The 123,923-nt window shown below is 40.3% G+C and overlaps 1 protein-coding gene across 1 annotated transcript; it reads right to left on the reverse strand.

The window, feature by feature from the left end:
* Nucleotides 1–6,352: 6,352 nt before the first annotated feature.
* On the reverse strand, nt 6,353–110,540 carry PLA2R1 (phospholipase A2 receptor 1). Its single transcript, XM_024579825.4, is given in 31 exon segments — nt 6,353–9,602; nt 9,604–9,809; nt 9,937–9,969; nt 12,228–12,404; nt 13,537–13,653; nt 14,169–14,309; nt 16,088–16,256; nt 17,791–18,029; nt 20,651–20,798; nt 21,145–21,275; nt 21,921–22,038; nt 26,835–26,974; nt 28,927–29,030; nt 29,297–29,361; nt 34,298–34,455; nt 35,156–35,191; nt 35,780–35,912; nt 38,434–38,518; nt 42,081–42,226; nt 44,204–44,406; nt 54,839–55,008; nt 65,913–66,025; nt 69,700–69,798; nt 72,069–72,226; nt 73,542–73,736; nt 77,083–77,226; nt 77,709–77,822; nt 81,512–81,685; nt 89,195–89,368; nt 91,765–92,145; nt 110,269–110,540. Coding segments are annotated over 31 exon segments (4,482 nt in total). The 5' UTR covers nt 110,372–110,540; the 3' UTR covers nt 6,353–9,494.
* Nucleotides 110,541–123,923: the final 13,383 nt, after the last annotated feature.

Below are 123,923 nucleotides of genomic sequence, written 5' to 3' on the forward strand. Positions count from 1 at the left end.
TCCAGGAACATATAATTTAATGTGTTGACTTTAATGTAAATGAGGGACCTAATGGGAGAAATGAAAAAGGGCATTGTATATTTGTTTCAAAAATCAATTTCCATTATTAAATAGAAGCACAGGAAACAAATTGAAAATAGCATACATAGATTAAGCTGTCTTTCTTATTGCAAAAAAAAAATGGTATTGCTACTCATAATTACAAGAAATGGATGACAATATTTTAAATGAGGTAACTTTGGCCCATCATGCTTACTTCGTGGTGTGAAGAAAACAGCACTTGAATGATTTTGCCTTTAATTTGTTCTAAATTACAGCAAAGTGCTCTGCAAGGAACAAGTGCTTGTGTTAATTAACTCTGAGTGAAGAAGGTCACTGGTATACATAAGACTCATTTTGTGATTTTAGTTATAGATTTTTCCCTTCAATTACAGTTCTTCTTTAGGCATTACAAGCACATGCAGATTTTCACTTTTTTATCCAGCATTTCACATTTAGGCACATTTTTTAGAGGAAAAAATTTAAAATGTAATAACAACAATGGAATTGATTTAAGAAATGAAACATATGTTTCACATTTTATAAGTATACTTAAAATATTGACTTTTTGTCCCAGCTGGTGTGGCTCAGTGGATTGAGCAAGGGCCTGTGAATCAAAAGGTCACTGGTTTGATTCCCAGTCAGGGCACATGCCTGGGATAGGAGGCACATGAGAGGCAACCACACATGGGTGTCTCTCTCCCTCTCTTTCTCCCTCCCTTCCTCTCTCTCTAAACATAAATAAGTAAAATCTTAAAAAAGTAAAATATCAACCTTTTATCTCAGCCTGAATATTATAGCTGAATATTTTTCTTTTTTCAGTTTATTTTTATTGTATTTTTTTCATTACCATTTACCCCCCTTATACCTCCCCCACACACACAATCACTACACTGTGGTCCATGTGTGTGAGTCCTCTTTCCTTTTTGCATAGACTATTGTACTTCAGTGTTATAAAGAATTAACAAATCTAAGTTTTCAGTCATTTTATATCAAATTGTAAACATCAGAGATGAAATTTTAAATGCTGTAAATTCTCGTAAACAGTCCAAGACACCAAAAGTTTTATCAGGCTCTAGAGAAAACATAAACAGCTAAGTCAATATTTCTAAAATGGATATAACTTAAAAGTTTTTATTTGTAATGTTCAGTTATAAAATCTTTAGTTTCTTTGAGGATAAGTCTAAGAATTATAAGAGAGTCAAAGTATATATTAATTATTTTGCTCATATAACATATGCTATAATGCAGATTTTAAACTAAAATAGTTTACAGAAGTTAACACTCGAATGCCACGGTATGATCAGCGATACATATTTACTCACGTCTTCCAATCCGCTCACAGTAACAACTAGGAATCACTATGAACAAGCTGACTTTAAATGGATTTGGCCACAGTGTTAAGGTAATAATGTATGCCATTCTTGTGATCACCTCTTTTTCTGAGGACACAAAAGTTAGCTGTACCTAAATTGTTCCATCTTTTTCTGTGTTGTTGGCTGCAAACTAAAAACTTTCTTTCTAACTCAAAAAAATATCAAAGAAAACTGTTTATCTAAAATTCCCTACTATTTAATAGGCATTGCTTTCCCTGCTAAGCCTCTTTTTCTTCCTGACAGAATTAATCAGTACCCTGTTTTGCTGATTCTGTTTCTTGTTATTTGTACCACACTGTATTGCCCTTATTATGTATATATTTCTGCCCCACTGAGACCCAGGCAGCACAGAGATGGGCTTTTTCATATTTCCAGCCCCTCTCGGGGCCATAGTACGCTCTCAGTAATGTTGTCTGATCGGAATTGCTTATCGACACACTGTAAGTGCTGCCCATATAATATAAACAGTGCTTGTTATGACACGCTAAAGTTTGTTAGACTTCCCATTCAGGTCTTTATTCTCTAAACCAGGACTTTGCAAATGTCTCCTATGAGGGGCCACATGGAAACATCACAGGCTTTGTGGGCCCTTCAGTGGGTGTCCCAGCCACTCGGCTCCGCCATTGAGGAGAGGAATGCAGACGGCCGTGTTCCAGTAACTTCACGTACAAAAAACAAGCAGCGGGCTGGATTTGGCCCTGCCGATTCCTGCCCAAATCATTGTTTTGAGGTGCAGAGGAGGAGGGAAGAGAAATTCCAACCACGAATCATAATAATCACTACAAAGTTTCTTACAAATACTGGGAATGGGAATTACGATGGCTGCAACATTTTTGAAATACCCTCCAATTTTTCTTCCCTAAAAACAAAGAAGAAAGTGAGGGGTTTTTTTTTTCTTCTCCTTTCTACCCTGTCTACCACGAAGACTAAGCCAGAAGACTGTAGTGGCTAAGCAGGAGTAAAAGAATTAGAAATGCTGACACGACAGAGGGGGGAAATGACAGAGTGCAGAGGAAGGAGAGCAGAGAGGAGTAAACGTGGCCGACAGCAAGACATAAAATATGTTTGTCCAACTCCTTCAGTGGTTGGGCCATCAGGCAGACTGAAGAAAAGCCGGATTGTTCTTATTTCTCATTCAGGCCAAGAGAGAAAGAACGTCATGGAGCAGCGGTCCTCACACGTTTGCTTGCACACTTCCTAAAAGAATTGTGAAAAGATGTATATCGCTTCACGTATTTCTAAATTGACGTCTGAAATTTGTTAGAATTAAGATGCAATTTTCATATTTAAATAATGACTTTTATTTTTATTTTTATTGTTGATGCTACTATAGATGTCCACATTTCCTGCTCCCCACCTTCCCTTTGCCCCCCTCTACTTGGCCCCTGCCCCCACCCCCCTGGCCTTCATCACATTGTTGTCTGTGTCCATGGCCTATGCACATATGTGTATATGTTCTTTGGCTAGTCCCTTTCCGTCCCCCCACCCCTGCCCCTCTGACCTGTCAGTCTGCGCCATGTATCCATGCTGCAGGTTCTATTTTGTTCATCAGTTTATTTTGTCCATTAGATTCCACATAAAAATGAAATCATATGGTATTTGTCTTTCTCTGACTGGCTTATTTCACTTATCATGATGTTCTCCAGGTTCATTCATGCTGTTGTGAAGAGTTAAGAGTTCCTTCTTTTCTACAGCCACGTAGTATTCCACTGGGGAAATGTTCCACATCTTTTTAATCTTCTCATCTACTAATGGGCACTTGGGCTGTTTCCAGACCTTGGCTATTGTAAATAGTGCTGCTATGAACATAGGGGTGCTTATGTTCTTCCTGACTGGTGTTTCAGGATTCTTAGGATGTATTCCCAGAAGTGGGATTGCTGAGTCAAAAGGCAGTTCTATTTTTAGTTTCCTGAGGGAATTCCATACTGTTTTCCACAGTGGCTGCAGCAGTCTGCATTCCCACCAGCAGTGCACTAGGGTTCTCTTTTTGCTACATCTTAGCCGGCACTTGTTGTTTGTTGATTTATTGATGGTAGCCATTCTGGCAGGTGTGAGGAAATAATGACATTGGAAAATAAAAGTGTTACGTCTCTCTTTTAATATATCCAATGGAATCTAATTTCATATAGTAGATTTTAAACTTTATTATTTTGAAATGATTTTAGGTTTATAAAAAAGTTACCAATATGATACAAAGAATTCTTATACACCATTCACCCAGCTTCCTCTAATAGTACATTTCACATAACCAAAGAACAATCATCCAAACTAAGAGATTAATACTGGTATAACACTACTAACTGAACGATAAACTTTATTCTAATTCCAAGTTTCCCATGCTGTCCATTTTCTACCTCAGCATTCAATCCAGGAGTCCACATCACATTTACTTGTTGTGTCTCCTTATTTTCCTCCAATCTATGACATTTCCTCAGCCTTTCCTTATCTTTCATGATCTGACCACTTGAAATGGTCAATTATTTTGTAGAATGTTCCTCAATTTGGATTTGTCTGGCATTTTTTATTATTAAAACGAGACTATGTGTTATTGTGGAAGATACTAAAGAAGTTGTGCTCATCTTAGGGCAGCCTACCAGGGGTGCATGATGCTGATACGGCTGAGCACTGCTCACGTTAACCTTGATCACTGGATTCGAGAGGCTTCCAGCTGTAAAGTTTGTACTTTCCCATTGTAATTAGTGACTATCTTGAGGGGGATGCTTTAAGCCTATTCGAATTTCCTGTTTCTCCTCAAACATTCACATGCTAATTTCAGCAGCTACTGGTGGATCTTGCCTGCAACAATTATTACTGTTGTGTTTATGTAATGATTTTCTTTCGTTTCTTCTACATTAATTACTTGAAATTCTTCTGTGGAGGAAAACTTGCTTTTCCCCAATTTATTTATTTATTTTTATCAATATGGACTTAATAGATGCTTATTCTATGGGTTATAATCCAATACAATCATTATTTTGTTGCTCAGATTGCTCCAATGTTGGCCACCAGGAGCTCCCTCAGCTTGATTCCTGTGTGTTTTGGACAAGGCCTCATCCTTTCGTGAGCACGTCCTCATTTCCTGGCACCGCAAAATAGTCCATTTTCATCACGTATTTTTCCTGCCCCAGACCTGTAATAGGCCACTTCTCCAAGGAGCTCTAGCTCCTTTCACTGGAGACACCAACACAATTTGAATTTCATCTTAACTTATTTAAAAATAGAAAAACACACAAACTCTTTAGCATTCAGAAATTTTATTTCTTTTTCTCCCTAGTCTTTTATTTCTATTCCAATCTCCCCACAGAATTTTATCCTAATGTAATATATTTTTACTCTTGAAACTATTTTATTCATCCCCTTGTCATATTTTTCTGCAGTAAAAAATATGTATATAAATTAAAATTATTAAAAAAGATGTCCTGTGAACATAAGCTGTTATACATTTTTTATGTTGAGTTGTCATTTCAATTATTATTAGTATACAATTGATCAGAACAACATAAATATACTATAACAGTTAATAAATAGTATATAGAAAACTAAAATGTTATAGGTAATGCATGCCTTAATGAAACGATGTATCACAGATAAATTCACATCAATTTAAAATTGTTAGAATGAGTCAGCATTCAGTGTGGATTCTATCCCCCCCACCCCTTTTCGTGCTGAGAAACTCAGGGTAAAATTGCTGGTGCTCACTGTAAGTCAATTCTCTTCTTCCTGAGTACAATGGGAGGCCCTTCAGACTTCCTTAGTTAGGTTGGACCATGTGACTAGTTCTGACCAATGGTATGTGAGTGGAAGTGCCATGTATTGCTTCAGGACCCAGGGACTTAAGAGTTCTGTACTACTTTTTCCTGCACTAGCATCACTGAATACTCCATGTTCCAGGGGTGGGAACATACGGCCTAGATCTCTGAGTTACTGCTTGTTAGTCAGCTGCCCATGGAGAGCCAATGGAACCACAGCAGACTTTGCACGACCAAGAAATTAATTTCTGCATTTTGTTTTGAACCATCAATATTAGAGTTTCTGGTCACTTCCACAATATACCCTAGCCTTTTCTAATAGAGAAACTTTGTTCATATAAATAAGGAGATTATTTGTTCATATAAATGAAAGGAGGTTTGTTATAGCAATATAACTCCATTATTTGAATTTTCTCATATGTGCTCATATGTGCTAGGGCACTAAGATATTTCAAATGACCATTCACTATGCCTTTTCACTTATGGACACTTTATTTTACCTGATATACAAGGTAAGGTTGAGAAAAATGAAATATTGTTAATTTCATTAGTTCTGTCAATACTACTTTTCTATTAAAATGTCTTTATCTTAATAAGCACTTTAATCAGAACACTAGAGTTGCAAATGTATTCAATTAATGAAAAATGTTCATTATAAAACTTAATTGGTAAGGCCAATCCTCATTGTCAAACCCATGAGCCAAATAAGACAATGTTCGGAAAAAGTCTGACTTTATTTTTCAATTCAGTAAGTACGCTAATACTCACCCTCGCTTTGAAATCTAAGAGAGAGAAGTTAGAGCTTTGCCATGAGCTTTTTACCAGGATAAAGTTAAGACATCAGGTTCTTATCAATATCTACATTGTCCTCGCTCTCACCAGCTTTTCTCTCCAGGGGCTGGATGACAGAGTCTTAAGCAAAGCGGCTCTCGCCCCTGCTGTTCCACTACACAGTGCATATTAACTTAGAATACCCCACATGGAATTGCTAACTCATCACTTCACCCTGAGCAGAAAAATGTAGGAGCGCATTTTGAACACAGGAAAAGACATGAAGCTGTAAACTGGGTTGATAATTCCTTTATTAAAAAGCTTCACTGACATCATTACTTTGACTTTTTTTCTCTGTTTGGTGTCATGGAGGCTTTTCTCAAGGTAAGAGGTCACAGTAAGATTTGGAGTGAAAGCCATGTCTTTTTTTTTTTTTTTAAAGTAGAGACAAGCATTTGTACAAAGAGGTAGGAAATAAGAACCGGTATCACACCATGACCTCAGGGGTATGTTCACACAAATCAGTCCTTAAACCTATGCAGGTTAAAGATTCTGGAAACTAAACTCCTTCAATATACTCATGTCCCTGTGTCCCTCAGAAATCTTTATGCACCTTCAGGGTGTGTGTCCTCAGTTTGAAGACTTTATTTAGAGAGTGCATTTCCATAGCCCACGGAAGCTACATAATTAACCAAACATGGATGTCAAGTTAACTTCTTTTGTAGGCAGAAGTAGGAGACCCAGTAGAGGACTCCAAGGCTCTTGTAGATGGAGGCCTGACTATAGGGAAGAACTTGGACCTGAATGACTGAGTAGAGCCAACACTCCTACAAGCCCATGTCGGTGTGGATGAGAAGTAAATCTTTGCTGTGTTAAACCATCAAGATTTTGGCATTGTTTGCTACAGAATTTAGCCTCCCGTACTAACAGAGTTGCCGATGGTGCTGGATAGGGTCTCGTTACTGCAGGGGTGAAGGGGCTTGTAGCCAAGAACTGCAGTGTTCATGTAGGGAATGGAATGGGAGTCACAGCCAATTGTCTGGGGTTAGCTGGTGCCAAGGAGAGTAAGGATGGGGCCAGATCAAAGAGAATAGACTACAGGTTGCACCAACTACAGGCTTCATAGCAGGTGGCAGCAGAATTCTTGGGAGTGGGGCCAGACAACTACCTTCAGTGGACACCAGGTAATACACACCCACAGTCAGTCGTCCCCTTTTCTCAGTGCCGCCAGGGCACAAGCCACAGCGCTCTCATATAGCCAACCATCATTTTGAGGAAGGAAAGGAAACTCCAAAAGACTGAATGTTTATCTAAATAGACCATCTAATCCATGCTTGATAGGGAGTGGACCTTCAATAAAAGAAACATTGAAACTGCAAGACTGTTGGAATTGGAAGAGCCATTGGATTTAATGAGAAAACCCTAGATTTTCCGTTACCCAGAGTCATAGAAACTAATTGATTCTTTCAGAGGGGGGTGCATTAACTATGCGTGAGTGAGTTTGTGACCCTGTTGCTTTTTTCTTTTCATGCTGTAGCTATGAAATCAAGTTCAGATTAAAAATAGATATGAAAAAAAGTTTAAAAGTGCACATGTATGCACAAACGAGAATAGTTCAGTACTTTCTATTTCTGAAGTTCCGGTAATGTGAAGGACTGCATGATCTGTCCATGGGGACGGTGTCTGAAGGCGTGGTTCAACACGTAACATCAAAGGACAGAGCACTGACAAGCGGTACCGTTTCTGTCTGCAAGACCACTTCACGAATGACATACTTTGTCAAACTGTTATGTGTGACAATTCCACTTCAATATACCTTGACTGGAAGGATAATTGATGAGCAGTATTTTTTTTTTTTTACCAAGTCCACTGAAAAGAACAGAACTTTAATTTCAATTTCACATGACAGATTATTAAATTGGGCTTTTATACCATCTGGTTAGTTCAAGCCAATCATTTGTTTGAGTCATAAATATACAACTGTCATATGACATAATATCTTTTAAAAAATAAAGTTCCAAAACTCAACAAAAATGATGGACGTTGATCGTTCCAGTGTGTAAACTACACACACAGCGGGAGCAAAAAGCTGCTTTTGGAAGCTGTAGTAACCGTTGCAGGCTGCGGGTACTTCCTTCTGAGGGCGTGCCCTTCAAATGGTATTTCCAGATGATGCTTTTCCACTTGGAAATTCATTCATACCTTCTCTCGGAGCTCCACCTTGTGACTAGTGGCCACTAGTTTTGAGGCAGCTGGTTGCAATAATTAAAGTGCACACTCTGGGGAGGCCCTGGCATTCCTCCAGTTTTTCCTCTATCACAGGACCTTACTTAATTTTCATAACCATCTCATATTTTTTACTCATGCATTTCTCTACTGGTTTGCTGTCAGTTTTTCTTCATTAGAAAAGAAGTGCCATGAAAACAGGAAGCTCATGGACTTGCTTACCCCTGTACCTCCAGGCTCTAGAACGGCATTTGGCTCGTGATAGGAACTCAATAAACATTTATTTAATGAGTAAACCCTAAATACTGATGATGAAGTCAGTTTCCTTTATCAGAAATTAATGAAGGCAGATAAAATCTGTGATTTTAAATTTATGGACAGTATCCTGCTTTTACTCATTATTTACCCATTACACTTACTAGTCTAACACAAATGGAGACAGTTCCCCAGAGCCATGGTTTACTAACTAGAACACTCCAAATAAACTCATTTAGATGGCAAAGGCATCTAGATTACTACTGGAGAGTAATTTACTGAGCACTTTTCAACACGTTTTTGAGTCTGTTTCTAATGGGACTGTAATTCAGATCTTCAATTTTTCCTTTAAATTCGAATTACATTTTATGGTTTTTTTGGTTATTAGGAGTGTTATATATTACTTTACACCTTTAGTTTTTAATAAAACCTATGAGTTTTATTAAAAGATCTCAATAAATTTTTTAAGCTTATATAAGATATTTTTAACTATCAAACTTATTCGTTAATTAGTGATTGAAGGTTTTGGGCCACATTGTGTGGTTGCTTATAAAAGCATGCTGCTAACCAAGAACTTACTATTTGAAGAAAAGTAAATTTTCTTCCCCTTTAGTCTGAGAAGTTAGGACTAATGAAAATGAATGTCACTCTGAATATTAGTTTAGAGCCCAGAACTGGTGACTTTTAAGCAGAGAAATCAGTATCTTTCAAAAACGGATCGAATTAAAAAGAGACTGCTTCAAAAACAAGAAACCTCTCAGAAGCTTCTTCCTTTTCCTTTCTTGTATAAGTGTAGGGTTTTAAATTTTGTTTTACTTCTTCTCTTTTAATGGAATGAGTGTGAGTAAATGTCTAAATAGCTTAGTTTTAACAAAACATTTTGCAAAAGCTATTATTCACGTTTGAGAGTTTTCAATAGGGAATTTCTCTTAATAGTTCTTGTTTTCTGATTAATTGTGTAATTTCCCCTTTTTAAGAATAGATCACAGGTGGGGAAACGAATAAATCAACACCCATCTATTTGGTTACAATTCAAAACCAGTGATCATTTTAAGAATAATTAAAACAATGACACAACTTACACTAAAGTGGCATTTGCTCTGTAAGGGAAAAAACAGAGGCAGCTTCCCTTCAATTCTTTCCTTGTCCTTGGGCTCTGGCATTCTCTAACTTCATTACTGTGGCTCATTCTTCTCAAGATCAGAAATGAGAATGTTTTCTTCCAAACGCACTGCGCTGAAGTCGGTTGTCCGGTAGTAGGGGCTCCCAAAGTCTGCGAGCCTCCTGCAGACGCCACTGTGGCGCTTGTACACGCAGAGGGAAAGCGTGGAGACCGCGGCCAGGATTATCAGCGTCAGCGCTACCGCGAGCGGTACAAGGCTGTGACTTGGTCCTAACAGAAGATGAAAAAAAGGAAAACTTCAATGACAACGAAGTACTATAGACACTGTGACATAGTTACTTTCTATTTTATTATTTCTAAAAAAAAATCAAAATGTTCTCTACAGTTCCAAACATACCTTTTCCTACATGTTCTTTTACCACGTGAATACCTAAAATCAAGTACAAAAAAAAGCGAGATGAAGTTTTTCTTTTCATTCAGCAGAACTATGTCATTACTTATACCATTACTTATGTCATTACTTAATCTCACTATTTAGGTTTATAGCAAGGCTCAGCAAACCATGGCCCATGGGTTAAATGTGCGCTTCTGTTTTTATAAGTAATGTTTTACTGGAATCGGCCAGATTCTTCCGTTTCTGCACTGTGTGTGGCTGCCTTCATGCTACAATGGCAGCAGGACAGAGACCACATGGCCCCCGGAGCCTCAGGTATTTATATCTGGCCCCTTACAGTGAAGTTCGCTGACCCCTGATTTACTGTAATCATTACTACTGCTTACAAACGCATACATTGCCGGTTTTTCTTTTTTTAAGCCAAAGAATTCCCATCTCGTCTCAGCACTGTGCTGCAGTGGAAATGTGAGTAAAGCATAGTCCCCGCCTGCAGGAAACTCAGTTGTGTTGGGACTTGCTACGGGGTTTGTCCAGCAGTGACAACCTCCCGCCTTCATGCCAGGACTTAAGCATCGACCTCTAGTCATACTTGGGCTTTCAAGAATCTTGAGAAATGAATAATACCTCCTCCATCCAAAAAGTGAAAGGATTTTCTACTGTAAAAATGTATCTCAAGTACACTCTATCTCAAAATTTGAACTCTGCTATTTTTGAGATCTAGATAAAGACGTAGAGAGTGACCAGAAAAAGACTAGTGAAGGATTTGTGAGCGGGAGGTGCCTTGGTGCACTGCTTATGCCCATTCACTCCTATAGACTTACAAGAAACATCATCCTTGTTACCAGTAGCAAAATGCTATCTTTAAAAAGGCCCTGTCTGTGCAATTTAAAAATAATATTGTATAATTTTGCATAATACAATGGAAAAGTATTGTTTTGTGTGTGTATGTGTGTGAGTGTGAAGATACTTTAAGGAGTGTTAGAAGAAAGAGTATTTCAGAATGGAGGCAGTGAGAAGGTGTAGAAGGATCCGGTAGACGGAAAATTGGGACTGTAATCCTCGATGTAGCCTCAGTTTGGACAGCACTTTTCTCATCTGTAAAATGGGAATGTTCTATCTGCTCCTCTGCCCCTGTAAGTTGTTGTGAAGGATGAAAGAGACACTGTGTATCACAGGAAGCTTAAAGTCCTGTACAAACATGAGGTGTCTCTGATTTGTCCTTGATACATAAATGCTGCAGGTCACTTGGGCGTGTTATTTATCACACAGAGTTGATAATCTCACTATTTAGGTTTCAAACATTAGTGCCCACACCTACCAATTTTTTTCTTCTTCATTACCAGTATGCAATCCGTCTCCAAAGTCTGATGATTCTCTTTTCCCTTTTCCACTCTCCCTCTTTGTTCTTAGTTCCATTGCTCAAATTACAAGTACCTCTCTTTACATCTGGGTGAATGTGACTCCCCTGAAGGTGTCCACGGAGCACCTAGTGGGTCCCTGTCTCCTTCACGCAAAGTTCAGCTCTTCCTGGATCCTACATTACTGTTCAATTTAATTCCCATCACCACCTAACATGAGCTCTTTGCTCCAATCTCAGCTCATTCTCAATTGCTGCCTTTAGTCATGTGTCCAATATATGCTTTCTTCCCTCTATTCTCTTCTTTTGGGATTCTAAGGCCTCATCTCCGTGAAGCCGTCTCCAGCTGTCTTTATAACACCGGCACCTAGAAACTGTTGTGATTATTATAACTACCTTTCCACTGTTAATGTTCCTTATTAATGCCCTGTCTAAGCAATCTTTGCTATTGTTTGCAACAGACTAGAATTTTCTGGCTTAGATTTCTAAAATTATTCTTTTATCACTAAAAACTAAGTATGTAGCTTAAGATAAAGTTAAAATATGTCTTTTACGATATATTAGAGCATGTGACAGAGAATCACATGTACTTTTCTGCAAGGACGACTAAAGCTAGGTTGTATTTCTTTAAGACGAGCCTTGTAATTCTCAGTAGCAGTTGTCAGAAAGAGGACTGTTGGTTTAGACTTCTAGCTCTCCCTGCTTGATGTAAACTGCTTTTGTCCTTATGAGGTTAACAGCTAGGGTGGCACCAGAAAGTCACAGCCTTTGAGTTAAATGTTCTATGACTTATCAGATATAGAACAAGAGGATAATATTAGAATCTATCCGAATACACCCTGAATTCTTGGAGTTTAAAAACTTAAGTGCTAATGAGGTGGGTCAACAATAGTCAGGGTGGAATCAAAATAAAGAATCACCCCCTCACTTTACCCACCTGCCTCCATTTTACATATAAATCCTTTTTTTTCTTGACACGGAGATAACTGCCATGCTCCTGTGGGGACGCTCAGGGCGACGCACAGATGGAGTGTGGTGGGGTCCATCTCAGGCTTCCGAATGCCCCAGTTTGACCAGGCTGTGGGAGTCCCATCAGACCACTTTATGGTTTTATCTGTGGGGAAATTGCCGACTGATAGATGATGTACATGGTTGTCAAGCCTGCTAAGACTGGAGTGAACCATAGAAAGCAGCTCCTACATTTACTGGGATTCACTCCTTATCTGATGCTTTTAACTCAGTAAGTGCAGTTATGAACTCAACACCCAATGGTAGGTATGAGTAATGTTGCCTTGTGAAGAACTCTCCATTTTAATTTAGTTCACTTAGGAAACATCCTAATGTTTCTTAATATAAGTTTGGATTTTGAAATAGTTCTTATCATTATAAGTGATTTAAAGAAATTATTTAATGAACTAAACTAATCAACCTAGAGAAGAAAATCCTTTGAAGTCCTAACATCCATATCATTACAAAATGGCTCACTTTCTGAAAGAATTTCACAGCGAGTTTCTTTAAACAGCAGGCCAGGGGTGTACCAGTGGGTGGGGCCGTGGGAGAGTCCATCCACGTGTAGGCAATAATGAGGTCTAGTGTCTGAAAAGGATTTAAAACCAACACTAAACCCAACTAAAATTCAGTCAGCTTTTTGTTATCACCATGTGCTAGAAATTCGAAACAGCATCCATGATTGAAATAGCCTCCTTGGCAGGGAGACGCACCCTCTACCTTGGTACCCCACTGGAACAAGCTGTCCATACCAGTTTACATATTTTTCCTTACAAGTACTTTCAATAGCCATCATTTAAATAAAGGAAAGAATACCACACAATCATTTGAATACAAAGTCTGGTTTTTATGAGTAACAAATAACTCTAATTGCATAATTTCACACTGAGACGTTTCCTTAACTCTACTGTGCTTTTTAAACATTTAGGAACCTGGGGTATTTTCAAGTGAATACGGTTTTAGTGTGTACGACCAAGCCTGTGAACATAAAGTTCCAGTCAAGCTTCTTAATGTAGATAAACTCGTTTGTATTCATTTGGGGTATTCTGGGGTGATTCACAGGGAAAGAGGGTATAGAGAAAAGGGTTAGCAATGTTGTCTTTGGAAGAAATGGCTTTCAGATTCATGCTATTTGTTCACAGCATCTGAGAGTTTTCTGGTTCGTAGAGGCCACATTCATCAGCCGGACCACGTGTGTTTATTTCTGCCCTGTCCTCTTCTCCACACAAGGCACTTACCGCCCGCATCCAACTGAGCGTTCAACCAGACGGTCTGCACAGAAGCAGCAAAAACAACAAGCTCTTCTAGGAGAAATGAATTTTCAGCCTCATCCTTAATTGTTAAAAGATTAGATCCTATAAAAGAGACAAACAGCAAATGAAGAAGTATTTGTGTTCACATATCCACAAAACTTTTAAAATGTCTCCTATACTGTCCATAATTTGTAAAGCTCAGGCTTTGAAAAATTCCATTGTATGTAAGTGATTTTTGATTAAAGTGTTAAAGCAAAACCACATTTATTAGATATAATACAGATATAAGAGATATAAGTACTTCGGAAGTGAAAATAAGTGAAAACATAGAATACTAATTTTAGGGAACATTAAAAATTTGTAATTCAAATACATTCAAAAGGAACATTCTGTGGGGGGAAGTGCAGAATTCTGAGACATCATCTTAGGTTTTAAAATTTTATACTGACATTGAGTTTCATATATTAGCCATCCCCCAAATAAACAAATTCAATTGTATTTTTTTTCAATTTTTTTGTTGCTGCTAAAATCACCAAATAATCAGACAAAAAAATTACATTGTTTACTAAATGATCAAGGAGCACATTGAAAGCATTTTACCATCACAAAAGAATTACCTTCCTTTTTGCAAAATTCCTGAGCAGCCTCAAAACTCATACTGTCTAGGACTGTAGAAAAACTGTAACAATTACTTTTGAATTTTATCCAGGGAATAGATGTCTCTGAGCACAACTCTGGGTGTCCAAATGGTCTTGTTTCTATAAATAAAAATCAGTTATGATTTCATGTGGTGTTTATCTCCTATGAGATAAATATTGCATTATGTTATATGAAAGACCAAGACAAACACACATATGTAATGAGACTTTCATGATAATACCCTGAACAGTGGGTACTACATTTAATATAAATATTACAAAACTAGGACTGGTTTATAGCATTTCTGGAAGAAATACTCTTTACCCACACGTAACAGGGCATACATACTACTGCATATCTTCATAGGCTTAGTTTGGGTGCTGCCCGGGTGAGGCTGGCTGACTTCCAAGTTTACATTTCGTATCACATTGAAGGATGTGATTCATACAAATACTGGCGGCTGAGTGAAGCTGGCCAAAGGCAATTCTAAATGTACACAATGTGTTGCATGCAGTGCTGAATATTACAGTTCTAGCAAACCCTTACTTCAAATCAACCCACTAGAGAAAATAATGCCTTCAATAACGCATCGCACAGCATAGCATAACATAACAAACACAACATAACTAACATAACGTACCATCACAACACAGGGAAACTGGGGTGGACTTTGCCTCAGAGGGCACGCAGGAGAACCAGACACACCCATGCTGAGATCCTGGGGGTGTGGCTGTGGGCGTGATACCTATCTCCCTCCAATTTGGTTCTTTATCTACAAAAGAGAGCTACCAGCAACGTCTTTTTTACAACTTGAGAAGTTTAAATAAGCTAGTGCCTCATGCTTCTTAAGCATTCAATATACATGCAATGCTGTTGAAAGGGAAGGCTAACTTTTATGGTGTCTCAGAAGCAGAATTGGCTTTTCTAATATATATAATTATTATTTACATTTTCATCCTGAATTATTTTTACCTGAAGTTACCTAATGTGCATGGCATTTGACTTAGAATATCCAGAATGTAAGAAATAAATGAACTTTTACTAAAAGGGAGATGCGAAAAGGAACCAACCAGTGTTAAGGAGCTCTACACATACCGCAGCAGTCACGGGAACGGGACCTGGTGTGACGTGAGAACTGCCACATCAGAGAGCGAGGAGACTAGGCTTCTACTCCTGGGGCTGTTGATGGGCATCTGTGAGATCTTCTAGGAGCTATTTAATGCTCTGAATTTATTTCATCTTTAAAATAAAGTTTACCTGGCCTAACAAGGTGAACTTTCACTGTAATGAAATGTTACTATCATTTTAACATTTAAATATATACGTGATGTAGATATAAACATCATTGCCATTATTATTATGACTCTAGAATGCTATTCACCCTTGACTTAAACATCAAGCCCCCGTCTAGCATTCAAGGTCACCCATGCTCCTAACCCACATTGCTAGCCTGATTTCCTACCTGTCCTTTAACCATAACGTGTGATGCAGGAGAATCTCAACACCAGCTTTGCCTTATCCATTTCCCATTCTTCCTTCCTTCCATGTCTTTGCCCAATCTTCTCTGCTCAGAATGCTTCTCCATGTCCCTTCATTACGCTGTTCATATACTTCAAGAGCGATCTCCACAGTCAAGTCCTTCAAAAATTCTTTCTACATATTTCTCCACGTTGATACGATGTGCTTTTTTTTCCTGCTAACCCCCACAACACTTGCCACCTCTCATATTGTTTGGCAGCCCTGCCCAGTATAACAGTTATTCGTCTGGATATTGCCTACCAGACCAGAGGCTTCTTGAGGGCAGATACTCTTTACCACTCTCCCCATCGCTCCTGCTTAGCCTTGCTTACAGCACGTGCATGGTACATACTCTGGAGCTGAATGGGATTGAACCTACCAGTAGGTACACGACAAATGGCTCCTTGCAGAAATGACTCGCAGGCTGTGCTGCTCCAGCGCCCACTGGTGTCAGCAAAAACACAGTCACCCTGCACAGATGACTCATCATCTTTCCAAAAGGTGAAGGAGGATTTGGTGCCATCTGACCAGTCAAAATTGAGACCATTCTGTGGAGGGAAATCGAGCCATCATTTCCTCACCAAGACTGCTGGTGGCATCACCCAACACTGTGTGAGCATCTCTGACTTCACATATAGATTTCTATTTCCCCTCCTAACACTCTTATTTCAGGGGTCTGGGACAGCTGGTGAACATGGCCTGACAAAAAGGAATATCTGCCACAGGAGGTTTCTTTTTTAGTTTTGGGGAATCCTCGACTCCTTGCCACCGTAATTTGCCAGCAAGCAATCAGAGTAAAGTTGGATCAACACCTTGTTCTTTATACCGAAATAAATTTTGGACTGATCAAAGATTCAAACATAAAATTGAACATATAAGAGTACTAAAGAAAACTTGGCTAAACATTTTATACTCTCGGTGTGGGGAAAATCTTTCCAAGTCTGATAGAAAATCCAGTGGCCATAAAGCAAAAATAGACTACATAAGTTAAAATGTCCTGTAATATCAAAACACAATAAAGCACCACAAAATACCATCCTCTCACCTTCCCCACTGGCAAGGATTAAAACTTTGACTTACTCAGTGTTGGCAAGGACGTGAAAAAACTAGGTGTTACCACACACTGTTGCTGGCATGGAAATTAGTGCAAACTTTTGGAGGGCAATGGCACTCCTCACGAAAATTTAAAGTGTACTTAGAAACTTCACTGCTGGGAACTCATCCTACTTGCACGAGGATATTTGTCGTGCGTTGTGTGTAATTGTGAAAACTGGGAAGAACCAAATGACCATTCATAGAACTGTTGAACAAACTGTGGTATAGCCTTATATGTGCTCAATCTTTAGGTGCTGACATTGAAAGCTGTACAAAGTACATGAAAGACAAAAAGCAAGTTTAAAGGTAGCATGCACAGTGAGTTCTCATCTGCATTTAGAAAACAACACTCACCTGTCCCACCTACACACAGTGCCTATGGAGGGAATTTCTACGTGGCACACAGGAGACCGTTTACAGCGCTGACACTGGGCGCCAGCACCGGAGTCGGGAGAGAACAGATGGATCTTTCACCAATTTGAGTGTGTAATGTGTTTATGAAAGAGAAAAGAGAGCTAAATCAAAATATCTTGCTCTCCAAACCACATCCTTGGGGGAGAAAGATAACCTATCTGTTAAATGTCAGGGGTACGGAGTTAATGACCAAATTTCTAGGCAGGAAGAATGATTCACTTTTTGGGGGGATGTCTTCAATGCAACGATCACCCACATGCGAGTGCTGGGGTTCAGCATGTGTCCCAGGGCACGAGGAAGTATCTGAAATTCCTCAGAAGTGTTCATAGAACCTCGAAGGGCATTCATTTCCAGAAATTAAGCAAGTGGATATTTACTCTTAAAAGGTACACACCTTTATTTTGTGGTCATAGGCTTCTCATAAGTTTGGTCAGTATTTATTGTATAACCCAATGACTTAACTCTACATTTACTAGGAGATTTTTTCTGTGGTAATTTCAGCGGCTATATTACTGAGGAAGTAGATGGAACTTAGGCAGGCAAGGATTGTCCACGGGATTTTAGGGCACCTACATCTGCAGAGAACAGTCCGATCCAGTGGGCGCGTCCCAGCCGGTTGAGGATGACAGTGAGGAAGGACTGGTGATACAGATCTGCAATGCTGACCAGTTCAGCTCCGTGCATCAGACAGGTTTCCAGTGCTGTGTACCAAGTCATATTTGCACTAATCAGTTTGTAAGTTCTGTTTCCATATTCTAAGGTATTAGGGATTGCATACATATCAGATGTATTGACGCCATGTCCAGAAGTGTCTAGAACAAGAACACAACAAACATCATTGGCAGCATCTGGATGTGAAAGGGAGAGGCAAGGCTTAGCATGGAAACCTGTCACAGTGACCCATGCTGTTGTTAACATTAGCGTTTTTCTTCCCCTAAATGGACTACTCGAAGTGAGGACACTTCCTGAAAGCATAGGGGATGCTGAAGGATGAAAACACATAGGAAATTTTGTGAATGAGTTTCTTTTAAAAATATAAACATAAGTGTACATTAAACATTCCTAGAAGGTTTCCCATTTTGACCATCCTTTGTCAAACCGACCACTCTTCGGCGGAATTCATGGGATCTCCTTAGGTAGGTTTCATCCTGCTGTCTCTGCTCTGCCTAACACACGCCGCTCTGGCGGAACGCAGTGCTTACTAAGAGCACGTCGACACATATGTCATATAGTCATTTACTGCACTGCAAACATAATTTACAAGTGTGTATTCCCAAATATAATACTTTATTAAGCTTTTGAGACTGTCCGATAGTTACTATCATATTTGATGTTTACATAGATATACTCTATAAAGAAGTTTAAAAAACAATGAACAGAAATACACTGTTCTTATAAATAGTTACTGTTAAAGTCATAGGTCGGATTTGAGATTTATAAATTAAAACACAAAGTTTTCCCACGTGTGATCATGGGTGCTTTCTTGTTCACAAGCAGTTGTGATCACGTAAAAAGCAAGTCTGTGTTTTACATACAGATGTTTCCTCTTTAATATGTGCCCTTGTCTGTTTGCTCTGTATTATATTGTGTATTTGGATAGGATAGATTTTGAAAACTTAAAATACAAAAACAAGGTAAGTGTTTCTTAAGTGTCTGATCTAAGTGGCTGGGATTTATTTCTACACACTTATTTTATTACGTGTGGGCTTGAAAAGGAACATAGTGAGATGTGGATACTCAGAAGACTTGTGGCTCGATTCTAGTCCTGACCCTGCATGGCTAAGAAAACTTGGGAGTTAGTTAATCCCTCAAAACCTCACATTTGTGGTCTCTAAGATTAGGAGGGCCTGCCCTGGCCACAGAGCTCGGTCGGTAGGAGCGCTGTGTTGATGCCAAGGTTGCGGTTCTATCCGGGGTCAGGGCGTGATCAAGAATCAACCAATGAAGGCACAGATAGGTGAAACAACGAAAAGATATTTCTCTCTCTGTCTCAAATAAATAGATAAGTGTAGTTAAATAATATGGCTTGAAACTAACAATAAAAGGAATCATCCTTTGTTAAAGACATGCTGGGAACTTGCTAAGCACTTTATATACAGAAAGTCTATGAGATATTTCATTTTATAGATGCGGAAATCAATGTTCAGAGAAGAAACCTGACCGACAGTTTATTTACAGAGGTGGGGCGGGAACCCAGGAGTGGTAAGAACTCCAGTGCCCACTATTTATACTGCTTCCAAAAGAACGTACACTTTGTTAGTCCCAAAACCACCAAAGAAAGAAAGGGGTCAGGAGTACATTTCAAGAAGAGATCAACATCAAGGTTGTGGAATAGAATAATTGTATTTAACTGAGAGACCTTGAGTGTGTTATTACTTTTTCTAATCTTCAAGTTCCTCATTTATAAAATGGGAAGACTTTTACCTACTTTTTAGATTTGTCATGAGGATTTTATGGCATAATGCTTATAAAGCCAAGACACAGACAGCGCCAGGTACATCATAAGGTTGCAAGGACATGGTATATTGATATATTTCTTTCCCTACAGAACTCTGCTCTTCTCGTAATATTCTTGATGTAACTGACCTGGTATTTTCCTTTGGTTCCCAATCACTATTGTGATTAAGTGATACCTGTGAACTAGGAAACAAGGCTCTCCTGAACTGCTTTTCTGAAGGTGGGTTGGTACTTAGTATCATTAAAGGGCTCACAGCAAGCAAGAGGAAGAGCTATAATTCACATTACAGGTAAGTACATACACTAGGTTGCCCAGAGTTGTACACAGCTCCAGACATAAACTACAGCCTTCTAGGGCGGCATGGTGCAGGGAAGCTGAGCACTCAGTAAAAGCATGAGATAGGAGCGATTGTTGTTCTTATTACTCAAGATCACTTAAGGTGCACTCACACTGTTCATCGACCCCACTGGCTAGTTGTAATAGTATGGCTTTGGGACTTCACACCAGAAGTCATTGGGGGTTCTCATCACCAGATCTGGAAATACCCTGCATGCCATATTTAGTCTCAGAGACCATTTTTAAGATTCCAAGAAAGGAGTGAGTATTGAGTTGGTTCACTTCCTTGACTCTTTCCTAGCATTTTGCAATGCTTTTTTATTGCCTGAACAGATGCATAATCCAAGAGCAAAGCAATAAAACCTTTGAATATGACCAAATGGGTGCATAAACTTGGCCATCACTGAAGTGGTCTCTGCAGTCCTTAGGACCCCACGAGAGAGCATAACCCTGGGGCAGTGGAAATTAAATGATATATGTATATAGTTCAAAGAATAAAGCTACATGTATAAAGCTCAAAGAACTGGTGCCTGGCACTGTCAGCAATGGAACTGCCAGTTACACAGCATGTAAAACAAGCATGGAAGAGAAGGACGGGCCATGGAACCGGAAGGAATAAGAAAAGCCAGTATTTCTTACCCTGCATTTTCTCACAAACATATCCATAACCTTCTTTTCCACAGTCTTCAAAATACCATTTTCCAGTAAAATGAAAATTAGGATTATTTGACAGCAAAGCACAGAGAGGAATGTGTTTTTGAACTTTGGTGGTGTTACGACTTGAGATCTTTAAAAGAATACATTGTCAAAAAATATATATAACATTACAACATTGACATTTTTATTAAGGACATAATTTTTAAAACTTTAAATACCATTATTCTTCTGTTTGCATTTAATAAACTTGTTTACAAATCACTTCATAACCTAAAACATAAATAATTCTTGTGAATAAAGTAATTACATTTATGGAACATATGAAAATAATATAAAACAGTATTATTAAAAATTAATATTAATAACCAACTAATAAAAATGCATGCCAATAAAATATAGGAGGTATAAAAACATTAGTAAATAAGTCTTGAATAGAATCTCTTGCCAATTTCTAAAAAATAAATCTTAAAACTTACATTTATTGTCTCAAATGGAGACCAGTTAGAATAAACCACAGGCTTTCCATTTAGCCATCTCTCATAATCATCATTTTGTAACCCTATCCACACATTAGTGGTCTGGCCAAAAAGATTCATTGTAATGAAAGCTGAAAAATAAGAATACATCATAAAAGCCAATACTATGTAAACCATTTGGTTAATCAGGCAATTCTGTTTATAGCTACTATTTTATTTAAATGACAGCGAGACTTAATTATAAATCAATTGTCAGAATTACTTCGTCCTTGTTAAGGTGATGCAGTCTCTCTCACTTTTGTTTCAGTTTAAATTGACAGAAATTGGCTGACGAAGTCTGGGATTTCATCGTGTCATTAAGAAAACAATTTCTAGTATTCATTCAATGCCTTTCTTAACAAAAGAGGATTTATTGGCTGTGTTTAAACTAAAGTATATAATTGCTTAAACATCTAATAAAAGTGTGCAGGTGAATCTAAAAGGTCTGAACAAGTATGCCATGCAATTATAGTGGACTTTGCCTCATATTATTTCAGCCATTTTGAAATGCAGATCATAAATAGTCCTTTTTCTTTCTACTCCTGCTGGTGGAACAGACGCAAGTCTCCGAAAGTTAACAGTGTGTAAGCAACGCAGTGCGCTAACTTTTACGGATGTCGCGTTGTAAGCCTTACAGAAAACTCAGGAAAATACTGATTTGGAAATGTTAGAATCGGGGGAGAATACTTAATACTTGAATAAAAATGGTTATTTTTGCCTTACTGAACATGGAATACCTTGTTCCACCTCATTTTCAATGGTGGCCAGTGTCCCCCCTTCTTCAACACAGAAATCTCGAGCAGACGTCCAGTTCTTCCAGCCACTTGGGTCTTTGTGGATTTTCACCAAAAGGCACTATAAACAATAAAAAAAATGTTTACTTCCATATTTTTATAGTGAAGTAAAAACTTCCCAAAGACCCTGAAGATGAGCCTTGAAAACTCAGTAATTTTCTTGCTCAGAAATGACTCATAGTTTTCTCTGAGCGGCTCCACAGGAGAAAGTAAAACGAAGTGAGCCAGCTTTCAGGGTGAGTGCGTGCCTAGCCTGCACCGCGAGAGGCAGGAACAGAAGCAAGGCTGCGTTTTGTCACGCGAGGTGTCAGAACAAGGTCTTCTGCTCAAAGAAAAATAATATTCCTTCCAAAAAGGGACCAGACCGATTGCAGTTTATAGTGGCAGATTGAATCTAAACTGGGCTAATACCAGCTTAGTTCAATTTCAATTACAAATACACTTCTTCAGTTGCAGTGAGAGAGAAATACTAAGGAGTCAAAACCACACCAGCTGTTTAAATTCACTAAGAACTTGGAATCAGCCATGGGGTCAGCAAGCCCGTGAGGAAGAGCCAGAAAAGAAAACATGAGCCCAGTGAGAGGGGAAGCTCGGGCAGAACCAAGGAGACCCAGGAAGAAGACACAAAGGGAGGGTGGCCAGCACTGCCAAACGGAACACAAAAAATGGCCGTGGGATTTGGCAGTGAGACTGATTGTGGCACAGCAGGGGTTACTCATTATGGGAAGAGAAATGGAACAGTAGCTACTAGGCAGGACAGGCACCCAAAGCTCTGTTAGATTTAAACATGTTAGTGAGGCTGGATGGAGTCAGGGGAAGGGGAGGGGGGCGCGGAAAGGCTATAACAGATCAGGCAAAATTCCAGAGAAGTCAGGAGAGACTTAATGCAAAGGATACTCTGTAAGAATATTCTCTCATCAATAAGCATAAGTAACGCTGGTCATTAATAGGTCAGATCTCAAGATCATGCCATTGAGAAAGTCCCATCCTCCTCTAAGGTGACACCCTTCCTTAGTTTCTGAATTTGTCCCCTGTCTCTTCCCCCATCATAAATTCCTTAAAAAGCATAGAGACTAAGTGTTCCTCTTTGACCACAGCAAAGACAGTCACCAGTAAACATGTATGGAATGAAACAAACCCAATGGACTCTGAAATGGCTGTCAAAGGGCGTCGGATATTCTAGGTTTAGTCCAGTGGTTCTCGAATGGGGTTATTTTGCCCCTCCGGGGATATTCTGATAATATCTGGGGACATTGTTGGTATTCCATCTTGAGGTGGGGCGGTTGCTGTTGGCATCTAGTGAGTAGAGACCAGGGAGGTGCTAAACATTCTATACTGCCCAGGTCAGTCCCCCAGAACAAAGAATTTTCCGGCACCGAATGTCAATAGTGCCTGGATAATACTTTTCAGGACTCAGTTCTGAGGCCGTCACTCTTTAGTTTATACCCTTCAGTGATTTTCCGTTTTCTTAGTACAAAAACCAGAAACCCTGATCTAGCCTGAAGTTGAGTCACCAACTAAGAGAGGAAGTACATTTTCAATTCTGGGTCCCTTTACCTCGCTTGCTTCACAAAGAAACAGAATTGGCTGTAAAAGGTTTCAATTTTACAACAACTGTCCTTTTATCTATTTCTTTTATTTTTCCTCTTTACTCTCATTACAAATTCCAAAGAGTGGCACATAGTAATTATTAGGAAGTCTTATCATTTAATGTGAATTCACCTTGTGTTCAGATAGTCACACTAATGAACCATTCATAAATACCGATGAACCGCATTGGTTCAGTTAGCTCAATAAATCTCTCCAGAAAACGCACGCACACACACATGCTCCCCTCTTCGTCCACCCCTCTCCCCAACATTTGCCTCGGCCAAGATTTACCAGCTTCGCTTTGACGGTGTAACCTCCTGTTACAGGACTTCCCTGTTTCTAAAAATATAACATATTTACTAACACACTTCAAAACGGTGTCATTAATAAATAAAGCAAGCAGCAAAATGAAGTACAACATCCTTAATTTTAAACTGTTTATTTACTTACTAAGTTGCAAACTGTGATCAAGTATAATGCATCTCTGAATATGATTGTGAATTGAGGATATCCTCCTGTATTCCAAACAAGTTTTGAATATAAAATTCTTCTTTCATTTCAAAGTCATTTCCAGCTTAAAATCTGTCCCCCAGCATGTCCCCAAACATGGCCCTTCCCCAGGGTTCTTACCGACATGGAGAGACACAGTCCACGCTGCAGTTACACAAGCCTGAAACCTGGGCGTCACCCTCGTTCTCCCACTCCATCACCCCTCCAGCCCCACCGTTTGGAAACCCCATTTCTCAGGGTCCCCCACTATTCCCGCTGCCCCACGTTCGCTGTCCCCATCGCCTCAGCTCAAACTACTAATAACCTCTCACCTGGACAACTGCAGTAGCGTCCTAACTGCTCTTGCCTTTCTCACCTGGCCCTCTTCCACCTTTTATTGGCATGGGCAGCTTGAGTGACTCTTCTCAAAAGTCAGTCCTGATCATGCCCCTCTTTAGTTAAAACCCTTCGAGGGTTTCTTATTGCCCTTGGCGCAAACCCCAGAAAATCTAAGATGCTTTAACCCCCACCTACTTCTTTCACCTCAACCCTCATATTCTAGATCTGTAAGCTTCCTTTAGTTTCTTAACTATGTCTTGTTCCCTCTCACTGTCGGACCTCAGCACATGCTGTTCCCCCTGCTTTTACTGCTCCCTGTCCTTCTGACCACCTCAGTCAGGCATTTTATAGAACTTTATAACACTTCTTCATCATATGGGTCACAATTTTAAATTATACCCTATTTTCCTGATGGATTCACTAATGTTTGTTCCCCCTTAAATCTATAAGCTCCAAAAGAGAAGGGATTGTGTATATTTTTCCTCACCATTGACTTAACAATATCCAACATAGTTGAATGAATGAATAAAATCCTGCTAATTTGAATAAAAATTTTTAAAGAGTGTTTTTTAAGATGTTGTGCATGAAATAAGATACTTGCTAATGCTAAACTAGATGGTGCAAAAAAGCCATTAGCACTTAATTCAGGTCCTTGTATAAAAATGTGTAAGTAGAAGCATAAAAGTTAATCTAATACACACACATGCACACACACACACACACTTAGAATTTCTTTCCCCTACAGCCCTGCTGTGACAAGTATGCTCCCAGGGTAATCCCTAGTCAAGCCTCTTTTACATCCTCAAACACGGAGGAAATCATCTATAAACATTAGAAAAGATGCTTAACTTCTGGTATCTCAGGTTTAAAACTCTAGGAGGTTGACAGTCAACCACCTGAATTTTTTCTTAGAAATAACCAATAAAAATTGGTACTAGGAGGATGACAAACAAGAAACAAAGTTTAATAAGATGTAATATTGGAACTCATTCCGAACTGTGAAGTGAGTAATGTCTATCATTGCTATCTCCTAATTTTCCTTTGGTAGCTTTTTTTATTATTATTAAGCGGGGGAACCATCCACATTGGGCTCTCCATTTCTCTCAGCTATCTATCAACTTCTCTAATAATCTGATAAACTCACTTATTCCAAATGTAGGTGACAGACGAGTCAATCTCAGAACTATTTCTCTTAAACAAAATAAAGGGAAGTGTTAAGGTAAATGAGCAGGACTCCTGTGGCAGGATTTTAGCCATCTATATGTATGCTCTGTCTTCAAAAGAAAGGAAACTGAACGCATGCTGCCACACGGAGGGGTCTGGAGGATGCAGTGCTAAGTGAACTATGCCCGTCAACACAGGAAAAACACTGGGTCGATCCCACTTACAGGCGGAATCTGAAGTAGTCAGACTAGTAGACCAGGAAGTAGAACGGTAGATGCCAGGCGCTTGGGGGAGGGCGAACGAAGGGCTGCCGTTTAATGTGTTCAGAGTTTTAGGTTTTTTACAAGATGAAAATGGCAGATTCATTGCACAACATCATGAATATACTTTACACAACTGTACTATGCACTTAAAAATGAAGACGGTAAATTCTATATACATGAATTTTACCCCAATTAAAAAACTCAGTGCCAAATACATAGTGGTGCTCAATGAACATGTCTAAAATCCAAATGGTTCCATTTCACAAATGAACAATGAGAGGAAGATCACAAAGGAGAGAATCCCCTGCCAATACAACTGAACATACAGATTAAAAATTGGCTCTTGATGATCAAACAGTAAATATTTATAATTTGGGATGCATTTTAATTACTTTCCCCCAAGGCCTTATTTTATTATGCAACGTAAGGAGTGGAGGGGAAGGCTAGGCCTTAATTGGAGGCTATATCTGAAATAATAAATCTGGTTTACAATATCCACACTACCAATTAAAAAAAAATCAGTTCTGCATGGAAGCACCCATTTTAGGAGGATCAGGATGACATTGACTGAGCCGTGTTATTGGTCGGCCAATCCACAAGGCAGGCCGAGCTCTGTGCAGGGAAGTGTGCAGGCGGCGAAGACACAAGAAGGACCTGATGGAGTCTGGGTGCACTGCAGTGGACAACTCATTTGGGAGCAGGGCCGAGACACACAGGCACACCTGCACACATGTGCACACGCACGCAGGCATCACACAGGCACGCGGCACAATGAGTAACTGAATATACAGATGAAAGGTGGTGTCAGGGCTGTTTCTCACAAACGCTCCTTATTCCAATAGGGTTGTCCCTAAATCGAAAACTTCTCAAATCGGTTGAAAGTTGTGACAAAAAAGTTCCAGGTCCAATGGACAAATCATGGTTTTTCAAAGCCACAACCACTTTTGGATTATTTTCTACAATTAACATCTACAAAAGAGAAACAAAGGCAACTTTTTGTGAAGAAGTTTACCTTGTGGTTAAAATATAGCCATCCTTTAGGACATGTTCCATGCTGTTTTGGTGTATCTTTCTCTTTCTCTATGATCCAAAACTTTTTTCGCTTACAGATGCTAGGCATAGAAACTGAACACTCTTCACTAGACCAGAGTCCTGGAGGGGAAAATGGGTTAGAAATGAATAAAAACAATGGTGATTCTTTGTAGACATTGTCTATTGATTGCTATTTTTATGACTCCATGGTTTGTCATAAATTGTTTTTTAAATATAAAAATTGAACCAAATTTAGTTATGAATCATACAGTTCTCCAGTGACAAAAGCTAACTGGGCAAGGTGCCAAGTCAGTCATTCTAATTCAATAATATAAATGCAAAAAAATCTAAACAATCACTGCAGTTGAAATCATAGAAGTGATTAAAGTTCTAAGAGTATTTAACTTGTTTAAGAAAAGAATATTTTATAGAGTAATTGTTTTAAAGTATTCAACTTCAATTTAGAGAGAGAAAAGAGAGAGAATCTTTCTTTCTTAAAGAGAGATTTCTTAAGCCAGGTGGTGAAAGACAAATACCATACATCTCACCTTTAATGGAACCTAATCAACAAAATGAACAAGCAAGCAAAATATAACCAGACATTGAAATTGGGAACAAGCTGACAGTAACCAGAGGGGAAAGGGGAGGGGATAGTGGGGGAAAAGGGTGAAGGGTTTACAGGAACAACTATATAGGACACATGGACAATAACAAGGGGGGGTGCAAACAGGGGAGGGAGGTGGGGAGGACTGGGGTGGTGGGGAGGGGTGGGGGAAAAGGCAGAAAACTGTACTTGAACAACAATAAAAATCAAAATATTTAATTAAAAAATAGATTAAAAAAATTCTTAAATCTATCTCTCTTAGAGAAAAGATTCTAAGGCAGTAGATGATCATTTATGTTTTATAATTCCTTCAAATATATAATAATTTAGAAAAATAAACCCATGAACTTTTAAGAAAGGAACTCTTCTTAACACTGACACTTAAACAAAACAGTCATATCATATATAGACATGCCCTCAGGAAAATATATCCCAAAGTCCTCAGCCTCCTGGAAAATGTGTTTGAATTTAGAGGAGCTATCTTTTCAGAGAAGATTATAGACTGTATTTCATTAGCATTCAAGTTATAATTCCAGAACAGGGCCCGGATGCATGCAAATTCCAAGGGCAGATTCAGTTTTCTAGTATGAGAGATACACTCCAAAAGGATGTTAGTTGCAAGGAGGGGCTGGAATGCTATTTTTAATGCAGATTAGCTGCTCTTCCTCCAGAATCGCAAAACAGCCTTTTTGTAGGCTGTTGTGACACCTGCTGGCAAAAGTGAGCTGATTAACCACATGGTTTTTCTTTTCCTAACTTTGTAAGAAACCCGTGCATCAAGGAGTGCTTTCCATGTTTATTCTGCTCCTGACTTGGGACGCAGGTTTGCTGTGAATCTGTTAGAGTTGAGAATATCATTACCTTCTATTGGATAGAAAGATTGGGGTGGATATGAGTAGGCAATCAACCCAAATAACAATGTACTGATGAGTAGAATTTAAAAAAATAGCCTTCAACATATATGTACTTCTAAATCCCACTGCAAACAGCTGGTGTTCTAAGGTAAGCAGCAATTAATAACAGGTATTTTTTAAAAAAGATTACTGAATTCAATATAATTTTTTCTTAAATGGGAAATTGGAAGTAAATTTCTCAGAGGTTAAAGATCTGGCTGATTATAAACTGGATACTAGGAAGAGATAAAAATGGGCTCATAAATTTCATAGAGAATAGTATTTGGCAGACATATTTCTGACCAATTTCAATGGACCTATTTTTGATGCTGTTTTAGTTTATGAGGAAGGACTTATCTGAATGTAAATTAATCTCGAAAACATGAATTCATGGAATAAACTGTACGAATGGCCATTTGTAAGCCTCAAGATGGATGAGGTCGAACACATTCATTTCAAAAGGAAAATAACCAAACAAAACTTTCTCACTCGTCAATGTCATGAAGAGGAGATTTCAAGGCTCCTGAGTGTCATTAATTTGTGCTGTAAACCCCAAAATGGATGAATAAAATAACCTGTTATGGATGAAATGAAGCCACATTTCTGGCTCTGATTTTTCATAGATCCTTCTTTTCCTTTGTCCCAGTTCTGGTATATTACCGGAGCTCCATCTCTCCAGCTATAAGAAAATTAAAAATTGTAAGGTCTTCTCTCATTCTTCATGCTCAGTCTTCAACACTGTTCTTGGAATACAGTATGGATTGAAGGCATAATATTTTATTAAATAAAATAATACTCATGCCTTGAGTTAGGAAAATGAAAAATTATAAGCTAAAGATAATGTTTGGAGGCTACTCAACAAACTGATCACTAAGAGGTAGTACAATCATTTTGCAAATAAAACCTGTCAAACAAAATTAAATGCTACTTAATGTAGGTTCATACCGAAATTCACCATTGGCTTTTTCTTCTTGAAGTCCAATCCACCAATTGACACCGTACTTTGATAGCTATTTAAAAAGAAAGAAAAGTGTCAGCATTCATTCTACCTGTTTTCCCTTTTCATTATTAAGATTAATGGGGTTGCTGTTAATAGCTTTCTATTTTTCAGTATATTACCCAATTATCTCAAGAAGAGTACACTAAGGCCTAGCATCTTGAGAAAACTTAAAACTTCATTATTCTAAAATATTCCCTCCTCATTATGAAGGAAAATTGGAATTAAATACTGAAAATAATTTTAATTTCACACACCATGCAATACCTTTCTTACAAATTTTCCTATGTATTTAAAAGTACATTTCTCTTATACTAGGGATTGAGCAAGGAATATTGTAAAGCAAAATACGATGTAGATTTCTTTTTTTGACTGAGAATTTAGTCACTTAACTTCTCAGTGATTTATAGAAGCTCATTGTATATGTCACTGTATTTGGAAAACAATTCAGGGCACAAGGGCATCAATAGTAGAAAGCTTTTGAATTTTAGAGATTAGTCTGGTAAGCTTTTACACTGAGTGTTAGCGCCCTCCCCGCTCTAACGAAACAGTGAAATGCAAAACCGGACAAAAGAATAGCACAGAATTTCCAGGGTTTGACAACTGAAAAAATCATCCTGTGTATTTTTATTAGTTTTACGCTATTATTCATCACACAGATCTCAGTGTAATAAGGCATAAAATCCAAATGTGTGCGTGCATGTGGGCTTGCGCACACACACATCAGAACACATGTGATACGGACTTAGGACCCAGGAGATTGAAATTCCTTCTTCACCTACAAAAGAGGAAGGGGCAGTAAGGATTCTCTAAGACCTTTAAATTAATATACTTCGTTGTTTGTGTGCTGCGTGTGTAGAATGTAACTCAATTTTTTAATGCTAAAACATTCTCAAGGCATTATATATTTAAATTTGCACTTCCGTTTCTTCTGTAAAGACTTGAGAATACATTTTAAGATATATAGATATGTTTTTTTTCCATATGAATTTCAGGTCATTATAAAACAAAACCTCATAGCTTTCTAACATTCTAATTTATAAACAGGTATTTTTACTCCTTAAACAGTGTGGCTGTCTGCCATATCAGCAATTTGGGAACAATGCAAGATGGAGCAACTATAATTTTGCATCCCTGAGGTGTTGTTTCACGGACGTGTTCTTACACGCTGAGTTTTGATTCCCATCATCAGGCGTTGGGATGGGTCCGCTGAGACTGGTCGTGAACTCGGTGGGAGAACCACAACGATCTCATTCAATCTAAAGAGGTCTCATGTGCAACAATAGTGGAAATCACGGCCCGATTGCTCACTGCCCAATTAAGGACCTTTAAAGAGAAATTATAACTACTGCATCTTAAGTGGCCTATTTATAACCACCTCATTATAGCACGGTGATCGTGCACAAGGCACATCATAACCTAGTGTGATGTGGAACACAGTTTCATGGGACAAGCTAGAAGATACCCGGAGTGTAAAATCCAATGCGAAAAACGGGCGTCTTAAATTTTAGCAGAGGTATGAAAACCACAACAATAGAAGACATTAATATTCTTTATAAAAAAGAATATTAAAAATATGATATGACCATGGATTTCATAATATCAATTATGATTTTTCAAACAGCCATTCTAGATAGCATCATATGGGAAGAACACTGACTAAAAAGAAATAAAACACGGCAACGGCCAATGTATTAAACCTCTAAATGATGTAAGGAACAATGACCTGTCATCTCTTACAGCGTTTCCATCAAAATAGCAAAACTGAGTCATTTAAGGGTTTAGAATACCAGCATTTAGCAAATGACTAATATCTTTGATATATTTTTGTTAGAAATATTTAAAATTAAATTTTAAAAGTAAATCAAAATTTCATAATGCAAATATTGCATAGCACAGCATAAGAATTTTAGCAGACAAATTGGCTAGTAGTTCATGCCAAACAACTCCTAAAGAGCTTGTAGCTTTACACTTTTTTAGGCATTGATCTGATAAACAAGATGGCTCAAAAAGCAGGTGGTCAAAAATTCTCTCTCCTCCTGCCTTGTGGTCTTTCGTTATTCAAAGAGAAAATATTGACTCATCGTGTTTTTCCAACTAAGTGTTATTTTTGTTTCTCGTATTTCTAAGTTACTACTCTTCAAAGAGGAGCTATAGAACACATATGTAATTAAAAAACATTTAATTCTCTATTCTGATTCTTCCTATACTTAGAGGATGGGTGTGTGACAAAGTGAGTAGTATGGCCTCTACATGTTTAGTTCCTCATTCTGGAATAAAATAACTTCTGGACTGATTCATTCCAGCAGTACGTTTTTACACATGGAATTTCTTACTTATGAAATGTAAAGGGTCACCATACATACCACCATTACCACCAACAAAAGTGCCTAACACAGCCACAGGTTATGCAGAAATAAAAATTGCTTTAGAAATCTACAGCTTTCTTTTTTCTAAATTGCTACCCTTTCTTAGTCTCCACATCCCATACCATCACACTAACTGTATTCTGTAGCACAGGGCTGGGTTAGATCGGTCAGCTGCTCGCCCGCAATACCGACAGGGCATTCTGTGTCAACATGGCCACAGGTCAGGCAACAACGGTTGCCACATAAGACACCTCACAAGGTTTGTCTGGTCTGAGACCACAACTATGTCTAGTCTTCAACTAATCATGGCACTGACTGTGACTTCTCAAACTGCTAACCCGTGAGTTTCACTAGTCCATGTGTGGGAGGTATTAACTCCGCCACCCCTCCTGGCTTCCCAACCACCAAAGGCTGCAGTGAGGGAAAGCTGGAGAGAGAATACCTGCAGATGTTCCCAGGAGAGCTAAACTCTGTTGAAATGATCAAAGAAGCCCTGTATTGTTCATGTCTGTGACAGAGTTGGTGCCATCTTCTGGGGAGGGTTTTTAAAAAGGTTTTTTAAATGTATTTGTTAGAGAGAGGGGAAGGGAAGGAGAATGCGAGGGAGAGAAACATCTATCTTGCCTCTCGTGTGCACCTCGACTGGGGATGAAACCTGAAACCCAGGCATGTGCTGGACCGTAATTGAACTGTTGACCTTTTGCTTTGCAGGATGACACCCAAGCAACTGAGCCACACTGCCCAGAGTCAGAGAGGGTTTGGTACTAGCATTTTAATGTAATGGAGGCATTGTGCTCCTATATACCCCAATACTGCTGTTTTGCTGCCAGCAGAGGGTTTTTTTGTTTTTTGTGTTTTTTTTATGATTAGTTAAGTCAGATGGCCTGGGTTCACTTCCAAATTCCACCGCTTGGCAGCTGTGTAACCAATCCAGTCACTTCACCTCTTTGGAGTCTTAGCTTCCTCATCTGTAAAATGTATCAATAACACTTCCCACAGAGAGTTCCTGGAAAGATTAAATGCCATGAAACATTAGCACTTATCACAGCGCTTGACATCATTATGATAAGTATTGGCCAGATATCAGCTCCTTCTATGGGATATACACTCAGCCAAGTTGATGGGTCGGTTTTGTCCCTTGTTATTGCCACCTTGGGTGAGGAGTCTGCTGTCTAGTTAAAGAAATAAACGTATTTTCTGACATCATTATATGTAATTTGTTGATACTTAACATTACAGTTTGCCTTGAGTGTTACATTTGAGGGAGCAGAAGGGTGGTAAAGTAGCACGTGAACCAACCAAGAGTGGGGCACACCTGGCTCTGTGGCTGTCTGCCACTGAGTCCCTGGGGGACTGTGGGGCTGACATCTAGCCCTGTTTCTTGGCTTTCCCCTCAAAACTCAGTAGCAGTCCTGACCTGCCTATACCTCACAGGCTAAGTGGGCATCGGACAGAATTACCAAAGTGGAAAAGCCGCAGGAGCTGTGAAGAAGGCATTTCTCTTACAAGCGAAGAATGCTTTAATACCAAGCTTCATTTTAAGTCAATTTACAAACACGAAAAGATGATAGAATGAGAAAGAATTCCTGGACATTATGAAATAATGTTAAATTATAAAAAAGAAGAAAGGCTTTGTCTTACTTTCAAGAATTTCATAGGGAAAATTGGGGGTGAGGTTGTCCGCCCTGAGTGCCCCTGGTAATTTGTACTGCTCCCTTTTTACTTAGTACATTGCAATTTCCCAGTTTTTTTAAAAAAGAGATTACATCTCATTTTCGTGTCGTTCATGTGTTTATATCTTTGGCAAATACCCCAGTGCGCGACACATACCTAATGCTCAATAAACACTTCATAAAGAAGTAAACTGAAAATGTACTCTAATCCCTGGCCATCTTTCATTGTTTAACAGGTTCTACCTGCTTATTTCTAATTACCATAGCTCCTCAAAAGAATAAGTCTAGTCTTTTTCTATCTAACTTGAAATGGAAAATCTCCTAACCATCTTCTGTATATTGAGTTTTTACAAAACAAAAATTTGTACTCTTGTAAGTAAAAACTAAAACTTTAAAGCAGCCTCGCACCTCCAGATGCTCCTTGTCCCTCATGTACGCTCTCATTTCCTCAGGGCCCTTTATCTACTCGCCTTTTTCTAACACACTGTGTGATTCTGTTTACTTGTATTGATTATGGTATTTCTTCCCACCCTAGATCGTAATGTTCAAGAGGGCAGGAGTTTTGGTCTCTTTTAATCACTCACTGATAGAGCCCCAGACTCTAGAAGGATAGACTCTGAATAAATATGTAGGATGTTCAAATGGACCTCATGAAAGCAATAAAACTCTACTTGCTCACCACTGTTGCTAGTAAAGCATAAGAGTGAAATCTCTGACCAACATAGTAAACCTGCATTTTTCCCATTATTTTCTCTTAATCTCTATATCAGAAAAAGAAATGATTATTAAATGTGTGTGGCTTTTAATGAAACTTAAATAAATGTCTGAAGTCAAATAAAAAAAATCCCCCAAGGACAGAAGAAGGAGCTAAGCTCCACATTACTCATAGTTACTTGTGTTCAAGTACCGTTCTTATTTTGCTGTGGATGAATTCTTGCTCATGGGCAGAATGAATTGTGAGGAGATCACTGTGCAGCCAGCCACAGACAAACTCAAAGGCGGACCATTCTGAGGCATATGTATGAAAAAGGTACTCTGCATCCTGATGAAAGAGCCAGGGTGCATCTGAAAGAAAAATAAACAATGCAAGTGATGCAAAAACCATTGACCGATACAATGCAGACTTACATAGGATATGCTGCGATGCACCCCAAATTTGTCATTTGGTCACTCAGCATTAAACCTGTGTGTGTGCTTGTGTAAATAAGTATATTTAAACACTTGATCATTTTCCTTCGTCTGTCTCGTGTAAGAAACCTTCATTTGTCCCCTGGCTGGTGTAGCTCAGGAGATTGAGTGCAGGCCTGTAAACCAAAGGATCTCTGGTTCGAGTCCCAGTCCGGGCACATACCTGGGTTGTGGGCCAGGTCCCCAGTAGGGGGCATGTGAGAGGCAACCACACATTGATATTTCTCTCCCTCTCTTTCTCCTTCCCTTCCCCTCTCTCTGTAAATAAATAAATTTAAAAAATCATTTTTTTAAAAAAGAAACCTTCATTTGTATTCAAAGTTCTAGGGTAGATGCATATTTTAAAATCATGTGTTGTAAAAACAGAGTTAAGCTATGATATTGGTCTTTAATCACATTTAATGACATGTATTAGATTATTTATTAATTATTAATTATAATTTATTAATTATTAATTTGAACAAATTAGCTCTATATTAACATAAGAAAAGGACTCGATTGGAGGACTGTAATAATACAGTAATGGTGTATAGTTACACATAATTAGAAGTTCAAGAACTGGAAGGACAGTTCTTACCGTACTGGTACCAGGGTGGAATCTTGGGTCTCACGTCTGCAAAGTGAAAACAAACCACCCTGAGTAACCTTTCTTCACAGATGTGCTATCTCTGAATTGCTTCAGATCTAAACACAATATTTTGTGTTTCACCTTTTAAAAAACCATTTAAAAACCAGGTTCATTGTGAGGTTTGGAGTATGGTTAGTTCTCATACTTGAGGAGGAGGCTCAGGAGAGGACTCTGATGAAAGAAGGAAGGATGTGGGGCTCCACTTGTTGAGGGCCTACTGTGTATCACGCACTCTGTGAGGTGCTTTCATAGACTCATTTGACAAGTAATTTTGTTTGCTTGTGAGGTTGCTATGACATTCCTTCCAGATTGGACTCGCTGAAGTACAACACAACATAGTCAGTTATCCTCATTTCCTATAACTAACTTAGCATAATGCACTAATGTCCCCTTTGTTCATCCCCCTACCATATATTTTCTTTGCCACATGGTGCAGTTGGTTCATCATGAAGGTTACTGGTACTGTCATCCAAGCTGCTTGCATTTTAGATCCCTGTACCTCTTCACTTGGGAAAGTGCTGTATAGATTAGTAGAAAGCAAACATATAGTAAAGATCTTATTAATATTTTTACCTCTCGGAATTTTGCATATCCATTCACGTTCAGCACCGCAGTGCAAGGGCAGCAATGTTTTATTTGCTTTATAAATGGCACAATTTCTTGTATCATCTCCAAAATACGTATTGTCTAAAAATGAAGAGACAACCTGCAGCACATGAAGTTCATTATTCCTTAATGATGATTCCCTCACAAAAATATCAAAAGATCAAAAAAGGCATCCTTCTAAATAAACCAAGACCAATTTTGGAGGAAGCTTCGGAAATGTCTGGATATGATTCCAGTTAAAGGTTGTTCCCCATTTGTGAAGAACAAGCTAATCAAATTTTAGCATTTTTTCTGAAAGATGCTTTTTTCCTTAAAAGAGGCATGCTACTCCCTTCTCCAGAAAAACAAAGCAGACGCACGCTTCCTTCTGAACTTGCACTGTTTCCTCACTGGAGGGATCAGGCTGGTCCAGGCGTCCTGGGCAAGCTTCTTCGAGGCTCAGGGACCTGTCAGACTTGGGTCTCATATTTGAGGCATCGTATTTTGCCATGTATAATGTGTACATTTTTGCTCAAATTTTTGAGGGAAAAATAAGGATACACATTATACATGGGTAGTACTTATTTCATATCTATATAAATGTTTTAAATTATTTTATTTATGCTTATGCATTAAAAGTGTAACTCCAAAAAGCAATAATGATATTCGGATGCAAAATAATACCCTGGAATACAATAATCGGTTTTATTTTTAAATAAAAATAAATAAATAATTGAATGAAAGAACTAAAAGGAAAGGTTTTTTTCCTGAAAGTTTCAGCCCAAAATATGGGTGCGCATTATACATGACAAAGTACCGTAGGTTCTTTTGTGCAGACGCAAAGCTTTTAGTTTCTAATGCTAAATTCTAAGCTACCACTAGCTTTAATCAGGAAACTATTTTCCATGAATGTTTCCAATACACAACAGGGGTATTAAATAAAGCTTCAACTTTTTCAATGATTTAATGACTACCTGATAGAAGAGTAGATGGACACAGGCGAAATTAGTTTAAGAATTTGGAAAAAAGAGGGTGTTCTGAAACCATCTACACTCCTCTTCAGACACGTACACCGTCATGCAACAATTCCTCTGACTTAAATAAATGTATGTAAACTATGACTCAGAGAACAGCATGGGTTTGAATATTCACTTTATCTAGTGGGTAAGGAGCTCGCACACTGCTTCACGGCTTTATCTCCTTTATTGTGATCCGAATTGTCTATTCCTCTCCTATTACCAGTGAGTTGGTTTTACTGAAATGAAACGCAGTATTCTCAACCTCTATGTACATGTGCCACTTTGAAGTGCCATACTGATGTTAACCACCCAACCATGCCATGTGGGGGCAGGTCAACCCTGTCATAACCCGTCTGCTTTCTGGGCCTCTGTTTCTTCATCAGCAAAGTAGAGGGGTGGGGCTGGCTGATCTTCAAGATCTCTTCCCACTCTCTCGTCCTGACGCCCTTTTCACAGAAGCAGTACATGGGTGGAAGACTTTTTTTTTTTTTTAATAGCATGCCCTTGTTATTTTCTTCTCACTGTAAGCACATAGCTTTTCCACAAATCTCTCCCTTGACACAAATTTGAACGCTATGTTGCAGGCCTCAAGCTCCCTTCTCTCTATTGATGTTTACTACTTCGCAGTTTAGCTACTGATATTTGACAACTAGGAGACATTATAATGTTGTGGCTGTGGCGGCAGACCACCTGTGTACCAATCCTGGCTCTCCTAGATATTATTTTAGGCAAATTAATTAATCACTTCAATCCTCACTGCACTAAATTATGGTAAGGAAGGAAAGAGACCACGCAGGAGTGCCCTCAGCGCAGAACTGAGGACAGAATTCGAGCTCAGCGAACGGGCCGCACTGAATGCTCACTGAAGGCTATTTCTAGCCTCCCCATTTCACAGTGTAGCTGAGTGTTTCACAGTGTAGCTGAGTAGCTTGATTCTGCCTGTGCCCTCAGATGGACCCCATTTCAATCTGGGATACCGCTTCTGTTGTTTTTCCCCTATCCTCCTTAGGAAAATGTGAGAATTCCTCATTGTACCTGAAAAAATAAGTGGTAATGAGTTCCCTCTTTCCTTCACAGAGGTTTTTTACAAGTATGAGGCTTGATGAAAAGCAAGTCTTTCTCTTTTTCCTTCCAAACAACTTGCTTTGGCTGAGAAAGAGGTGATATTTTTAAGACTGGGATTTCTGTCCTTTTAGAGTGAGATAACTAGAAAATGGTTCTTTTCGTTATGACATAAAGAATGAGGGTCCTACACTCACCTAATAAGGTGCTAGACTGACAGGGAGGGTGGATTAAAGGAAGCCTGGTATTATTTTAAAGAACAGCTGCCTCTCTCATGGAGACTCTTTAGATGGTAAGTGGCTTGAGGACCTTTCTGGAGATTTTGATTCATTTTCAGGATAAGAGCTTACAGCTGACCACAGAACTCTCTGGCTAGCAAAGATTTCCCAGGATGTTGCTGAAATAACTCTTCTGGTACCAAGGTGTGGTGTTGTTTCTGATTTGGATCTGAGTCATGGGAAATATGGGTATTACTTCCAGGTTCATTTGGCTGGTTTACCAAGTAGTCCAGGGCCACCTGTTTTGAATTCATTTCCTTTTCTCTGGTGTGGAAAGACTTACAGGAGTCCCGTCAGACCACTCCCAGGAGCCAGCGGTCAGTGGGTTTCTCTTATTAAATCCAATCCAGAACTGCCTTTCTTCTGTCCTGTGAAGAGAAGAGACAAAGACTTGGCCTTTCCCATGGACTTCAAAACGTTATGAAAAAGGTTCAAATAAGTATTTATGTGTGCAGGAAGCAGCTGATGCTCCTGGCAGGACTGATTAAGTTCAATAAACAGGTACTGAACAGTTCATTTGTGCAAAACCTGAGGTCTGAAATGAACCGAGAGGAGATTAGCCTCGCTTCCTCTTTCTCGAGGTTTGTGTGGCGCGCTCAGTGAGGATGCGCAGTTGGGGGCAAAGTTGGCCCCTGGTGAGAACGTGGCTTTCTCCTGTTCATTAGGAATGGTGACACTTTTCAGTCAGGACAAGGACAAGTGAAAGCAAGTTGGTAAGAGCCCTGGCACTTCTGTTCCCTAGAGGACTTTTTACTACTTTACTATTTATACTACTGGAAAAAGCTTTGAATTTTTTGGTCACATGTGCATGTATTCTCTGAAAGTTAATCACCACCACCCCTGTTTAGTAAAAGGTACATGGCAGGTTTGGGTTTGTTTTTTTTTTTTCAGGTCCCAACATAAACGCTTCCACAGCAAATCAGTCTGAGGCGCAGTAGGGTAGCTTCAGCAGTCACCACTGGGTTGACTTGGTGAGGAGCACCTTCCCTATTGCAAGGCAGAGGGCTAGTATGTCACACCACAGACTACTCAATAAGTCAAGCAATAAAGCCCAATTGTACAGAGCCATCTCACTAAGATCATTTATTGAATCTGTTGCTATTCTTTTAAAAAGTGTTTTATTAAAATATATTTTTATGCTATTACGGTTGTCCCAAATTTTCACCCTTTGCCCCTCATTAAGATCATTTTTCAGAGTAATTTTGAAGAATTAAAGATTTATAAGCCCTGGCCGGGTAGCTCAGTTGGTTAGAGCATTGTACCCAGTACACCACGGTTGTGGGTTTGATCCCTAGTCAGGGCACATCCAAGAGTCAACTAATAAATGCATAAATAAGTGGAACAACAAAATCGATGTTTCTCTCCCTGTCTCTCTCTCCCTTCCTCTCGCTCTCTCTAAAATCAATAAATAAAATTTTAAAAAAAGATCTATAAGATTCGGAAGTCATGACAGATGCTTTATTCTCCTTAGGCAGAGAAGCAAGCCTAATCTCAGGCAGATACCTGAGCTCCTTTGCCTGAACAATACAAATGAAAGTAAAATGTGACTTAGAAAATCTGGGAGATCCCTGGGGTTCCACGGACCACTGCCGTGATTACACCTTACCTTTAAGGTTGTGGAAAGGTGGGACTGCTGCCTCACGGTGAAGCTGGTCCTGCTAATCTCAACGTCCTAGCCTGGAAATCCACACTACTCGCCCTACATTGAGAACCTTTTATTGCTTTCCTCACTGAATTCACTCTACAGTTTTCCTGCTATGTACTGGCTCCTAGAAGAACTGGTATTTATTTTGCTCCCATCAATTTCCTAAAATTGTGTAACTTCTAATAATGTAGCATAATACTATAATAAAATAGAAATAGAAAAGCAGTGCCCTAGGAAAGAGAAGTTTATATGTAACTATGAGAACGGGTTTATTTGCTATAACTAAGCATCAGGTTTGGCTAAACTCTCTGGCAGTCAGGGCAAAGGTAAAACATGCATTATATAGCTTTTGTGATTGGGTACTGAAAATTGATAACTGATAGATACTTGGCACTAAATTCAACTAGAAATTCTAAGGTGAGAACTTCTGTAAGTAGAAATGATATTTGATCTTACAGCAAAGTTGGAAGCAGTTTGCATGTGGTCGTTTCATACAGCAAAGCTCACTAGGTACGTGTATGCAAGTGTATTTTGCAAGTGATTAAGTCCTGAAAAGAAGTTACAACTGAGGACAATGGACACTGTCACGTACCCGTTGGATCTGTGGCCCCGCCCTTGGCTAACAATTCAATTAACCAGGAAGCCTCTCGACCTTTTCATCAGCCTCAGAGAATCTGATTCTGCAGCTCGTGGATGAGACCAGAGGGTTCTGTGTTAAAAGGTGTCCCAAGAGAGTGTGGTAATCAGCAAGTCTGGGAATCCTGGTCTCCGGTCAACATTTCCTGCAGAAACTAGAATTCTATGAAATGTTGCTAAGTGTTCTCAAAAAAAGAGTTTTGTGGTCAGAGGAAGTGCTTCCATCTAAAAGCCTTTATAATGGTAATACGTGTGGCAAATTTCCAAGACTGTATTGGGGCACATTGCTTTGCAAACATATTTGACCAAGAGACCCACCTTTTTCCCTCACAGAGTATGACATAAAGCACTGATTGGGAGACAGTGTCAGACTCCCACCTTTAAGGTCATTTTTGCGGTTTTTTGAGATGAATAATTTGATACATGTTACATATTAACCTTCTTATGGGAAGGTTAAGATTTTCCTCAAAAAATAGTTCTGGATTTTCTCTGAGTTCAGGTAATTGTTTCATTGAAAATCCAGATTTCCAGAGCTTGGAGAAGAGTAGCTGGTGTTACATGTGGTTTTGTTAAATAAATGTGTGGAGCCCTGGAGGCACGACCTCCCTTGGACCACAACATCCTAGAGGGCACCACTTTTGTCTGTCATGCCTATCGAATTCTCTAGTCTGCTGCACATATAACAGTGCCCCTCTCATAGAAGATACGCCCAAAATGTATGCTGACTGACAAGAACATTCTATAGAAAGAGGCCAAGGACCAGGGAGACTTACTATAAGAGGACATGGTGGCTGTCTTCAAATAAGAGAATAAATTAGACTTTATCTGTATTACTCTGGCTTACTAGAAATTGATCTTTGCAACCAGCTTTTAACAATGGAATGGACTTTCTCCCAAGTAAGGAACACTCTGAACCTGAAAGGAATCCTGCCGACAGTGGATGGCCACAGCAATGTAGCGGAAGGAATTCCCCGAGTGTGGGTGGAGGGTAGCTCAAAGTCATTTATGTTTTTTTTCCAATTTAAATTTAATTGTTTTTCTAACTTTATAGAATTGCAGATTCTGTAAATTTGCAAGATGAATGCAGGTAAGTGAACATATTTCCTCAAATGTAAAGTAAGGGGGTTGGGTTGGATTTTTTTAATAAGTGGGACTTTCATTTTTTTAGAGAAAATCTTACATGGACTTTGATTATATACAAAATACAGAAGTGCAGCTGGTTGGAGCTGCTCAGTGAACAAGGAACCGGGAGCTCTGTGTATGTGGCCCTTCCCGCTCTTGGGATTCCAGGGCCCTCGGATTCTCAGTCAGCACTTTGCAAACCACTGGGCTCAATAATTTCTGTGTTTGGCAGAAAAGCTCTAAAATTCTGATCTTAAGCACACAGAAAAGATTTCAAACATGGAAACAAAGATTTCAAACATCAAAAATGCCACTTTGTTCTTTGTTTTATGGAATGAGAACTTGGTGCAATATGAATATAAACTTCTATGTATATATTTTTTCTTTCACAACTAGTGGCTAGTGGGTTTTAGGGTTAAAACAATAATTGGGATTTTGAACAAATATTAGGGATACTCATTCCTAAGTAGCCATTACTGGAAGACAGATTATTTGACTGTAATTTTTCAAAGTTAACAAGTATTTACCAATTAAATTTTGAATATAAAAGCTTATTCACGAAATTCTCTTCCTCGATATGGGCAAAGCTTGCAAGATGAGCTCCAAATTCTTCACAAAATGCTTCAGCTTCTCTCCATGTTCTTTTCATCAATACTTTTTCACTATGAAATACCTGTACAATAAAAGAAAAAAAAATGAGACTGTTACAGATAAGGTGAGGCTATTTGATTTGGGACAAGAAAATAATAGTAATATAATTGTTGTCATTATTCCTTATTAAAACCTCGATCCATTAGGGAGAAATAACATTTATTGAATTGGGATATGTCTATCATAAAAGTATTATCTCATTTTATCCTCACAACTTTGAGGATATGATAAACTGTTTTATCAATGAGCTCCTGGAGGATTCTTTTTTTTTCTCTCCTAAATTTCCTGTGACTTGTCCCTTAATAAATACTCTTCAAGAGATGAAGAGTCAGATTAAGACAGGTTACAGAATCCAGGCCACCCAGCGCCAAATGGGCAGAACTAGAAATAGACCCAATACTCCTGGCTTCCAGAGTCCATGAATTTCCTTCCCACCAGATTGCCTCCTGACAGACTAGAATCGGCCAAATGGTCATGAGTCTGGCTGATCCATGCCAAGAAATGAAAGACGAGATCCGGCACCTGCGGGCGGTATATTGCCAGGGTCTTAGGGTCTTAGAGTCTTAGCTGTGCCTAAATTCGCTGCCGTTTCTCAGCTGTCCTGCTTTTTAGCTGTCCTCACAGTAGCAGGAAGGAGTCAGAAGAATGGAGGGTCTGCTTTCGGTTTTCTTCAAGATCAAGGAAGAGGAACTGAAGGCCCAGAGCTCTAGGTCCTGTGCCTCTGCTACCTCCTCATTTACTTTCCAGCACTGAGCCGAAGCCTCCGGTGCCAGCCTTCACCAAGCTCTGATTTGCTGCGACCAGAATGAATAGGTTTCCCAGTCCTGTGGACAATAGCACAGCCTTTCCATCTTTTAAATTATATGTCAAAACTTGCCTCCTTTGGGCACCTTTTCTCACATCACTTTAAATTAAGAAATCCTACCGCCATGCCCAGCAAACACACCGTACATTTGTTGACATATTAGGGTGACGTATAATAGAAAAAGCTCTGGAATAGGAGTTCCAAGATCAGAGATTTATTCCAACTCTGTCAGTAAAGAGTCGTGATCTCCGGTAAATCACTTCATCTCGATAGCCTCAGCTTACTCATTTCTAAGGGTTAACTTATTGCTCTGTGCGGTCACTCCGGGCCTATTATTCTATGAACTGAATGTAAGATTGTACATATGTACATTTAAATTCAGTGTATTCATAGATGTTTCATGCCATCTATGGGTAAACAATATCTCTAGAGACAGAGGCTGTCTCCATTCCGCTTTGCACGTGCTCATATACCAGAGAAGAGCTTTCTCCCATAATTTTGGAAATCTCTATTTATAAAATGAACCAAAGAAAAAAACCATCCAACAAAAACGTCATATTTCAAAAGTAAATACTCTATTCTGCTGTGTCTAATACACACTCTTTTGCTCAAATTTTTTGAGGGAAAAATAAGGATGTGCATTATACATGGGTAGTACTAAAGCAAGGGTGCACATTATACATGGGAACACATTCTCTTTCTGACAAGAAGATTGTAGGTACTGATTTAAATCTAAGATCTAAAGCTGTTTTGCAAAACAAATTCTTCACACATTTATTTACACATATACACACACATATCAATTGTATGTGTTAATTTGTTTGATGTTCATGTGTCTGGCAAGCTGCAAATACTATCCTTAGCAGCAGAATCATAGTTTAGTGTAGTATTCCATAGTGAGGACTTCATTCACTTGCTTACACATGATATTGCACCGTTTTCACCCCCAGAACAATATTGACTGGGACCCTGATATTAATCCTCATGAGGAGGACTTCTGTGTCCCTGGGGATATCATTCTTGGGATTTAAAAAATATTTTGGAGTACAACTGAAATGATAGAGATAATTAACACACGTTCATCAAGCACCTCTGTGTGCCAGGCACTGTTCAGTAATAAAACATTTGGGATATACGAACAAAACGGAAATAATGTTAGTCCAACTGAGAATGCCCATATAACCTTGACATCACCTTGAAGCAACTGGCCAGGCCCGGCTCTGACTCCCAGTCCAAATAGCAGGGCTGAAAGGGCCATCTCTCTTCATGCTCAGTTTTCTCCCTATTTCCCACCAGTTGCTTGCACAGGGACATTGCTTTAAAATGCGTGCAGTCCTTCACTTCCCAGCGGCCAGCTGGGCTCCTTCCTCGCATGACAACGCAGCCACCACTGTAGCCTAAAAGCAGAAAACAACACTTTTAATATCAGTCAACTAGAACATTTTGTGCTCAGAAGTCTTCTTTAGAGTGCTGAATAATTGACATCTCACAATGAAACACCCAACAAGAACAGTGAAGGTGAAAAAGGATGCTTTTATTGGCATGGTTATTTCATTCCTCATCCTCTCTAGAGAAAAGACCAGAAGATGGAAAACTGAGAGAAGAGAGACTGTGAAGCTTGAAATTTGGGCATTTTGCGCTCAGATGGCAAATAATGGAAAACTAGGAGCTGTTCCAACTTGAAACTGAATTACCCCCATATCTCATCAAACACCAATGTCCCTCTACTTTGAATTACTGAGCTTTTTAACTGGGCAGAAAAAAGTTTAACTCCTCATTTCTTGAGTATGAATGTATACAGTGTTTTGAGACTCCAGTGTGAAAAATCAACAATGAAAAATGCATATTGCATATCCTCTGGGAATTAGATTCAGCAGGAAAAGAAACATGGAAGTGATGGATTTAAGTTATTTGCGAGGTACACAACAGAAAATTAGACTGTAGACCGTGGCAGAGTAGAGAGAATGAGATAAATTCTAAAATGGGGTGAAAGTCTGGGGCAGGAGTAGGGACAGACTTCAGGAGAAGGGGAAGACCTTCTAGTTATGGACAAAACTCCATTTTATTCTTTTCTGTATGTTTGGACATATTGGTAAATGAAACATCCTCTTCCCATGCAAACAATTTCTAAGTTAAGATCCTCGAGTTTGTCATCGAATTGACACAGCTTATAAGACAGCTAAAAATAGACTTCAAACGTCAGTGCATAGCAGAAAACAATCCCATTCCAAAAATAGAATAAAAACTGAGAAAGAATGAGTTTTTTTTCTTGAATCTAGAGTGATCACCTAATTAATTAAAACAACACTAACAATAACAACAACAAAAATGGTGCATCTACATCTACATACCAGGCCAGGCTGTATATTAGCTGCCAGAGACAGAGGACAACACTAAACCAAACCAAACAAACAAAACCCAGCTCTTAACTTAGTGTGAGGCACAGACACATAAACACTTAATTGCAGTCAACAAAACGTGTGAAGTGTGTAGGAGCCGTGTGTTCTGATTTCTGTGGGAGACTTCAGAAAGATCATGGAGTCTGCCTCGGGATGTCAGTAAAGATTTGTAGGAAGTAACGTCTGAGCTGAGCTTTGAAGGATGAGAAAGCATAATTTTCAATGGATGCTTATAAAAAAACAAACGATTAAAGATGAAGCATCTGAAGACTTGTGATGATTCTGGACCTAAGGCACTTTTAAAAATGTAGTCACTCCGCACTAGATGGTTGTCTTGCTTAATTTCCCTTCAGAAGTAATGGTTTCAATTTTTTTACATACAGAGCAACTGGCATTATCCTTGTCAGCTGTGGTTTGGTTGTTTTATGCTGACAGAAAAGCTAAAGAGAGGGAGAACGAAGAGTGAGATATGAAAAAAGACAGATAAGATGTACAAAGAACCTCTCCTAAAGGAATGGAAGAGTGTAAAATAGAGAACAAATAAGGGATCTGTGCGTTCAACAATCCTGGGTCCACCCTGGGTATCACAGTGACAAGATGGTCCCCATTTGCAAGAAGCTCCCAGTTCTGTTTGCGTGTGCATTCTGATGCATCAGAGACCCACAAAGGTGAAAATAACTCATCATAAACAAGGAAACATATTTAGTATGACTCTCATAGAAGAAAAGCAAGTCAAGAGAGAGTTGGTCCTTACAAAGTCAGTTCCACTGAACAGAACAGCTAGTTAGTGTTAAAGATGGAGGGTTGGGGCCAGCCAAGGGAGAGAGATTATAGCATGCAAGCACAGCCTCTCAAGAATGGAGCTTTGCAGTCCTGTTGAATGTAATTTTTGAAATGTAGCTCACAATCTAGTAGGGTCACGAACAGTAGAGGAGGTTCTGCGTGCTCTGTGTAATGAAATTCTAATGAAATTGAACTGTAGAAATCCACACGGAAGCTCAAAGTAACATATTAATAGGGTTGCTCTGGTGAAAGAGGAAGGAAACCATGCACTCCCACCTGACTTCTCCATCCTTCCTTTCCCAGCACCCTTTGAGTTGGAGCTGGAAGTCTGGGGTTCTACTTCCAGCACAAATATTCAGTAACTTGAAACTTGAACAGGTTATATGAATCACAAAAAGTTATCTAAAATACGGAGATAACAATCTCTTTTCTTCTCATGGGTTTTGATGAAAATCAAGTAAAATAATGTATTAAAAGGCACCCTGAAAGATATAAAGGGCTATAAGCACCCTTAAAATGTTGCTTCTATTTCTATTTTGGCTGTTTTTATTACAAAAGCTGGGATTTTGTGGCATGAGTTCTGCCTGCAGGTTCAAAGAATTTTTATAAAGCTTGAATCAGCAAGTTTAAAATGTAATATACTTTTTTGTTGGTCTTGCATTTTGTCTTACCTTCCCACATCAGACAGTGATTAAATAGCATTGGCTTTGGACACTACAGACATGCAACTCGCCTTCATTAGTGCAGAGGATGTTTGTGGACTGCTCCGAGGATGAGAAGCGATGCAGGAGTGTTACTGCTATCCTAGAGTGGTTAACTTAATGGAACATTTGACCCAAATTTTAGAATCTCAGCCCCAGAGAAGCAGTAGAGTGGTATAATAAAGGGAGACTGGGCTAAGGGAGATATAAACGAAATTTATAATCATATATTATGGGTATGCTTGCAAAGCCAAATAATACAGGTAGGGTGTGGGAAAGAGCAGAGGTGGTTTTTCTCCCAGAGAAATTGTTCTCAAATTCAATAACTCATTTCCCACTGGAGAAGAAAAACTATCATCCTACTCCACAGTGATGAATCTCACATTTCTACTAATTCTCCTTACCTGTCCTACCCTCCCTCCACCTTCTCCCATTCCTGCCAACTCTCTTCATCAAATATGAATGAGAAAACTTTCAGTCAATTAAGAAATTCCAATTCACTCTTCTAGTCTCTTCCATTTGGCAAAGCTATCTAATCATACGAGATGAACTGAGCTGGAAAAGCCTCCATCTTCTACCTCGCTGGACAAATACCTGAAAACAAGCAAGACCTACTTGTGGCCTCACGGCTAGGAGGGAACTGTAGCGGGGCCTTCTCCATGGAGGGAAGTGAAGCTGTTGGGGTAGGGAAGGTGAGCTTTCCTGGAGTTCTGTCTAGCCGCCTGATACTGTGCTAGGCATTTAATATGGTCTGTTCCCTGATGAACTTCAAAAACTATTTGAGGCAGATATTAGTATTTACAGTTTGCAAATGGCAAAACGGAGGCATAGAGGCTTAATAACTTGCCTAGGTCCACATAGTTAGTGAGGACTTGATCTAGAATATGGAAGCAGATTTATTGACTGTCCTATGAAACAATGTTAAGATACAGAGTAGGCAGGCATTCAATCAGTAGCTGTTGAATGAATGACTGAATCTTCCCCTCAAATAATTGGCATCCATTTCCATGGAGCTCCCACTCATGTCCCTGGTCATGTTCTCTCCTTCGGGTGGCTACAGCATTTCCTTGAACATCTCTGATCACATCCTCACCTTGTACGACAACTGCCCATATGATTATATAAAGCACCAAAGGATGCTCCGATTGAGTTTGCCCTCCTTTATGCAGTGGTCATTTCAGAGCTCTGACGAGCCTGAAAGTGGATTTGCCAGTCTATCCCCTGGCTGGGCTGGCTTCTTAATACTCTTCGCGTGGAGCGGGGCATTTCAAGAAAACAGATCCGACTTGCTTTACTCGACCCCATTTTCCTTGTCGCTGGCAGATCTCCACTGACTTGGGGCAGTTGGGGTAAATGTGCACTGGATTTACCCCATGTGAGTGAAATACGCCTTTTCTGCAGCGTTATCTGGGTCTAGAAACACAAAACTTTTGTCACAAAGCCTGAGCTGTGGATGGATGCAAAGCAGTGATGTCGAAGTGTTTCTTTTTCACTACAGACATCTATGAAACTCCAGTATAACTTGGAAAATCTTTTTCGAATGTCCTAACTAGTATGGACTCACCTGTTTTCTTTCACCATTAAGCAGCCTCCATTTATATTAAATCTTTGAACTAAGTACAAAGTATGTTTTCGTTTCTAGGCATTAGCTTCCCTCTATTTATCATTTTCCCTTTAATCAGTGGCACTCGTTAGTAAGGACCAAAACTGTTTTTCCTGTGTTACCTGACTAGTTAATTCTCTCAAAATACCAGGTACCATGGAGTCTCTTTGTTGTTGTTGTTTGTTGTTGTTGTTCTAGGAAAAAACCAGAATTTCCTAGTGTTTTGAGAACAGGAAATTTGGGCATGAAAGAAAAGAAATACAGACATAAAACAAGGTAAGCAAAAGCCTTATAGTCCTGAATTCAAATTGAAATTATCAGTTGGAACCCCAGAAGTATTTCATCTTACACACACACACACACACACACACATGCACGCACTTTCTAGCTCTGTTCACTGAACTGGCCTAGAAACAACAGAAACCAACAAGCAATGAACACTCCTACGCGTGGATTGTGATGCTGAAGTAATACCATGTCCCATTAAGATGAACCAGGGTTCCTTGGTGAACTGGATGTTTCTCAGTTCAGAGCAGAAATGTACATCTTGTCACACTAAATAGCAGGGAAGCTACCAAAGGCTACTAGTGTTACAGTAAAAGGACTCAGGAGATAGTGCTTGAGATTTTCATTTTCATTAAAAAAGATGACAATTGCAGTGGATTAAAACATACCAAATATGTTTTAAATCTTTACTTTATAATAGTACTAAAAAACTGGTCACTGTTGCAAGATGCTTATAAACAAATAATCATTAAAAAAAACTAGTAAAGGGAAAGAATTGAGCGTTTATTCTGTCTTTCCAATGAAAACTGTATCACAAAGTAACGCGCTTATAAATATATACCCCTCCCCACCTATGAAGGAAAAAAGTCCTTCATGGATCAATGGATCCAGACCCTGATCATTAATGGCTTCCAGCATTGCAAAAAATGAGATAACTGGACATTATGAGCCCCAACATAGAACACACAGCCATCTATGAAGTGGTATTTCCAAAAAAGATAAGAAAATCTGAATTGGATCAGGCCTCTGATTTTAACTTTTTATAAATAAAAATGCCAATTTCATGGAAAATAAACAGGTAGAGTAACACAGCAAACAACATATGGAAATACAATCAAAAAGTCCAGACTGCAGGAAACTCTATAGGGACAAGCAACCCTTTTGCATCAACAACAACAACAACAAAAGGAGAGGCAGGGCCAAGCAACAGAGAAACCTAGAGATTAAAACCTATTTTAGGAGACTTATCAATCTATCGCAACGCGTGAACCTTTTTGGAATCCTAATGCAAACAAACTGTAAAATATATATTTATGAGTCACTTAGGGATTTGAGCAGTAATTTAAGATTTGTTATAAATTATGGTTAATTATTTTTAGGTATGATAATTGCATTATGTTTATGTTTTTAAAAGAGGAGTCTTTATCTTTTAGAGATACTATTAAAAATGTATGGATGAAACAATATAATGTCTGGGATTTGCTATGGAACAATGTGGGAAGTGGGGGAGTGGCTGGGGATATAGATGAAACAAAATGGATCATGAGTTGATAATTGATAACTCCAGGTGATGGGTATATGGTGGTTCATGATACCATTTGGAGAACATAACAAAATTGAAAAAATGGCAGAGCCATGATTCCACTACAGACCGACTATTTTGATAATCTGACATAGGAGAGAGTCTTGGCTGAGTTTATTTAAAAAAACCCCTGCAGGCTTCCTGTTCAGGGGTCAATTTATATGATCAGTCTGGGCTGGATTAACGTTCTGACATGGGGACTAAGCTAATGGATACTTTTTGTGTAGATGTGACAGGCAGGAAAAAAGGTGATTTAGAATGGTGTATCTGCAAGCTGCAATTTAAAAGAAAAAAGGAAACACAGGGGCTTTTATATTGCGATTTTCTTCCCCCAAAGATTTACATTTTTGTCTCATTCAAAGACAATTTACTCAATGTCAATCAGCATGAGCAGCCAAACTGAGCATCACGGTATTATTTTTGCTTCAGGGAAAAGAGAGAAAGAGTAATGTCACTCAAATTACAGCAGAAATTTATGAATGACAAGGAGCTCTGCTTCAACTCTGGATTTTAGTCATCCAAATATGCCCCAAGGAAGGTAACATTAAAAACCAAGAATTTTGTCTACTCAAAATGTATTAATTTATTTTGACAGGTATAGACATTCTTAACTAAATTCCAAAGTATATTAGAAATGATACCTGAGCTTTTTTATTTTTTCAGTAAGAGTGTGACGAGGAACTTTACTACTCTCTGCATTTTAATAATATTCCTAGATCTAATATTCATGGATCTTTATTGAGTGAACTGGGATGTTTCTTGGTTAGAGCTATAGAAAGTCACCAGTCACTATACAAATTTTCTAAGCTGATGCTTGTACGCACAAAAAATCTTGTCTTAAGTTCATCTGACATACATCTTTAAAAAGTAGTTTTAAAAAAAAATCCTCACCTGAGGACATTTTTCCATTGCTTTTAGAGAGAGAGGAAAGGAGAGAGGAAGGGAGAGAAGGAAACATCAATGCAAAAGAGAGGCACGGATCAGCTGCCTCCCATACACAGCCAGACCAGGGGTTGTATGGGCCTGGACCGGAGATTGAACCCGCAACCTAGGTATGTGCCCTGAGCAGGAATCGGACCTGCAACTTTTCTGTCATGGGAAAATGCTCCAACCAACCGAGCCACCCCAGCCAGGACAAAACATACGGTTTTTTAAAAACAAAAATAAACTACATATTTTAGAGCATTTTAGGTTCACAGGAAAACTGAGGGGAAAGTACAGACTTTCCCCTACCCCCATACAGATTTATGTCCCCTACCCCCACTTACACAAAACCTCTCCCACTATTGACATTTCCCACTGCAATGGAGGATTTGTTAAAATCTATGAACCTGTACTGACATATCATCATCGGCCAAAGCCCCTGGTTTAAATTAGGATTCACTTTTGGTGTTGTACAGGTTTAGACAGATGTATAAAGACACTAATCCACCATTGTAGTACCATATATTGATAGGATAATTTCACTGCCAGAAAAATCCTCTGTGCTCTGCCTTTTCACCTGTCCCTGCTCACTAACCTCTGTCAACCACTCATCTTTTTACTGTCCCCGCAGTTGTGCTTTTTGCAGAATGTCATCTGGTTGAAATCATAACAGTGTGTAGTCTTTTCAGATTAGCTTTTTCACTTAGTAATACGCATTCAGTTTCCTTCACGTCCTTTCATGGCTTGATAGCTCATTTTGTTTTTAGCACTGAATAACGTTCCGTTGTCTGGATATACGACAGCTTATTTATCCACTCACCTACTAAAGGATATCTTGATTGCTTACCAGTTTGGGCGATTATGAGTAAAACTTTTATAAAAATCCATTTATGGGGTTTTGTGTGAACGTGTTTCCAATGCATTTGGATAAATAACAAGGAATGTGCCTGCTTAGTTCTGTAAGAAGCTGACAAACTGTCTTTGCAAGTGGCTGCACCATTTTGCATTCCTACCAGCAATGTATGAGGTGTTCCTGTTGCTCCACATCCTCATCAGCACTTGGCATTGTCAGTGTTTGGGGTTTGGTCATTCTCATAGGTGTGTAGTGATAGCCCGTTGTTTTGATTTGCAAGTTCTTAATGACATATGACGTTAACATATTTTCATATGCTTACTTGCTATTTACATATCTTCTTTGTTTTAGGTCTTTTGTCCATTTTTAAAGTGGGTTCTTAATTTTCGTGCTGACTTTTAAGAGTTTTTTGCATATTTTGGATAATAGTCTCTTATCAGATGTGCTTCTAGCAAATATTTTCTCCCAGTCTGTAGCTCCCAGTCTTCTCATTCTCTTGCTACTGTTTTTCTCAGAGTGGAAGTCTTTAGTTTTAATGCAGTCCAGCTCATCAACTATTTATTTCATGGATTGTGACTTTAGTGTTGTGTCTAAAAGGTCCTTGCCATACCCAAGGTCATCTAGGTTTTTTATTGTGTTTTCCTCTAGGAGCGTTATGGCTCTGCATTTTATATTTAAGTCTATGATCCATTTTGAGTTAATTTTTGTAAGGGGTATAAGGTCTGACTGTATGTAATATTCCTTTATCTTTTTAATGTCCACAGGATATGTAGTGATCCTCTTTCATGTATTGTATTTGCATCTTCTTTCTTTTTACTTAGTGAATCTGACTAGAGGCTTGTCAATATCATTAATATTTTCAAAGAATCAGCATTTGGTTTTAATGGTTTGCTGGTTTCAATTTCATTGATTTAAGCTCTAATTCTTATTATTTCTCTTTTCTGCTTGCTTTGCATTAAATTTTTCTCTTCTTTTTAATCCTCACTCAAAAACATGTATTTTTATTGATTTTTAGAGAGAGGAAAAGAGAGGAGAGTGGGGAAAAAGAGAAAGAGAGAGAGACTGCCTCCTGACTGGGCATCAAACTCACAACCTAGGTATGTGCTCTGACTGGGGATCAGGCCTGCAATCCCCCTGGAACATGGTAGGATGCTCCAACCAACCGAGCCACCAAGCCAGGGCTTATTTGCTCTTCTTTTTCTGATTTCCCAAGGTGAAAGTTTAGATTATTGCTTTTAGATATTTCTTTTCTAATATATGCATCCAATGCTAAAAATTTCCCTTTAAACACTGCTTTCTCCACATCTTACAAATTTTGATAAATTGTATTTTTATTTTTATTTAGTTTAATATATTTTAAAATTTCTCCTGAGATTTCTTTTTTGACCCACGTGTTATTTAGAAGTATAGTGTTTAATATCCAAGTATTTGGGGAAGTTCCAGCTGTCTTTCTGTTATTGCCTTCTAGTTTAATCCCAGTATGGTCTGAGAGAAGAAAGTGTATGATTTCTACTCTTTCAGTTTGGTACGGTGCGTTTTATGCCCCAGAATGTGGTCTACCATGCTGAGTGTTCCATGTGAGCTGGAGAGGAAGGTGTGATCTACTGTTGCTGGATGAAATAATCTACAGATGTCAGCAATATCTAGTTGACTGATGGTGCTGTTGAGTTCGATTTTGTCCTTACTGATTTTCTTATCTGTTGGATCTGTCCATTTCTGGTAAAGGAGGGTTAAAGTATTCAACTATAATAATAGATTTATCTATTTCTCTTTGCAGTTCTACCAGTTTTCCCTCATGTATTTTGTTACTCTGTTGTGAGGTGCATACATGTTCCGGATTGTTATGTCTTAGAATACTGACTCTTTTATCACTATGTAATGTCCTTTTCTGTTGCTGAAAACCTTCCTTCTTTTGAAGTCTGTTCTGTCTGAAATCAATACAGCAGTTTTTGCTTTCTTCTGATTAATATTAGTATTTCTTCATCCCTTTACTTTTAATCTATATGTGTCTTTATATTTACAGTGGGTTTCTTTTAGACAACATATAGCTGAGTCTTGTTTTTTGACTCAGTCTGAAAATACCTGTCTTTTAATTAGTATATTTAGCCCTTTGACTAATATTTGATAGAAATAGTTGTTATTGTTATAATGATATTTATCTTTCCTCAGGGAAGAGCCTGATGGGGCTGCTTACCCATTCCCTCTAGTTACAAATTCATAGGGAACCTACTGCCTATCGTCTATTGGAATAGCCCTAATTGAGAACCATAGGCAAGAAAGGGACTCAAACAGGAATTCGTGCTGAAGTAACAGGGTGTTGAGCCTAGGCTGGTAACTTAAGTTTAATACAGGGCTTAAGGCTGTTTCCACAGGGCCTGGTTCTACTGCAGGTTGTGGCTAAAACCCCTAGCTTCTCTGAAACTGGTTAAACTGGCACAATTTCATGCTTTGGGATCCAGAGCTGAGTACACAAGAGTGAATGAATAGAGCTATAACTCTGGAATCCTGCTAAGATGCCACAGAAGTCCTTGGAGCACACGGACTAACAGGAATGCTACCTAAGTGGTGGGTCAGCATTCCTCAGGAAGTCACATAGTGGTGACTGCAAACTGATTAAATGTGCCCACATGTGCCCACTTGCTGTGCCCATTCACTGCAAAGAATCAGGAACTATTCTTGAAACAGTAAACCCCTGGGATTCTGGGAAAGAATTTGAGGGGGAGAAATTGTACTTCTGCTATTAAAGGCATGTGTGGTCTTGAGCAATAAATTTAAACCTTGAACATGTCAAATGACTCACATGGATTATAAAATGACCAGCCATGTGTTACCCCCTGAGAACCTGTGGTAATCGTTTAGTTGATTTACACATTAAGAAAACATTAAGGAAGAATCAAAGGAGGTGGACTAAGGGGTAGAAGGAACTTGGAGCAAAGAAAGCAGGAGAGAATGGTGATGTCCCAGTCCCCTCTACTCACGGGGCTGAAGTGCATTCCAGTGTGTGTACCGCACGGGCTCCGCCTTCTGCCCTGCTGTCTTCCAAGTGTATTCTCCTGTGTTGTTTTGGTCTTGGAGAGCTATCCAAAAATAACTGTCCTTTGTTTTTACCACACTACTGACCAAACTGGTAATAAAAGCCTGTTCAAACCTTAAAAGGGGAAAAAGGAAATGTTTATAGTAAACCTCTGGGCAATAAAAATGTCATTAAAACATAATAAGGTGCACAGAATGGCACCAGAATAAACATTTCTCATGAATTCTTTAGAACACAGAGCAGAAAAATGCCCAGCAACCCAGAGCATTACTAATAAAAGTGAAATGTCAGTGTGATTCCCAGAAATACACGAGTGAGGTGAGTTTGACTCTTACAGACAGGGCTTAATTCTTTCAAAGAACAGAGTTCAGCTCTCATTTTGAAGTGTAGGTGGTAAAATCCACAAAGCCAGCAATAATACATTTTTTGGCACAACACATGCCCTATTTTGCAATCAGGCCACACCATCCCGTTATGTGCACGAGATGGGGGCTTGACAGAGGGGAGAAGAAAGGATGCTATGCTTTTCTGAATGAGCATCCGCCAGAAGAGTTCACAGGCACCCACCTTCCACACCTGCCTGGTGAGAACGAAACAGAGATTGAAATAGCAATTTTATGTTTCCCAAAGGAGTTTGTTCACACGCACATGGAGTCATTGACTTATTCAAATGTATTCAGATGTGCAAATTCACTAAAGATAAATTTAAAACCCCAGGAATAAACCCAAGAAAGTACACCCAGGAATATTTTCTCCAAACAACTGAATGAGTTACTGTTCATTGATTGGTGGAAATGCTCCCTTTCCAACATAAATGCATCAGAAGCAAAATCTAGAAAATGTATATATGTGCTTTCACATGGCTACATAAGCAAAAAATTTATTAAAATGTAACTAACACTGGAATTTTAAGCTAGGTTGGAAACTATCTTGAAAAATTTATTTTCAGCACATGTAAAGTTTGGAAGAAAACACTTCAAACAGTGGTGATTTGGGCCAGACCTTGCAGAGTCGGTGGGAAAGGAAAGGCCTGATGAAATTACCCAGGAAACCTAATAAGAAAGCAAGTTAGACTTTCTCAACCATTTTGGGTTTTTTCATTGTCATGCATCCTTAACATGCAAAGGGAAGCAAAAAGCAATGTGGTCATTCAAGAATAGAGGAGGCCCAATGGAAATAGGGGAGGGAAAAAGAAACGAACCCAAAGGAGTAAAATTTTCCATAGCCTTATGAACATCACTAGCAACAGGCAGTGGCCTTCGGTGTCTGTGATGCTCATCTCAGCAGAGCATACGTATTCTCATCATGCTTTAGTAAATATCTTCTGCAGGTATCTCTATTAATAGTCTGACTAGCACATCATGTGAAATTAGAAAAGTTTTTATTTAACCAGATCGCAGTGGCAGAGACTTATGTAAGTGAACCTTAGAAGGAAGGTAGATAAAGCTCAATATTGTCTAGATACCATTGTAATTTTCCTCACACTTCCATTGGCTCATGCTCTCCTGACCTTCTCCCCTCTGACGCCTAGTTGCATCATTAAGACGCCCAGCGCCTGAAATGGCTGTGCTAGGAGGTCAGCAAGGCACTGCACCACGAGGGCCATGACCAGGACCTCCATTCGCTGTGTGGTTCTAAAAACTCAAGGGGTATCGCTGGTTCTTCCATGACAGTGTACTAAAGCATTTATCAGAAAATGGAGAGGAATAATATTGTCCGTGAACTTGGACTCCAGTAGCATTATTCATGCAATATTTTGCTTCTGTCCCTTGTTGGTTTTAGATTTATTTAGTCCACTCTGATTTGCTATCATCTCTCCATTTATCATAGCTTAAAACAATAGACACTTTCTGCTTTTTAATTGGCAAGTATGTCTTTTAAGTAGTTGTATGTAACACTCATATATTAAATCCTAAAATTGTTCAATCAAAACAGGACTCTAGTTTCTTGGGTCCAGTTTAGAAGATGGCATTTTGTTTTTGTTTTTGTTTTGTTTTTTTTAGAGATTTTATTTATTGGTTTGGCCATTTTCATTTTCCCCCAAAACTTTATTGATTTGGATATTTTGAGTATGTTGGCTATCTCCCACATGTTATAATGCTGAATTTTCTCAGTTAATGTCTCGATTTGATCACTATCAACTTCAACTGGTCTGCCCGACCATGGAACATTATCCAGCAAGAAATATCCAACATGAAACTTTGCAAACCGCTTTTGCCATGTTTGGTCAGTCCTATCACCTTCTCTACACACTGCATAAATATTTCTTTGCACTTTAGTTGTGTTTTTACCTTTCTTGAAATAAGAAAGCATAATATCCTGAAAATGTTGCGTATTGTCTTCCATCTTCAAAATTAAAATGGCTACACAAAAGTTTTGATAAGGTTTTTTAATGCATTCTGATGTGACAGCTGTCACAATACAGTCTAACAAAATTGTGTTAAATGAGGCTAATGAGAACTAAGCACTACTAGAGCCATCTTATGGGGGAAAAAACAAATGAACTTTCTGGCCAACCCAACATTTATTTTTAGAGACGGCAAGGGAGGGAGAAAGAGAGGGAGAGAAACATTGATGTGAGAGAGAAACATCAATTGGTTGCCTCCTGTACATGCTCTAGCCAGGGACCAAACCTGCCACCCAAGCATGTGCCCTGACCAGGAATTGAACTGGCGACCTTTCGCTTTACAGAGCAACACTCAACCCAGTGAGCTGCACCAGTCAGGGCAAGAAGATGGCATTGTTAATAAAGAAGTTCAGCAAATCTATCTTTCTTATAAACCATATATTCTAGGAAATTAACTCTGGATAATAGCATACTATCTCTTGAGTGTCTATTTCCAACTGATAAAGAAACAAGAGAACAGTTTATCTCTTTAGTACTTTATTTGGTTTTAAACCCTAGAAATGTTGATAGAGCAGATGACTTTTTAAAGTCTTCTGGGTCTGTGTTTTAAAATTCTTCATTTGAGAATATTCTGGAGCTTTATAATTTCTGGCTTTTTTGTTTGTTTTATCTGAGGTTAATTCAAATGTTATGATTTAAGGAACAAAGAAAGTCATATGTACATGGCTTTATATTATTATTATTTGAATCAGGATAAAATATTATCTTTAAGGAATTCAGTAGCATTTTTTGTTTTTCTTTAAAAAATGATAAAATATTTCGATTGTGTATACCTACTTAGGAAATAAAATTTTGTAGGGGAAGAATTCTTAGAATCAGAAAGAAATTAATTTTGCCAATCTGCTCCTTTAAAAAGTTAAGACATCAAATGTGCATTTTTAGTGTAAGCAAGAAAAATACACCTTGAACTTCCATCAGCTTTACAGGAAATTGTTGCTCACGGTACTAAACATTAAATTTTAATTTAAAAATGCAATCTGAAGATAGCAATGCATACTTTTGGCATACATTAACAAATACTTTTATATCAAAATGCACATTTTGCATTTTGAAAGGGTACACTTCAGAAAAACATATTTTATACTTAAATCTCTAATTGAACACTGTATTTTTTTCATCAGCTTGGCCAGTGTCATATGTAGCCGAAAAAAAGGTGTTTCTTGTCTGTGAACAACACAGTACTTAGCGGCAGCAATACTACAATGACTGTGTTTGTATTACCCGCAAAAAGAGATTGAGGAAGTAATACATTTGGAAGTACCTTCACCTGAGAGCTACTTCAATTAAAACACCCCAGTGGTAGTCCTTATGTATAATGACCTGGTTAGGAGGGACTCAGTTTTGAATTGAGTCATTGCAATTGCAATTCTCCCAATAACACAACTGTTAACATTTTTAATGCCAGTTTCAAATAAATGACTCTATTGCTGAACTAATACAAGATGATAAATTTTTCTCTTTTCTTAAAATAAAGAGTAGAAATAGGATATCAGTAGTTTAAAATGGGAGGCATTCATCGTGATCATTATTGTAAGAAGTTTCTGGTGGCGCTCCTCAAGAACTAGAAATGTTAAGTGTTTTGAACATTGTTGCTCACAAAACACTGGAAGAGAAATGTAGAACTAGAAAATACACACAAGGACTAAACCTGTAAGAGTAAATACCAAACTATTAATGGAAGTTATCTTTCAGGAGTGAAGTGGGGTTGGTTGGGAGGGGGACTAGTGTAGGTGAGGGTGCACTTTCACTTTTTAGTCTCCATCCTCTGGTTTGCTTGAATTTGTATCAATAAGAATGTTTTTATTGTATAATTTAAAAAGGGGTAATTAAAATGTGTTTTTAGAAAAGAAAGTTAACTGCATTGTACATAAAAACTGTTAGAACTAATAAACGAATTCTCTAAAGTTGAAGCATAAAAGTCAACACAGAGAAATCAGTTGAATTTCTGTATACTAACAACGAACAATAAAAAGGAAACTACAAAGACAATTCCATTTATAAGAGCATCAAAAAAGAATAAGATACTTGGGAATACACTTATCCAAGGACGTGGGACACTTGCATATTGAAAACTACAAAATACTGCTGAAGGAAATTAAAGAAGACACACATAAATGGAAAATCAACCCACTGTTGATTCATTGGAAGACTTGTTCTTAAAATGCCCATACCACCCAAAGCCATATACAGATTAAATGTAATCTTTATCCAGATCCAAATGTTTCTTTTTGCAGAAGTAGAAAAATTCATTTTAAACTTCGTGTGGAATTCTAAGGGACCCTGACTAGCAAAACAAAGATGAAAAACAAGAACAAAGTTGTAGTGCCATGTGTTTCCTTTTGGTTTGGTTCCCTTGCCTGGGGAGATAATATCTCATAAAATATTGCTACGAGCATCGTCCGTGATTTTGCTGCCTATGTATTCTTCTACAGTTTTTATGGTTTGGGGTCCAACGTTTAAGTCTTGGATCCATTTTGAATTTATTTTTGTGTGTGGTGTAAGAAGGTGGCCTAGTTTCATTTTTCTGCATGTGTCTGTCCAATTTTCCCAACACCATTTATAGAATAAATTATCTTTAACCCATTGTATGTGCTTGTTTCCACTGTCAAATATTAAGTGACTATAAATGTGTGGGTTTATTTCTGGGCTCTCTATTCTGTTCCATTAACCTATGTGTCTATTTTTATGCCAGTACCATGCTGTTTTGATTACTGTGGCCTTGTAGTATAGTTTCAGGTTAGATAGCATGATTCCTCCAATTTTGTTCTTTCTCAGGACTGCTGTTGCTATGTGGGGCCTTCTGTAGTTCCACATAAATTTTTGAAATATTTGTTCTGGTTCTGTGAAATATGTCATTGGAATTTTGATAGGAATTGCATTGACTCTGTAGGTTGCTTTGGGTAATATGGACATATTAATGATGTTAATTCTTCCTACCCATGAACATGGTAAGTGCTTCCACTGATTTGTATCTTCTTCAATTTCTTTCTTCAGTGTCTTATAATTTCCTGAGTACAGGTCTTTTACATCCTTGACTAGATTTATTCATATCTACACCAAATTCAAAAGGTTTTGCATAGCAAAGGAAATCATCAACAAAATAAAAAGACAACCCACAGAATGGGAGAACATAGTTGCTGATATATCTGATAAAGGGTTTATATCCAAAATTTATAAAGAATTTACAAAACTCAACACCAAGTGAACAAACAACACAGTTAAAAAATGGGCAAGGGACCTGAATAGACACTTCTCCAAAGAGGACATAAAGATGGCCAATAGACATATGGAAAGATGCTCAACATCACTAATCATCCAAGAAATGAAAATTAAAACCACAGTGAGACACCATCTCACACCTGTCAGAATGGCTATCATCAATAAATCAACAAACAACAAGTGCTGGCGAATATGTGAAGAAAGGGGAACCCTTTGGCACTGTTGGTGGGAATGCAGATCAGTGCTGCCACTATGGAAAGCAGTATAGAGATACCTCAAAAAATTTAAAACGGAAGTGCCTTTTGATCCAATAATCCCACTTGTGGGAATATATCTGAAGGAACCCAAAACATGAATTCAAAAGAACATAAGCACCCCTATGTTCATTGCAGCATTATTTACAATTGCCAAGATATGGAAGCAGCCCACGTGTCCATCAGTAGCTAAGTGGATAAAATAACTATGGGACATTTACACAATGGAATATTACTCAGCCCTAAAAAAGAAGAAAATTTTACCCTTTGTGACAATATGGATGGTCCTGGAGAACATTATGCTACGTAAAATAAGCCAGTCAGAGAAAGACAAATACCTAATGAGCAAACTGAACTAACAAGGAAAACAGAGACAAACTCAGATGGAGAGCAGGAAGACATCTAGTTTGGGGAGGACATTAGGTGGTAGAGGCATTGTGCAAAAAGGAAAAAGGACTCATGGACATGGACAACAGTGTGGTGATTCCTGGGGGAAGCAAGGTATGAGGGGACTAAATGGTAATGGAAAAATACAATAAAGATTAAGTTTAAAAAGTCAAAGAAAAATCAGACCAAAGTGGATGTCTCACACTTCCTGATTGCAAAACTTAATAAAAAGTCTGGTAATCAAAGTAGTGTGGTATTGGCATAAAGAAGACATATAGATCAATGAAGTAGAATACAGAACCCAGAGATAAACCCTCACATATATATGGTCAGGTGATTTTTGACAAGGGTGCCAAGAGAGTAGGGGAAAGGACAGTATTTTCAGCAAGGATGCTGGGGAAAGTGGACTTCTGCCTGCAGAAGAATGAAGTTGGGTTCTTACTTTACACCATTTACAAAAATTAATTCAAAGTGAATCAAAGTTACATTTAGGAATGTAAGAACTAAAAATATAAAAGTCTTAGAAGAAAATATAGGAAAAAATTTCATGACAATGCATTTGGCAATGACTTTTTGAATATGACACCAAATGCCAAGGCAACAAATAGGAAATGGATAAATTGGACTTAATCAAAATTAAAAACTTTTGCACTTCAATAGGGTGAAAAGACAACCCGTGGAATAGGAAAAAATATTTGCAAATTATGTATCTGGTGAGGAATTACTATCCAGAATATTTAAGGACATCCTACAACTCAGTAGCACAGAACAAACAATCCAATTAAAAAATGGGCCAAGGACTTGATGATACTCCCCTGGTGTTGGTGTGTTATCCCGTAACCGAAAGGTTGAGGGTTCAATTCCTGGTCAGGGCATATACATGGGTTACAGGTTTAATCCCTAGTAGGGGCGCGTATGGGAGGCAACCAATTGATGTTTCTCTCTCACAACAATGTTTCTCTCTCCTTTTTTCTCTCTTTAAAAGCAATGAAAAAAATGTCTTCAAGTGAGGATTTAAAAAAAAAATGGGCCAAAGACTTGAATAAACATTTCTCTAAAGAAAGTATACAGATGCCAATAAAAGATTCCACATGAAAGATGCTCAATATTACTAATTATTACAAAAATGTAAATCAAAATCACAATGGGATACCATTCACTCCCATTAAGATGTCTATTATCAAAAAGCACAGAAGAACAAGTGCTGGCCAGGAAGTGAAGGAATGGGGACGCGTGTGCACAGCTGGTTGGAATGTAAAATGGTGCAGCCACTGTGAAAAGGGTGTGGTTGTTCCTCAAAAATTAAAACTAGTTATATCATATGATCCAAAATTCAATTTCTGGGTATATTACCCAAATGAGTGCAAACTGGGGATTCAATAGGTATTTGTACATTCGTATTCATAGCAGCATTACTCACAATAGCCAAAAGGTGCAAGCATCTTATGTCTGTTGAGGGATGAATGGATACACAGAATGTGGTGTGTACATACTATAGACTATTACTCAGCCTTAAAAAGGAAATTCTGACACATTACAAGATGGAGTGACCTGTAGGATATTAGGCTAAGTGTAATAAGCCAGGGACAAAAGGACAACTATTGTGTGATTCCACTTGTGAGGGAACTAGAGTCGTTAGCCTCGTAGAAACAGAAAGTAGAATCGTGGTAGCCAGAGCCTGGGGGCAAGTGGGAATGGAGAGTTACTGTTCAATGGGCACAGAATTTCAGTGTGGGAGAATAAGAACCGTTCTGGAGATGGGTGGTGGTTAGGGTTGCACGATATGGTGAATATTGACGTCACTGAACCAAACACTTAAAAATTGTTAAAATTATAAATTTTATGTTATGTATATTTTACCACAATAAGAAAGTTAACTGCAAATATGTTTGGGAGATATGGTGGTTGCAGGAAAATAGCAGAACTATAAGTATGTTTGAAAATAATGCATATTTAAACCTAGGAGAAAGTGAGATATTGCAGTATTTCTCACTTTTGGCAAAATTCACAAAATTGAATGGCACTTGGATTATTTTGTACCCCCTATTCCATGACTGATTGATTCAAGATTTAGACATACATGCATTTAGCCAATTATCCATGGTAACTTTGGAACTCAAGCTCGGCATTCATCCTCTGTCTGGAAGCAAAGTGGCCAGGCATGAAAAAACTTGGTAATAGTATGCAAGCAAATAAAATTCTGTTATTCAGCAATAAGGGTCTCTGTTTCTTGCCTTCCTATTCCACAAAGTGTTAAAAGTTCTAGATCAGGAGCAGTTACAGAATAACAAAAGAAATAAGTAATTTGTAGCAGGTGGTTCTAATTGTGCCTATCAAACCTGTCGCTCAGTTGTGCAGAAGAGTGGAAAATCAATTAGCAGCTACAAGGTTGGGTGCTAGTGAGTGACAGGAGTGTCTTAACTCAAAGGGAAATCAGCAATGGAAGAAAATGGTTACCAAGGCTGCTAGTGGACACTGCTGGATCTGAGGAGACTTTCCATCTACTGCCCAACTTTCTCAGGCCAAACATGCTGTTGAAAAATATTTGAACGTGTATTGTCACTCAAGAGCAGTACAGTGTAGGTCTTTATTTCTTAGCTGTTGGGGTCTGAATGAATAAAAATCAGGAGTACGGGGCCCTTCCTTCCCTCAATTTGCATGTCCCACATTGGAATCACTGCGTTGGATGTAGGCATGTTTGCAGGGCAGTGCACATATATGTTACCTGCCTGGGGCAGAGGCATCCCTGGGGGTAACTTGGGGGCTTGGCTGGTGACTGGAAGCATGACAGCACAAGGTTGCCTGGTGGGGGTGAGGCTGGGACAAAAACGAACTTACCTCTGCCATAATTCTGCTTTAGAGTTGGATCACACATGAGTACTGACTACTGAATATAATTAATCAAAGAAAAATTTTAAATATTCATGGCATACTCTTGTATCCAGTATTGGGGGAAATAAAACAATAGTTTATTTTTCTAAACACTTTCTATGCCTTGCATGAAGTCCCCAAAGGTGTTTAGAAAATGAAGCATTTGAACTCTAACAGATTTCTGCCTTACCTGGGGTCATCTTGGCACTGTGGGTTATCTGTAATGTCACTTTGGGTTTATCCACTTATTGTGTTACTCTACCTTCTTTTCTTGTTTTATATATCTATTTTCTATGTCTTTAGCTGCTGGTCTGCAAGTAGCATCTGGACAATTACACCATGCCTTCTATTTCTTTTATACAACATGCCAATATGGTGCCTTTCACAAAATAGGTGTTCAATAAATCATTTTCTAATAAACTCTTGACCATTGAATTCTTACAAAGTCAGATAACATATGAAAAGTAATTAATAGAGTAACAGGTATATGACAGGCACTCAATGAACATAAACACGCACACACACAAACAAAAAAGAAAGGAAAGAATAGACATTAAAAAAACATGAAACAGGCTTATTTTCACCAGGGAAAACATAATTAATTAAAAAATAATTAACAAAAGAGCATGGTTCCACCGTTCAGGCCCCTAAATAAAGTCCTATGTTGGCTCACTGACTGAAGACTTCCAACCCAAGGTTCTTGAACTGTTTTGGATGGATTAACAAATTGAGGATGAAGGTTTTCTCCCCACCTGGTAGCTATTCTGGGAAGGAGAATGACAGAACTAATGACAACACTAGCTACATCAAAGGTAGAGCTATACTCCCAAGCAAGGGTCTCCTAAGCATAAAATATTCCCCAGGCAATTTATTTTGCCAAATGCTGTCCTTTTATTCCTGGATGTGTATGTGCTTGCTTACACATATGAATTTCTGAGCATTGTTTTGAGGACAAACTGGGAAAGAGGGTAAGACATCGAGAAGGTAAGGGGGAAGGAAATACTGGTGGCTTTGAATATTGACTCCCTGTGTGGGGTGAGCAGAGAAAGCACGCAGGAGTCCCTCCTGCAGGTTAGACCTACATTAAAGGGTCTCTAGATGAAACCATAGTACCATTGTCCCATTTCCTGGCATCGAAAGGTACTTTTAAAGGCAATGGCCTCAGTAAAAAAGTAAGTGATTTGCCTTGCAGATACAGTTTTCCATGGAACTGCTGAAGAGTGCTGTCTCGCTTTTGTCTTCAGCAGGGAGGAGTCAATTTCACAGCCCTCACTGTCCTCCTGATATGATAGTGACACTGAGGTCACTTCAGCTGTTGGTGCATTTATCCTCTGTTGCACATCGGCAGCGTGCCAGGACTCGTATGGCGTGTCAAGAGGGCGCAGCTCCTCTGCCAGCATTGGGAAGACACCTGTGCACTGAGAAGCCTAACTCTACACACAGACCTAAGAAGCAATGGGGAGGCTTCTGACCATTTGAAACCTCCACAGTTCAGTTATACTTACTTTTGTTCTAAAAAATCCACAACGTGACTCACACACATTAAATTAAAATATGTAATATTAAATAACATATTTCTTTTCTATTACATGAAGAAGATAAAATCTAAATATAACTTAATATATTAGTGAAGCTAGATAATACATCTTTATAGAAAGTAAAAATCACCTTAAAATTTACTATCTGTTACTCAAAAATCAATTTAGGAATAACACTGCATAATTTAAATTCATCTCAATCAATAATTTGCATAATTTAACTCTCCAATGTATAGCACACTTACATTTTGATGAGTCACTGATTACGGCTAGATTTTTATCATTCCAAGAGCCCGCATGTCAAAGCACCGTCAAGTTTCTGAGAGAAAACTTCCATTTTACCTGTTTGTAATGGTTACGAGTGCAGGAGGGCAGTAATAGCCACTGGAGGCGTGGTCAAAGTTCCGAAGGACCATGTCGATTTTGTAACAGAACCCACCATGTCTCTCCCATCCCTTAAAAAAAAAAAAAGAAAGTTAAGGACATAATCCGATTTAGTAAGATTTTTCTTTTTTGTATATTCTCATTTACCACTTACCTTTCTTTCTTCTCTGACCCACTCAAAACTCAAAACTTGAATTTTGTCTTGATATCTTTGTATTGACTTTAACTGGTAATGCTATTAGCTACAGCCACTTCTAGATTTATTTACAGTATTTCTTAAAACCTAAAACCCTAAAAGCAAATGAAAAGGAAGGGGCACTTTCTCAAGATCTCTCTCTCTCTCTTATACAGACACACACACAAAGGGAAGGAGGGAGGGAGGGAGGAAAGGAGGGAGGAGGGATAGGGTTCAAACGTACAGAATTTCATAGAAATGGTTCCTACAGGCTGATAGAAACTAAGAGTGTTTCCTCTGAAGGCAGACTGCATGGGTTTGCATCCTGGCTCTGCCCTTATGAGACCTTATTTACTCTCTCCATGTCTCTGACACCGGGTGGTGACATGTCCATGGGCCTCTGTGAGACTTGGAGGAGACAGTGCCGGCAGAGGCCACTGAACAGAGACAGGGACTCCCTCTGAGCAAAGAGGACACACGCACCTAGATCCCAACATTTATCTCGCAACTTTCTTCCATTCTGCTTATTTCCTGTTATCCCAGCGAGATGCACTCAGGTTCAGGACTTGGGTAAAGTCACAGACTCATGGATTAGCTGCCCTAGAACCCAGTTCTGGGGCAACCTAGGGTAGTCTTGGCTGGATCAGAGTGCATCCAAATAGAGACTGGCCAGAATATATACATTTCTGGCAAAGATTTTTCCTAAATCAATTGGCTAGCCTTTTAGAGAGGAAGAGAGCAAGCTCTGGCACTCAGACAAAAATGGCAAACGTGTGGTGTGTGGCTCCTCCCTGGCAGCAATGAAGGGTGCCCTGTTCTTTAAAATCATATGGTATAGGAGCCATACATTCATTAGTCTTCTATATTTCGACTGAGTTATTTTCGTTCTTTTTCTTTCAACATGATAAAATCACATCAGTTATACCTGTTTTTGCATAGTCACCAGTTTTAAAATACACTTTATGTTGTGCCATGCCAATGCTTGCTGGAATTTGATCAGCTATAAAATGATTTCCGCTATAATCTTGGTCTTGTAGTAAATTAAATAAAACTTATTTTAGAAATCAGCTATTTTAGTTCAAAACATATTGTTAAAGGAGTTGTGGATTACAGGAGCCCTCAGCCAGCCAGCCAGGCTGTGCTCTGAAGTCACTCCATTAACACTGACCCCCAGCCTTGTCTGCGCAAGTAACCGAGAGCTCCGGCTGGAGCGCCTCCAGGGATCTCTCCAGACGGGCGGCCAGGGGGCTGAACTGCTTTTGTATTTGCAAGGACAGGTGGAGGAAGCTTGATGATTTGACCTTTCTGACCAAGTATTCTTTCTTCATTAGTAATTTTTAGATCACAGGCTTCTAAGGAAAAAAAAAATCCAAGAACTGCATAGGCTCAAAAAATTGTGGCATGGTAATAACCAGAAACACAAAGACTCTTTACTATAAGCCTTTGTACACATAATGAAAGTGGAAAGAATAATTGATTGTATCCATGAATATCCTTTGTGCATGAAGTACCATTTCATTTTAAATGAAATTATGATGACAATACTGAAATAATTGCTCATATTGTGCAATCCCCAAAAAAGTGACTCAGATGGAAAAATAAATCTTTTTCTTTGCTTTGAAATGATCAAGACTTATTTTACAAATTAATTTGTATGTGAAGACTGTTTACAGATTTACATTGAAGCAGTTGGCTAAAAGAAAGGAATCTTTTGAAACCATACTCATAGACTGATGATGCAGAAAGAGATGGGAATTTTGCAATAAAGTTAGAGAACTGGGTCTGAACTCACAATCTTTAAATGCTGGTAGTGCTGGCCAGCAAAGGGGAGCAGTGGACAAAGTCCGATAGAACATCAGTTCTGTTTCTGCTTGTAAAAAGTTGATTGCCCTTTCAATTGCCTTGAAAGACATATTGAGATAATTTTTGTCAATGTTTCTGCTTAGATAGAGATATTATTGATCAGTTATAACTAATTCAGGAATTATAATTATTAGATAAAGTGTTCAGTAAAATGTGAGCTGCAGCACATGTATTGTTCAGTGAGAGTATGAAGATTTGTTTGTTTAAATATTGATTAATAAGTAAAATGCAGCTTCTGGAGAGGTGCAGTATTGTTTAATTGAACATAAATAATAGGATTAGAAAAGACAGCAATTCAAGCAGGACTGCATAGAAACCCAGTTTGGGAAAATACTGATACTCATACAATCTAAAAATCTCCAATATTTAAATTCAATTCTTGTGTGTGTATGTGTGTGTGTGTGTGTGTAAGAGAGAGAGAGCGAGAGAGAGAGAGAAGGCATGTGTTGAAGACACTGATAGGTAGATGTTTTTGGTAACTTTACTATAGAATATTAAATGTATTTTAAGAAATTTAAAACATAATTTTTACATTGTAAGTTTAAATCTAAAGTATTTTTTATTAAAGTACTGAAAATGCTTTATTATTCAAAATACTAAAGTATTTTTATTATCCCTTTCCCAAATAATAAATATGAGGTATCCCAAAAAACAAACAAAACAAAAATGGAATTATCTTCTGGAGGACGGGCCCCATGTAGTACAGGCTTCCCCTGCTAGGTGAGTGGTCTAGGAACCCATCTGTACCAACAAACTAGCTGGCATTGTTGTGAGAGGCTGTTTGGCTTTAGTGGATTTTTTTGAAGACTCTTTCAATGTGTTTGTCCATTTCATGATGGGTGATTTATGGGCGCACCTGCCCACGCGGCACTGAGTGTTCAGCATTTTTTGACCAAAAAAGGTATGACCCCCAGGCCCCACCCTCCCTATTCACCGATCTCATTCTGAGCAACTGTTTTTTTGTTTCCCTGGATGAAAATGTCCTCAAAAGGAAACATTATGCATTGTGGAAGAGCTGAAACAAAAAACAGCAGAAGCACTAAAAGGCTCCAAAATTGACAAGTTCAAAAACTGCTTTGAGCAGTGGAAAAAATGTCTCCATGGGTGTATTGCATCAAATGGAGAGTACTTTGAAGGTGACTGAAGTTTAAACATGTAAGAATAAATACACTATTTTTTATAAATAAATTCTGGTATTTTGGGATCCCCCCTCATATATTGTGAACACACACTTCTTTCCCTTATCGTATCTAGGCAAATATTTCGGTTTAAGGAAAGTGACCAGGGAAGCAAGTGTTTGGAGGCAGAAGTTCATTTTCTGACTCAAAGGAGGGCGTTCACTGTCACCCTGACCTCCCACCGGACGACCATGGAAACCCCAGTAAGGGGGGGCATTGCATGACACTCGCTGATGGACAGATGGTATGATAGTATCATTTACATTTTTTTTAATCAAAAGAAAAGTAGTCTTAGTTTGAAGAGGATGGCGAGGAAATCCTCGCAGAGCTGTAAATCCTTCATGTGACTCTCGCTGATAATTGTTTTGTTGCAAGTAGTCCACATTCAGAAAAAATGGAGGAGGGAAGGAAGAAAGGAATAGTGGGAAGGGGAGCAAAGGCAGGAGAGAGAGGTTCACTTTAAGTGGATGAATAAATTATTGTAGTTACGAAGTCCCTGCACCTCAATCACAAACTTAATGGCACTCACCTCTTGACAGCCTGATCCAGCATCAGAAAGGACATGTCCCGCTCTCTTACAAATGTAAGAAAGTGTTTCTTCGCAATTTTTAACTTTCCAGTGTCCTTCCTGAGGGGAAAAGTATTACAAGTTCAATACATCCCATTACTGATGCTGAAAGGCAACACCAATTATTTTGTGTAAAAATATGACTAATAATAAGTGTTACAGGATGGAGTGATGTGGTAGGACCTTGCGTTGTCATTGGAAAGCGTTGATTCTCTCTCTCCTTGTGAGTGGGAGGCCCTGCTCTCTCTCTAGCATGCACACAATTGCGGGGCATGCCATTCCGGACTGGTGGGCAGGAGGGGAGCAGCAACAAGTATTTCTGATGTGTGCCAGGCTTAATGTTGAGTGACTTTCATGTATTATCTCATCGTTCCTCTGAGATACGCATCATTACTCCCACTTCAAAGACTATGTTCAATACTTTGCATTAAGTAATAAAGAGCATCCCTGCAGACCTTCCCCATGGGGTCCTCAGTTACAGGACAGTGTGAGGCTCACTGTCGTTCCTTAATAATTATTGGATGGATGGATGACTGGATAGGTAACTTCCTAGGTTCTCATATTTAAATTTAGGCTTCAACCACGCTTAGGTAACTTTTTAATTATAATAATTATATTCATATTAAGTTCTACTTCAAGGGAATGTTACTTTCATACATCTACTGTTTCAGGAGCTCCTGAGCTGACAGTCAGGGGGCCACCACGTGTCACACTTACAGCAGCATTGTCCCGACACGCCCGGTGATGTCGGTGCCTATCCTTACCCTGCTGAACATCGTGTCTCTGTCCAAATGGTGGCTCCTTCTCCGGGAGCATGTGAAGTGAAGTGTCCATGTTTGTCAAGTGAAACGTGAGAATGTCAGTGGGAAGTGAAGGTCATCGCTGTTATATCAACACTAATGAACCAACAAAGCATCAAATGTTATAGAATAAAATGTGGTGTCTTTCAGCAGAGTTAGACCCATGACGGACATTGGGAGAGGTCATTATTTGTTCTTCCTCAAATGTGACTCTGAGACACTGCTTTTTCACTAAAATTGTAACTACACATGTCTGTGACAGCCTGAAAAGATAGAACAATAAAAGACGTCACAAAAGTAAGTGCTTAGAAATGTTCCAGGTTTGGCTGGCACAATTACTTTGTCAGGCTATTTAAGGAACATGGATAAACTGCTTTTCGGAGGAACCTGATACAGTATCCTGGTGGTTTGAAAGACTGAGCACGCCCTCCAAATCCCAGTAAGTTCGGCAGATATCTGATGGGAGAGAGTAAGTCTATTCTTAACATATAACAAACCCTTCAAATGGCTTGGGATTAAGCTAATTCTATATAATCAGATGCTTTAGATAAATGAGAGGCTAAAGAATAGGGCTAAGTGTGATATTAAGGCCAGTGGGACCAATACATTCATGTGAGGAAAAGAGCAAGATTTTCCACTGATTCACAGTTTTCAGACGCTGCACACACTGTTGAAAGCCTTTTATGTTAAGAAGATAATGGAGTTTAAAAACCATCACTCTCCCGAGTAATCTCTCAACACCTCAGTTCCTCCCCTCATCTTCATCTTCGTAGACAATGGCACCACTGTCCTCCAAAATGGTGGTGGCTCAAGCTAAAAACCGACTTCTCTCCCCCTCCACTTCTCATTTAGCAACAATTCCTGTCTTCCAGAGGATCCTGGAATCGGTCTGCTTGTCTCCACATTCACTACATTAATTCAACCACCGGAGTAGCCTCCAGACTGGTTTCTCCGCCACCATTTTATCCCTCTCCAATCTGTTCTCTATGTAGCAGCCACAGTTACTTCATTTCCTTGAAGCTCCTATACTGGACCCACAAGCCTCACATTTTTGCATTCCTCCTGTCCCACCTCCTGCCACCCCCTCACCATTCACCCCTTCTCACCACACTGGTCCTCTTTTTTGTCATCAAACACAGTGAGCCTTGGCCTGCCTTTGGGCTTTTGCACTAGCTGCCTCTGGGTGGAATGTTCTTCCTACTCTTCAAGGTTTTTGTTGCTGTTGTTGTTCCTTTAAGTCCCAGCTTCAATGTCACCTCTTCAGAGAGCCTCCCCTGACTGTCTTATCTAAAGTAGCTGCCCCAACCCAAGTTTCTCACCCTCATGTCAACTATTTCCTCAGAAGTATCACCACAACTGTAATTACCCTGATTTTTCTATCGCCACATGTTTCCTGTCTAGCACGGGAGCTGGGTGAGGAGCAGGGCCTGTGCCTGGCTCGGTCCCTGCCATAGCCCGAGTCCTGGTGTCGGCGGCCCTCAGTACAAATCCAGCAAAGTGAGCACCAAACAAACAAACAAACAAACTTACAGACTGCTCTGCCGAGACACATAACTGGCTTCTATTTGGAAAAATTTGGGGTTCAAGTGTGTGCCAATTAGTAAAGGTGACCAAGGAGCCATTAGACCATTCAAAGGAAACTGGAATTTTATTGCTGCTCAAACCAATCCATGTTTCTGATGCATTTTCTGTAAGAGATAAATATAAATTACTTACAGGAATTCTATTATATGCAAAGGAGATATTATACTGGGGCTATCACCAAAATATACCACTCTGCAAGTGATTTCTTCATGTGATGAAACCTGTTTAGTCTTGGTGAAAATACCTGCTTATACCTTTCCCTCTATACAGTACTGTTCGATTGGCTTGATACAGGCTTTATTAAGAGAGGCAGAGTGGGACCAAAAGCCCATGCTAGGACGATGCTTAAAAGCAAGTCAGGTTGCTGGGACTCAGTTCCTGCTACTAGGGGGAAAGTAGATCTGAAAGGTCTGTTTTTATTTCTGCCTAGAGAGAGAATAAATAGGAAGGTCTATTGGATTGGGGAAAAGGCACACAGACAAAATAACTTTTAATGGTAGTCTAGCTTTATGATGTATTTCTTCTTCGTCTTCTTTTTTTCCCCGTTGGGAAGAAGGAGCAGAAAGTGTTCAAAGTGTGCAAATGGAAGCAATGGGCCTGCCTGAACCATAAATGCAGTCGGACTGCGCAGGCAGGGTGAAAAGACACTGCGCGGCCCAGACGGATGTCCAGGCGCCCTACTGAGACAGAGGCAGCACAGGCTTCTGTGAAGCCCGAGTGGGAAGGGTGAGGACAAATGACAGAGGCAGGTTTTGTTTTCATTCCAAACTAAAACCTAACTTGAAAACGTCATCAGAATAGAGACTAGAGAGGTTTTTTTTTTTTTTTAAATTTACTCTAAGTTAGTGATTTTAATATTCTCTGGCACAATTCTGTATTGCATATATGGCACAGGAAGAGGCATACCTGCTCTGATGAATGGAAGCTGGGTGGAGGCCCGGAAACCTGGAGCTCCCCAACATGTCTCAAGGCTGGGAAACCATCGTGCCAAGCAAACTAGCTATTTTCGCTGGCTAAAGTTATTTCAATCCAAGTATTTGTCTAAGCAATTCCCTTTATTGCTTAAATTACATGACCATAGCACATTATTGCTGTCTACTGGCCATATAACTAAATTGTAGGTTTAGGTGTTTTTTATTTTCTTTAAATTAGAAGTTTCAGAAAATGACATTTGCCCCTTTAAAAAATACATATAAAAACATGTCATATATCTGGCATATGTGAGCTTTTACAAAGCTTCTGAGTGTGTATTTTGTAAAAACCCAAAGAATTTGAAGTCCTGATATTATTTAGAAACTTCAGATACATGCGCCATAAGTAATCACTTTTTAATAGCTTAATTTCTTTTCTACTCCACTAATAAAGACGGTTACTACATTATATTTCATACCTCTTAAATCAAAGACATTTGGCACTCACCATCTCCAAGGAGGGCCACAAGGAACTCCACGTCTGCTAACGAAGCTATGTCTACCAGTGCGCTATGATTGGACTGGCAGGAACGCAAAGCTTCGCTCCAGGTCTTTCCTTCTTTGTGAAGTTTATAGCAATGACGACTGTGGGGACTCCAGCCCGGCTCACAGTGCGTAGCATAATATTTCCAAGCATCTTTTTCTTTTTAAACCAAAAACAATAACAAAAACAGTATCATTTCCCATGTTTAATAAACATAACAATTACTCTTTTATAAAACAAGATTTTATTTATTTATTTTTAAAGAGCGGAGGAGGGAGGAAGAAAGCGAGGCAGAGAAACATCAATGTGAGACAGAAACACTGATCCGTTGCCTCTCGTGTATGCCCTGACTGGGGACTAAACCTGCAACCCAGGCATGTGTCCTGACTGGGAATCGAACCAGCAACCTTTTGCTTTGTGGGATGACGCCAACCACTGAGTCACACTGGTCAGGGCCATTACTCATTACTCTTAATATAAAAATAAATATAATCACAGAATATGATTACTTTAAATTTTGAAAAATAGAAAACCTATGAAACAGTAACATATAAATGATAAGATTCCAGAGCTGAGAGGGATGCACTCTATGATCCAGATCTAGATCTAACATATAATAGATCTCAGCGCTTCATTTCCCAAATGGACTATCTAAGGCACAAAGAGGTAAGGAGACTTGGTAAAGGTCAAATAGCCACAGCTGAGAGTCAGGGCGAGATATAAAATTTACAAGTTAGAGTTCTCCATTTTGAAAATCTTTTTACACTGAAAAAGGAGTATTATGGACCACAAATTAAACGGTATTTTATGTACAGTACGTGGGGGTAGATATTTATCCTGAGGTGAAAAGAGGCTGGAACTCCGGCCACTCCCTCTACAGCAGAGGTGACAGAGCTCTCATCTTGAGGGTCAGGCAGAGTGCCTGTAGTGTCTCTGGATTCACATGAACTCTGGGTTAGATTGAAAGGGTAAGAGTGTCACGATGCTTTGTCATTGGAGGGGAAGGCAATGGTATGCATGCAAAGTTTTGGCTTTCCTCTTCCAGGAGCTTCTCCCAACCTGGTGAGAGCATTTTTACTTTATTTGATGAACCACAACTGAATGCCTCCCTTAAGCACTAATTTAGTTACAATTCCACTGCTATTTGGGAAATAAGACATTTCTTTTAAAATTGCTTCTATGAACTCTGACAGCAATTAGCATCACAGCTGAAGAATGTAGAACATTTAGATATCATTTACCCAAGTGGTTTTTAATCTTAAAATATGAGTCACAGAGCTCCTTTAAAATGGGACATTAAACTTCCTAAAGGAAAGATAAAAAGACAAAGCAGGAGCCTCTCTGACTGAAGTAAAGGCAGAGTCAAGCAAAGAACCAGGGGATCCTGGAAACACAGTTTGAAAACACTGGACTAGGTCATCAAAACAATTTGTTGAACTCGAAGCAACAGTAATTAATCCAAACAAACTTAGCTTAACTATGCTCATTTCTGGTCTCTGACCTCAGTTAGTGAGTCAGAGGAGTAAATAAAACAGAAGAAAAGAAGGGCTGTAGGAGGGAGTGTAAGAGGGCATAATAAAAAAACCAGACACTTCTCCAAGGAGGACATACAGAGGGCCCAGAGACATATGAAAGGATGCTCAGCATCACTAGCCATCAGAGAGATGCAAATTGAAACCACAATGAGATACCACTTCACACCAGTCCGAATGGCCATCATAACCAAATCAACAAACCAGTGTTGGAGAGGATGTGGAGAAAAGGGAACCCTAGTACACTGTTGGTGGGAATGCAGACTGGTGCAGCCACTGTGGAAACAATATGGAATTTCTTCAAGAAACTAAAAATGGAATTGCCTTCTGACCCAGCGATTCCACTGCTGGGATTATACCCTAAGAATCCTGAAACACTAATTCAAAAGAATCTATGCACCCCAGTGTTCATAGCAGCACAATTTACAATAGCCAAGTGGTAGAAGCAACCTAAGTGCCCATCAGTGAATGAGTGGATCAATAAACTGTGGCACATTTACACAATGTGGCACATTTACACATTTACATCCACAATGGAATACTATGCAGCTGAGAGAAAGAACTACCCTTTGAGACAGCATGGATGGAACTGCAGAGCATTATGCTAAATGAAGTAAGCCAGGCGGTGAGGGACAAATACCATATGAATTCACTTACAAGTGGAACCTAATCATCAAAACAAACAAGCAAGCAAAATATAACCAGAGACATTGAAATAAAGAACAATCTGACGGTAACCAGAAGGGAGCGGGAAGGGAAATAATGTGGGAAAGAAGAGAAAGGGTTGTAAATGAACATGTATAAAGGACCCATGGACAAAGCCAAAGGGGGGTAGGATTGAGGGTGGGAGGTGGGGGTGAGTAGGGTGGGGGAAAGCGGTGGTGGGAAAACGGAGACAACTGTATTCAAACATCAATAAAAAAAAGAAAAAGAATGAAGAAGGAAGAAATGGAGAAAGGGAAATGACAGGAAGAGAGGGAGGGTAAGAGCAAGTACAGCAGCAGCAATTTCAGCATGTTATTGAAATAACAAAAAAATCTGTATATAGAAAAATAGCATGATGCTTCCTCTAACCCTGTTCCCATATTCTATAATATAGTACCTTTTAGCTACTTAAAGGAAAATAAAAAGTTAAAGCTCAGTTATAAGAAATAATATTTTTAAATAATAATTCAGCTTTATTATTTTAAATCTAGAGTTGTGTCTGATTATGCTGATAATTATTCTTTTAATATTATGTTTTAGCTCTACTTTTAAGTGCATTAATTCATTAAATTAAGTACATTAATTTAAGTTAAGACATTAATTCTCACAGAAACTAAAAATAAGTAATAGATCTTAAGAACCGAAATAATTGGGCTTCCAGGTACTGATTCTACTTAGGTAGTATTTACGTTACACCTAAAAGTTTTGCATGTTATTTCAGGAGGAGGATGTGTTTCTACTAGAGATATGGTGTGTGACAGGAAATCAATGAGGTAAAGAATTTTGTACAACTGTTTCCTAATTTACTTTTTTTGGTATTCTTTTCCCATTACCACTCAGTCCCCTTAGACCCCCCTACCTCCTGCAATCACCACACTGTTGTCCACAAGTCCTTTTTCCTTTTTACATTTAATTTCTAGGGCAACTATCAGTACAACTCAAAACTAAAATAGAAAAGGAAGCATATTTTGTTTTTCTAGTGCAGAATGACTACAAATGCAAATTCTTTATAAAGAGAGAAAGAAAATATGTTCATGTGCTTAGGTTACTTTGCTTTAGTTTTTAGTAAAAACCTAAATGCATTTGTTAAGTTCATGGTGACTTTTAGATCTCAGGTATTATCTTGTTACACGTTTTTATTCCTATAAGTACAAAGCTAGCCTTAGCTCAATGTAAATTATGAGTTATTAGCAAAAACAGAGGACTTTGAATATATTGAAAGGACAAGTAAGCAACTCATGAGAACGACTTAAAATGCAAACACTTACCAACTGCTTCGTGCCCAGTGCGGTTCAGGTACTTTTTACATACATAAGGTAAGGTGGCCTCACAGTCCCGACTTCTCCAGGCATTGGCCATGGACGAATGAAATGTTCCACAGTGATATTCAACAAATGGGTCGAAATTTATTTCTGAAATACAGTGTGAGTGTTTGATGTTAGAAGCAAAAGCAGTTAAATATATATTGAAAGGTTGTTTTAGCATCAAGGAAACAACCTGCTCTTTAGCATATATGGTAAATCCTTTAAGATGTTTTATTACACTTATGATTTTGCAGTTGAGCCCAGGTATGACAAGAAAATGACTTCCCAAACTAGGCAACCGTTGATTTTATTGTTTTAAAGTAGAGAAATATTTTGCTCTTTGTGGCTATTTTTAAAACAGCTGACTAGAATCTTGGCTCTGAGCCACATCCTCCTGCAACCTTGGCTAAATACATAGCTTACCTTCTTGGCCTCTGTTTTCTTCTCTGGAAAAGCGTTACAGAAATTAAGTCAGGCTTAAAATTTTTTGTAAGCCACTTAGGAATATGCCTTGTAAGTGTGTGGATAAACTGCTGTTCCAGCTGAGGGAAGATGCCGCCCGTTGAAGGTAAATCAAATGCTGGGGGTACCTGGGTTCCAGTTCAGATAGTTGAGCGGTGTTCTGTCAGACCACTGCCAGCCCGCATGCTCGTCCAGCTGATTCAGACCCATCCACACTTCCACTGCTTCCCTGCTCAAGTGCTCTGAAATGAACGGAAATACAGAGTTGCAAAAACAAAATTAATATTATACTTCTTCCATGTTTTTCTATTTCTGGAGCACAGAGTCATAAATTAACTCCAGTCAAAGACAGAAAAGGGTTTAAGTGCTACTAACCCCACCCCGGTGCTTCAGAGTAAAAAGCCAGCCTCTCCTCATCTTGAGAAGCACAGCAGCCGCCTGCAGGCTCACTGGTGGCAGCTCTTAGTGTTATCTAAGCATCCACAAGTGCTGCCTCTTGATGGTTGTCAATCCATCCAAGGGTGCACGGCTACAAATCTGAGACCACCTGGTTTGTGTGCCCTTAAGTGTTCTAGAGGCTGAGGGGGAAGTGTCCAGGGACGTTCCAGGGAAGTCTTTCTTTTCTTGCTGCTTGTGACTGGTGACTTCCACTTGGAGACTCAGGCCTCCAGCTGTGGAGTCTGGATCCAAGTGACCAGAGGACAGAGAGGGATGCACAGCAGGTTGGACCATAAGGGCCATACACAATGCAAATGAGTCTTCAACTGTTTTTCTGTCAGGCTGGCTCTGTGGCTCCTACACCTAAGCGCTGCACCACAGCTCCTCATGGTTTCATTCAATGCCATTTGGGTTATAAATGCTATGTATAAACATGGGCATTGACATGCTTGTGCAGGAAAATATGGTTATCAAAACTGTAGAATGAAGAAAAATCTTTCTTGGCTTTTTACTTTTCATGCACCTGAATTTAAGAAATTATCCTAGAATAAATATGTACTACTTATATGATTAAATTTGGGGGGGAAAAAAGACTGTCAGAAACTTTTAGTGAAATTGACTAATTTTGCAACACTTGCAAATATTGCCATTTAGTCTGTTTGTTTAGGTAACATTGGTTAATACAGTATATACATTTTAGGTGTACAACCTAATAATTTGATATCTCTCTATGTTATTGCAACAAGTCTAGTTTCCATTCATCATCATATATTTGACCCTTTTTACTCATTTAATCTTTTCATCTATAAAGGAGAGCATTTTTCAAAAAGTACAATTAAAAAAGTACAGGAAAAAAGAGGAGAGCTTTGTTCTCCCATGATTCCTCTGCTTTGGAACCGGATTTATTTTGCACCAGATGCCGGGGCCCTGCCTGACACAGAGACCCTGACAGACAAGAGTTATAAATAGGGGGACTGTACGTCCCAGTTTGCCTGGACAACTCATGGTTTATGTTGGTAGTTCCAGAGTAATTATGAATTGCAGCTGCTTTTACTCTCAAAAGAGTCTCAGTTTGGATGTCCACTGTGTGGTCACCCAGGTTATAGAGGTCAACGTATTCACCAACAAGGATGCAGCCTTCTCTGTGACTGCATATTTCAATACAATAGTGAACAGCTGGAAGAATCTAACTAAATAAGGGAAGAGAAAAATGTTCTTTATAATTCCGAGAGCCCAGGAGACACTGAACACAAACAGCATAACATTCATGGGCCCTACCCTTCCAAATCCCTGAATCATTAACATAGAGTCTCTCCCTAATGTCGATTAGGTTAGTGCTTTCAACGGCCTTGATTAGATCCCACCCTAATGAGAGGAGGCGGGCGGGAAGATGGACTCACAAGACAGAGGCATTTTCACATTTCACATGGAGGTAGGTACCAAGCGATATTTTCAAATCTACCAAAATATTTAAATATTTCTTATTCTTACCTTAGAATTATTTTGAATACCCTCTGTGTAATTGTTTTAACAATATACATTAAAAAAATCATTGTGCAATTTATAATCTGTGTTTAAAGTTACCCAAACAGTCTGTTTTACTTTTAAAATTAAATTGGCTCATAATTCTATAGTAACAAACTCAAACCTAAATTCTTTTGGATATTTCTTGGCATTTGTGACAGCTTGGATAATTCCTTATACCACAGTAAATGTTCATGAGTGATTAGCAAGCAGCAGTAGCCTATTGTCATCAAAAAATACCTTGATCAGAATGGGCTTCCCTGTTTATGAACAGACTTCTGTTTTCTTAAACAATCCCCAAAGTCTAATTACAGAATTGTGGTATTTAAATTAAAAACTGTGCTATTTTCTAATTGTTATTTAAGTTTTATGAGTAAATCCGAACCCTCTTATTAGAAATCCTGGAGTCAAGACAGATGAGGGTTGTTGTTCATATGCGGTGTGCAAAATTTTCTATGGAAATCATTACTGGCTAACAATGACTTTGGAAATGAGTGTTTTTCTGAAATATGACTCCAATCAGTTTTGATGATAATTTTCCACTTTTGCATGTCTGTGGGGAAAGGAGCAGGCACGCACTGTTTATGCATTTGTTAAATCTTTCTTGCAGACATTAATGATTTTCAAAAGCGTTAAAGTGTGCTTCTGCTTCTACCCAGTGAATCTGCTTCTACAAACTTATGGGAAAATTAATTGGAATCTATCACAAAGTTGTGTGCAGGGATGGCTTATGATGGCAACAAATAAAAACACAATAAATGATCACATCTATCTATCTATCCCTGTCTATGTATATCTATACTATAGACATGGACAGATATTCATTATGTAAAGATAAATAAGTGTGTTACCAAATTGTGTGTGTGGTTGTTAAATGGTAACACATATTGAATGTTTGTTGTGTGCACCAGGACTTTTCTAAGGCTTCACATGCATAACACGTAATCCACACTGCCAAGGGGTAGGCATTATTATTATTTCCGTTTGATAGAGGAAGGTAGTTGGGGCACAGAGTGGTCACTTGCTTGAGTAGCTTTGCTCGTAAGTGGTAGAGATGGGATTCAAACCCAGGCACGTGACTCTCGGGTCCCGGCTCCTAACCACTGTGAAATAGCTGCGTCCTATGTTTATTCAGTACCATTTGTCAGAGATACTGTGCATACATGCATGCATTTGTGTTTTAGTTAAAAAACATGTTTCTATCCCGCTTGTGGAATTATGGGATACTTATTTTTCTTTCTGTACACATGAAATTTTTAAATTATTCTAGAATAAACATGTACTACATATGCAATAAAATTTGAAAAGAGTGTCAGAAACTTTTAATGAAAGTGACTAATTTTGTGACACTTCTAAATGTTTCCAAAGATGTTAAAAAGCTGTGTGTATACATATACAAATACATTTAATCTTTAAAGGAGAAGTAAGAGGAGAGTTTAGGTGAGAGGTGAAACACAAGCCCCGGCTCATCATCACAGTTCTTTTGACATCTTATATTATTCTCTTATAGTATTAGTTACCATGTGTGTGCTTTTGCTTTTCTAACTAAATTTTTAGTTCTTTGGAATCCACCACAAGGCCTACTACATACTTGCACACGGTGAGTAAGAGGAAAGACTTTAATTGACAAATGACTTTATTAATTCTTAATGGGGACTGAATGGCTAAGATCTCTAGCAGACTTTGAAACTTAGGTTGTTGTGTGTTCCAGGAACTTGCTTGAGCTGCAAACTCTGGGTCCCTTGAGGGGGCCTCAGCTGCTCTTCTCCAAGGAGGAGAAGATAAGGAACGCCGAGTGCCAAACTGAACGGCCTGGGGTTCAAATCAAAATTCTGGGTGTAAGTTTGGATAGTACTAATAAAAGAAAAATATTTTTCAAGGAACTTTTTTTTCAGAACATAACCTTTGCATGCATGGATGTAATGGTTAAATCATTTAATTGTATCAATATCAATGTCCCCGTACTTACTCCTTATGACATTTTCTTCAGTCTCATCTGCAATACTTAGTAAAGCACCTCCTTGCATCTGGCACGATGAATGTGCCTCGCTCCAGGAGAGCGAAGAAAGCAGGTTGAACTGGTAGCAAATGTGTGAATTGAGGTCCTTCTCCCAGACAGCATCACAACCCACCTCTGCAGATGCTGGAAACAAAATCCATCAAAACATTAACTATAATCTTATTTTATCAAACAGCAATATACTTCTGAGAGGAATTTGAAAGGAATGATTCCAAATTGGAACCTCTCAAACCTCAGTGCCTTACTGATTCTTGATTAGGTCTCTGTGATGAAATCTGCCTTGTTATCCCACTGGTAAACGCTTTTAAGATTGAAAGGAAATTCTAGAAATTATTGATAAAGAAGTTCAAGTCCTTTCTGGGAAAATAATAGAAACCATTTTTAAGAGAAGGGAATAGAAGTGAAGTACTTGTGAAAATGACATCTGAGTTCTTTAAAAAGCAGTCATTTAGAACTTTATACCAAAAGCTGTATGAATTTAAAGGTTTATCTGAGGTAGATGCAATGGTTGTTTCTAAGCACCCACCCCCCAAATACCAAAATGTTAGGGAGAAATAAAAAGGATAGAGTTAAGATATGAGTCTACGGTGAACACAGTTTTCAATAAAAATTGAGAACAGGAAAACCGACAGTTTTAAAAAGTTGTTTCAGCCAAAAGGAAGAGAAGAAAAATCTGTTGTAAAACATTGACCAATGATTGCAGAGTATGCTTAAAAGTAAATTTAATAAAGAATGAAATATGGATCCAAAATCTGAAGTTCATTGAAAATGAAGACCTAATCTGAATGCTTGTGTTAAAAGTTTAAGTCAAAACCCAAGGTGAATGAAGCAGTTACAATAATTACCTGAAACCAAACTCAGCCAGAGAATTTCACTGTGACCCACGCTACAGCATGAGTGCAAGTGACGGACGGTGATCTGCTAAAATCTAGAGCAGCCTTTCCCCAGTGACCCACAGAATAGTAACTTCTAGGGCTCCCCAGCAAAATCCGGGACACAATGCCTGTGTAGCCTCCTCTGAGAAATTCATAACGTGCTTTAGCGTCTTAAAAGCTCTGAGTTCTGTGGTAAAGAAACAGCTTAATTTTAATTTAGTGTACTTCAAACTTATTTGACAATAAATTCTTTGTTTTCTTTTCCCATAATAGTTCAATGGCTTTGCGAAGGTGGAATGTTTGTTTTCATGTCTGTTTGCAGCGTATAAGCTGAGTTAGTTAACCAGACAATATTAAGCCACATAGAAATCCAAGGTTGTCTGTGGAGTTTCCTGACTGATACATGTATTTATGGAAGGATATGAAATTGTTAAAGGGTAGAAAACAAGGCTCTCACCAATAAAACTGATGAAAAGGAAGAGCAAGGAAGGAAAATTTCAGGCATCATTTCAAACATGAACCCACATTTCATACTTTGCCCTGGTGGCTGAAATTTCCTGACCGAACTTGAATCCTTAGAGACTATCTCCAGTTAAAATGCTAGGCCCTCCCGAAGATGGACAACACACTCAGTATTATCAGACAGGAGTTCATCCCGTGTGACCGCTGAGTCATGAGGGAGGAGCAGGGGATGTTTACAATTAAAGTGTGCATAAGAATCATTTAGCCAGCCTGCAAAAAAAAGTGCAGATTCCATATTTTGAGTCTCAGAGATTCTGAATCAGGAGGACTGGAGTGGGATTCAGGAACCTGCATTAAACACGCGCCTGATTTTCAGGCAGATGGTCCATGAAGCAAACCCTGGGAAACATGAGCTTAAAAGAAAAAAGTCAAAGCCCTTCCCAGGAGGAGAGGTCTGAGCAGCAAGAACAATCTAGCAATAATCTGGGGGGGAGTGGGGAGGGGACAGTGGGGAGAGGGGATTACAGGAACTATTATAAAGGACACAGGGACAAAATCAAGGGGGAGGGTGGAGGCAGGGGAGGGAGGTGGGTTTGGCTGGGGTGGGGTGGAGGGACGGGGGGGAAAAGGCATATAACTGTAATTGAATAACAATAAAAATTTTTTAAAAAAGAAGGCCAGTAAGGTGTGAGAAGGGAAGTTTAGGGAGGGGAGGTCAGCAGGGGTGATCTGGGACTAGGATGGAGGCAGGAATGCCTGCCTGTCATGTCCTGTCCTGGGGAAGGATTTGACCATGAGTCCTAATTACAAGCCTCTAGGACACAGCCCTGTAATGATAAGAAAAGGTCTGGCTGGAAGACACTTCAAAAGATGTTGTTCCTATTTTTGCCCAGAGTTGGTCCTGTCCTTTCAAAGGACATGGAGGGAGCTACGCAGACACAACCTTTTCCAGTAGCTTGGTTGAATTCTATACCTTAAAAAGTTAAGTGAGAGGCTTGCTGGTGATTCTATCTGTACTGCAAATTACAAAGCCCAGTTTTCTTCAGTTTCCCTTGGTTTTGGATTGTCTGTGCCAATTCTTCAGGTTAATTGAAAGAAAACTTCCAATCAAATGTTTTCAACAGGTGCCCATATTCTAACAAGTTCATTTTGTCATTGAAATTTGGTTTTAACTAAAATATAAGAATTTGTACTTCTGCGCAGGCAGACGCCAGTCTTCCCTCTGTTTCTCTGGAGGGCTGTGTTTCAGTAACTCCATGAATCCTACTGGAGGGCTGGATGCGGATGATTTACACATGTGGTATGTCTCAACCTGAATGCTTGGCTTTCTCTTCCAAATCTGTCTCTGCAATGACCAGTTATGCATATCAGAAACCTGGGGTCTTAATTAACACCCCACTCTCTCCTTTGTCCTCTAAGTCTATCCTTACCAGTGGGGAGTTCAACTCCTGGTTATAAACCTCTATGTAATTTTTTAAGCCTGACCATGAGCAATTACACAGGCTTTATCTTGCTGGCCTCAGGTGGAAAGCTGCCCTTGCTACACTGGACTCCGCTGTACAGAGCCAAGTGTACGAACATCAATCAGATAATTCCAAAGGTTGCTATCCTAAAAATATCTCACACTAACTATGCATGACTCTCCCGCTATGTGTGACATGCAGCCAGAAGGGACCTAGCATGGCCCAGAATTGCCTGGAAACAAACCCAGAGAGATCCTCATAAACCACCCTTGTTCCTGAGGATCTATAGTGACAGATGTTTTATCTCATCCTTCACTGCTAGCGCGTTTGTGTATGTGTTTGTTAATGCTAAATTGAAATTTTGCTCACTTACAATCAACTGTCTTAAAAAGGCAGCATCATTTTACGTCAAGATACTAACAAAATATCCCGTGTAAGGAAGATGAGATGCAGAAATATAAATCTTTATTTTATTCCACTTACTCCTGTCTGTCTTATCCACTATTGACTTCATGGAAAGAGCTATCAGCTCACTCAAATTTCAGTCTCTGACACATCATTTTGAGTTATGTTGGCCAGAAATACTGTGTAAAAAGCCAAACTCTACACAGGAACAAAAAAAAAAAAAAAGAAAAAGAAAAAGAAAAGAAAAGAAAAACAAGAAAGGGAGATAACTGGTACTGTAATTAGCACTACACAAATCAACATGCTCTCTGCTGGTGGGGTGAAGGCCAGGAGAGCTGGAGTCTGGCGGGGTGTGAAGCAGAGGACGCCTTTGAGCTGTAGGAAGCTGAACAAATAGATACTCTTGAGAGTGAGAGGCCAGAGCACCAGTGAACCCAGGCTTCCACCTGGGAGACCACAACTGGCTAAAATTGACAATGGATGCTGACGGTGCTCTTGGCAGAACCTCAAGGAGAATATTGTAGTTTAAAACAATGTCCCTAGTATTAGGGTCATGGGAAATATATGTTAATCTTTTTGGTATTGATTTATTTATTTTTAATAAGAACATTTATTAGAGACAGAAATGGAAAGACAAGACGATGCAAATAATGACATCTAATTCAAGAATCCAAGGAGTGTAGGGATTACATGCACATATACCAACATACATGCATTCAGATTCAGACAGAGGAGGCTGATGACCTGACAGTATTTTCAATAAAGAAATACTTCATGCTGGCTGGTGAGCTGCTGTCCTGAGCTCCCTGAGTGCCCTTTGTTGCCCTAGCCTCTTTTCTCTCTTTCCCCTACACCTCTTCCCATTCCAGCAGTAAGGGTTTAATACCAGCAGTAGAAGTCTTAGACACCTAACTCCGACATTAAGGTCTCCACTTGGACTGGAGACATAATAGTCCATGCCATATTGTTGTTTAATGTCTTAATACCAGCCCTGTATATTGACGTATTTTGCACAGAATTACCTCTATATTATGAATTGTCTGATGAAGAATTAACTGCAGCTGGATTACCTTGGGCAATTGTCAAAAATGCAGATGCATGGTCCCCCACACTGGACCCACTGCATCTATGGGTGGGGAGGGCAGGGGATTCTAGAGCATCCTATCAAATGCTGTCTATATTTTCTGGCACAGAGCAAATCTGTCTGTCCCATATTCCAACTAGCTGCCAAGTTCTTTGAAGGAAGGGTCTCAAGTCCTAACACTCTTGGTATTCACCACTATGCCTACTTAGCTTGGTGCTGTTAACAGACAATAAAGAGGAAGGATCATTGATTTAGAAGTGTATGCTGAAAAAATAAGTTAGGTTTGATGATGATGATGATGATGATGTGTACTTATCATTTGTCAGGTACTATGATAAGTCCCTTAGAGGCATTGTGTAATTGGTTCCTCTCAATAAACCTAATAGTACTGTTATAATCTCCATTTTATGGCAGGAAACTGAGACTAAAGATCTCATCATTGGAAGGAAAAACTCCAATATTAGTCTGTCTGATTTCAAAGCCTATACACTTTCTTGTTTACTAAACTATACTGGGCTCTTAGATTAGAAAACAACTCTATAGATAACTTATCAGTCAAGTTCTTTGGAGTTAATATTTTCAATTTGCTTTTGCTTCAAATTTATTTGCTGTATTTTATTATGTACATGGAGGGAAGGTAGGAATAAAAGATGAGGAGATTGTAAAAGCTGTACTCTCTGACTTACAGGAACCAAGATGAAGAAAACTGAATACAGACAAAAAAAAAGTATATATAAATATTCCCCCAAATACTTAGGAACCAGTGTAAACATTTTATATAAATAAAATAAAGTAGTAAAGTACTAACTGAAAAAAGTTAGGGTTGCCTGGCCAAGATGGAGGCGTAGGTAGAAACACTTTGCTTCCTCCCACAACCAAAAGAAGAATAACTGATCTGAAAACAAAGAACAACAGAACTGCCAGAAAATCAAACTGCATGGAAGTCAACAACCAAAGAGTTAAAGAAAAAATCTTCATCCTGACTGGTAGAAGGGCGGAGACTGGAAGCCAGGGCAGAGAGGATGCTCTGCAAGGGGGTGGCTGGCGGACAGGATTTCCCACATTCATGAGCAGGTAAGCCAGGAGAACAACGGGGGGCGAGACAAAGTGTGCAACCCAGGGCTCCAGCACAGGGCAATAAAGCCTCAGAAACTCTGGCTGTAGAGACCTGCGGGGGTTGCGGCAGTGGGAGAAACCTCTCAGTCTCACAGGAGAGTCCATTGGAGAGGACCACGGGATCCTAAAACGTACGCAAACACACCCACCTGGGGATCAGCACCCAAAAGGGCACAATCCACTTGTGGGAAATGAGGAAAGTGACAGAAAGTGGGGCGAGAGGCAGGCAAGTGAGCAAGTGGCATTATTCCCTCTCGGACCCCTCCTCCACATACAGTGACACAACGCAGCAAAGTGGGTTACCACACTCTGACGAACACCTAAGGCTCCACCCCTTACAATGTGACAGGTGCACTGAGACAAAGAAATGTGGTCCAAATGAAGGAACAGATTAAAACTCCAGAAAAAGAACTAAGTGATGAGGAGATATACAACCTATCAGATGCAGAATTCAAAACACTGGTAATCAGGATGCTCACAGAAATGACTGAGTTTGGTCACAAAATGAAGGAAGAAGTGAAGGCTATACACAGTGAAATAAAGAAAAATATGCAGGGGACCAAGAGTGAGGGGATGGAAACCAGGACTCAAATCAATGATCTGGAACAAAAGGAAGAAATAATCATCCAACCAGAACAGAACGAAGAAACAGGAATTCAAAAACATGAGAAGAGGATGAGGAACCTCTGGGACAACTTTAAATGCTCCGACATTCAAATCATACAGGTGCCAGAAGGAGAAGAGAAAGAGCAAGAAATTGAAAACTTATTTGAACAAATAAAGAAAGAAAAATTCCCCAATCTGGAGAAGGAACTAGACATGCAAGTCCAGGATGTTCATAGAGTCCCACAGAAGTTCGATCCAAGAAGAAACACACCAAGACACATCATCACTAAGTTAGCCAAGATTAAAGGCAAGGAGAGAATCTTAAAAGCAGCAAGAGGAAAGGAGACAGTTACCTACAAAGGAGTGCCCTTAAGACTGTCAGATGATTTCTCAAAAGAAACCTTACAGGCAAGAAGGGGCTAGAAAGAAGTATTTGAAGTCATGAAAGGCAATGACCTACACTCAAGATTACTCCATCCAGCAAAGCTATCATTTAGAATGGAAGGGCAGATAAAGTGCTTTCCAGATAAGGTCAAGCTAAAGGAGTTCATTGTTACAACCTTATTATACGAAATGTTAAAGGACTTATCTAAGAAAAAGAAGATCCAAAACTTTGAACAGTAAAATGACAACAAACTCACAACTATTAACAACTGAGCCTACAAAAAACAAAAACAAAACTAAGCAAACAAGTAGAACAGGAACAGAATGACAGAAATGGAGATCACATGGAGGGTTATCAGTGAGGAGGGGGGAGAATGGGGAAAAAAGATACAGGGAATAAGAAGCATAAAAGGTAGGTAGAAAATAGATAGGGAGAGGTTAAGAATAGTATAGGAAATGGACAAGCCAAAGAACTTACATGTACAACCCATAGACATGAAATAAGCGGGGGTGGGGGTGGGGTGGGGGCGATGCTGGAGGGTGAGAGGGTGCAGGGAGGAGGAGGATAAAGGGGAGGAAAATACTGGGACAATTGTAATAGCATAATCAATAAAATATACTTAAAGAAGAAAAAAAGTTAGAATATGCAGCTGTCATTAACTTGAAAGTCAAGTTAAGAAGAGGAAAAGATTTTGAGGTTATACCTAGAAACTGAGTAATAAGAAAAGGGAATTGAGATGAGAACTCGTTAAGAAGTAATGAGGGCAACTGCCATTTTAGAAAAATCGTCAGGCGGCTACTGATACTTGGACTTGACAATGGCATGAGAAGCAAGCAGTCTGGACTTGGACAAATTAAGGAAGCTCGCAAGAGAAAGTGGATTGAAAGGATAACTGAGCTTCATATGCATGCGGTTCTGTTTTTAAGTATTTTGGTGGAAGCTGGGGTTAATGAGATCACAGAGTATTAAAATTTGATTCCATATAAAGCATCGTTATATACTAAGCCAGATGAAGAATGGCTAATTAACATTTTTTGAATATAAGGAAAATGGAATATACATCAGGATTGTCCATTCAAGGCAAAAACAAACACAAAATCAAATTTGGGTAAATGGAATCAGACTGCTTATTCAGACTTCACTATACCAGAAAAGTGCTTTTCTTTAGATACAGATAACCTTTCAATCATCCTTGATTCATTCATGACACAGGGGAAGAGAAGATTTCACTCTTACTGGGATCGGGGCAAAATCCCCACTTCTCGTCTCTTTCATATCGGCTTGTGGTGGCGCACCACAGTAAATTGTCTTCCCGCCCTTCCCGGGTACATTCGTGATGCCACTGGTGGTTATACTGGAAGGGGAACATGCATGGCGTCCCGTGGGCGTTCCCTTTCAGTGTATACAGATCTAGGAGAAGAAAAGGGCAAAGTCAAATAAACATTATGCCAGCTTGATTTCAATGACTGAAAACCTATAATGGGTGAAGCTCTTGCTGTACCACTGAGGTCCCCCTCAGGACCTCACTGCTTAGAGAATGTTAGTGTGCGAAGCTGTGTGCTGGGTTCAGAGGACGTGCTCACAGATGGCGTGTTCACATACTTCTCTGTTTGTTTATTAACTACAGTGCACTGGTGCAGTAGCATCCACAGGTGTGAAAGGATGAGAAGGAAAATGTAACGGAGGATTTACTTGAAAACACCACCTATACCAGTGATCAGCACCTGAACCTCAAGAGCTTCATAGGCTTTATTAATTTATTCATCCCACAAATACTTATTGAGCATTTAATGTGCGCAGCACTGAGGGTATAACAATGGGCAAACTGGCAAAAGTTCCCTTTCCAAAGGAGCTTCTATTCTAGCGACGAGAGACGAAAATAAAACAAATCCATAAGTAAACATATAATTTCAGGAAGTGATGAGTACTGTGATGTAAAACAAAACAGAGTAGGAAGACAGAATGACTCTGTGTGTGTGTGTGTGTGTGTGTGTGTGTGTGTGAGGGGTACTATTTTGGATCAGGTGGTTAGAGAAGGCTGCTCTGAATAAGAACTGGGTGAAGTGAGGGTGCAAGTATTTGGAAAAAGGTCGTCTGGAAGAAAGAAGAGTAAATACGAAGAACTTGCAACAAGTTGTGTGTGGGACGAATGAGGAAGGGCATGGGGGCAACAATGGGAGGAGGAGTCAGGGAAGTTCAGTGTCAGCTCACAGAGGCCTGCTTGCCACATTATGGACTGCGGTCTTTCTTCTGAGCGTTGTGGGAAGTCACTAGTGGATTTTGGGTGAGAAATTCACATGGTCAGATTTCCATTTTTAAAGACTCATAGGGGGGCAGTGTGGCAAACAGAACCCACACAGGGAGGGGGCAAAGAGTGAGGAAGAGCTGGGAGGCCTCTACAGTTGTTTTAGAGAGACGTGACCGTGCCGAGGTGACCTGCTGGCTGCTTTCTCCGTTATCCTTGGCCTTAAGTGGGAAACAACTTTCCATGACTCAACTGGGGCTTTCTGTAGTGACGGAGATCAGGGCCACCCTTAATCAATAGGTCTTAGAGGGAAAGGGCTGGCTGTGGAGATACGCACCCCTTTCCCACAATCAGCAGGGACTGGACTGAACTCACCTGGCATCACCGGCCCTAGAGGTTAAGGTTGTTTAAGAACCGTTGGTATTTCAGGATACATCCTCTTGTTTCAGTCCCTGCCTTCTACTCGCCCTTCCCCTGCATGCATTATGAGTGTGGGTATGTAGCTAAAATGTCAATATAAAGCAGACTGTCATGTTCTCCTCGGAACTATAGATTATTTGGAGAGCTGGTTTGTAGCACTTGCTTCATTGTAGTGAGTCCTAAAAATATCCTGCTTCAGCTCCTTCTCTTTATTCATTTCTTGTAGGTACAGGACAAAGTCCTGCCTTGGATCTGAGGAGCTCCTTGCTCTGCCTCCTAGGACTGGGATAGAGTTCTCAGAAAGATATGCTCTAACTCTACTGTGCACCATGAGGGCAGAGACCACATCTGTCTTGCTGGCCGTTGTAAAGCATATGCCTGGCCCTCTGCCTGAGAAACAATCAGTGCTCAACAAACGTGTACTAGGTGATGAAGAGACGGATGAAAGAATGAAGAGTACCACCAAACAAAACCTGAGAAACAGGTCTGGGGTGTCACAACTTAACTATGCTACTATCTTTTCTTTTCTTTTTTTTACTGTTTACAAATGTCAAATATTACAGAACTGTGAAAAATAAAAGCCTCCCCCTACAAAAACAAACAAACAAACATGCTTTTCTATTCCCTGGCGCACACCAAATAACCCCTGACAACAGTCTATCTTGTAACGTGACCTGCAGGCGGACGCCAGCAGGGCTTTGGAGGCACTGAGGTGCCCTGAAGACACACTCCCTCCCGGAGACGGAGTGTCTGCAACCAGAGAAATGGTGGCTGGAGAGGCTCTCAAATTCATCTTGCCAAGTCCTTAACTTCAAAGATCTTTTCTTTCTGCCTTCACTTACTCATTTTCTCTTCTCCTCCTATACTTTCTCCTCTTTCCATTGATTCCCAAAGTCAAGTGTTTTCTCCTCTGATACCTGAGAACATCTGCTTCTTTAGGAGAATTCAGCAAGTCCAGTCCAAGACTCTAGTCATTCTTTTGCAATAAGTGATTAAGCAACTAAAATATATTTAGCAGAAGTACCTTGAGGGTCCAGGTGCTGTGTACCTCTTTTATATAATATATTTTACAAATCTTTACTTATGGTAAACTTTCTAAATATATCATTTCATGAGTACTTTGGTTAATTTTTTTTTTTACCTTTGTGCAGATATTCACAAATGCCTCCACCACCTGACATGTAGGAAATCCACTTATGAAGATATTTCCAGGAAGCCACCAGCACATTGTTCTTCACCTGCACCATGTACTGCAGAGGACCGGTGATCATCTTCCTGTTACAGCGCCACCTCAAGGAAACGTGGGTGGAATCACACTCATATATGCTTAATGGCTGCTCTGGATCAGATAAGTTCAGCCCCAGGCAACCGCTGCCTCCAATGTTAAGGAGGCGATGGTTTGAAACCCATTTCCACATCATGTACTTGTTGGGTGGTTTGCAGTTCTCCAGGGTCAGTACAGATTTGCCTGCTTGAATGCATTTCTTGACGCTCTCACTTTGGATCATGAATATTCCTTTATCTGAAACAGCAAAATAAAAGATATGGCACAGGATTTTCATATGTAATTATCTAGTGTCATGAGCATCCCAGTGTGCACGTGTTAAGTTGTGGTATGTCACTACTGGTAGCCATTTTGAACAGATCTGGAGTTGATGGGCAGGGTCTACCAGGAATGTTTATTTGCTCAAAACAGAGAAGTTTCTTGGGAAGCAAAAATGGGCTCATTGGAGCTAATGGGAGACCTCTGATCTAAGACCACCATGGCCCTACAGTAGGGAAGGCTACCTGTCAATCCACTCAGGAATTTTACTGATGGAGAAGGAGCTCCCCACAACTGGATGGAAAGCAGGCATTGGGAATAACACTCTGGGCTAGAGAAGAAAGATGCTGGGTACCCAGAGGTATGACGACATTTGGTTTTCTCCAGATAAGTGCCTGAATATTAGGAATATGGAAGCTGGATCAAGAGCCACCAAAACAGAAATTTCTACCATTAAATTCCTGTAGAAAACCCAAAGGATAGACGTGAAGTACACTTTGTGTCTTGATACAAGATGTCATACAGATGAGAAAAAAATACTTGTCCACATTTGCTTTCTGTGTTAGACCCATCAGCAGTTGAAAAGTGGGGACCTTTGACATGGGAGTGCCCTATTTGCAGGAGCAGCCTTGTTGGGTGGGGCCAGCAGGAGCAGATAGATGCCCAGGACACTAGCTGAGGCCCCACACTTAGATACTCGAGCGGGGCAAGAGTGCTATGATAGCAGCAAAAACACACAGGCCATGTGGACAAGTGGAAAAAGCAAGCATTTCATGATATAGCCTTGAGCTTCCAACTTCCTGGAGCAGAAAAGAGATTTGGGCGAATTTCCTCTGGAAAAGCTGGCAAGGCACAGCCAGGGAATATGTGTTAATTACGTGCCTGCTACCCGATTCCACCTCAAGGTACTGGCCTGGAAGACACCTACTATACAACAATTGTGAGTATGTCCTCTTGAAGCATGGACTGTCCTGAGCTCTTTGATTAAATACGCTGGCAGCTGCTGCCTAGGCCCTGGTACTCAGCCAAGAATGTCTGGTCAGGTCCAAGACCTCATTTGTTCTCCCATTAGCTAGATTCTCCTCTCATATTTTACTTCCTGTCTGATCTTCAAATTTCTGAAGGAACATTATCAGGTTCCCTTAAAATAGCTGCAGTTTAGGAAAAGTTGTGTCATGTAGCAGGGGGATAGAAAGGACAGGCAAAGGCCATCTAGAGATTTGGAACAGTGCTGAATGAGCCTCCTTGCATATCAGTGCATGGGAATAATGGGTTTTTTTGGTACAAGTTCTTTTGGCTTTTCCAAAGTTACTGAGGCCAAGAGAAACTGATTTATAATAACCAAAATCACTTAATACATTGTTAAAAAAAAGATTGTCAATGTATAAGTGAAAGTTATACTTCATTTAATAATTGATAACTTTATTTACAAACATATACTTGAGGGGTTGAATTAGTTGCTAAAAAATTGCTTGGTCATCAGACATCAGAGCAAAAGAGAAGAGAGTGTGTAGTGCAGTGCAGGGAGAGAGTGAATGGTTTTAGGGAGATTTCATTTAGATCAGGAACTTTGTTTTCCTAATGAAACCCGTGTCTGTATCGTTATTAGTAATACTCCTTTAAGACCAAATCTACCTCTCCCCAAAGTGATATGGATTCTGATAATTAACCTTCTCTGCAAATCTCTTTTTCACCTTTTCATGCCTGGCTAGAAGGTTTACCTTAATTTCTGTTGTAATCTACTCATTACTTTCTGGCTAGCTCAGAGTTCTATTAATTTTTTACTAAAGAATAATTATTTTGTTATAATTGTCCTGCAACGAACTGGTTGGATCCAGCCTTCTGGGCTTCAGTGTATGGTATATACCTAAGGCAGGTGGCTAGACCACCTCACTAGTGGTTAAGAACTCTGGAAACAGGCAGACCTGCTACAGACTAGTTTTGTAACTTTGGAAAAATCTCTCCTTCTTTTTTTAAGATTATTTATTTATTTATTTATTTTTAGAGAGAGGGGAAGGGAGGGAGAGAGGGAGAGAAACATCAATGTGTGGTTGCCTCTCATGTAGCCCCCACTGGGAACCAGGCCTGCAACCCAGGCATGTGCCCCAACTGGGAATCGAACCGGCAACCTTTTGGTTTGCAGCTCATGCTCAATCCACTGAGCTACACCAGCCAGGGCTGGGCAAATTTCTTGATCTCTGTGAGCCTCACCTTTCCTCTTCGAACTGGAAATATGTATGATACTGGTCTCATAAGGTGTTAAGAGTATTCCATTAAAAGCTACATGCAAAAGAATAAAAATAGACTATTATTTGTCCTCATATAAAAAAATTAACTCACACTAGATCAAAGACCTAAGTATAAGACCTGAAACAATAAATTACATAGAAGAAAACATAGGTACTAAACTTATGGACTTGGTCTTTGAGAGGATTTTATGAATTTAACCCCAAAGGCAGGGGAATTAAAGGCAAAAATAAATGAATGGGACTATATCAAAATGAAAAGCTTCTGCACAGCAAAAGAAACTGCCAACAAAACAAAAAAGCAATCAACCAAATGCAAGAAGATATTTGCAAACAACAGGTCTGACAAGGAGTTAATATCCAAAATATATAAAGAACTCATCATACAACAACACTAAACAAACAATCTAATTAAAAAATGGAGAGAGGACCTAAACAGACACTTCTCCCAAGAAGACATACAAATGGCCAAGAGACATATGAAAAGATGGTCAACTTCACTACTATTAAGGAAATGCAAGTCAAAACTACAATGAGATACCACCTCACACCTGTTAGAGGCTATTATCAACAAGATGGGTAATAACGAGTGTAGGACAGGTTGTGGAGAAAAAGGAAGCCTCATTCTCTGCTGGTGGAAATGTAAACTGCTAAAGCCACTATGGAAAACACTATGGAGGTTTCTCAAAAAAAATTAAGAATAAAGCTACCATATGACCCAGAAGTCCCTCTTCTGGGCATCTATCCAGAAATTTTGAAAACATTTATTCACAAAGATATATGCACCACTATGTTTATTATTGTATTACTTGTGGAGGCCGAGTCATGGAAATACCAATGTGTCTTTTGATAGATGATGAGATAAAGAAGATGTGGTACATATACACAATGGAACACTATTTGGCCATAAGATGAAATACTGCCACTTGCAACATTGGATGAATCTTGAGAATATTGTACTAAGCGAAATAAGTCAGATGCAAAATGTCAAGAACCCTATGATATCACTCACATGTGGGATATAAAACTGAAAGCAACAGGTGAGCAAACAAGAAAAACGAACAAAAGCTCATAGACACAGACAATGGCATGGTGGTTACCAGAGGGAAGGGGGTTGGGAGATAATAAAGGTAAAATGTGTCAAATACATGGTGATGGAAGGAGACTTGACTTTGGATGGTGGGCACACAATACAATATACAGATGATGTGTCGTAGAATCCTACACTTGAAACCTATATAATTTAATTAACGATGTCACACCCAATATGTTTTATTTAAAGGAAAGAAAAAGAGTATTCCATTCAATAATCCATGCAAAGCACACCACACACTACCTTGGCATGGGAAGACCTCAGTAAACGCCAGTTGTTGTTGTTGTTACTCTTACCCCTCTGGCTTCCTGATTCTTGGTCTGTAGATCCAGCTACAGATTTGGTTGATCACTCTAGAGTGCTAATCTGAGCATCCCGCAAAGAACTCTCTTCTTCCATCGTTACAACGAAAGCTCATTTCTACTTTAGCTTCTGCCACATAAAGTGGGTGCGGACTTACTAGTTTTAAACAGTCATTAAATACCATGACATCACCTCTCAGGGAGAAGACAATATTCTTCAAACAACCAGATAACAAAATTCTTGCCTTGTCTGTTCAAATATATGTGCAACTCTGAATTAAGATTTTTTGTCTGTTCATCTTTTATATTACCTGTTGATAAATTGCATATTGCTGCTCTTCCGTAGGAAAGAGAGAACATGATGTCAACAAGTAGTGTATGGATGGGTGTGGTCTGTGAGTAAGTGGACATGGAAATTAGATATCACTAAGATTGGGGGTGAATAATGTTTTTAAACATCCAGCTTATGAAGTGTTAAGAGAAAAGGAGGGATCGAATCAGAACTTCTGTAGTCACTCCAGTGATTGGAAAGCTATCTTTCCGAAGCAGAAGATATTGATAAACCTAATCCCATGCCGCTCAGTTCTGGGCTGCTCTTACCTTTCCATGCCCAGCTGCCTGTAGAATGTAACTTTGGAAAAGTTCTTCAGAATGTGTCAAAACAAGTAACTCTGGCTTAACAATAACAATAAACCTGTCATTTCCAAAAGAATACTATGTCATGCCAAGCTAAAAATGACCCAAGCCCATTTCCCATTAAGCTATAATAGAATCCAGTCCTAGCAGCATTACTCTCCATAAATTCACTGAAGAGAAAACAATAGTTTTCAAATGGACTATGAAGAGACCCAATATAGGTATTAATACTCTGATTATTATTATATGCATGTATGGGTTGTCTGTAACAAAAAATAATGTGAAAATAAACCACCATCCTTAGTGTCTGTAGCCAGACTTCAAGAAGGATGAAAGTCAAATATGGGAGGAATCAAGATTGATTACATATGTCAAAGACATCAGTGCTGCTTGAACACTGATTAAGTGATTAATGAAGTACTGTCAGAATTACTAAATCTCTTCCCAGTAAAATGTTATTATACTTCCCTTCATGATTATAAGTTGAGGGGGAGAAAAAGGATCGACTTACTGGAAGTAACTTATAAACTAAATTTCATCTTTTTTTAACAAAATAAAATCCATGGAAGGCAGTGGTTCTGCTTTCTACTTCTGAGATCTTTTTAGGAAGAGATCACTTTAGACTCACCTTTTGGCCCCACAGGATAAATGTGCTTTTTTAAGGACTGAGAAGACGATGCTCCCTTGATCAAGGGTGGAACTTAAGTTTAGGGTAGTCCTTTCATGACCACATGTAGACTATTACTTCATTCATTCATTCATTCATTCATCCAACACGCATTTATTGGGTGCTGGATGTGTGGTAGGCATTGTGTAGTGCTAGAGATATAGAGAGAAATTATTTGCCATATATCTGTCCCTTAAAGCTGTATCTATTTGTATGACTATCCAACCACTATATTGAAAGTAAATTGTAACTGAAAAATAAAAATAAATAAAGCCTCAAAATTCCAGTATCTTCTCCTTTTACTAAACACTGACTACAGCTCAGGCAAATGCTCTTAAAATAAATGAAAACAGCCTGGCTGGTGTGGCTTAGTTGGTTGAGCGGCGGCCTGTGAATAGAAGGGTTGCTGGTTTGATTCTTGGTCGGGGCACATGCCTGGGTTGCGGGCAGGTCCCCCACTGGGGGCGTACAAGAGGCAACCAGTCAATATTTCTCTCACACATCGATGTTTTTCTCCCTCTGTTTTCCTTCCTCCCCTCTCTCCAAAAATAAAACATTAAAAAAAAGTGAAAACAAACAACCAATAAACAAAAACACTGTACCCATTTGTTCTGGAATCATGAGAATTCTCCTAGTTAATGAAATAAAGAGGGTTCCATCTTTTCAAAAAAAATTATAATTGCATTTAAAAGAAACTCTTTAAAACAAGTGACTTAACCAAAGGAAAAGGAAACAGATTAAACCTTAAGACACTTGACTGGCTTCTTAAGAGATGACACGTGCGAGGTGGACATGGCTCCTCGGTGTCATCCAACCCTTCGGAGTGGAGGGTGTGTGTATGCACACACTTGACCAGGGAAGACACAGCACAGTGCCAGAAGGAATGTGGAGAGAAGACTAACTTCACCTATAAATGCAGATCCATGAGCTTTAGACCTAGATGAGACTGTAAAGCTCATTTAACTAAATCATTCCTCTACATTTTTTCCCAAGTCCATTTTGTCTGAGAAGTTTTATACGCATATACTCAGTGAGAACCACATAGGCCTAGGCCCAGCTTTAATTACATGCATTCATTAATAACTCAGAAGAAGACAACGAACGGCTGGAGCTCGTTGCAATTTAAGGTAAGAGACTTGAAATTTCAAGCAAATATTTATTGAGTGCCTAATAAGGCATGTGTTAGGAACCCTGCAGATAAAAAGGTATATATGTTTTGAGTAGTGTTTGTCCTCAAAGAACTTATCTTCTCCCTGGGAGTATTTCATGAAGTGTACAGAAAGAACTGTAAGTTAAAGCCAAAGTATATCTTGACATAATAGGTATAAGCACAATGAGGTAGAAGTCAGGGGTAGAAGGGGTCAGTTTGACTTAGAAGTCAAAGAAATCTCTCTCTCATACACACACATTTTCATTCAACAAACATTATTTATTAGGGAGCTAATATCTGTCACACATGGTAGTACACTGGTGAACTAGACTAGCGTGGATACTTGTCCTCATTACAGAGAGTCCACGTGTGTGGAAGAGGTCTATGGCTGGAGAGGTGATGAGTCAGGCAAGGGGACATTCTGGACAGAACAAATGCTACCATAGCTCAGAGGTGGTAAGAATATCAGCTGCAGGGGTTGAGGGCCGAGCTACATGATACAAGACTTTGGTAGCCATAGACTATGAAATTAGAAAGAGGTTGTTTGGGGTAATTTTATAAAGAAGTTGAATTTTATGCAGAAATTTGTATATTACTCTTCACATGAAAGGGAGGTTTTGGAAAATGAGGAGGCATGACCGGCGCTGTGGTGTCAGAGACAAATCAGGGTGGTGAATCATTCAACAAAACATTTATTGAGCACCCACTGTGTGCCTGACATGGTTTGAGAGAGCTGAGAATATAGACATGAGGGCAAATGTCCAAGTTCTTGCCCCAGGGGAGTTCTCACTTCGGTGAGATGAGACAGTTCACGAGGGGAAATGGAGAGCAGTCTGGGGACTATTACTATGATCCAGCACGGAAGACGGAAGGTGCCAACTCAGCTGGTGGTGAAGGGAAGAGAGGGAATGACAGGACTCCCGCCACCTGGGAGAGAATTCAAAGGGGAAAGAAATGACAGGATGTGGTCATGGATGGAATGTGAGGATTGTGGAAAAAGTAGCTACAATGACTTGTTTTCTGGCTTCAGGTATTCGATTGGCTGCCAGATGGCTGCCAGTCCCTAGGATACCCCGAGGTTGGAGTCTAAAGCCTGGGGCTGATATTGCAGCTCGATCCATCTGTTTGAACAGTGCCCACGGTGTCTCGGGGGTGGTTTATATTGAGACCCTCCCACTTCATTTTCAGCATCCCTCTGACATCTGCCTTATGGAGCCTTCTTCTGCTTTAAACAGCTTTTCTCTCAGAACCACCCAAAACTTTCAAGTGTTAAGTAAATAAGCTGTGGTTTGAAGTATTAAGGCCTTGGTGAGGTTTCTGTACATTTAGCAAAAAACACTTGAAAGAAAACAATAATTCCTAAAGAAATACTCTTTTTTTATGGTGGATTTTAGGCAAGCAAAGGGCTTTCTAGTATTCAATAAATCACACTATGACAGTGACCATGTAACCCAATACACACATAGAGCCAGAATCTGTGCTGCTCCATGTTAAGGGAACTGAAAGGAAAAGTTCAAATGCATGGTTCACATCAAGTTCAATGTTTAAGACAAGCTATTAGGAAGCCGCAGCTTCCCGACTGCAATCCAATTTCAATCTCCTAGCCCATTCCCCTGGGTTTAAACCTCTTCTACTCCATCCACTCACACAGCTGGTGCTGGGCTCATACACCTCCTGCCCTGTATCATGTCTCCAGTCTGCCCAGTTCCTTGTTGTTCTGACTGTATTTCAGTTTCGGAATGGGAAGGGGTCCAGTCTCTAACCAATCTAAAGGTGAGCAGCTTCTCTCTTGAGATGTACTAACCTCTTTCAGCCACACAAATTTGGGTTTGTGCCCTCCAGAGAACAAAGGCTTCAGATCTGACTGTGTTCCTTAGACTACTCTAAGCAGGAAGGGATGTTGTAGTTGGCCGAATCAATTCCTGTTCATGGCTGAATGATGCAGAAAATCTGGATTCTTAACATGACTTTCCAAACCAATAAGCAAGGAATTTCTGGTGCTTGCAGCATGCACATTGTACTTGAAAGACCTAAGTGAACAGTGTGCCTGCCCATCCTGGTCCTCTCTGGATATTTGCATTTATCCCAGATTCTCGGAGATTTTGGTGTTTGGCTCTTAACAAGCTGACAGCTCCTAACAAAGCCTGTGGCTTTCAATCAACTGCCTTCAATTAATCAACTAAAAAGTTCAGTACATTTTAAAATATCTCCTCGACCTTCTTCAGAACTTCCATTTCTTCCCCTGCCCTACCATTGTCCTTCACTTTGAGCCTTCTTTATTCTCCTGTAGCTTCTGAACCTGGATAATCACCACCTCCACAGGCCGCTGGCCCCTCTGGCTAAATCTCTTTATGTATTCTTTTCCCCTTGCTCTCTAATCTCCCCAAATTGTCGCTTCAAGTTCCATGAGGCCTACAGTACTCTGGCTCACAGGTGGGGGAAAAATGAAACCCAACTTAATCAGCACGATCAGGCTCAGTTTTGTGAGGCTTCAAATTGCCAGTTACCAACCCCTGTGTGCAGTGGATTAACCCTTTCAGGCTGTCCTCACCAACCCCTGTGTGCAGTGGGTTAACCCTTTCAGGCTGTCTCCACCAACCCCTGTGTGCAGTGGATTAACCCTTTCAGACTGTCCTCACCAACCCCTGTGTGCAGTGGGTTAACCCTTTCAGGCTGTCCTCACCAACCCCTGTGTGCAGTGGATTAACCCTTTCAGGCTGTCCTCCTCAATCCCTGTGTGCAGTGGGTTAACCCTTTCAGGCTGTCCTCCTCAACCCCTGTGTGCAGTGGGTTAACCCTTTCAGGCTGTCCCCACCAACCCCTGTGTGCAGTGGGTTAACCCTTTCAGGCTGTCCTCCTCAATCCCTGTGTGCAGTGGATTAACCCTTTCAGGCTGTCCCCACCAACCCCTGTGTGCAGTGGGTTAACCCTTTCAGGCTGTCCCCACCAACCCCTGTGTGCAGTGGGTTAACCCTTTCAGGCTGTCCTCCTCAATCCCTGTGTGCAGTGGATTAACCCTTTCAGGCTGTCCTCCTCAATCCCTATGTGCAGTGGATTAACCCTTTCAGGCTGTCCTCCTCAATCCCTGTGTGCAGTGGATTAACCCTTTCAGGCTGTCCCCACCAACCCCTGTGTGCAGTGGATTAACCCTTTCAGGCTGTCCCCACCAACCCCTGTGTGCAGTGGGTTAACCCTTTCAGGCTGTCCTCACCACTCCAGGCCGTTCTCCCTCCCTCCCGTCTCTCTGCTCATCTCACTCAGCCCGCAGTGACCCTAGCAGAAAATTTTACTATCTCTTTACAAGTTCTTTGCTGCGTCTCTGCATCTTACCAATGAATTTTAAAGCCGAGTTGAAAACATGTTTCTTTCTTTTAGCTTTTAGTTTACTTCCCCATCATTTTGTCTTTAACTCTAAAGTATCTCACAGACATTGCCAGTGTAAAAATCATTATTGACAGCGGCTCTATGATCACCTCACAGAGTGTGTTGAAAATATACCATTTCAGTCGCCAGGGAGCCTCGTTACAAAGAGCAAGTAATGGCAAGACTCCGCCAGATAGAACACTGATACACCTCCCTCACAAATGCCTGCATGCTGAAGCCCCCCGGGGGTATGATTTAAGGACCTGGTCAGCAAAACAAATACAGAAAAGCACTCCCCCACCAACAAAACCGCGCTGGGAAAGATGTGACATCACTGAAAGCAAAGTGTTTTACAGGAGCTCTCCATTTTAACTGCTTTGAGAATATACCCATTAAAAAAAAAAGAAAAACCTTTGCTTAAGTGGGAGATAGACACTGAAATAAAAACAAAACCATCTTTTTAATTAATGGTAAATACATTGTTAGTCCCTGTATCCATTTTTAGGACTGCCATAACAAAGTCCCACAAACCGAGTGGCTTAAACAACAGAAATGATTGGCTCACGGCCCTGGAGGTTGCAAGGTGCTGGCGGGGCTGGCTCCTTCTGAGGGCTGCGAGGGAGGAGTCTGCCGTTCCAGACCTCCCTCCCAGGCTCATACATGGCTGTCTTCACCCAGTATTTCCTTGTATCATCTACTCTCTGCATATTTCTGTATCCAAATGTCCCCTTCTTATGAGAACATTAGTCTTATTAAATTAGGGACTGCCCTAATCACCTTATTGTAACTTGATTACCTCCATAAAGACCTTATCTTCAAATAAGGCTTCATTATGAAGTATCGAGGAGTAAGGACTTCAATGTATAATTTTTGAGGGGGACACAATTTGACCCATAACTCTCCCCGTGCTTCTTTTTCAGGCTGGCTACCTAATTTGCAGGGCCCAGAGTGAAATGAAAATTCGGGGCTCTGGCTGGGGCAGGGAAGTTGAGTCAATTTCCATTTCCCGCTGGCCCATGAGTGATCGTAACTTCCATGCCAGAAAGAGCTGGGAACACATTCAGTACCTGGACTGGGGGTAGGTGATAGGTTCCCACTCGGTCCTCACTGCACCCACAGAGGTGCTGCCAGCCCAGCAGAGACAGTCGCTGCCTTGTCCTTCCCTTAGATGCCACTGGTTATCCGCTCCCAGACCCAGGGCCTCCAGACCCCAACCCAATGCAATCAGGTTACCACGTGGGTGAAGGATAAGAGTGTGAAGGGGGAGGCTGAAAATGCAACCAGGGGGAACTGGGGAGGTGACAAGAGGTGGGACTGAGTTTGAGGTGTGGCTTTAAGCCTCTGGCTCTTGCTCCATTACCCCATAGGACTTCATGCCCAGAGAACAAATTCAAAGAGAAAAATGTTTAAGAATTCCAAGATCCCAAACCACAGAGCATTAAACCCTAAGTTCAAGGCCCTATTCAGAATGGGTCCCTATGAGACTGCCAGGGTCACATGCCTATAAAGCCCACCCTGTCCTTACTTGTACAAGGCTAACACAATAGGAAAAAGACAATAGAAAATTGCTTTTAGGGTATAGCTGCTTGAAGGTAAAGAGTAGTGCCTTGGTTTCCTCATCTGCACAATGGGTTTAAAATTAGTGCTGGCCTTACCAGATCCTGATAAGGATTACCTCAGTCCATAGGGCCACTTAAATGTTAATAAGCGAAAAGAAATCTTAACTTTGAACATGGACAGCTGCAAAACAGCCACAAAATAAGACAATGGTTGTAGTAAGATAATCACTTAGAATTTCCTGTTTATACTTTAATAATTGAACTGGAAAGTTCTCAGACTCATAGATACAAAGATAGAACTGGTGGTTGTTGCCAAAGTGGCAGGGATATGAGGGATAAGTGAAAAAGGTGAAGGGATTGAGAAGTACAAATCTGTAGTTACAGAGTAGTCGTGGGGATGTAAAGTACAGCACAGGGAATATAGTCAGTGATACTGCGGTAACTACGTACGGTGCTACGTGCGCACTTGAAATACCGGGAGGACCACTTTGTAAACTATGCGCTGGACGCACCACTATGCTGTGCACCTGAAACTAGTACAAAGTACAATTTAAAAAAGAATAGGAAGGTTCTCAAGAGCAGAATGCCAAAAACTCGAAACAGTAAAAAATGTTATTAACATATTTCTTTGGAACTGTAGCTGTCTGGAAAGGGTCAGAAACTGAAACGTCATAAGGACACACACGGATGCAGAAACCTCTGGCTGTTTTGTTTAGCTCTGTGTCATCAGAACCCAATTTATAGACATTCTATTACTCTTCCTCTTTTTTCAGTGGCTTAATATAATATTCTTCTACAAGGGACTTAATATAGTATTTCTAAGGTGTTTTGTTTGTTTTATGAACTGTAATATTTCTTTCCACTTGATCAATTAAAAAATATAATTTATGTTCCTAGGTTTCTATTGGAAAATCTCAAAGCCCTTTAAGGATAATTTTCTAAAAGAAAATGGCGGCAAAGTCTACAGATGTCACTTTGATAGCTCAGACAAGGACTCAGCACATAGGGATGAGTTCAAAAGAAGCAAAACAAAGGAATCATTTTTTCAGAAAACCTGATCTAAATAAGCAAATTGTTAGGTCAGGGAAGGGAAGCTGAAGGGATAACTGAGCTCTCTGTGTGGCTCGCCCCTTCTGGTCACTGGCTTGCAATCCCCATTGTGTGGTATCAGTTGCTGCGACAACCAACAATAGGAAAAGAGGTTATGAGCTTAATGAGAAAGAGTGAAAGGAACGAGAAAAACTGGAAGTCCATGCTGACTCTCAGAAGCTCAGAGGAAAGGCGCTAGTCAAAGAAGCTGAGATGACAACTATATGAAGTAGAAGAGATTCTGAGAGATGACCAACAGAGACGGGAGAAATAAAGTCAGATGGTTGGAGTGATTTACTGCCAGGAAGGGAGTTAAACCAGTATCCGATATGCTTTTACTTAAATTCCAAATCTCCAGAGTTTAGGAATTACCTAGAAAAAATAAAAAAACAACTAATAGCTTTGTATATTTCTGCTGACTAAATTTTCACTCCTACCTGTGGGAAGTACTGGCTTGGAAAAGGAGGAGTTGCAGAAAGTAAGAGGCTTGCCTCCTGTTCCTCTTGCCACAAAATCAAATTACTGGCTCCCATCAAACAGCAGGATACAGAATGAACTATTTAATGGAGTCACAAAGCTATTCAGGGGTTCAAATCTTCATCCTCAAGTTCCTGTAGGCTCAAGTTACTTACCCCTCCTTGATTTAGATATTAATATAGTACCTACCTGATTTGGTGAGGATTCAATGTGTTACTGTGTGTAAAGAGGCACAGAGTAACCACTCCCCAAATGTTAGCTGAGAAGGGCCTTTTCACCTTTGTATTAGGAATGAAAGCTATGAGGAAAATGTCAGGGTCACGACTTCTCCCCACTGCTGCTCCTGGTGGTGGCTCTCATCACCCTCCTTCAAAAACCTCTCTCAGGTGGCACCTTGTCTTTCCTTCCTCAACACTGGGGTGCACCACCCTTAACCTCTTCCTCACATTCACTCTATAATGCCAGCAGACTCTCCACTGTCCTCCCCACTCCAAACAAAGCCTTTAACTTGCACACAGATGACCCAACACTCTGCCCCGGTGTTTTCTCCACTGTGGGTTGTGGCCCATTTAATGGGTCATGAGGTCCATTTAATGACGTGCATTACGAAACAAAATAGAATGGAACAGAGTAGAAAAGTAGCAGCCCACCACATTAAGTAAGGGTATTTTTTGGTGAAACTTTGCTCAGACATGCCTGTCTGCACTGCCCTGCGTGCTAGGCTCCTCAGCCTCCTCTGCTCCAAGCACCCTCCTTCACCGGTCCTCCACTGCAGCGACCACTCCTGCAGCCACACCTTGGCTCTGGTTGCTGCTGAGCACGGATCCCCCCCCCCCAAAAAAAGCTCATTTCTATTGTATTCAATGTAATCTACCCCTCCAATTCTGCCATTCCTCCCATCTCCTTTCACTAAATCTATTACTTTTATTTTCTTCCTCTTTACCTCTTATTTCTGAATCCGAACCTTCTGCTCCTCAGTGTTCCTACTGGGACTGACTTTTGTGGTCATCAGCATCTTTCTTTATGCACGAGTTCATTAACCTTCCAGATGGTCTCTTTGCTGCCCTTCAGAATTACCCTTTTCAAGTCCCAAACTGACCATGGCATTCCTAAACGTAAAAGTGTGACCTGGTTCCCCTTTGTCCAAACTCACAAGACCCTTCTCAGCAGTACCCAACTCACCCAATCAGACTTTGTTTCCCCTTTAAGCATAGTGCCTCTAACCAAACTCTTCATTCCTCATTTTCCGCATGCTTCCAAATGTAGACATGTCACCATGTCTGGTCCTCCCATGACCCTATTCTGGGGGTCTGTTCATCCACAGGACCTGATGGGGCAGCACCCCTGTGTGCATCTTACACCCCTACAGTCCCTGATTCAAGGGCAGAGCACAGGGACTAGCCAGACTGCGGTGACTTGTGTGGCCAGATACCTCTCCTAGAAAATTAAGGAACTCTTCCAAGGATGCTGTGAGAGCTACACATGAAAGATCCTGCAAGTTGAAGCAGAAGAAACCAGTCCACAAAAAGACAACCAAACAGGGACCACCATGCAGCCCCTGAGAGAGAGAAAGTAATTGCTTCATTCCAGTGTCTTGTTCTTGCTTTCTGGGAGGCCTAGTTGCACAGGAGAATCTGTTCTTGGGTTCCCTTGAGATCCTGGTACGCTTACATCTAGCCCCACAGTTGCCTGAGTGACCTGCACGGCCTACTTTCCTCCATCCAAAAGAGTCCAGACTAGTACTTTCAGTCCATTGAACTACTGTTGCCCAACACATGATTCTGTACCTTTGCACATACTCTCTGCTTTCCTGGGAATGTTCTAGCTCCCTTTTCCCGTGTGGCAACTACCTACTTACCCTTCAGGAAAACAAATGCCCTATTGTGAGTCCCCGGTCCCTCAGCCCTGTCCCTCTTCTGCGTCCCTTTCCCCAGTCCCTCAGGCCAGTTTCTCCTCCTCATCTCTTCATTCCTTATTATCATAACACCTACTGTGCTGTTTTGAAATTGTTTGTGTTTCAGAATCTGTTTCTAAACGCTCAGCTTCTTGGGAACAGTACCCCATTCTGCTCATGTGTTTGTCTCCCCAGTGTGCAGGTGAGTAGATGATTCTTCCTGCTCCCTACCCTCACCGCCAACCCTGTAGGTCCCTTGCCTGGTACGGTTCTCATTTACTCCCACTGACTTTCTGTGTCTCCCGGCCTGACAGAGCTCGGTGCAGTCTAGAGCTCCAGGAGATTAGTGCCCCAGGAGGGGCCCTCCATCAATGATGGGGACAGTGACGAAGTGGGGTGTGAATGTCTGTGCTTCCTGCCCCTCAGTGGGTCCATCAGAAGGACCTTTGTGAAATCGAACCCCAGTTGCCTGTGACGGCTTTCTTCTATCTCTTCCCTGTCTCATTTCCTCATTCCTTTATCATGCCTTCTAGAACCACCTCCCAAATAAATTACTTGCATCCAAAAAATACACATCTCAGAGACTGCTTTAGGGTGAACCTAAACCAAGATGGAGAAGAAGCACATAATGTCTGGCAGACTGAATGAACAACTGAGGCCTCCAGCCCCTTGTCGCTCTTCCCATCGGCACAGAATGTCAAGACATGCCCCCCCCCCTCTCCACCCAGGTCACTCTCTTCTCTCCACATAGGACCCCACGGTCAAGCACTTAGACCTCATGCTAATCAGCCCTTCACTTCCCTTGGTCACTGGTCGTCCAGAAGAGCCTACCCTGACCACCCCCAACAACTGATACAGCCATGCGCTCCTTCCACTCTGGCCTCCAGGAAGCTGAATGCTACAGAGGAAACTCTCCTCTGTAAGCCAAGGCCATTTCACATATATAACTTTCAGCCCTCCATATAACATCGAAATCCTTTTACTTGCCCTCCTCCCCCAGTTCATTTCCTGTACAACCTCCACAGGCACTATGCCCGCCTTTCCCCAGGAAGCCCCAATTCCTTCTTCATTTTCTCACTGCCCTCCCAGTATCTGGGGTGCTGGAGCACATGAAGTTATCCAGTTTTAGCACTTGTTAGGAGAAAGGATCTGATTCCAGAACCCCAGTGAGGACCGTTGGTACAGCCAATTAGGGACTGGAAGGCCGGCTGCAGATCTGTGTACGCTGCTGTGCTCAGGGCAGCAAATAATTGTTACAGGCTGTCAACCTGTCAAAACGGTCGGGAGTGGCCAGAGAAAGAGGGCACTATGGGGACACTGAAACAAAAGAACAACATGTAAGTATTATCATTAGGTTCACTTTCGTATATGAGGAAACTGAGAAGTTAAGTAACTTGCCGAAGGTCACACAGCTGGTAAACAGCAGAGCCAGGATTTGAATCCAGGCAGTGTGGCTCTCAGAGCCCATGAAGTTCACTACTGTATGACGGTGCCTCTACTGATTTTTGAATACAAAATAATTAATAAATGATTGAAAAGTCAGCGCAATACCATCAAATATCTGTCTCCCAAGGCTGGGATGTTTATAATACATATCAGAACAATCAATAATACCTATCAAACAATTCAGATAAAAATACTATGCATACAATCTGCTCTGTATTATTACATACCGTGTACTAGTGGATATGAAACTGAAATAGGTGCATATTTTTTCTTGGTCACTCAGTGGATGCCAGTCATGGCTAAAAGCAAGTCAGTGTGGTTCACTGAACACGGTGGTAAACTGAGTCACCCCCAAACACAGCTAGACCTCAGATTCCACATCTGAACTATGGATGGCTAGAGTAGGCATGTGTCAGGTCCCTCCTGCTGCTAAGATTTTGTTTTTCCATCTTTATATAGACAGGAAAAACTTCACTTCAAACCTGTCTAGATCATACTTGAAATTCACTGATGTGGGTGACTGGAGTCAAGGAGGGGAGGCTTTTTAAGGACTGGTACCTTCAATGCCACATAATCTCTGTGCTCTTTAGAACCGCAGCAGCAGCATTTGCATATCTGAAGACTCTCTGTGCCAACTATGTCAAACGTTTCAAATATGCAAACTGTCACCTGGAGCGCACAGGAGGTAGCAGATGGTTCTGGATTCAGAGTGCCCTTGCGCACCAGAGAGAAAGCACTGATTAGAACTACGGCAGGCCAGGATTTGGGTCTGCCACATATAGAAGGGATTAGCCCGTCAGCGTTAACCCAGCTCGGAGGATCACCAGCACATCCTCTCTGTGTGGCTCGCTCGGCTGCAGCTTCTGTCCTGTGGGCGGCCGCTGGCCAGTTCTAGATATGTAGCGCTCAGGCAAAAGCCCGCGTTGTAAAATGGCAAGGAATGAGCACTGCACAGTAAACTCTTAGGGGAGACGGATCACACCATGGGGTCAGATGTGCCTTCACAGAAACGTTTTTATTGAACCGACCAAGGAGGGAAGAGGCTCTGACCTTTGGCCACTTATTAGAATTGCTCAGCCTCTTCTTGATAAAGCCTCCTGGGAATGCTAGGGAATACAGTCTAGAAACAATACCTCAAAATCATATACATAACATGTCGAGAGGGGGAAAATGAACATAGACTTTTATGACACCTTGTTTTACCCCTCTCCAAACTTATCCCCAGTGGCAGAGAGGATGGAGGCTGCAGGAGGCTCCTCCCCGTTGGTGGAACTTCCCCCTGCCTCCCTTCACACAGAGCTTCCACTTGGGGCTGTTGTCTTCCCTGCTTCAGAAGCAGCGAGTGCAGTTATTCATTGCTGTGGGCCTCTGCAGGACAACCTCTCATGTCTCTACTTCTCTTTACAAATCTGTGTGTAGTAGGTGCTCAACAAATGTTTGGATTTGTTGCCTATGTGTGCACATAAATGTTGCAAGGGCAGGGGATTACTTTGAAAAGTCTCTTGCTCCCTGGGGTGCCACATGCCTTACAAAGGGTCTCACTTCATCCTCAGTGGTCCAATGGGTATCACAGGCCCCATGTATCTGACCGAGAGAAACTGAGAAGCGAACAGGGTAACTTGCTGCAGTCCAGACAACTCCTCAGAGCCACAGCAGTGCCTCTCCCCCATCTCCTCTGTGAGGCGTCAATACAGAAGATTAAGTTTTTTTCCCCGAAAGGGGCAGAGAGGAGAGGCCCGCTTGGGGACACTCCACAGGTGGCGGCGCACACCCAGAGCACTTGCTTTGGGAGAGGAAGAAATAGAACATCCTTTTTGCCACCATTTAGCCAAGAGATGCTGCCCCCAAATAAATGATTCTCGGGAGCTGACGTTTTGAAAGGTCTCCTAAGCTCCTACGCCTGGTTTGTGCGCAGCCAGAGTCGAGTCGAGTTGCCTGCAGACCCAGGCCCCGCCCCTCCTCGCTCCCGCAGTAGAAGCCTGGAGGATGCAGGGCCGAGGGGCGGGATACAGGGCTCAAAGAAATGGGAGCAGGGTTTTCTCTGGACGGCAGAGATGTGGCCACCCTCTAAATTCGGCCGCCCTAGCTGCTATCTTTCGTCCCCCTGCCTCACCCTTTCTCCACTCCCTTAACCACCCCAGCCCCCGCCGACCTGGTCCCTCCGGCTGGGGGACACTCACCCTGCCACTCGGTGACCGGCCTGGAAGTAAGAGCTGCCGCCTGGCCGTCCGCACAGCCCTGCGGCGCCCCCAGCAACAACAGCAGCAGCAGTAGCAGAGACATCGCTAACCACTGGGCTCGCGGGCGCCCAGCGCGGGAGGTGGAAACCCGGCGCCCTCCGCGCCCCGCCCCACCCCTCCCAAGGGTCTAACTACTCCTGCGCCCGAGGCTCTATCCGTCGCCCCTGCAGCCACTGTTGGCAGACACTCTGGGCTCCCCGCTGGGAGACTGGAAAGCCGCGGCGGTTTTCTCCGTCCAACCCGCTCAGGCTTGGAGAAGGAGGAGGCGGGGGTGGACCATCTGCCCATCCCAGAAATTCCTGCCTCTGGGGTGGAGAGAGGGGAGGGGTGAGGCTGCCCTGTGTACGCTCCTCCTGCTTCCAGTCTTGGGGGTGAATGAGTTGAGAATCTCTGGGACAGGAAGTCTGACATCTGGGTTTGCAAACCACCCGGATTCTGGTAAATTGCGAGTTCGGCAGCAGCCAGTTTGGAGTAAACCAAGCTGCTCTGTGGACCTGGCCCTTTTTAACATCCTCTCCTCTGGAATGTGGCCAAGTGGAGATCCCTGGGGAGCAGTGCACCCTGGGCTCCGCCCTCCTCACTGCAGAGTACCCTACAGTTCTTCCATTCTTGAGTTCCTTTCCGTTTTAAAAATAAACTCTTCCTTCCATCTCCTTGGCTCCCTCAACCCAGCTAGCTTAGCTACCCTGCTTTACAGCCGTTATCATATTATTCCATTTTATAGCTGAGAAAACTTATCCAGAAAGGCAAAGTGATTTGCTCTATGTTACTCCTTAATCTAGCAAAAGTTGCTCCTTAAACTAGTCAGTAGGAAAACCCTGACTGGAATGTAGTCCTTCTAACTGTAGTCTTTCAAATAACCAGCAGAACACTAAAAAGATTTGTTATTCATGAGACCTTTCCTAACAGGACCTTGATGTTAGTGATTAAAACATAAGAAGAAAGAAAAAGCGAGCTTTAAAATATAAGGGCAGATGGTGGGTTCGTGGAGAACCTTGCCTTTATCAGCTGCCTATTGGCCAAGACCAAACCAATATTTTTGAAAAACACCGTCTGCTATAGACTGAATTATGCACCCTTTCCCCTAATTCATATGTTGAAACTCTAACCCCCAGTGTGATTATATTTGCAGATCAGGCTTTTAGGACTTAATTAAGGTTAAATAAGGTTGCAAGGGTGGGGTCCTACCCAGGACTGGTGGCCTTATAAGAAGAGCAAGAGCAATCTTCCCATCTGCAGGCACCAAGGGCAGGCCACATGAGGACACAGAGAGAAGGTGGGCATCTGCAGCCCAGAAAGAGGGCCCTTGCCAGAAACCTTGATCTTGGACTTTCCAGCCTCCAAGACTGTGAGAAGTAAATTTCTGTTGTTTAAACCACCCATTCTATGATATTTTGTTACGGCAGTCCTAGCAGACTAATAAACTGGACCTGCAATAACCTCAGAAGGCCTCAACACTGCCTGCCCTGGAGATGAAAGAGAAAAACAATCATCTGTAGGCTCACTGTCCCTGCTGGTTAAGGGAATCCTAGGTTTATTAATTGCTCTGCACATTTCCACGGCAATGAAAAGCTTCAAGCATGATCCCATGCCTTGGCATTTGAGAAGCCCGGGGACAGCAACAGGTGTGTGAGATGGCCAGAGGTGAAGCGCTGTCGGGTTGCTCCAGAGGGAACCTGTGGGAAGCCTGTGCAGGGCCGACTGCCACAGAGGTGGCTGGACTGAGAGAGGGGGCTGAGAGGATGCGCAAGATTCCAGTGTGTGTCCTTAGTCAACAGCATTGCATTATATGTAGAAGTCAGCATCCTGTCTGAAAACATGTAGAAAAGGGATGCATTCAGTGTACAAAACTGTATGTACTTCAATCATGAAGCATTTATCAATCTCTCCTACGGCTTCAAAACTACATTGTGTGCTTTGGGAATATCCCCAAAGTAGACAGTTTAGCTCTGTCTGTGTGGGCGGGCATCGACTGCAGCACCCAGGTGCAATCCATGTGGCATATCCAGGTAATAAAGCTCAAGACAGATGTTCATATTTGCTGAGGTGCAGTGCAGTGAGAGTCCAAAGGAGAGTCAGGAGGAGCTAGAGTGATTGCTCAGGGGTTAGTTGTGCTCAGATAGGGTGAAGGAGGGTACAGGAAGACGTTGCAGGAAAAAATACAAAGGTTGGGGTGAGAAGTGCTTGCACAGGAGACAGCAAGGAGGCAGGCCTGGCTGGAGCAAAGGGCAGCTGTTGGAGCGCCCTGATAAATGAGGGCAGCTGTGGGGCACTGGACTACCTCTCCACTGGTTGTGGGATTCTGCTGAGATAGTCACCTGTGATAGACTTCAGTTTTACACTCTAAGCAATGAAAAAAGAAAAAGCCTTCCCTGACCCTCAGAGGATAATATTCCAAAGTAGCAGTGCTAAGAATATGAGCACGATAAAAAAGGGAAACAAGCCACATTATATTTTCAGAGCAATTAGTGTAATGAACAAAGGTGATGATAGCTTCCTGGCCTACTCACATTATATATCCTATTCAAGGATGAGAAGACTCAGGAAAGAGCTCATCTCCACGTCTTCCTGAAGTACTGCAGCTCTTGGGGTGGGGGGAATCCATGGGGGAGAGCCTTTCAGCTTTCAGGAAAACGATCCTTCCCCATAACCCTGTGCTGGTTTCAGAGTTAGGAAGCAGGAGAACAAAATGGTTAAAAGAGGCTCTCTGCCTCCTACCAGCAGGTGGCTTAGCCTCGCTTAGCCTCCCTTAGCCTCGGTTTCCTTCTCTGAAAAATGCAACTGGTAGTATTTGTTTCATACTGTTGCTGTACTAAATGAGATAAGTACGTGCAGTTCTTGTCATGGAGTCAGCATATCGTCAGTGTTCATCCGTGGGAGCTGCGAGTGTGGGAGAGAGTGGGGCAGCAAGGGGAAGAGGAAAAGAGAGCTCAGACCACGTGCTACATAGCACTGTCCTGTTGTAAAGTCTCCCGACCCCAGCCAGTAACCGGCCCCTAGAGCTCTGCGCCTGCAGGCCTTGGTGCTCCTTTCTGTCACTCAGTGTGTCATTTTGAATTGGAATGTGTTATTTAATCATGCCTCTCACTTGAATGTTAGTTCCTGGAGTAACCACATATATTTTCCTTCTCTCTGAATTCTCAGGGAAGCACAGTTCCTGACACTTAGTAAGTTCTCAAAATGTCTCTGCTGAGTAAATGAATGAATGAAGAAAGGAAAGAATGAGGTTGAAAGGAATACAGTATTTGTAGTCATTTGGAACTCAAGAAAAATATTAGAAACCTGAATTATGTTGAATGAAAACATTGAAGAAATTTCAGGGATTTAAAATTCACTTAACATATGAGTTATGGTGAGGGTCAAATCAACAAATACAGTCATACCTCAGTACTCGTCCTCTTCAGAACTCATCAAAACCTGTACTGGTCACATTTTGATAAGAAAAAAAGTGTTTCAGTGCTCAGCGCTTGCTCAGGACTCATTGACTTCAGCACTCATTGGGAGTTCTAGAATGAATTAATGATGAGTATTGAGGTACCACTGTATTTTTTGTGTGTGCATGTAGGAATCAGGGGCTCAGCAACAAAGGGTGAGACCCTGATTTATCATGAAGATTTAATGAAAAAAACTGTTTACAAAGGTACGGGCAAAGTGAAGAGAACCAAGACAGGAAGGTGAAGACCTAGTCTCTGGCAAATGCAGGAAACTCATTACCATACCTGGGACTGAGGGAGCAGGGGCAGGGAAGTCAAAGCAGCTCCCTATGGGAGATGCTCCTATGGGACAAGGAACATCTATCCAACAGGACAAGAGAACAGTTACTACTACCAAACCGAAGCCTGTCAGGGAGGAAACAGAGAATAAATATGCCCTGTAGTCTCCTGCCCTCTCATCTCTTCTCATAGCTGGCCCCAACCAGGAGTCAGTGGGCAAGGAGTCCACAGAAGTCAGAGCACAGAGCAGGGTGGAAAACTACAGAACGTGAGTCTGGAGAGACAAGCAGAGAATATCCAGCCTTCTGTCAGTCTTCACACTTGTGTGGAGGATACAAGAAAGAACAGGGCACAATGAGTCCTTGCCCATGGTCCAGAATCTAGAGTCTGGGCAGAGGCGTCCAACCTGCGGCCCACGGGCCACATGGGGCTCAGGATGGCTGTCAACGCGGCCCAACACAAAACTGTAAATTTACTTGAAACATTATGAGATTTGTGTGTGTGCGATTACGTGTTGCAATGTATTTAATGTGTGGTGCAAGACAGCTCTTCTTCCAGTGTGGCCCAGAGACCCCCAAAGGTTGGACACCCCTGGTCCAGGGGAAGAAACGAAAATGTAATCCGATAAATGTAATAGACTGCAATGCAGGTCACGAGATGAGGGTGGATCTGAAACATGGCAAGTGCTTGGAAGGGCCACTTATCCAGGCTCGAGGCTCCGAGACGGCTGCCAAGAAAAAGCGGCATCCTAACTGACATCATGCATACTTAGCTGACCTCAAAAGACACAGTTAAGAAAATGAAAAAAAAACAACCCACCAACGGCAATGAAGTATTTGCAAATTATATATCTGATAAAGAACTTGTATCTAGAACACATAAAGATCTCTCAGACTCAATAATAAGAAAACTAACAACCCAAATAACAAATGGGAGATTTAAACAGACACTTTACTAAAAAAGATATGCATAGGGCAAATAAACACATGAAATGATTTTTAAGACCACTAGGCATTAGGGAAGTGTAGGTTTAAACCCCAATGATATACTACTATACACCCAGTGTAATGGTTGCGAGGAAAAAGGCTGACTGCACTAAATGTCAGCAAGGCTGAAGGATGAGGAGAAGCTGGAACACTGCTGACAGGAACATGAAATGGAGCCACCACTCTGGAAAACAGCTTGGCAGTCTTTGAAAAGGTTAAAAAAACAAATATAACTACTTCGTTTCCTAGAGCTACCATAACAAAGCACCACAACTGTGTAGCTTAAAACAACAGAAATTTATTCTCTCACATTTCTGGAGGCTAGAAGTCCAAAGTCAAGGGATCAGCAGGATTGGTTCCTTCTTGAGTCTCTGAGGGAGAGTCTGTTCCCTGCCGCTCTCCTAGTTTCTGGTGGTTGCTGGCAATCCTTACCATGACTCAGCTCACAGCTACGTCACTGCCATCTCTGTCTACACTGTCACATTGTCACAGGTGGGCACAGGTAACCAGGTTCTTGGTGATCGGGACAAAGAATTGAACCGAACACAGAATTTATAGCAGAGAACATGGGAGCAGGCCAACTCCAAGCAGAGATTGACCTCATGGGCTGGAGGGATTCTATTCTTACAGTGAGGATCCTTGCTGGCTCGTTTTGGGGGGCTTTAACTATGCATGTACAAGTAGTTGTATCACTTTAAAGCTACTGTGCATGTGGTCTCCCATGATTTTCCCTGATTGGCCACCGGAGAAGGGGTCACACAATGTTACTGAATGGATCCCCAGTTCTCCTGGGGTCCCCTGTATTAGGTTTGTCTTGCCCGCCACCAGGGAATTATAGCTGTCTGTGTTAGAGATTGGTGAAAAGGAAAGGATTTATTCAAATTATACAGACTTAAGAGTAATGACTTAATGTCTTCATTAAAGTCCCAACGTCCCTTAAAACACCCACAAACACACACAGTTCTTCCTTCCCTCCCTTGCCTGGTCTGGTGTACTGTATCTTGGGAAAAGAAACAGAAGTCCATGGCTCAGGTAGCCTCCAGCTCTTCCCAGTAACCCGTGCTTGGCTGGCAGGCCTCCCTCAGTTCCCAGCACCACCAGCTGTGGAGCCGCCTCAATCTCCAGTTCTTACTCCAAAACCACATGGCACCTTCTCATGGCCCACCAGCAAGAGTCTTCTCGCCCCTTTCCTTCCTGCAGCGTCTCTCCTGCATTCTTCCAAACTGCTAAGAAAGAGCTCTGCATCATTGCTACATCTTGTTTTCTGGCTTCCTAAGCTGCGTGGCAAAGGGAGCCCCAAAGCTGCGTGGTTCTCACCAGCTAAAGCCGCGTGGTGATTCTCTGCCGAAGCAGTGTGGTTCTTCCCATCATGGCTGCTGTGCCTGGGTTTAAATCCCAGCACCAATCTTCCTCTGCAGCCCCATTTCCAACTCCTCCCACAATCGGCTACACTTGCCAGCATTCCTGTATTTTTCCAGCTTTTCTGGGCTTCCATAGTAAGTCCTGGCAGGCATGGCTCTGTGGTGTGGAGCCAATCATCTCCAAGCTCTTACGCAGGCTCTGTAACCAGGGGGAGTTGCCTCCCAGTTACATCTTGAGTGGAAGTCACTCCCATCTCCCTGGCTCAAAGCATGGCCACAGCTATTTAACATATCTATGAAACCAGTTAAAGGTTATAGATATGTTAAATGACCATTCTAGAGGTTATCTGCAAAACTGTTGCTATTTAAAACAACTCTCAATGGCCCTGCTCCATGTGTCCCATCCCCCAGTTCAGACTTGTGGGGGTGAGGACATCCCATATTTTTAATATCTCCTGGATACCCTGAGTTCTGGACCCCATTACAAATCCTTCTTTTGAGGGCCCCCTGGTTGTACCCTCTTACAATATGGCCTTCTTCCCTGTATATCTCTCTGTGTCTCCACATGGCCTTGTTATAAGGACATCAGTCATTGGATTTAGGGCCTCCCCTAACACAGTCTGACCTCATTGTAACCAATTACATCTGAAAAGACCCTATTTCCAAATAAACCACATTCTGAGGTTCCGGGTAAATGTGGATTTGTAGGGACACTATTCAACCCAGTACAATGACCATTCCACTTGTAGGTATTTACCCAAGAAAAATGCAAGCATAGTCCATACAAGATTTGTACATGAATATTCATAACAGCTTCATTTGTAATAATAGCCCAAACTGAAAACAACTCAGACGCCTGTCAAGGGATTAACGGCTAGATTTAGGTGTATCCATACAATGGAGTAACACGCAGTAGGACAAGCAAGGCGCCATTACTGCATGCGTGCGACAATACGGCTGCATCTTCAAATAATGCTGAGTGAAAGAAGTCAGATTAAAAAAAGAGCATATATTTTATGATTAACTTGTAAAATCCTGGAAAATATAAACTGATCTGTGGTGACAAAAAGCAGATTAGTGTTTGCCTTTACAGGAATGAAAATGGGGATAGTTGGAGGAGGGAGGCTTGGCTTAGCTAAGAGGTAATGGACATAGGTTCCAGACAGAGGAAACAAGGCAAGATTGAACATAGGTACCTGAGAGGCTCTTGTAGCAGAGAGACTGGGTATTGAGGTAGGAAATTCTGGGACACTGAAGGTAAATGGAAACCTTTTTTGGAACCTTTTGAAACCTTTTTTGGAAACCTTTGGAAACCTTTCCAAAATCATGTTAAAAACCTTTGTGCTGAAGCCAACAGGGAGCCAGTAACGACTGTCATTGTGGCCAGATTTACAGGTTACCTTTTTGAGAGAACATTCCTGCTGTAGGATGGAGAACGGATTGGAGGGGAACAATTCATAAGGGTTAGGAGGCAGCTGCAGGAGTCTTGATAAAGGAATGAACCTTATCTGGATTGGAAAGGACACAGTGGGAAACTGGGAGACATGAATACACATTAAAAGGAAGGATCATCAGGACGTAGTGTCAGACTGAGTGTGTTGGGGAGAGAGAGAGGAGTTATGAAGAATGATGCCCCATTTCTGACACAGCCAAGCTAAGGGCTCCACCTAATGAGGAAGGAGTTTGGGGGAGGAGCAGGATTTCAGTTTGCCATATGTGTAGGAGCTTATAGGGCATTCAGGGGGCTGTTGCATATTCACTATCAGTGGTAGGAACAGGATGGGAGTACAGATCTGGAGCTTATGTGTTGACAATTAAAGCCACAGGAGTAGATGTGATTGTTGTGGTTGAGAGAGAAGCGAGGAGTTCTGAAAAGAATTAAGTGGACAAGTAGGGGTACACAGAGAGGAATCTGGGGCCAGATTGGCAGTTTCAGATCCTGGCTCTGTCACTCACTGGTGGTGTGACTTGGGTGAATTGTATGACCTCCATGTACCTTAAGTGCCTCATCTGCATAAATGTTATAATAACAGTGACATTTCATTGGTCATTATGGAGATAAAATGAGTTAATAACTAAAAAATATTTAGAATAGTGACTGACACAGTAAATACTCAGCAAAGGTAGTTTTTATTATTAATTGTTATTGCTTAAAACAAAGATATTTTCAGGGCAAACAAAGAATGAATATTGATTTGGTTTTTTGCTGGGTGGAGAGAAAAGCCGTATTCTCGCACCATTTCTTTTTAGTAGCGGCCGTTTACGAAGTGCTTGCTCTGTGCCAGGCTTTGCTCCCAGCACAGCAGTTAAGAGGGTTGGACTGCCTGGGTGGGAATCTGCTCTGGACTATGCCAAGTCCCTGTACCTCACCCAGCCTTAGTCTTCTTTCTGTAAAATGGAGTAATGAGTGTCCACCTCACCCTGCATCATCATTTACAATAGCCAAGATATGGAAGCGCCCCAAGTGACCATCAATTGACGAGTGGATAAAGAAGTTGTGGTACATTTACACAATGGAATGTTACTTGGCTGTTAAAAAGAATGAAATCTGCCCTGGCTGGTGTAGCTCAGTAGATTGAGCGCGGGCCTGTCTACCAAAGGGTTGCCAGTTCGATTCCTAGTCAGGGCACATTCTGGGTTGTGGGCCAGGTCCCCAGTGCGTGGTGCTCAAGAGGCAACCACACATTGATGTTTCTCTCCCTCTCTTTCTCCTTCCCTTTCCCTCTCTCTAAAAATAAATAAATAAAATCTTTTTAAAAAAAGGAATGAAATCTTACCATTTGGGGCAACATGGATGGACCTAGAGGGTATTATGCTAAGTGAAATAAGTCAGTCAGAGAAAGACAAATACCATACGATTTCTCTTATATGCAGAATCTAAATAACAAAATAAACAAACAAACATAATTGAAACAGACTCATAAGCATAGAGAACAGACCGATGGCTGCCAGGATGGTGGAGGATTGGGGGACTGGGTTCAAAAGGTGAAGGGATTAAGAACACAAACTGATAATTACAAAATGATCATGAGGATATAAAGTACAGTGTAGGGAATATTGTAAACAATATTGTGATAACTATGTGTGGTGCCATGTGAGTACTGGAAATATTGGGGAGAATATTTTGTAAAGTATATGACTGTCCAACGACTGTGTTGTATACCTGAAACTAATACAAAGTAATATTAAGTATAAACTGTAACTGAAAAACTAAAATAAAAAAAGATTGTTCACATTACACATGGAAAGCACCCATAATCAGGCAAATAATGAATGCTCATGAAGTCTAACTATGATTATTAGACAATACCCACAAGAGTTACTCTACGTGGTAGGAATTTATAGTCATTATAATCCAGTGAGTTTAAGTGACTTATTGTTAAAGCCTTACCCTGAGTACGAGTGAACTTCTTGTAATAGGCTCTCTCATTAAGAGAAGACTGTACCACAGATAAAGGACAATATAGGTTTGTATAAGGCATGCGTTTTCTAACCTATTTAATATGTATTTTTAGCAGCTTTCCCCAGCCACTAATTAAACACTTCTGGTTGTGTTCAAAATAGTGCTTTATGTCATGATTTCCAGTGGCATTTTCACTAATAAAACCCACAGTGGCCGGAGTACTAAGGGGTGAAAACTCACTGGGTCAAGGGCCAATTTCAGTAGTGAGTTAATGAACTAGTTTTTCACCTTAGTCCAAGCAGCAATTTATATCAATTTAATTTAATTAATGCCTTTCCCAGTGTGGTATTTAGCCAGAAGGAAAGTTCCACTCCCTTGGAAGTTTGAGTTGAGCCTCTGTCTTGATCGGGCCTGCCAGGGCGTCTTAAGTCTGCCTGTCAGTGTGTAGCCTGATCTCTGCACGGTCACACTCTCCTGTTGCTTCCCGTGTGTGACCTTGCCGAGGACGTGCAGAGGAGGCGGGCAGAGGGACATGCATGCACAAAAGAAAGAGGAGAACCTTCTGCAGAGACTGTCTACCAGCAGCACATGTTCTCTGAAATGTAGCTGGCCTGGGAATGCTTAAGCCTCATTGTGGTCAGAGCCCCTTCGAGAACTTTTCAAAAAGCAATACCCAGGTCCCATCCCCAGTGGTTCCGATTCAGGTGGTCTGCGGTGGGACTCCACCATCACTATCTTTTTTAAAGTTCCCAAGTTTGTTGTAATGTGCCGTTAAAGTATAGGAATTCTGGATCTGTGTTCAGAACCTATGTTAGGTGCTGAGTAGTTGAGGGTAGGAGGTGATGTTTGGGATAAAAAAAGAGAGTGAAATCTACAGTAAGCCTGCCAGTTGGGAAAGAGGAGGCTAATTTTAAAAGAAAAGCTCCAGCTGGCTGTGTTGTAAAATTACAAAAGGAAGGAGACGCAAGGGGTGGGGAGCCATACAGACACGGTGTGGCTGTGATGGGGGAATGTTACTGCTTGGCCCTCTAGGAGCCCCCACTGGGAACCAGTGAATTGCCTCCTCAGGCCTTAATTCTCTTGGAACTTACTTGGAAAGACTGGGGAGTGCTCAATATTTATTTAACACCTATTAGTCATTTTCTAGCAATTTAGACATTTTATTCCATTTAATATTTAGAAAAGTATACAAGATAGTTTTTGTAGTCACCAACGCTCCTTTTAAATAGAAACAAAACAAACTGAGGGGTGGCTGCACCTTTTGATTTTCATCAAAGACACCCCCAACAAATCCAGGCAGAGTCTGGAGGTGTGCTCACCTCTCAAAGGAGTGTGTACACGTGAAGTGGAGAAGGGGAGGAAGAGAGAGGGTAGGGTAGAGCTAATGGGTTAAACATCTTTCTTCCATTGTTTCTTAGCTGTGCTACTTTGGTCACATTACAAAGCCTTGTTGTTTTCTCTCCACCTGTGAGACAATAAAAACCTACCTGCAGGCTCATTGAAAGATGAGAAATAATGTGAGTCAAATGCCGGCCACAAGCCGGGCCCCCAGAAGTAGAGCCACAGCCACTCTCATGGAGGGAGGTGACCCTAAGGGTCAGGCACAATGAGCCTCTGGTGTGTTCATACTTGTCTTATCACGCAAGTTTTATTTTTAAGCCAATCCAAAATTCTAAAAGTATATGACCGTCTACAAAATTCTAAAGCTCAGGGTAGCCGAGATAATAGGGATTAGACAAGAGATAGTCATGGGGCTATAAAAAGAGTTGTAGATAAAGGTTTTCACCTACACTTTTTAGGTTAAACTGGTTAAATATTAGAGTTCAGTGTAGCTTTCTGAGAAGGTCTGCAAAGCTCACTGAGTAGAGCACTAAAAAAACTGGCAAACCTGTTTCATATTTGTTAGTTCTTCTAGTAATCATCCAAGGCGTGCTGTCGAGCTTTTCCATGGGTTTTTTTCCTAGGTTAAATCAGAAATCATGGTGTCCAGAATTTGTGAAAAGAAAAGCTATGGATGGCTAAATGAATAGGAGTCCATGAGTATAACTTAATTTTTTCTGCATTATGTTTATAAATCAATATATAGTTTTACTCCTTGGTAATGGCTTTATTTGTATTTTGTTACTAAAAAAAAGCAGTTTATTAATATAAGGCCAGAAACCTCAGAGTTTTAAACTCAGATCAATAGGCTAAATAACATTTTAAATATATTCTTAGTGAATATAGTAAATCATAAAATTATAAAAGGCCTTTGTTGTAGCTTTATTGAGATAAAATGACAAGCAATTGCACAAATTCAAAATGAACAACTTGAAAAATTTTCTGTACACCCACAGAACAATAATTATAATTAAGATAATGAACATATCTATCATCTCTATAAATTTCGCAATGTTGCTTAATATCCCTCTCCCCTATCCCTCCCTACCCAGACCCCAGTCAACTATTGATCTGCTTTCTGTCACTATAGATCAGTTTGCAATTCCCAGAATTTTGTATAAATGAAACCATAAAGTATATACTCTTTTTTTTTTATCTGGCTTCGTTCCCTCAGAATAATTATTTTGAAGTACAGCCATGTTGTTGCATGTATTAATAGTTCTTTTTTTTCTATTGCTGGGTAATATCTCATTGTAAGGCTGTATCATAACCTGTTTATCTATTTACCTGTTCAGGGATATTTCAGTTGTTACCAGTTTTATGCTATTCCCAATAAAGTTGCTATGAATATTTATGTACCAATCTTTGTGTGACTGTATCTTTTAATTTTTCTTGGGTAAACACCTAAGAGTGAGTAACTGGGTGATATTATAGTTTTGTGTTTAACTTTTTAAGAAACTACCAAAGTGTTTTCCAAAGTGTATGTACCATTTTACATTCCCACTGGTAGCAAATGAGAGTTCTAGTTCCACCATATCCTGTTAAGTTCTTGAAGTCTTAACCCCCAGTACTTGTGAATGTGACCTTCTTGGGAAACAAGATCTTTCCAAATGATCAAATTAAGATAAGGTCATCATGACTGGTGTCTTTAGGAAAAGTGGACACTTGGACACAGGGTCAGACATGCACACAGGGGAGAACACCACGTGAACATGAAGGCAGAAACTGGGGAGAGGTATCTGCAAGCCAAGGAGTGCCAGCGACAGCCAGCAAACGCCCAGAGGCTGAGAGAGAGGCATGGAACAGTGCTTTCCCCCAGAGCCCTTAGAAGGAGCCAACCCTTATGAGACTGATTTGGACACTTCTAACCTCCAAAACTGTGAACCAATAAATTTCTGCTGTCGAAGTCACCTAGTTTGCAGTACTTTGTTGTGGGAAACCTAGGAAGCTAATATACCTTCCAATACTTGGTATGATCAGGTTTTAAAATTTAGCTATTCTAATAGATCGTGATAGTATTTCATTGTGTTTTAAATTTGCACTTCTCATACAGCACGGTGACTATAGATAATAAGTATATACTGTACACTTGAAATTTTCTAACAGAGTAGATCTTAAACGTTCTCACCAAACAAAGGAAGTAACAGTGTGAGGTGATACGTTAATTAACTTTATTGTGGTAATCATTTCACAATGTGCATGTGTATGAACCATCATGTTTTACATCTTAAATAGATACAATTTTATTCATCAGTTTCACTTAGATAAAGAAAAACAACTTGCATTTCTGTAATGACTATTGATGTTGAAAATCTTTTCCTGTGCTTATTTGATATCTACATATCTTTTCTGACGGAGTATCTGTTTAAATCTTTTGTCCATTTACAAAAAGTTGATTGTTTTCTTATTTGCTGAGTTTTGAGAGGTCTTTATACACTCTATTTTTTTTAATCATTTTTTTATTGGTGTTCAAATACACTTGTCTCCATTTTCCCACCACCCCTTCCCCCCCCGCCCCCCCCCTTTATACATTCTACTGATTTCTAATAAAATTCCATTATGGTCAAAGAACATAATTTGTATCACTTGAATTATTTTAAATTTATTGAGTTTTTTCTCTTGGTGTGGCTTGGAGTATTGCCTATTTTGCTAAATATTTCATGTGTACTTAAAAAGACTATGTCTTCTGCTGTTGGTGGGTAGTGTTCTCAGACTGTCAGTTAGGTAAGCTGCGACTGCCGTAGGACTCCCG

Source organism: Desmodus rotundus, chromosome 2 (genome assembly GCF_022682495.2).
Source record: "Desmodus rotundus isolate HL8 chromosome 2, HLdesRot8A.1, whole genome shotgun sequence".
NCBI lineage: Eukaryota > Metazoa > Chordata > Mammalia > Chiroptera > Phyllostomidae > Desmodus > Desmodus rotundus.